The 101,120-nt window shown below is 40.0% G+C and overlaps 15 protein-coding genes across 30 annotated transcripts; 9 read left to right on the top strand and 6 right to left on the bottom strand.

The window, feature by feature from the left end:
• Positions 1-21,944: 21,944 nt before the first annotated feature.
• On the top strand, positions 21,945-22,276 carry LOC137574264 (protein new-glue 3-like). The gene has a single exon (XM_068286475.1). The coding sequence runs from the start codon at positions 21,986-21,988 to the stop codon at positions 22,274-22,276; it is 291 nt and encodes a 96-aa protein (XP_068142576.1). The 5' UTR covers positions 21,945-21,985.
• Positions 22,277-23,274: 998 nt separating this feature from the next.
• Positions 23,275-23,565, top strand: LOC137574279 (protein new-glue 3-like). The gene has a single exon (XM_068286513.1). The coding sequence runs from the start codon at positions 23,275-23,277 to the stop codon at positions 23,563-23,565; it is 291 nt and encodes a 96-aa protein (XP_068142614.1).
• Positions 23,566-23,606: 41 nt separating this feature from the next.
• On the bottom strand, positions 23,607-48,882 carry Plp (Pericentrin-like protein). Of its 7 annotated transcripts, XM_068286554.1 has the most exons (14): positions 48,740-48,882; positions 41,562-43,583; positions 40,619-41,497; positions 40,410-40,550; positions 39,928-40,203; positions 34,453-34,578; positions 33,220-34,377; positions 32,815-32,982; positions 31,487-31,504; positions 30,703-31,374; positions 28,486-29,211; positions 26,234-28,401; positions 26,052-26,162; positions 23,607-24,475 (listed from the first exon to the last, which is right to left on the bottom strand). In XM_068286554.1, the coding sequence occupies exons 1-14, from the start codon at positions 48,764-48,766 to the stop codon at positions 24,100-24,102; spliced, it is 8,868 nt and encodes a 2,955-aa protein (XP_068142655.1). In that variant the 5' UTR covers positions 48,767-48,882; the 3' UTR covers positions 23,607-24,099. The 7 variants fall into 7 exon arrangements, with proteins under 7 accessions (XP_068142655.1, XP_068142656.1, XP_068142658.1 ...); XM_068286555.1 differs by lacking the exon at positions 31,487-31,504; XM_068286557.1 differs by lacking the exon at positions 39,928-40,203.
• LOC137574306 (protein new-glue 3-like) lies at positions 25,294-25,646 on the top strand. The gene has a single exon (XM_068286566.1). It carries the CDS (start codon positions 25,344-25,346, stop codon positions 25,632-25,634), a length of 291 nt encoding a protein of 96 aa, XP_068142667.1. The 5' UTR covers positions 25,294-25,343; the 3' UTR covers positions 25,635-25,646.
• Positions 35,495-36,625, bottom strand: Or71a (Odorant receptor 71a). Its single transcript, XM_068286289.1, has 3 exons — positions 35,951-36,625; positions 35,622-35,888; positions 35,495-35,548 (listed from the first exon to the last, which is right to left on the bottom strand). The coding sequence occupies exons 1-3, from the start codon at positions 36,623-36,625 to the stop codon at positions 35,495-35,497; spliced, it is 996 nt and encodes a 331-aa protein (XP_068142390.1).
• A 1,592-nt stretch (positions 48,883-50,474) lies between the features above and the next one.
• Positions 50,475-54,458, bottom strand: sstn (stepping stone). Of its 4 annotated transcripts, none has more exons than XM_068286562.1 (3): positions 54,160-54,458; positions 53,948-54,047; positions 50,475-52,910 (listed from the first exon to the last, which is right to left on the bottom strand). In XM_068286562.1, exon 3 carries the CDS (start codon positions 52,819-52,821, stop codon positions 50,824-50,826), a length of 1,998 nt encoding a protein of 665 aa, XP_068142663.1. In that variant the 5' UTR covers positions 52,822-52,910; positions 53,948-54,047; positions 54,160-54,458; the 3' UTR covers positions 50,475-50,823. The 4 variants fall into 4 exon arrangements, with proteins under 4 accessions (XP_068142663.1, XP_068142665.1, XP_068142662.1 ...); XM_068286564.1 differs by having other exon boundaries at positions 50,475-52,932; positions 53,952-54,047; XM_068286561.1 differs by having other exon boundaries at positions 54,179-54,458.
• A 320-nt stretch (positions 54,459-54,778) lies between these two features.
• GlyRS (glycine--tRNA ligase) lies at positions 54,779-57,366 on the top strand. Of its 2 annotated transcripts, none has more exons than XM_068286269.1 (2): positions 54,779-54,842; positions 54,928-57,366. In XM_068286269.1, exon 2 carries the CDS (start codon positions 55,171-55,173, stop codon positions 57,208-57,210), a length of 2,040 nt encoding a protein of 679 aa, XP_068142370.1. In that variant the 5' UTR covers positions 54,779-54,842; positions 54,928-55,170; the 3' UTR covers positions 57,211-57,366. The 2 variants fall into 2 exon arrangements, with proteins under 2 accessions (XP_068142370.1, XP_068142369.1); XM_068286268.1 differs by lacking the exon at positions 54,779-54,842 and adding an exon at positions 54,844-54,863.
• Positions 57,367-57,517: 151 nt separating this feature from the next.
• Positions 57,518-71,662, top strand: Ctps (CTP synthase). Of its 4 annotated transcripts, XM_068285768.1 has the most exons (4): positions 62,219-62,573; positions 67,019-67,237; positions 67,315-67,464; positions 67,531-68,813. In XM_068285768.1, the coding sequence occupies exons 2-4, from the start codon at positions 67,084-67,086 to the stop codon at positions 68,448-68,450; spliced, it is 1,224 nt and encodes a 407-aa protein (XP_068141869.1). In that variant the 5' UTR covers positions 62,219-62,573; positions 67,019-67,083; the 3' UTR covers positions 68,451-68,813. The 4 variants fall into 4 exon arrangements, with proteins under 4 accessions (XP_068141868.1, XP_068141869.1, XP_068141870.1 ...); XM_068285767.1 differs by lacking the exons at positions 62,219-62,573; positions 67,019-67,237; positions 67,315-67,464; positions 67,531-68,813 and adding exons at positions 57,518-57,988; positions 69,001-69,171; positions 69,237-71,662; XM_068285769.1 differs by lacking the exon at positions 62,219-62,573 and having other exon boundaries at positions 64,973-67,237.
• A 616-nt stretch (positions 71,663-72,278) lies between these two features.
• Positions 72,279-74,414, top strand: LOC137574016 (uncharacterized). The gene is given in 8 exon segments (XM_068286122.1): positions 72,279-72,315; positions 72,389-72,646; positions 72,718-72,878; positions 72,934-73,078; positions 73,138-73,346; positions 73,348-73,823; positions 73,892-73,998; positions 74,065-74,414. Coding segments are annotated over 8 exon segments (1,689 nt in total). The 3' UTR covers positions 74,361-74,414.
• A 607-nt stretch (positions 74,415-75,021) lies between these two features.
• Positions 75,022-80,654, bottom strand: MED14 (mediator complex subunit 14). Of its 3 annotated transcripts, none has more exons than XM_068286023.1 (9): positions 80,431-80,653; positions 80,244-80,333; positions 79,618-80,183; positions 79,062-79,553; positions 78,628-78,995; positions 78,320-78,554; positions 77,639-78,256; positions 77,271-77,575; positions 75,022-77,209 (listed from the first exon to the last, which is right to left on the bottom strand). In XM_068286023.1, the coding sequence occupies exons 1-9, from the start codon at positions 80,511-80,513 to the stop codon at positions 75,212-75,214; spliced, it is 4,755 nt and encodes a 1,584-aa protein (XP_068142124.1). In that variant the 5' UTR covers positions 80,514-80,653; the 3' UTR covers positions 75,022-75,211. The 3 variants fall into 3 exon arrangements, with proteins under 3 accessions (XP_068142124.1, XP_068142125.1, XP_068142123.1); XM_068286024.1 differs by having other exon boundaries at positions 77,639-78,253; XM_068286022.1 differs by having other exon boundaries at positions 78,628-79,553; positions 80,431-80,654.
• A 623-nt stretch (positions 80,655-81,277) lies between these two features.
• Gr64f (Gustatory receptor 64f) lies at positions 81,278-83,075 on the top strand. The gene is given in 7 exon segments (XM_068286121.1): positions 81,278-81,372; positions 81,454-81,564; positions 81,628-82,055; positions 82,119-82,390; positions 82,449-82,603; positions 82,663-82,915; positions 82,983-83,075. Coding segments are annotated over 7 exon segments (1,407 nt in total).
• A 118-nt stretch (positions 83,076-83,193) lies between these two features.
• On the bottom strand, positions 83,194-85,945 carry LOC137573770 (caytaxin). The gene is made up of 4 exons (XM_068285799.1): positions 85,741-85,945; positions 84,385-85,596; positions 84,218-84,328; positions 83,194-84,127 (listed from the first exon to the last, which is right to left on the bottom strand). The coding sequence occupies exons 1-4, from the start codon at positions 85,743-85,745 to the stop codon at positions 84,007-84,009; spliced, it is 1,449 nt and encodes a 482-aa protein (XP_068141900.1). The 5' UTR covers positions 85,746-85,945; the 3' UTR covers positions 83,194-84,006.
• A 215-nt stretch (positions 85,946-86,160) lies between these two features.
• Positions 86,161-88,234, top strand: LOC137573768 (microspherule protein 1-like). Its single transcript, XM_068285797.1, is given in 4 exon segments — positions 86,161-86,540; positions 86,599-87,328; positions 87,392-87,817; positions 87,819-88,234. Coding segments are annotated over 4 exon segments (1,740 nt in total). The 5' UTR covers positions 86,161-86,259; the 3' UTR covers positions 88,122-88,234.
• Positions 88,235-88,373: 139 nt separating this feature from the next.
• Positions 88,374-90,552, top strand: LOC137573863 (microspherule protein 1-like). The gene is made up of 3 exons (XM_068285926.1): positions 88,374-88,683; positions 88,745-89,673; positions 89,737-90,552. Exons 2-3 carry the CDS (start codon positions 89,050-89,052, stop codon positions 90,451-90,453), a joined length of 1,341 nt encoding a protein of 446 aa, XP_068142027.1. The 5' UTR covers positions 88,374-88,683; positions 88,745-89,049; the 3' UTR covers positions 90,454-90,552.
• A 6,573-nt stretch (positions 90,553-97,125) lies between these two features.
• On the bottom strand, positions 97,126-97,953 carry Dpy-30L2 (Dpy-30-like 2). The gene is made up of 2 exons (XM_068286250.1): positions 97,829-97,953; positions 97,126-97,761 (listed from the first exon to the last, which is right to left on the bottom strand). Exon 2 carries the CDS (start codon positions 97,733-97,735, stop codon positions 97,352-97,354), a length of 384 nt encoding a protein of 127 aa, XP_068142351.1. The 5' UTR covers positions 97,736-97,761; positions 97,829-97,953; the 3' UTR covers positions 97,126-97,351.
• Between the last annotated feature and the right edge of the window lie 3,167 nt (positions 97,954-101,120).

Raw genomic sequence — 101,120 nt, 5'->3', positions numbered from 1 at the left:
AAGGACATCCTAGGAAACCATGTCTTTTCGTCCTGCGGCAGGATTTGCGAATTTTAGAACTAAAATATTGAAAAAGGATAATATTCTCGAGCTCATATCTCCGCAGGACATGGGTCGAATTCGACAAGACACACTTTTTTGGATTCTCCAGGAGCAGGACTATCGATCTGCATGCAAGGACTTTCAATATCCTTCCATAAATATTGCTCGAATTTTTGTAAGGGGGTGAGTCAGAAAAATGGCAAAAAATCGCAAAAAAAAACACATAAATGTCCTTATAACTCAGTCATTTGAAGGACGATCAGAATGTCCTTTAGTCAGATCGTAGTCCTTGATGATCCGCTTATAGTGACATAAACAGATCCTGGAAAGTCCTTTAGGAAACTGAGATAAAAGGACTTTTTGGTTTGACGAAAAATGGCAAATATCTCGCGAGTCCTTTAAAGGATCAGGACGAAAGTGATGTCATGAAACTCCAACCATCAAGGTCTGTCTTTGGTGCAAAGGAAATCTCGATAGTCCTGCGGAGAGCTGAGATATCGAGGATTTCATAAATTTTGCCCGGTTTGTTGGCCACTTTGAAGGATTTGGGACTTGGAAAAAATTACAAGTGCAAAAAACAGGAAAAGTGCTCATAACTTGGTCATTTTAAGAACGATTGGGGTGTTCTTTGGCCAGCTTGAAGTCCTTGTTCACGCAGATCGATTGACATCTCCTGGTCCTGGAATGTCCTTCGGGTAGCTAACAAAAAGGACCTTTTCGGAAAATTGCATGTCCTGCATCCTTAGATGACCCCAACTTTTTCTGATGCGAATCTGTAGAGTTTGTTAAGGACATCTTAGGAAACCATGTCTTTTCGTCCTGCGGCAGGATTTGCGAATTTTAGAACTAAAATATTGAAAAAGGATAATATTCTCGAGCTCATATCTCCGCAGGACATGGGTCGAATTCGACAAGACACACTTTTTTGGATTCTCCAGGAGCAGGACTATCGACCTGCATGCAAGGACTTTCAATATCCTTCCATAAATATTGCTCGAATTTTTGTAAGGGGGTGAGTCAGAAAAATTGCAAAAAATCGCAAAAAAAACATAAATGTCCTTATAACTCAGTCATTTGAAGGACGATCAGAATGTCCTTTAGTCAGATCGTAGTCCTTGATGATCCGCTTATAGTGACATAAACAGATCCTGGAAAGTCCTTTAGGAAACTGAGATAAAAGGACTTTTTGGTTTGACGAAAAATGGCAAATATCTCGCGAGTCCTTTAAAGGATCAGGACGAAAGTGATGTCATGAAACTCCAACCATCAAGGTCTGTCTTTGGTGCAAAGGAAATCTCGATAGTCCTGCGGAGAGCTGAGATATCGAGGATTTCATAAATTTTGCCCGGTTTGTTGGCCACTTTGAAGGATTTGGGACTTGGAAAAAATTACAAGTGCAAAAAACAGGAAAAGTGCTCATAACTTGGTCATTTTAAGAACGATTGGGGTGTTCTTTGGCCAGCTTGAAGTCCTTGTTCACGCAGATCGATTGACATCTCCTGGTCCTGGAATGTCCTTCGGGTAGCTAACAAAAAGGACCTTTTCGGAAAATTGCATGTCCTGCATCCTTAGATGACCCCAACTTTTTCTGATGCGAATCTGTAGAGTTTGTTAAGGACATCTTAGGAAACCATGTCTTTTCGTCCTGCGGCAGGATTTGCGAATTTTAGAACTAAAATATTGAAAAAGGATAATATTCTCGAGCTCATATCTCCGCAGGACATGGGTCGAATTCGACAAGACACACTTTTTTGGATTCTCCAGGAGCAGGACTATCGACCTGCATGCAAGGACTTTCAATATCCTTCCATAAATATTGCTCGAATTTTTGTAAGGGGGTGAGTCAGAAAAATTGCAAAAAATCGCAAAAAAAACATAAATGTCCTTATAACTCAGTCATTTGAAGGACGATCAGAATGTCCTTTAGTCAGATCGTAGTCCTTGATGATCCGCTTATAGTGACATAAACAGATCCTGGAAAGTCCTTTAGGAAACTGAGATAAAAGGACTTTTTGGTTTGACGAAAAATGGCAAATATCTCGCGAGTCCTTTAAAGGATCAGGACGAAAGTGATGTCATGAAACTCCAACCATCAAGGTCTGTCTTTGGTGCAAAGGAAATCTCGATAGTCCTGCGGAGAGCTGAGATATCGAGGATTTCATAAATTTTGCCCGGTTTGTTGGCCACTTTGAAGGATTTGGGACTTGGAAAAAATTACAAGTGCAAAAAACAGGAAAAGTGCTCATAACTTGGTCATTTTAAGAACGATTGGGGTGTTCTTTGGCCAGCTTGAAGTCCTTGTCCACGCAGATCGATTGACATCTCCTGGTCCTGGAATGTCCTTCGGGTAGCTGACAAAAAGGACCTTTTCGGAAAATTGCATGTCCTGCATCCTTAGATGACCCCAACTTTTTCTGATGCGAATCTGTAGAGTTTGTTAAGGACATCCTAGGAAACCATGTCTTTTCGTCCTGCGGCAGGATTTGCGAATTTTAGAACTAAAATATTGAAAAAGGATAATATTCTCGAGCTCATACCTCCGCAGGACATGGGTCGAATTCGACAAGACACACTTTTTTGGATTCTCCAGGAGCAGGACTATCGATCTGCATGCAAGGACTTTCAATATCCTTCCATAAATATTGCTCGAATTTTTGTAAGGGGGTGAGTCAGAAAAATTGCAAAAAATCGCAAAAAAAACATAAATGTCCTTATAACTCAGTCATTTGAAGGACGATCAGAATGTCCTTTGGTCAGATCGTAGTCCTTGATGATCCGCTTATAGTGACATAAACAGATCCTGAAAAGTCCTTTAGGAAACTGAGATAAAAGGACTTTTTGGTTTGACGAAAAATGGCAAATATCTCGCGAGTCCTTTAAAGGATCAGGACGAAAGTGATGTCATGAAACTCCAACCATCAAGGTCTGTCTTTGGTGCAAAGGACATCTCGATAGTCCTGCGGAGAGCTGAGATATCGAGGATTTCATAAATTTTGCCCGGTTTGTTGGCCACTTTGAAGGATTTGGGACTTGGAAAAAATTACAAGTGCAAAAAACAGGAAAAGTGCTCATAACTTGGTCATTTTAAGAACGATTGGGGTGTTCTTTGGCCAGCTTGAAGTCCTTGTCCACGCAGATCGATTGACATCTCCTGGTCCTGGAATGTCCTTCGGGTAGCTGACAAAAAGGACCTTTTCGGAAAATTGCATGTCCTGCATCCTTAGATGACCCCAACTTTTTCTGATGCGAATCTGTAGAGTTTGTTAAGGACATCTTAGGAAACCATGTCTTTTCGTCCTGCGGCAGGATTTGCGAATTTTAGAACTAAAATATTGAAAAAGGATAATATTCTCGAGCTCATATCTCCGCAGGACATGGGTCGAATTCGACAAGACACACTTTTTTGGATTCTCCAGGAGCAGGACTATCGATCTGCATGCAAGGACTTTCAATATCCTTCCATAAATATTGCTCGAATTTTTGTAAGGGGGTGAGTCAGAAAAATGGCAAAAAATCGCAAAAAAAAACATAAATGTCCTTATAACTCAGTCATTTGAAGGACGATCAGAATGTCCTTTAGTCAGATCGTAGTCCTTGATGATCCGCTTATAGTGACATAAACAGATCCTGGAAAGTCCTTTAGGAAACTGAGATAAAAGGACTTTTTGGTTTGACGAAAAATGGCAAATATCTCGCGAGTCCTTTAAAGGATCAGGACGAAAGTGATGTCATGAAACTCCAACCATCAAGGTCTGTCTTTGGTGCAAAGGAAATCTCGATAGTCCTGCGGAGAGCTGAGATATCGAGGATTTCATAAATTTTGCCCGGTTTGTTGGCCACTTTGAAGGATTTGGGACTTGGAAAAAATTACAAGTGCAAAAAACAGGAAAAGTGCTCATAACTTGGTCATTTTAAGAACGATTGGGGTGTTCTTTGGCCAGCTTGAAGTCCTTGTTCACGCAGATCGATTGACATCTCCTGGTCCTGGAATGTCCTTCGGGTAGCTAACAAAAAGGACCTTTTCGGAAAATTGCATGTCCTGCATCCTTAGATGACCCCAACTTTTTCTGATGCGAATCTGTAGAGTTTGTTAAGGACATCTTAGGAAACCATGTCTTTTCGTCCTGCGGCAGGATTTGCGAATTTTAGAACTAAAATATTGAAAAAGGATAATATTCTCGAGCTCATATCTCCGCAGGACATGGGTCGAATTCGACAAGACACACTTTTTGGATTCTCCAGGAGCAGGACTATCGACCTGCATGCAAGGACTTTCAATATCCTTCCATAAATATTGCTCGAATTTTTGTAAGGGGGTGAGTCAGAAAAATTGCAAAAAATCGCAAAAAAAACATAAATGTCCTTATAACTCAGTCATTTGAAGGACGATCAGAATGTCCTTTAGTCAGATCGTAGTCCTTGATGATCCGCTTATAGTGACATAAACAGATCCTGGAAAGTCCTTTAGGAAACTGAGATAAAAGGACTTTTTGGTTTGACGAAAAATGGCAAATATCTCGCGAGTCCTTTAAAGGATCAGGACGAAAGTGATGTCATGAAACTCCAACCATCAAGGTCTGTCTTTGGTGCAAAGGAAATCTCGATAGTCCTGCGGAGAGCTGAGATATCGAGGATTTCATAAATTTTGCCCGGTTTGTTGGCCACTTTGAAGGATTTGGGACTTGGAAAAAATTACAAGTGCAAAAAACAGGAAAAGTGCTCATAACTTGGTCATTTTAAGAACGATTGGGGTGTTCTTTGGCCAGCTTGAAGTCCTTGTTCACGCAGATCGATTGACATCTCCTGGTCCTGGAATGTCCTTCGGGTAGCTAACAAAAAGGACCTTTTCGGAAAATTGCATGTCCTGCATCCTTAGATGACCCCAACTTTTTCTGACGCGAATCTGTAGAGTTTGTTAAGGACATCTTAGGAAACCATGTCTTTTCGTCCTGCGGCAGGATTTGCGAATTTTAGAACTAAAATATTGAAAAAGGATAATATTCTCGAGCTCATATCTCCGCAGGACATGGGTCGAATTCGACAAGACACACTTTTTTGGATTCTCCAGGAGCAGGACTATCGATCTGCATGCAAGGACTTTCAATATCCTTCCATAAATATTGCTCGAATTTTTGTAAGGGGGTGAGTCAGAAAAATTGCAAAAAATCGCAAAAAAAACATAAATGTCCTTATAACTCAGTCATTTGAAGGACGATCAGAATGTCCTTTAGTCAGATCGTAGTCCTTGATGATCCGCTTATAGTGACATAAACAGATCCTGGAAAGTCCTTTAGGAAACTGAGATAAAAGGACTTTTTGGTTTGACGAAAAATGGCAAATATCTCGCGAGTCCTTTAAAGGATCAGGACGAAAGTGATGTCATGAAACTCCAACCATCAAGGTCTGTCTTTGGTGCAAAGGAAATCTCGATAGTCCTGCGGAGAGCTGAGATATCGAGGATTTCATAAATTTTGCCCGGTTTGTTGGCCACTTTGAAGGATTTGGGACTTGGAAAAAATTACAAGTGCAAAAAACAGGAAAAGTGCTCATAACTTGGTCATTTTAAGAACGATTGGGGTGTTCTTTGGCCAGCTTGAAGTCCTTGTCCACGCAGATCGATTGACATCTCCTGGTCCTGGAATGTCCTTCGGGTAGCTGACAAAAAGGACCTTTTCGGAAAATTGCATGTCCTGCATCCTTAGATGACCCCAACTTTTTCTGATGCGAATCTGTAGAGTTTGTTAAGGACATCCTAGGAAACCATGTCTTTTCGTCCTGCGGCAGGATTTGCGAATTTTAGAACTAAAATATTGAAAAAGGATAATATTCTCGAGCTCATACCTCCGCAGGACATGGGTCGAATTCGACAAGACACACTTTTTTGGATTCTCCAGGAGCAGGACTATCGATCTGCATGCAAGGACTTTCAATATCCTTCCATAAATATTGCTCGAATTTTTGTAAGGGGGTGAGTCAGAAAAATGGCAAAAAATCGCAAAAAAAAAACATAAATGTCCTTATAACTCAGTCATTTGAAGGACGATCAGAATGTCCTTTAGTCAGATCGTAGTCCTTGATGATCCGCTTATAGTGACATAAACAGATCCTGGAAAGTCCTTTAGGAAACTGAGATAAAAGGACTTTTTGGTTTGACGAAAAATGGCAAATATCTCGCGAGTCCTTTAAAGGATCAGGACGAAAGTGATGTCATGAAACTCCAACCATCAAGGTCTGTCTTTGGTGCAAAGGAAATCTCGATAGTCCTGCGGAGAGCTGAGATATCGAGGATTTCATAAATTTTGCCCGGTTTGTTGGCCACTTTGAAGGATTTGGGACTTGGAAAAAATTACAAGTGCAAAAAACAGGAAAAGTGCTCATAACTTGGTCATTTTAAGAACGATTGGGGTGTTCTTTGGCCAGCTTGAAGTCCTTGTTCACGCAGATCGATTGACATCTCCTGGTCCTGGAATGTCCTTCGGGTAGCTAACAAAAAGGACCTTTTCGGAAAATTGCATGTCCTGCATCCTTAGATGACCCCAACTTTTTCTGATGCGAATCTGTAGAGTTTGTTAAGGACATCTTAGGAAACCATGTCTTTTCGTCCTGCGGCAGGATTTGCGAATTTTAGAACTAAAATATTGAAAAAGGATAATATTCTCGAGCTCATATCTCCGCAGGACATGGGTCGAATTCGACAAGACACACTTTTTTGGATTCTCCAGGAGCAGGACTATCGACCTGCATGCAAGGACTTTCAATATCCTTCCATAAATATTGCTCGAATTTTTGTAAGGGGGTGAGTCAGAAAAATTGCAAAAAATCGCAAAAAAAACATAAATGTCCTTATAACTCAGTCATTTGAAGGACGATCAGAATGTCCTTTAGTCAGATCGTAGTCCTTGATGATCCGCTTATAGTGACATAAACAGATCCTGGAAAGTCCTTTAGGAAACTGAGATAAAAGGACTTTTTGGTTTGACGAAAAATGGCAAATATCTCGCGAGTCCTTTAAAGGATCAGGACGAAAGTGATGTCATGAAACTCCAACCATCAAGGTCTGTCTTTGGTGCAAAGGAAATCTCGATAGTCCTGCGGAGAGCTGAGATATCGAGGATTTCATAAATTTTGCCCGGTTTGTTGGCCACTTTGAAGGATTTGGGACTTGGAAAAAATTACAAGTGCAAAAAACAGGAAAAGTGCTCATAACTTGGTCATTTTAAGAACGATTGGGGTGTTCTTTGGCCAGCTTGAAGTCCTTGTTCACGCAGATCGATTGACATCTCCTGGTCCTGGAATGTCCTTCGGGTAGCTAACAAAAAGGACCTTTTCGGAAAATTGCATGTCCTGCATCCTTAGATGACCCCAACTGTTTCTGATGCGAATCTGTAGAGTTTGTTAAGGACATCTTAGGAAACCATGTCTTTTCGTCCTGCGGCAGGATTTGCGAATTTTAGAACTAAAATATTGAAAAAGGATAATATTCTCGAGCTCATATCTCCGCAGGACATGGGTCGAATTCGACAAGACACACTTTTTTGGATTCTCCAGGAGCAGGACTATCGATCTGCATGCAAGGACTTTCAATATCCTTCCATAAATATTGCTCGAATTTTTGTAAGGGGGTGAGTCAGAAAAATGGCAAAAAATCGCAAAAAAAATATAAATGTCCTTATAACTCAGTCATTTGAAGGACGATCAGAATGTCCTTTAGTCAGATCGTAGTCCTTGATGATCCGCTTATAGTGACATAAACAGATCCTGGAAAGTCCTTTAGGAAACTGAGATAAAAGGACTTTTTGGTTTGACGAAAAATGGCAAATATCTCGCGAGTCCTTTAAAGGATCAGGACGAAAGTGATGTCATGAAACTCCAACCATCAAGGTCTGTCTTTGGTGCAAAGGAAATCTCGATAGTCCTGCGGAGAGCTGAGATATCGAGGATTTCATAAATTTTGCCCGGTTTGTTGGCCACTTTGAAGGATTTGGGACTTGGAAAAAATTACAAGTGCAAAAAACAGGAAAAGTGCTCATAACTTGGTCATTTTAAGAACGATTGGGGTGTTCTTTGGCCAGCTTGAAGTCCTTGTTCACGCAGATCGATTGACATCTCCTGGTCCTGGAATGTCCTTCGGGTAGCTAACAAAAAGGACCTTTTCGGAAAATTGCATGTCCTGCATCCTTAGATGACCCCAACTTTTTCTGATGCGAATCTGTAGAGTTTGTTAAGGACATCTTAGGAAACCATGTCTTTTCGTCCTGCGGCAGGATTTGCGAATTTTAGAACTAAAATATTGAAAAAGGATAATATTCTCGAGCTCATATCTCCGCAGGACATGGGTCGAATTCGACAAGACACACTTTTTGGATTCTCCAGGAGCAGGACTATCGACCTGCATGCAAGGACTTTCAATATCCTTCCATAAATATTGCTCGAATTTTTGTAAGGGGGTGAGTCAGAAAAATTGCAAAAAATCGCAAAAAAAACATAAATGTCCTTATAACTCAGTCATTTGAAGGACGATCAGAATGTCCTTTAGTCAGATCGTAGTCCTTGATGATCCGCTTATAGTGACATAAACAGATCCTGGAAAGTCCTTTAGGAAACTGAGATAAAAGGACTTTTTGGTTTGACGAAAAATGGCAAATATCTCGCGAGTCCTTTAAAGGATCAGGACGAAAGTGATGTCATGAAACTCCAACCATCAAGGTCTGTCTTTGGTGCAAAGGAAATCTCGATAGTCCTGCGGAGAGCTGAGATATCGAGGATTTCATAAATTTTGCCCGGTTTGTTGGCCACTTTGAAGGATTTGGGACTTGGAAAAAATTACAAGTGCAAAAAACAGGAAAAGTGCTCATAACTTGGTCATTTTAAGAACGATTGGGGTGTTCTTTGGCCAGCTTGAAGTCCTTGTTCACGCAGATCGATTGACATCTCCTGGTCCTGGAATGTCCTTCGGGTAGCTAACAAAAAGGACCTTTTCGGAAAATTGCATGTCCTGCATCCTTAGATGACCCCAACTGTTTCTGATGCGAATCTGTAGAGTTTGTTAAGGACATCTTAGGAAACCATGTCTTTTCGTCCTGCGGCAGGATTTGCGAATTTTAGAACTAAAATATTGAAAAAGGATAATATTCTCGAGCTCATATCTCCGCAGGACATGGGTCGAATTCGACAAGACACACTTTTTTGGATTCTCCAGGAGCAGGACTATCGATCTGCATGCAAGGACTTTCAATATCCTTCCATAAATATTGCTCGAATTTTTGTAAGGGGGTGAGTCAGAAAAATTGCAAAAAATCGCAAAAAAAACATAAATGTCCTTATAACTCAGTCATTTGAAGGACGATCAGAATGTCCTTTAGTCAGATCGTAGTCCTTGATGATCCGCTTATAGTGACATAAACAGATCCTGGAAAGTCCTTTAGGAAACTGAGATAAAAGGACTTTTTGGTTTGACGAAAAATGGCAAATATCTCGCGAGTCCTTTAAAGGATCAGGACGAAAGTGATGTCATGAAACTCCAACCATCAAGGTCTGTCTTTGGTGCGAAGGACATCTCGATAGTCCTGCGGGGAGCTGAGATATCGAGGATTTCATTAATTTTGCCCGGTTTGTTGGCCACTTTGAAGGATTTGGGACTTGGAAAAAATTACAAGTGCAAAAAACAGGAAAAGTGCTCATAACTTGGTCATTTTAAGAACGATTGGGGTGTTCTTTGGCCAGCTTGAAGTCCTTGTTCACGCAGATCGATTGACATCTCCTGGTCCTGGAATGTCCTTCGGGTAGCTAACAAAAAGGACCTTTTCGGAAAATTGCATGTCCTGCATCCTTAGATGACCCCAACTTTTTCTGATGCGAATCTGTAGAGTTTGTTAAGGACATCTTAGGAAACCATGTCTTTTCGTCCTGCGGCAGGATTTGCGAATTTTAGAACTAAAATATTGAAAAAGGATAATATTCTCGAGCTCATATCTCCGCAGGACATGGGTCGAATTCGACAAGACACACTTTTTGGATTCTCCAGGAGCAGGACTATCGATCTGCATGCAAGGACTTTCAATATCCTTCCATAAATATTGCTCGAATTTTTGTAAGGGGGTGAGTCAGAAAAATTGCAAAAAATCGCAAAAAAAACATAAATGTCCTTATAACTCAGTCATTTGAAGGACGATCAGAATGTCCTTTAGTCAGATCGTAGTCCTTGATGATCCGCTTATAGTGACATAAACAGATCCTGGAAAGTCCTTTAGGAAACTGAGATAAAAGGACTTTTTGGTTTGACGAAAAATGGCAAATATCTCGCGAGTCCTTTAAAGGATCAGGACGAAAGTGATGTCATGAAACTCCAACCATCAAGGTCTGTCTTTGGTGCAAAGGAAATCTCGATAGTCCTGCGGAGAGCTGAGATATCGAGGATTTCATAAATTTTGCCCGGTTTGTTGGCCACTTTGAAGGATTTGGGACTTGGAAAAAATTACAAGTGCAAAAAACAGGAAAAGTGCTCATAACTTGGTCATTTTAAGAACGATTGGGGTGTTCTTTGGCCAGCTTGAAGTCCTTGTTCACGCAGATCGATTGACATCTCCTGGTCCTGGAATGTCCTTCGGGTAGCTAACAAAAAGGACCTTTTCGGAAAATTGCATGTCCTGCATCCTTAGATGACCCCAACTTTTTCTGATGCGAATCTGTAGAGTTTGTTAAGGACATCTTAGGAAACCATGTCTTTTCGTCCTGCGGCAGGATTTGCGAATTTTAGAACTAAAATATTGAAAAAGGATAATATTCTCGAGCTCATATCTCCGCAGGACATGGGTCGAATTCGACAAGACACACTTTTTTGGATTCTCCAGGAGCAGGACTATCGATCTGCATGCAAGGACTTTCAATATCCTTCCATAAATATTGCTCGAATTTTTGTAAGGGGGTGAGTCAGAAAAATTGCAAAAAATCGCAAAAAAAACATAAATGTCCTTATAACTCAGTCATTTGAAGGACGATCAGAATGTCCTTTAGTCAGATCGTAGTCCTTGATGATCCGCTTATAGTGACATAAACAGATCCTGGAAAGTCCTTTAGGAAACTGAGATAAAAGGACTTTTTGGTTTGACGAAAAATGGCAAATATCTCGCGAGTCCTTTAAAGGATCAGGACGAAAGTGATGTCATGAAACTCCAACCATCAAGGTCTGTCTTTGGTGCAAAGGAAATCTCGATAGTCCTGCGGAGAGCTGAGATATCGAGGATTTCATTAATTTTGCCCGGTTTGTTGGCCACTTTGAAGGATTTGGGACTTGGAAAAAATTACAAGTGCAAAAAACAGGAAAAGTGCTCATAACTTGGTCATTTTAAGAACGATTGGGGTGTTCTTTGGCCAGCTTGAAGTCCTTGTCCACGCAGATCGATTGACATCTCCTGGTCCTGGAATGTCCTTCGGGTAGCTGACAAAAAGGACCTTTTCGGAAAATTGCATGTCCTGCATCCTTAGATGACCCCAACTTTTTCTGATGCGAATCTGTAGAGTTTGTTAAGGACATCCTAGGAAACCATGTCTTTTCGTCCTGCGGCAGGATTTGCGAATTTTAGAACTAAAATATTGAAAAGGGATAATATTCTCGAGCTCATATCTCCGCAGGACATGGGTCGAATTCGACAAGACACACTTTTTTGGATTCTCCAGGAGCAGGACTATCGATCTGCATGCAAGGACTTTCAATATCCTTCCATAAATATTGCTCGAATTTTTGTAAGGGGGTGAGTCAGAAAAATGGCAAAAAATCGCAAAAAAAACATAAATGTCCTTATAACTCAGTCATTTGAAGGACGATCAGAATGTCCTTTAGTCAGATCGTAGTCCTTGATGATCCGCTTATAGTGACATAAACAGATCCTGGAAAGTCCTTTAGGAAACTGAGATAAAAGGACTTTTTGGTTTGACGAAAAATGGCAAATATCTCGCGAGTCCTTTAAAGGATCAGGACGAAAGTGATGTCATGAAACTCCAACCATCAAGGTCTGTCTTTGGTGCAAAGGAAATCTCGATAGTCCTGCGGAGAGCTGAGATATCGAGGATTTCATTAATTTTGCCCGGTTTGTTGGCCACTTTGAAGGATTTGGGACTTGGAAAAAATTACAAGTGCAAAAAACAGGAAAAGTGCTCATAACTTGGTCATTTTAAGAACGATTGGGGTGTTCTTTGGCCAGCTTGAAGTCCTTGTCCACGCAGATCGATTGACATCTCCTGGTCCTGGAATGTCCTTCGGGTAGCTGACAAAAAGGACCTTTTCGGAAAATTGCATGTCCTGCATCCTTAGATGACCCCAACTTTTTCTGATGCGAATCTGTAGAGTTTGTTAAGGACATCTTAGGAAACCATGTCTTTTCGTCCTGCGGCAGGATTTGCGAATTTTAGAACTAAAATATTGAAAAAGGATAATATTCTCGAGCTCATATCTCCGCAGGACATGGGTCGAATTCGACAAGACACACTTTTTTGGATTCTCCAGGAGCAGGACTATCGATCTGCATGCAAGGACTTTCAATATCCTTCCATAAATATTGCTCGAATTTTTGTAAGGGGGTGAGTCAGAAAAATGGCAAAAAATCGCAAAAAAAACATAAATGTCCTTATAACTCAGTCATTTGAAGGACGATCAGAATGTCCTTTAGTCAGATCGTAGTCCTTGATGATCCGCTTATAGTGACATAAACAGATCCTGGAAAGTCCTTTAGGAAACTGAGATAAAAGGACTTTTTGGTTTGACGAAAAATGGCAAATATCTCGCGAGTCCTTTAAAGGATCAGGACGAAAGTGATGTCATGAAACTCCAACCATCAAGGTCTGTCTTTGGTGCAAAGGAAATCTCGATAGTCCTGCGGAGAGCTGAGATATCGAGGATTTCATAAATTTTGCCCGGTTTGTTGGCCACTTTGAAGGATTTGGGACTTGGAAAAAATTACAAGTGCAAAAAACAGGAAAAGTGCTCATAACTTGGTCATTTTAAGAACGATTGGGGTGTTCTTTGGCCAGCTTGAAGTCCTTGTCCACGCAGATCGATTGACATCTCCTGGTCCTGGAATGTCCTTCGGGTAGCTGACAAAAAGGACCTTTTCGGAAAATTGCATGTCCTGCATCCTTAGATGACCCCAACTTTTTCTGATGCGAATCTGTAGAGTTTGTTAAGGACATCTTAGGAAACCATGTCTTTTCGTCCTGCGGCAGGATTTGCGAATTTTAGAACTAAAATATTGAAAAAGGATAATATTCTCGAGCTCATATCTCCGCAGGACATGGGTCGAATTCGACAAGACACACTTTTTTGGATTCTCCAGGAGCAGGACTATCGATCTGCATGCAAGGACTTTCAATATCCTTCCATAAATATTGCTCGAATTTTTGTAAGGGGGTGAGTCAGAAAAATGGCAAAAAATCGCAAAAAAAACATAAATGTCCTTATAACTCAGTCATTTGAAGGACGATCAGAATGTCCTTTAGTCAGATCGTAGTCCTTGATGATCCGCTTATAGTGACATAAACAGATCCTGGAAAGTCCTTTAGGAAACTGAGATAAAAGGACTTTTTGGTTTGACGAAAAATGGCAAATATCTCGCGAGTCCTTTAAAGGATCAGGACGAAAGTGATGTCATGAAACTCCAACCATCAAGGTCTGTCTTTGGTGCAAAGGAAATCTCGATAGTCCTGCGGAGAGCTGAGATATCGAGGATTTCATAAATTTTGCCCGGTTTGTTGGCCACTTTGAAGGATTTGGGACTTGGAAAAAATTACAAGTGCAAAAAACAGGAAAAGTGCTCATAACTTGGTCATTTTAAGAACGATTGGGGTGTTCTTTGGCCAGCTTGAAGTCCTTGTCCACGCAGATCGATTGACATCTCCTGGTCCTGGAATGTCCTTCGGGTAGCTGACAAAAAGGACCTTTTCGGAAAATTGCATGTCCTGCATCCTTAGATGACCCCAACTTTTTCTGATGCGAATCTGTAGAGTTTGTTAAGGACATCCTAGGAAACCATGTCTTTTCGTCCTGCGGCAGGATTTGCGAATTTTAGAACTAAAATATTGAAAAAGGATAATATTCTCGAGCTCATACCTCCGCAGGACATGGGTCGAATTCGACAAGACACACTTTTTTGGATTCTCCAGGAGCAGGACTATCGATCTGCATGCAAGGACTTTCAATATCCTTCCATAAATATTGCTCGAATTTTTGTAAGGGGGTGAGTCAGAAAAATGGCAAAAAATCGCAAAAAAAAACATAAATGTCCTTATAACTCAGTCATTTGAAGGACGATCAGAATGTCCTTTAGTCAGATCGTAGTCCTTGATGATCCGCTTATAGTGACATAAACAGATCCTGGAAAGTCCTTTAGGAAACTGAGATAAAAGGACTTTTTGGTTTGACGAAAAATGGCAAATATCTCGCGAGTCCTTTAAAGGATCAGGACGAAAGTGATGTCATGAAACTCCAACCATCAAGGTCTGTCTTTGGTGCAAAGGAAATCTCGATAGTCCTGCGGAGAGCTGAGATATCGAGGATTTCATAAATTTTGCCCGGTTTGTTGGCCACTTTGAAGGATTTGGGACTTGGAAAAAATTACAAGTGCAAAAAACAGGAAAAGTGCTCATAACTTGGTCATTTTAAGAACGATTGGGGTGTTCTTTGGCCAGCTTGAAGTCCTTGTTCACGCAGATCGATTGACATCTCCTGGTCCTGGAATGTCCTTCGGGTAGCTAACAAAAAGGACCTTTTCGGAAAATTGCATGTCCTGCATCCTTAGATGACCCCAACTTTTTCTGATGCGAATCTGTAGAGTTTGTTAAGGACATCTTAGGAAACCATGTCTTTTCGTCCTGCGGCAGGATTTGCGAATTTTAGAACTAAAATATTGAAAAAGGATAATATTCTCGAGCTCATATCTCCGCAGGACATGGGTCGAATTCGACAAGACACACTTTTTTGGATTCTCCAGGAGCAGGACTATCGACCTGCATGCAAGGACTTTCAATATCCTTCCATAAATATTGCTCGAATTTTTGTAAGGGGGTGAGTCAGAAAAATTGCAAAAAATCGCAAAAAAAAACATAAATGTCCTTATAACTCAGTCATTTGAAGGACGATCAGAATGTCCTTTAGTCAGATCGTAGTCCTTGATGATCCGCTTATAGTGACATAAACAGATCCTGGAAAGTCCTTTAGGAAATTGAGATAAAAGGACTTTTTGGTTTGACGAAAAATGGCAAATATCTCGCGAGTCCTTTAAAGGATCAGGACGAAAGTGATGTCATGAAACTCCAACCATCAAGGTCTGTCTTTGGTGCAAAGGAAATCTCGATAGTCCTGCGGAGAGCTGAGATATCGAGGATTTCATAAATTTTGCCCGGTTTGTTGGCCACTTTGAAGGATTTGGGACTTGGAAAAAATTACAAGTGCAAAAAACAGGAAAAGTGCTCATAACTTGGTCATTTTAAGAACGATTGGGGTGTTCTTTGGCCAGCTTGAAGTCCTTGTTCACGCAGATCGATTGACATCTCCTGGTCCTGGAATGTCCTTCGGGTAGCTAACAAAAAGGACCTTTTCGGAAAATTGCATGTCCTGCATCCTTAGATGACCCCAACTGTTTCTGATGCGAATCTGTAGAGTTTGTTAAGGACATCTTAGGAAACCATGTCTTTTCGTCCTGCGGCAGGATTTGCGAATTTTAGAACTAAAATATTGAAAAAGGATAATATTCTCGAGCTCATATCTCCGCAGGACATGGGTCGAATTCGACAAGACACACTTTTTGGATTCTCCAGGAGCAGGACTATCGATCTGCATGCAAGGACTTTCAATATCCTTCCATAAATATTGCTCGAATTTTTGTAAGGGGGTGAGTCAGAAAAATGGCAAAAAATCGCAAAAAAAAACATAAATGTCCTTATAACTCAGTCATTTGAAGGACGATCAGAATGTCCTTTAGTCAGATCGTAGTCCTTGATGATCCGCTTATAGTGACATAAACAGATCCTGGAAAGTCCTTTAGGAAACTGAGATAAAAGGACTTTTTGGTTTGACGAAAAATGGCAAATATCTCGCGAGTCCTTTAAAGGATCAGGACGAAAGTGATGTCATGAAACTCCAACCATCAAGGTCTGTCTTTGGTGCAAAGGAAATCTCGATAGTCCTGCGGAGAGCTGAGATATCGAGGATTTCATAAATTTTGCCCGGTTTGTTGGCCACTTTGAAGGATTTGGGACTTGGAAAAAATTACAAGTGCAAAAAACAGGAAAAGTGCTCATAACTTGGTCATTTTAAGAACGATTGGGGTGTTCTTTGGCCAGCTTGAAGTCCTTGTTCACGCAGATCGATTGACATCTCCTGGTCCTGGAATGTCCTTCGGGTAGCTAACAAAAAGGACCTTTTCGGAAAATTGCATGTCCTGCATCCTTAGATGACCCCAACTTTTTCTGATGCGAATCTGTAGAGTTTGTTAAGGACATCTTAGGAAACCATGTCTTTTCGTCCTGCGGCAGGATTTGCGAATTTTAGAACTAAAATATTGAAAAAGGATAATATTCTCGAGCTCATATCTCCGCAGGACATGGGTCGAATTCGACAAGACACACTTTTTTGGATTCTCCAGGAGCAGGACTATCGACCTGCATGCAAGGACTTTCAATATCCTTCCATAAATATTGCTCGAATTTTTGTAAGGGGGTGAGTCAGAAAAATTGCAAAAAATCGCAAAAAAAACATAAATGTCCTTATAACTCAGTCATTTGAAGGACGATCAGAATGTCCTTTAGTCAGATCGTAGTCCTTGATGATCCGCTTATAGTGACATAAACAGATCCTGGAAAGTCCTTTAGGAAACTGAGATAAAAGGACTTTTTGGTTTGACGAAAAATGGCAAATATCTCGCGAGTCCTTTAAAGGATCAGGACGAAAGTGATGTCATGAAACTCCAACCATCAAGGTCTGTCTTTGGTGCAAAGGAAATCTCGATAGTCCTGCGGAGAGCTGAGATATCGAGGATTTCATAAATTTTGCCCGGTTTGTTGGCCACTTTGAAGGATTTGGGACTTGGAAAAAATTACAAGTGCAAAAAACAGGAAAAGTGCTCATAACTTGGTCATTTTAAGAACGATTGGGGTGTTCTTTGGCCAGCTTGAAGTCCTTGTTCACGCAGATCGATTGACATCTCCTGGTCCTGGAATGTCCTTCGGGTAGCTAACAAAAAGGACCTTTTCGGAAAATTGCATGTCCTGCATCCTTAGATGACCCCAACTGTTTCTGATGCGAATCTGTAGAGTTTGTTAAGGACATCTTAGGAAACCATGTCTTTTCGTCCTGCGGCAGGATTTGCGAATTTTAGAACTAAAATATTGAAAAAGGATAATATTCTCGAGCTCATATCTCCGCAGGACATGGGTCGAATTCGACAAGACACACTTTTTTGGATTCTCCAGGAGCAGGACTATCGATCTGCATGCAAGGACTTTCAATATCCTTCCATAAATATTGCTCGAATTTTTGTAAGGGGGTGAGTCAGAAAAATTGCAAAAAATCGCAAAAAAAACATAAATGTCCTTATAACTCAGTCATTTGAAGGACGATCAGAATGTCCTTTAGTCAGATCGTAGTCCTTGATGATCCGCTTATAGTGACATAAACAGATCCTGGAAAGTCCTTTAGGAAACTGAGATAAAAGGACTTTTTGGTTTGACGAAAAATGGCAAATATCTCGCGAGTCCTTTAAAGGATCAGGACGAAAGTGATGTCATGAAACTCCAACCATCAAGGTCTGTCTTTGGTGCGAAGGACATCTCGATAGTCCTGCGGGGAGCTGAGATATCGAGGATTTCATTAATTTTGCCCGGTTTGTTGGCCACTTTGAAGGATTTGGGACTTGGAAAAAATTACAAGTGCAAAAAACAGGAAAAGTGCTCATAACTTGGTCATTTTAAGAACGATTGGGGTGTTCTTTGGCCAGCTTGAAGTCCTTGTTCACGCAGATCGATTGACATCTCCTGGTCCTGGAATGTCCTTCGGGTAGCTAACAAAAAGGACCTTTTCGGAAAATTGCATGTCCTGCATCCTTAGATGACCCCAACTTTTTCTGATGCGAATCTGTAGAGTTTGTTAAGGACATCTTAGGAAACCATGTCTTTTCGTCCTGCGGCAGGATTTGCGAATTTTAGAACTAAAATATTGAAAAAGGATAATATTCTCGAGCTCATATCTCCGCAGGACATGGGTCGAATTCGACAAGACACACTTTTTTGGATTCTCCAGGAGCAGGACTATCGATCTGCATGCAAGGACTTTCAATATCCTTCCATAAATATTGCTCGAATTTTTGTAAGGGGGTGAGTCAGAAAAATTGCAAAAAATCGCAAAAAAAACATAAATGTCCTTATAACTCAGTCATTTGAAGGACGATCAGAATGTCCTTTAGTCAGATCGTAGTCCTTGATGATCCGCTTATAGTGACATAAACAGATCCTGGAAAGTCCTTTAGGAAACTGAGATAAAAGGACTTTTTGGTTTGACGAAAAATGGCAAATATCTCGCGAGTCCTTTAAAGGATCAGGACGAAAGTGATGTCATGAAACTCCAACCATCAAGGTCTGTCTTTGGTGCAAAGGAAATCTCGATAGTCCTGCGGAGAGCTGAGATATCGAGGATTTCATTAATTTTGCCCGGTTTGTTGGCCACTTTGAAGGATTTGGGACTTGGAAAAAATTACAAGTGCAAAAAACAGGAAAAGTGCTCATAACTTGGTCACTTTAAGAACGATTGGGGTGTTCTTTGGCCAGCTTGAAGTCCTTGTCCACGCAGATCGATTGACATCTCCTGGTCCTGGAATGTCCTTCGGGTAGCTGACAAAAAGGACCTTTTCGGAAAATTGCATGTCCTGCATCCTTAGATGACCCCAACTTTTTCTGATGCGAATCTGTAGAGTTTGTTAAGGACATCCTAGGAAACCATGTCTTTTCGTCCTGCGGCAGGATTTGCGAATTTTAGAACTAAAATATTGAAAAGGGATAATATTCTCGAGCTCATATCTCCGCAGGACATGGGTCGAATTCGACAAGACACACTTTTTTGGATTCTCCAGGAGCAGGACTATCGATCTGCATGCAAGGACTTTCAATATCCTTCCATAAATATTGCTCGAATTTTTGTAAGGGGGTGAGTCAGAAAAATGGCAAAAAATCGCAAAAAAAACATAAATGTCCTTATAACTCAGTCATTTGAAGGACGATCAGAATGTCCTTTAGTCAGATCGTAGTCCTTGATGATCCGCTTATAGTGACATAAACAGATCCTGGAAAGTCCTTTAGGAAACTGAGATAAAAGGACTTTTTGGTTTGACGAAAAATGGCAAATATCTCGCGAGTCCTTTAAAGGATCAGGACGAAAGTGATGTCATGAAACTCCAACCATCAAGGTCTGTCTTTGGTGCAAAGGAAATCTCGATAGTCCTGCGGAGAGCTGAGATATCGAGGATTTCATTAATTTTGCCCGGTTTGTTGGCCACTTTGAAGGATTTGGGACTTGGAAAAAATTACAAGTGCAAAAAACAGGAAAAGTGCTCATAACTTGGTCATTTTAAGAACGATTGGGGTGTTCTTTGGCCAGCTTGAAGTCCTTGTCCACGCAGATCGATTGACATCTCCTGGTCCTGGAATGTCCTTCGGGTAGCTGACAAAAAGGACCTTTTCGGAAAATTGCATGTCCTGCATCCTTAGATGACCCCAACTTTTTCTGATGCGAATCTGTAGAGTTTGTTAAGGACATCTTAGGAAACCATGTCTTTTCGTCCTGCGGCAGGATTTGCGAATTTTAGAACTAAAATATTGAAAAAGGATAATATTCTCGAGCTCATATCTCCGCAGGACATGGGTCGAATTCGACAAGACACACTTTTTTGGATTCTCCAGGAGCAGGACTATCGATCTGCATGCAAGGACTTTCAATATCCTTCCATAAATATTGCTCGAATTTTTGTAAGGGGGTGAGTCAGAAAAATGGCAAAAAATCGCAAAAAAAACATAAATGTCCTTATAACTCAGTCATTTGAAGGACGATCAGAATGTCCTTTAGTCAGATCGTAGTCCTTGATGATCCGCTTATAGTGACATAAACAGATCCTGGAAAGTCCTTTAGGAAACTGAGATAAAAGGACTTTTTGGTTTGACGAAAAATGGCAAATATCTCGCGAGTCCTTTAAAGGATCAGGACGAAAGTGATGTCATGAAACTCCAACCATCAAGGTCTGTCTTTGGTGCAAAGGAAATCTCGATAGTCCTGCGGAGAGCTGAGATATCGAGGATTTCATAAATTTTGCCCGGTTTGTTGGCCACTTTGAAGGATTTGGGACTTGGAAAAAATTACAAGTGCAAAAAACAGGAAAAGTGCTCATAACTTGGTCATTTTAAGAACGATTGGGGTGTTCTTTGGCCAGCTTGAAGTCCTTGTCCACGCAGATCGATTGACATCTCCTGGTCCTGGAATGTCCTTCGGGTAGCTGACAAAAAGGACCTTTTCGGAAAATTGCATGTCCTGCATCCTTAGATGACCCCAACTTTTTCTGATGCGAATCTGTAGAGTTTGTTAAGGACATCTTAGGAAACCATGTCTTTTCGTCCTGCGGCAGGATTTGCGAATTTTAGAACTAAAATATTGAAAAAGGATAATATTCTCGAGCTCATATCTCCGCAGGACATGGGTCGAATTCGACAAGACACACTTTTTTGGATTCTCCAGGAGCAGGACTATCGATCTGCATGCAAGGACTTTCAATATCCTTCCATAAATATTGCTCGAATTTTTGTAAGGGGGTGAGTCAGAAAAATGGCAAAAAATCGCAAAAAAAACATAAATGTCCTTATAACTCAGTCATTTGAAGGACGATCAGAATGTCCTTTGGTCAGATCGTAGTCCTTGATGATCCGCTTATAGTGACATAAACAGATCCTGGAAAGTCCTTTAGGAAACTGAGATAAAAGGACTTTTTGGTTTGACGAAAAATGGCAAATATCTCGCGAGTCCTTTAAAGGATCAGGACGAAAGTGATGTCATGAAACTCCAACCATCAAGGTCTGTCTTTGGTGCAAAGGAAATCTCGATAGTCCTGCGGAGAGCTGAGATATCGAGGATTTCATAAATTTTGCCCGGTTTGTTGGCCACTTTGAAGGATTTGGGACTTGGAAAAAATTACAAGTGCAAAAAACAGGAAAAGTGCTCATAACTTGGTCATTTTAAGAACGATTGGGGTGTTCTTTGGCCAGCTTGAAGTCCTTGTCCACGCAGATCGATTGACATCTCCTGGTCCTGGAATGTCCTTCGGGTAGCTGACAAAAAGGACCTTTTCGGAAAATTGCATGTCCTGCATCCTTAGATGACCCCAACTTTTTCTGATGCCGATCTGAAAAGTTCGTTAAGGACATCCTAGGAAACCATGTTTTATTGTCTTGCCTCAGGATTTGCAAATTTAAGAGCTTAAATATTAAGAAAGGATAATATTCTCGAGCTAATACCTCCGCAGGACATGGGTCGAATTCGACAGAACACTCTTTATCAATTATTTTTCCCAATTAATCCGGAATTTAATATATTTTACAATGGCATTTGCACAGTAAATTTCAAAATCATCTGAAATTTGGCCAATTCTCGGAATAATCTGAGGAAAATAGAAAGATTTCGATGCCAAGCACTTTTACAAGCAAGTTGACAAAGTTAAGCTGTTTAAACACTTGACATTTACAATCGTTTGACAACACAAATTTATCAGAATAATTTGTTTATCCAAATAAGTAAACACTGAAATTGTTTTCTGAATTCTGTATAAATACAGAGCGATCTCAGCGAATTAAATCAGAACACTCAACGAGCTCAACCCAATCAATCGAACAGAGAATTCCTTTTGTATCCTTCTAATTAAAAATGAAGTTCTTGATCGTCTTTGCCCTTATTGCTTTGTCCATTCAATTGGCTGCTTCGGCATCTTCGACTAGTAGTACAACTACAACTACAACGACAACAACAACCACCGATGCAACTACTACAACAACAACCTCCTCATCGGCAACAACAACGACAACGGACAAAACGACGCACAAGAAGAAATGCTGGAAGGGCAACAATTGGTGCCACACTCGTAGACCGAAGAGGAAGTGTCGCCATCCCAAGACATGCCACAAAACTATCGTCATAGTGCGCCGCAGGAAGAATTAAAAATTAAACATGTGTGAAGATTAACTTTCAGAATTAAATCATCCATACTTATTTTTTTTTATTACCTAAGTTAACACTTTAAATAAATTACCTTATTGATTCAATGTTATTTCTTTTTATTGCATAAATACTAGGAAATGGCCCTTTTTTCATCTTAATTTCATCCTGAGGATCTTATAGAATAGAATACAAATTATATTTATTTATACAATTTAATTATTTGTGGTTCGAAAGGCTTAAAGTTATGAGGGGGGAAAGGAACATGACCCAAAAAAAATCATAGCTATATTTGGATGAAATTCGGAATGAAAACTTTTAATTAATGCAAACAGCACATATGTATGTATATACATAATATGTATGTCAGAATTATGCCGTGGAATCAAACTTATTAATTTGAGAAAATAGTTTTTCGATATCGAAAATTCAAAAAAAATAATAAAAAAAAAAAAAGGAAGAAAGATCGTGGAGCTCCACCCTGCCTAAGGTATGTATGTTTCATATATGTATGTACATATACAAGCCCTGAAATCAGTTCACGATTTTAAACCTGGTCCTTAGACATCTTAATTAACTGCTGTCTGAATATAAGCATAATCCAATAGCTAATGCTATGAATTTTGTTTAGTATGTAGTGAGAGCTACAAAAAAGTTTCGTGTTCTCGATTTGTATATCAGGATCATGTTCATGATTTCAAGAAGCCCCAAGGAAACTCATTTTCCAATGACAAAAATATATTTCATGCATCTTCAGCAGAAGTTACACAATATTAATTTAAAACTTAACCTTCACAACTACATATATCAGGCTAAGGTGTGCACAATATGAAGCTGTTTAAATATATACTTACTTTTGTCAACACAAACTAATTGAGACAACACAGAATTCCGAATTCTGTATAAATACAGAGCGATCTCAGCGAAGTAAATCAGAACACTCATCGAGCTCAATCCAATCAATCGAACAGAGAATTCCTTTTGTATCCTTCTAATTAAAAATGAAGTTCTTGATCGTCTTTGCCCTTATTGCTTTGTCCATTCAATTGGCTGCTTCGGCATCTTCGACTAGTACTTCAACTACAACTACAACGACAACAACAACCACTGATGCAACTACTACAACAACAACCTCCTCATCGGCAACAACAACGACGACGGACAAAACGACGCACAAGAAGAAATGCTGGAAGGGCAACAATTGGTGCCATACTCGTAGACCGAAGAGGAAGTGTCGCCATCCCAAGACATGCCACAAAACTATCGTCATAGTGCGCCGCAGGAAGAACTAAATGCTACCAATTATGAATTATTATAAACTTCAACTAAAAACTTTGAATTCAACATGTTTATTTTGTTTTATTGAACAATTATTGATGATGGTCTTTAAGGCACATTTAAGATGAAACAGAAATGCAAATCGGATAGAGCAATAATCATGTATGATTTGTTGTTTGTTTTTTAATCAACTTATAGAACGAATAATTATGTATACAGTCGGTACTTAAATCAAAAAGGTTAAATAACTAACTTGCAAAAAAAAAAAAAAGAAGAAATACTGGGTACATGGGACAACGGTCGAGGGGTGGGTGGTACAGTAAGTGGGAAATTTATGAAAAAAAAAAACTTAAGTTTACAAAAATACAAATAACATTTACATCATATTCATCAAATTACATTGCTAAGTTTGGTGTGTGTGGTTTCTTGTCGGGAGATGACCCTTACTTAGGACTAGGTAAACTATCAAAAACAGCTTAAAATTGCTTTAACACTAACATGGTTACACATGGTCTGGGGGGGGGTCTTATGATATGGGCGCAAAGAGGCTAATGAAGTCGCGGTTGCGCTCGTTTCGGTTGCTTCTGTGGTGTGGTGGTCGTGGCCCAATCTAATTTGGCCAACGAGGGCAGGTTACTCTCATTATAATTGTTGTTGTTGTTATTATTATTATTATTATTACTACTATTGCTGTTGTTGTTGTTATGACTCAATGATGACGATGGCACTTGTAGAGCATAATCCTGGGGCAGCACAATGGGTTGCAATGTGCTAAAAGTCACCAAAGGTGGCGAGACAGGAGCATAACTGAGTCGTCCCGCAATATTATTGGTATTACTGCTACTACTGGAATTGGTGGGTACTTTCGGATTGGCCACAGGGAGAGGAGATGGCGGAGCATTCACATTGAAAGCAGGTACATTCCTATAAATAAAAAAACCCAATTAGTATAACAGCAAAACTTGTAATGCGAGTTCTGTGAAGTGATTTAGAGATCCAATAATGGGTGGAGAAGAGAAAAGATTAAGAATTAGGACGAGGATTGTTGATAGTCAATAGTCAAGGTCAAGGTGATTACCATTAGACCTAAGATATGCCAAATAAAAATATGAAAAGCTTAAGGTGATCTAATTCAAAATGAAAAAAAAGAAAGTCTTCAATATAAACTAAAATAACTACATGTTGCTTACAATCTCATTTGAATCGTGAAAGTTACCATGGATGAATTGGTTACATATTCAATATCAGAATTATAATAAAATCATATTTAGCAGTGGGAAATCAAATCGTAAAAATATACATAGCTTTCATTACATTTGTGTAGCCTAGTTAACATTTTTGTTTACACAATGAGATTCATAGGTCTTTCTTTCCTTAGATATGTGACAAAAATATTTAGACAGCAGTTCCGAATTATATGTATGTTTATATGTATAATGGGTAAACGGTTAGCCAGTTAGTCAGTTAGCCGGAACGATTCATTATTGGAACAAATCTGTGTAAAACTAAATAAATCCCCGAATTTGTACAACTTGTGACGATTGACAGATATTTAAATATTTGAACAAGATTTCCGCTAGTAAAAATCAACTATTTGTAACTTTATCAATATAAAAAGGTAAGTCAGGCGATGCAGCTGTTCAAACAAACGAAGCAGCATGTATACAGAAACATCGCATAGATAATTAGAAACATAAATAGACGTAATTCTGACTGAATTAAATTAGATAACTCAACGAGCTCAACCCAATCAATCGAACAGAGAATTCCTTTTGTATCCTTCTAATTAAAAATGAAGTTCTTGATCGTCTTTGCCCTTATTGCTTTGTCCATTCAATTGGCTGCTTCGGCATCTTCGACTAGTAGTTCAACTACAACTACAACGACAACAACAACCACTGAGGCAACTACTACAACAACAACCTCCTCATCGGCAACAACAACGACAACGGACAAAACGACGCACAAGAAGAAATGCTGGAAGGGCAACAATTGGTGCCACACTCGTAGACCGAAGAGGAAGTGTCGCCATCCCAAGACATGCCACAAAACTATCGTCATAGTGCGCCGCAGAAAGAATTAAAAATAAAATATTTGTGAATCCTGAAGAAAAGATTTGTGTTCCTTTTAAATTTTTGATGTGATTTCATCCATGGTGACCAGCTAATTTACAAAATGGCAGTCAATATTTTGAGCCTATCAACAATCCTTTTGTAGGAATTATCTAGATTATTTGGTGATTGATCTACATATAATTTTAGTTTTCAGTGAATAGTCAGTGCTTTTAGTTGGGAAGCAGACCTTGGTCACACACAATGACTATTTCTTGGCTGTATCGCCTTTACTCAGCTTAACTTTCATATTGACTGTCACTAGGGGCAGTTTAGAGCTAAGGAAAAGATATAGAAGGATGATAGTTATGATAGTTGAGGATAGCGTATATACAGAAGCTTAATTAATGGACAGATAATTGCTCAGGATTGCCTTGTGGATCTCTTACTTTTGCTGGGTGATGGTAAACACGGATTTGCTGACAATACGCTTGCCAGTGTGCCAAATGCGTCCAATGTATTTGATGCGCTGAATGGCTATAATGGCCAATGCCACAGTTCTAAAATAAAATATACAAAAAATGTGAGAATTTACATATTCCGGGGGTAGAGCAGCTTCAGTGAGACTTACTTGAATAACTTTTTCTTAGGCCTTTTTTGTACTGTGGCGGCCTGTCCGCCGGCTATTGCCTGCATTGCCATTTGTTCACTGGCCTGATAGCTTTCCAGAGTAAGTTTTAGATAACGCTTTTGATAGACCAACGCCTTACGATGGGATTCCACACGCAGATAGCGACCTAAGAGCTGACGGCAACGCTCTTCCAGTTCATTCACATTGCCATTAGCACCCAGCTCTTCGCATCGCTTTTGCAGAGCAATGCGCTCACCGACCAGATATTGAACGGTCTCGGCCATTTGACGATTCTCCTGGGTGTTCTCCGCCAGCAGAGTGTTAATCTCTTTCATTTTCTGCAAAAACTGGGCCGGCACTGTGTCATCTGTGCTGTGGGCCAGACGATCATTGGCTTGGGCCAATGCTTCGGCCAACTTAGCCTCCCGTTGGGCAGATCGGCTCACGTCAAAGCGCAATTGTGTGATCTTTTGTTCTAGAGAGTCACGAGAGGATTCTGCTGCTAGTAGTTTGCCCTTCAGTTCATGGATCTCTGCATGCAATTTGGTCAACTCTTGATGTTGGCGTGTCCTTGTGTTGGCTCGTCGAGTTTCGGCTTCTTGCAGCGTGACCAATCGAGATTCCAGACTCTCTATTTCGCTGGCCTGCAGTGTAAGGCGTTCATTGAAATGCTCTAGCTCCTGCTCCGCCGAGTCCTTATCCCTGGCCAGTTTCTCCATTTCCTGTTTGAGCCGCTCACAATAGGCTATGCGCTCTTGCAGCTCTTTTTCGTAGCGTTGCTTCTCCCGCTCGCTGCTTCGTTGGGCATCTGCTGATCTTTCTCTTTCCCTTTCATTCTGGGCCATCAATAATTTGATCTCACTTCGCAACCGCTCACCCAATTCTGCCTCGAAATCAGCACGTGGCGACTTACGTGGCGATTCGCCAGGTGACTTCAGCAGCAGAGAACTATTTCGTCTGCCTTCTGCCCTCTGCAAAGAGGTCAGTTGGGTTTGGAGTCTCTCGCAGCGTTCTCTTTCCATATCCAATTGCTTGTGCAGCTCATCTTCGGCATCCAAAGCAGTTTCCAGTCTCTTTCGCATAGCTTCAATTATGACCACATCTTGCTCCTGTATTTCCTGAGAATGCTGCTTCTCACCCATTAATTCCTTGCTCAGAGACTCACATTGCTCTCGCTCCACAGCCAACTGAGCACGCACCGCTTCTAGCTGATTGAGCAGCTCCCGTTCACCCGTAAAATTTTCATCCTCTGAGCCATGACCAGTGCCGGGTTGCTGCTCTTCCTCAGTCTGCACTTCTTTTTGCTGCTGCCTCTTGTCCAGATTATTTTCCTCTTCGCTCTCAATGGCCTTGAGTATATTTGAGTCCAGTTGGGCTGAGTAGTTCAATTCCTTTTCCACTTGCTGGGCTATCTCATCCACTGAATACTGTTTTGAGCTGTGCTCGCTATTCTTCAGACGTTCCAAATCCCTTTCCAGCGTTTGGACATGCAGTTCCAAGTCTCGGCATCTCTCAGTGGCTGCCTGCAGTTGCTCTGCTTTGGCTTTAATCTCACTGTTAAGGCTATTGACCTCTTGTTTGCGTTTAAGTACCAAATCCCGATGAACATGTTCGCACTGGGCATGAGCGGCACTTACACAGTTGAGTTCCTTGCGTAGGTTTTCCTTCTCTGCCGCTTCTTGACTGGTTGTCTCCAAAAGCTTCTCCTCCAGGGAGTCAATGCGTAGTCTATACTTTTCCTCTGTCTCCCTATAGTCTTTCAGCGTTCTCTCTTGCATGACAAGCTTATTCTTCTCCTTATCGAGTTGCTCTTCCATTTGTTTTAGTTTCTTTGTCATATCATCGAGATCTTGTTGCTTCTCCTTCTCCATTATGGTTAACTTTTCATGCAATTCTTCAACTTCCGGCGGCGTTGTGGGTTTTGGTAACTCCGGCGTCAGAATTAGCATCATGCTGGGTGTCTTAAGTTTGGAATCCTCGGTTAAATTCGAGAAATTGATCTGTCGCGGCACCAGCTCTGGAGTCATCATATTGCTACTGCTCTGGGCTGCTATACCCTGGAAGTAATGCGGATTCTCGAAAGTGTTGACTTGATGGGGCACAGTGAAGCCACTCAAATCATCTGTACGCCTGAGTGTCAGATTGGCCACAGCCTCTTTGGAGATTTCCTACAACAAAAAAAATTGTGCAAAGTTTAGTGACACTTCAACCCTTTCGCTCTCTCTGGATGTATATATTTTTTTTTTACTCACCATTGTCTGTTGCAGGAAGTGGTTGCCACCGCTGCCCGCAGCATCGCTCAATTGGAAGGGTGCAGCATTGAGGCTTCGCATTGCCGCACGTCGTTCCACATCCGGCTCCGGAAACTCTGTAATGGATCCTATGTCGCTTAGTGTACGTGCACTCAGCTTCGTGCTGGCATCCTGTTGATGTTTCTCTGCTCCACCAGCCGCTGCTGGCGACGATGCCTGACTTAGATCTTGCGCCGCCTGCAATTCCTTTTCCTTGGCCTCCAATTGGTCACGCAGATGATCGATTTCATCGTTCTTATCGGCCAGCATGGTTTCCATCAAATCTGGCAGGGCCAATCGATTGATCATCTCAGTGCGTATCTTTTCCTTAAGCTTATGTATTTCTGATCCTTTCTGCTGCAATTCCCCTTCCAATCGCTCTATCACACATCGATCGGGCTTATGGCGAACCTTTAGTTCACTCTCCAGGTTCGTTATCTCATCTTTGCTGCGTTTTAGTTGCACCCGCAATGTGGTCATTTGTTTATCGCGAGCAGACAACTTCTCGCTAAGATTTTGAACTTCGCCTTGAAGTTCATGGACTCGTGCATGCAGATCTGAAGTGCCGGCACGATGCAGTTGCTCCGCCCGCTGCCGCTGTTCCTCCAGGCGCGTCTGCAAGGTGGAAATACGATGCGTTTGTTCATCCATGCGGCCCTGCAGCGAATCTCGTTCATGTTCAAGTTCCTATAGATGGAAATGGAAAGCAAACGGGCGAATAAATGCATAGTTTGGCCAGTTATAAGGGAGTCAATGGCCGACCTAATGGCCAGCAACCCTTGCCCCAGACTTTTAATTAAAAAAGAAGCTGCGCTGCACTGCCAATCCAAATAGATTGAAACGGCCTGAAGTGTCTACACATTTCCATGCACTGCACAGTGTGGCAAGTCTCAACGAAATGCGTATTAAAGAGTTATTATGGTTATTCATTTGTTTGTTAGTTCTATTTTATCACAGTTTACCACAGTAGCCTCTATCTCCTTGTATCTTTCTCTGTTGTTCTTGTTGTTTACATAGTTTGCATCTGAGATGCGGGTGCCACCTCCACCTCCAGCCTACACACACTCCACTTGAATAAGGAGCGTGCCAGAGCATAAAGAAAGATCTTATTGAGGCATTTACATACCATATTAGACACCATTTGTCTATAGTCCCAATAGGGAGCGACGAAAGATGCAGCACTTTACGGCTGATGGAGATGGGACAGGTGCTTGAATACTTATAGATGTAGGGTGCAAAAGGTGCCAAGTGATTTGTTTTCTTTTTTGATTTTAAGAATGGGATATATGGGAATGGCTGTGGTGGTGTCTCCACTCTATTTGTGTGTGGACTATTTTTGTGATCATTTCAGTGTGTTTTTTGTTGATCAAATTTGAAGTAGCACAAACCGGGCGTATTTAATGAAGAATGGAGGAATGGCAGCTATTTTTGACAGGCCAAGTGTGCCAATTTCTAGTACACCTACATATATACATATATGTACATATGTATATAGTCGCAAATAGTTGCCTTCGAGTAACTAACTTGGCAATATGAATTGAAAAATTTTCACAAATATTATGACAACCGCCGTGTGGCATAACAAATGCATTTATTTTATTTATTTATGTTTTATTTTCATTGCCCTTGTCAGAGAGTTTCATCAATTGTCAGCCCATTTGTCACACAACGAATGTAGAAACCTTGCTCGTTCTTAATGAATAGATGTATGTATGTACATTGTATATGTATGTATCAAGTGTTCATATGTATATATTCGTGTTTTGTATACATTTATTAATAACTACAAGAAGACGACTCACTCGTATGGGACTCGAACCCGGAGAGAAGTTGGAACGAGCAAACATTATTCACTCCGCAAACGGTTTATTAGATTATATATTTAATCAAATTGGATAAATAAATTCTCGGAATATTCAGAGTTGCTATCATTTCTGCGCGCTACTGTCCACCGATCTTAGTGCCATGTCGAAGGCAACTAAACGAGCAGACGACGACCGACAACCGACAACCAACAACCAACGATAAGCGGCGGAAGAGCAATGCTTTGATCGTTCTCTGCCAGCATCTAAATTTAACCGTTGAATTCAAAAACACGAATTCACCCCACCTAGTTTAGCCGAGACACGAACCATGACTATAGCTATTGTTTGCCCTTTTTGGAGCTTTGCTACTCACCACACGAACCGCACGTGTTTGTTGAACTTGCATCTCCAAATCACGTATACGCTTGATGGCCGCCTCCTCTACACGTGTATGACGATCCAGCTTCTCGGCCACCCGCTGCACTCCCTCCACCGAGAGCGAAGGATGCGATGGCGAGGAGCCCTCGCCCGTGGGTGGCTGCTTGCTACCATGAACAGAGACATCCTCGGTGGCACTTAAGCTGCAGGAATTGGATGCTGTATTCGAATTATGCAGCGATTCCAGGGCTTTTGTTTTCTGCTCCAGCGTCGTTTCAATATCCCGCAATTGCTCAGCCACCTGATTGAGGATCATGCTCTGTTCGGCCGATGGACGACCCTGTTGCAGCTTATCTTCCAGCTGGCGTATGCGAGTCTGATAGCCTTCGCCTATGTCTGTCTTGAGGCTATGCACTTCCTGTTGCAGCGCATCATTGGCACGCATTTGATGGCTCACATAGTCTTCCAGCTGTTTGGCCTTCTCATCAAGGACTTGTTCATTGAGAGCCTTGGTTTGCACTTGAGTTTCCAGCTCCGAAATGATTTCACGCAAAACAAAAATCTTGTCAATCGAGGCCTTGAGTTCCACTTCGAATTTATCTCTCTTCGAGTTGGATTCGCTGAGCTGACGGTTGACTTCGCGCAGCTGGGACTCCAGTTGGGCATACTGAGAGATTAGGAAAAGAATAAATATGCAATTAATTTAATTGGAACTTATCTTCTTGGACACGGGGTGGTGGGGTGTGTGGTGTGCGTTTTTCAAATTAGTGACAACTTACATGCTTCTGCTTTGTTATCTTCAATTATATTATTATTATTATTTTAGATTCAATTTCGTTTTTTTTTTTTTAACATTTTTTGTGCGAAAGGTGCAATTAGTTTTGTTTTTTTGATTGATTTTCGAATTGGTTTTTGAGTGCATGCAATAGAGTTAGGAATTGAGAGATTAGTTTCACATTAAGTTTGATCAAAAGATTCACAGAGTTTATTTAACCCTTTCAGGATTGAATGAACGAAATGGGAAAACTAAAAACAAAAATAAAAATAACTTGAAAGGTCCTGGGTATTCCGGCCTTTATTTAGATTTCTAATTAGCCGAGAATATGCGAAGATTTCATTCAGTTTGGGATGGGAATTCATGGGATTGAAGTATTAAACTATTAGGCAATAACAATTTTAATTTAATTCTATATAATTTGACTACATTTCAAATGTTTCATCATTGAATTTTCGGCTATATCCAAAACTATTAACATCCACGTTATTTTCAAGGCTGACATTGAAAATGAATTGAGAAAATACTTTCGGAAAATGGGAATTTCATAAAGTGTTTCCCTAGTCTACACACATATGAATGTATATGTGTGTATGTATGTATTTCGGTTTATAAATATGTCCGCACATGCTTTACAAAAGCTTTCCAATACTTATACATATCAGCTACTAGATGTATATAAAAACGCCCAGGGGATGCCCTTGACTCCAATCGAAAGAAAATAACAAAAGGCGAACGCATGGTGTTCCATCAATGGAATAGATCTAGCTAAAGTTATGCCCAACAGGTGCCAATAATGATTTTGTAAAATGTTTTTTCGGAGTGAGTATATTCGGCATGCCAATAATAACTAGTAAATTTGTGCAATCAAAGTGTGAAAGTGCAACAAATGGACCCAAATTGTTAAAAGTACTGATCATGCAGTGTTTTGTTGTTGTTGTTTTGGGTATAATTGAAATATTTTCAAATTAATACTTAATCCTACTTAACTTAAGCACATTGGGTAAAATATAATAAACAAAAAAAAAAAAAAAAAAAGAAAAGAAAATAGATAGTGAAAGAGAAGAGAAAACCAAACCAAGCCAAAAGATGTTTATATATAGGTACAGTGGAACCTCAAATATCCAGCACACAGCATAAATCGAGCTATACACTATACACAGATAAAAGAGGTTGTTCCTGTCTATATATGTATGTATGTATATAAAGAAAGAAAATATCAAACCAAAATGTATATAACCAAATGAACACTATAAGATACCAAGCCCATGACAAGTCCATAGAAATATATTGAAAATAAGATGTCCCAGAGGCAAGAACTAACTGACTCACCTCCTCGGAGGCATTGGCATAGGAGCTGTGCTCTTTCTCCTTGTCACGCAATTGTGTTTTTAATCGCTCGATTTCGCGTTGGAACTCATCGCGTTCCTGTTCGCGTTCAGCAGCCTGATCCTCCAGGAATCGGCGTGTATCCTTCAGCTGCTTATCAGCGGTGTCAATCTGTGTGTGTATGTATGTATATGTGGGTGTGTATGGGTATTTTTAGCAAAGGGGAAGAGGAATTGAAGCTTTGCTTACATACGTAATAAATATGTATATTTTGAACTCATCAACTATTCTTGAACTAATCACATGCCTTCTCTTCGCGACTCGCGGAGAGTGCAACACACGGAATGGATAAACAAATGGAAAGGAAAACGAATGGATTTCCTTTTCAATTAATTGCCCAACACTCACCTGTGATTGCAAATCGTCGCGTTCCTTTTTGCCGCATTCTACTACTTTGTCGCCCTCACGACAGAAATCCTCAATCATTTGAAGTAATATAACCGTAGCATTGCCCTGATCCCGAGTCTCCTGTTTACTTGGTGACGAAAGCAAATTGCGCGCCTTCTCCTGCAGGGCCATAAAACTGGCCGATGACTGATCAAGTGCCTGCTCTTGATTGCTTTTCATCGAGCCCAGACCATAGCCTTCATTATAGTCAGTGTGATTGAGGGAATTGAACTGGGAAAGCTGATCCCTCAGAGCCTGCAACTCTTGCCCCAGTTCTGCATTCCGATCAATAGTGTGATTCAGTTGTTGTTGCAATTTCTGACGATCATTTTCCGATTTGATCAGACGATTCTTCAGCTCCACCAATTGGAAAGCCAACTCAGAGGCATTGCCAGCCTGCTGCTGCAGATCAGTTGGCAACGAACTGTGCGGTTTTATTGAATCCGGTTGGCTATTTTTCCTCTGATTTGCCACACCCAAATATTGATCGTTCAGCGAGTTGGTACGCAAAAACTTTGATAGCAATTGCTGAGGCAATGCCACGGCTGCGGTGGTCTTTAGACCATCCTCGGCCTCACAGCAAAGCTCATGCTCCTGCTTTTCCGGCTCATCAACAGGATCGGGATGTTCACGTTGCTTATGCAGATCCTCCGATAGGTGCAACAAATACGATGCCTCGGATTTCAATCGTTCCAGGCAATCATTCAAGTCGAAATCCTCACTTTGCTCCTCATTGCTTTTGCTGTCAATAAACTGCAATAGACTGGGATCCTCCACCACCTCCAAGAGGCTATGAACATCGGGCACTAGGCGCAACTTTGAGGCAGTGCAATTGAGAGAGCTACTCAGAGTCTGCTCCAAATCCTCGCCTGCATCTTGGCTGCGACTATGAACAAGCAATCGCTGCACCTCCTCGGACAGAGTGGCATTCAAATCCTCCTCACAATTAGCCACGCATTTCGCCAGGCGACAGAGCACACTGCGAAAAGATTTCGATAGCTCTCGCAGACCATCACGCTCATTGATCACCTGCTCTAGGTCACGACCCGAATCGAAGGTCGAATGCCGTTTATTTTTGCGATTCAATTGTTTCTCATATTCCAATTTCAGGCGAGACATCTAATAAAATATGAAAGGGGGCCAGAAAATAGAACATAGATTGAAAAAAGACATCAAGATTGTTTGGTTACTTACCTCATCGGCATGTTTGATATTCAGTTGGGTAATCTCCAATTGACTTTTCGCCGTAAACTTCTCCCTTAACAAGATCAATTCCTTGGGCCAATGCTGATCATCCACTGTATTCTCTGACAACAGATTCTGAAAAATAATCAAAAAATTGTTTCTTGTTTACATTAACATTGTTGCAGCTAAACTGAAAATGTGTTAAAATCTGTTGCAACATATTAATGGGACGGGACAATCGTCTGGCAGATGGATCGGGGTTCTGGTCTGGCTTTCAAGAGAAAAACTTTCTTTTACCACAAGAAAGAACGGAAAGAAAGCATAAATATTTATTGTTTATTGACGGAGAGTGGCATTAAGCCATAATATTTACATTCTAAAAGAGATGAAATGAAATGAAAAAAGGGAATAAATCTTAATGTAAATGTGCCATCCTCCCATCACTCCGCACTCCACCCATTTGCGGTGCGTGGGTAGTTGGAGAGAAGCAATTTCAAGGGGGCGGCTTTAAAATCAATTGAATAGTATTGAATAGTTGTCTTGAATGCTTCTAAATGAGACTTAAATTGAAATTGAACGACCTGGCTTATCTCTTTCTCTCTGTCCCTATCTGCTGTCTCTCCGTGACGTATTCGCGGGTTCATGATCCCCCCTCTGCTGATTAAAATAATTTCTCGATTATTTTCTTTGTTCACCCCAATATAAACATAAAGTTTTATGCCAGTTCTGTTTATTTGGAAAATTTTTGCATTTGTATAAAGGTTTTGCCTCAGCTATACATACATATGTATGAATATTTCCCCATTGGGCAGCTGAAACATTTTTGTGAGAGATTCTTGCATTTTATTTTCGTCACTTTCGTGCTACTTTCTATCAAATTTACATATTGTATGTACTGTACATACATACATATATACATACTGCAGTTCTGAAATATTTTTAGACATTTTACATAACAAGAGGCACACGAAATTCGCATAAATCTCCACGAAGAGAAGGAAAGAAACCATAAAAACTTTTGCAATTTTTTAGAAATTGACAATAACTTGATCTATTTGTTCATATTGAGCAGCAAGGCTAATAAACTATAGGACTGGTTTAATATCTGGAAAAAAGAAGAACCAAACAGATTAGAGACCAAGACATCAGAGTCCACTGATTCGGAAAGATGTCATTACCTTTGTAAATAAAGGCAAACCCACGCAAAAGAAGCCTCCAGCTTTTAGATTCATTGGTTGATTTAGATAAATCATAAAGGAATATATCAGGCGACGCATACGGACACTCATTTCCGGCCATTCCGAAGAGTACAAAGCATTTGGCAATTGACTACAATAATAGGTCACCGCATTGCCATAGATGCTGGGCAAAAAGATTTGCATGGTCATTGCAAATAAATATTGTGCCATGGCCGCAAATATGCCCGGATTGCTTAAGACATTAAGCTACGAGAAATGTGACCTAATAAGAATGAATATGACTCCCAAGTAGGTGCTTGGAAACTTACCATCTGCATGCTATATATACTTAGACAGAGTATAAACGAGCTAAGCAGAATCTGTATTAGAGTACTTTTTGAGATGAACGCTTGAATTTCATTGGCTTGATGTTTGAGTCGGCGATGGAGTTGAACCAGTTGGAGAAACTGACAATAGAGTTCGTCCTCGTTGCCGGCATTAGTCTGATTGAGTCGGGACAAACGTATGCCCAACACTCGTAGGAATAGGGATAATTGTAACATAAGATAACAGTTCAACTGGTCCAAAGTTACATTCGAGACACAGGTGAATGGGACAGCGATCAGTTCATAGAGATAGGGATACCAATATAGCCGGGGTTGCTGCCAATCGAAGGGTACCCACATCCAGAATGGTAGCTCGTTGGGATAATTCAACAGGGCCGACAGAAATATACAGGGAACCACGCCCAAACTGCAAATGAAATAAACTATGGTGATTCGTACAAATTTTCGTTGTTCTCTGCGAACGAGAGCCTGTTCCTCCTTCGATTGTAGAATAAATCTCTCGCTTTGACTCCACTCCCAGAGAATGCTATTCGCCATCCTTGCATAGTGCCAGTTATTCAATATTTTACAAATCAATGCCGTCTCCGTTAGGGCAATAAATAAAACATCCGCCGTATGCATAAAATCATTACTCAATAGTGCTTCCATCCACATCATAATGTTCAGGGCGAGTGTTATAAAGAAATGTACTATATAGGGCTGCCATTTGCAGCATCTTCGGGTCCAAATTGAATTTTGGGTTAACTTGCTATCGGGCCACAGTCCACAGAAGGCTAGGATTCCTACTAGAGTTCGAGCTGGTTGTATATTATCGAAATACATAGTTTACTTTGATTAGCCCTCATCGCATACGCCATCCTTATATACCAATACTTCGATCTAAAGACTAATCACAGCTAATTGCTTCATTTTGGGGGCGTATCCAAAAGGATTCAATTAAAATTCACTTAGCAAAAAATATTGGTTGATAATTTGAAAATCGATATCAATTTAGGGAAATACATACTCAATATCCTGAGAATTAGAAACAAAATAGAAATGTTTGCTTTCACGTCGTGTTTTTGATTTTTGGTTTAAAAATAACATCCAACATGGAACTGCGGTTGGGGAATTGTGGTGTGGAGTGATGTGATGCGGCATGGAGTGGCATGAAATGGAGTGGGCTACGCGACACTGTTTATAGATTATGGAAAGAAAAGGGCAACGACTTTTCGTTTTGTACATTTTGTTTTTTGACAAAGTGCACATTGTTATTGTTTAGACTGATCTTTTGAAGATGTTTGAATGATTGAAGGGCAAATAAGTTCTCATAAGATGTTCGTAGACATTTACTGTCTGCATATGTATATAAGATTGGGAACATATGCATACTTAAGACGTTTAATACTTTGGATATGCTTATATGTATTTACTTTCCTGTAACCAACATTCTGATAGTGTATGAAATTTTTAAAAAATTAGTTTTTCGATTCTCTAATATATTGAGAATATTGTGTAAAAATTTCAAGAAAATCTGAGCCATATTGCTAAAGATATTCGAATTTCAAAAACTCTAAATTCACCATTAAAAGTTTCAGATCTACGACTAAGGAAAAACCGGTCAAAGTTTGAAGCATTCCAATCAAAATTAGTTGGAGAATACGTTTATATATAGTTTATAAAACATTTCAAGAACTTTAAAAGGTGCTTACATTTAAATTCAGCTTTCCATGTATGAGTGAAGTTTTTCCAAATGGTTATTAATATTTCACTGACGGGGAGAAACCCGTTAAATTTGAATTCAAATGTCCGTTATACGCACAATTATTTAGCTCTATTTTCAAATTGAATTAATAAAGCCCAACACCACAAAACAAACAAAAAAAAAACCAACACACACAAAATAAACAACAAGTCAATTTAGAATTCAAATTTTTTGTCTGTTATTTTACCGCTTTTTTGCGGCAATGATTTGCAATTATTTTGATATTTATATTTGCTCCTCGCAAACCACTTGAGGAATTTCTCTCACGCAAATGTTGAGTTTTTCTCACAATAGAATGAGTTTTTGAACTGTACACACATATATGTACATATGTATGTGTTTTCGAATGTATTTTGAATATATTTCAATATATGTAAGTAAGTATTTAATTAATCCACTCAAGAAATCCGCGTCCGTACGTCGTGAAGTAACGGAAAAGACTGAACAGGCTCACCCAGGCACGCAGGCATTTAAACGAAGATCAGTCGGAACAGATAGAGATCGATATATAATGAGAGAGAAAAACAGAGAGAGCGAGAGGGAGAGCGTCCATGCTTTCGCATTCTCTATCACACTCTTCTCGCTCTCTCTCTTTCTCTTTCTCTCTTTCTCTGGGCATGAGTGCGTGAGGAAATTAATTTGAATTTATGATCGTTAATTTTGTTTTTTTTTTTTTGAGGGAAGAGCGCAAGAGCGTTTGCCAGTCGAATGTGGGTGAATGTGTTGGAGCTGGACTGCAGCAACTCTCTTATTTAATTAACTCCAATATTCCTCTATATACACATACATACATATACCCCCAAATACTTCCGGCTTTGACTTTATTAAAGTGGTGTGAATTCTGTTTGTTTAGACAACACGAAAGATTGTCAAAAAAAAGGGGGGAAAGGGGGAATAAGATTCCAAATAAATTGAATACTTTTCCATTGCAAAAGACCCTTCCGAAGAGAAGTCTATCCCTTAGGTCTCTAAGTTCAATCTGATTTCAAGGATCCTTCATGATATATACAGATTTGCGGACAAAGCTCTAAACTTTCGCTGACATCCTTTCGTTTAATGAATTATAAATGCAAGGATATACAATTCTATTGTATGTGTATGTTTTTTTGACTGCTGCTTTGTACATCTGCCTAAACCTGGTAAGCATGGAGTATCCTTACAAAAGTCCTTCAGAAACCAAAACGAGTGGATAGAAAATGATGAAACACATCGCATTATGGAATATGTACCTATTTATGTATGTATATGTTAGATTTTTAAATACCTTTTAAGTTTAAATTTCGTCCTTTTATAAGAAGTTTTTTTTTAAATTTCGTTGTACGAATACTTTTTCTGATCCTTTTATATGAAGTTTTAACTTAAAATGATAAAATCATGTAAAAATGATTTAAAAATATTCGACAATTACTATATGGATAGCAATTTCATACTTTTCAGTTCTATTATTTGTTATTTTTGTCATGGTGTAGGGATAGTTTTTCTGGCAAGTGTATGTGTTCTCTACTTGATTGGAAAAGAAATCTACCCATAGTCAAGGGTATAATTAAGACGCATATCTGCAAAGAAAATATTTCTATATACTATAGAAATGTTGGCAAACAGACAAAATAAAACAAAAAGTAGCACTCCCCCCATATGTTATTTTTTGACATCATAAGTGGGACATAAAACGTATTTAACTAAAGGTTTACCCATAGCCTAAGAACATTTTTGAACTAAACGTATAAAATTCAGCTACTCGAATTGACCTTCGGCATATGTATGTATGTATGTTTGCTTGTATGTATTTATTTATTTTTGGTTCCCCTCACACACACACACACACACATACACACCAGAATAAAGAAATGCCTGGCAATCAATGGAGTATATGTATCTGGATAGTCGAAGACACGTGTATGTACTTGGGATCACTCCCTATTTGGTGACTACTGGAAAGATCATTGACAGTGTCTTTTAAAAATAGTCGCCCCTGGGCAGAACCTAATTAAAGGTACTATAAGACAATTTTACGCCAAGGAGAAGTTGAGAGATCTCTTGCCAACACCCCAAAACATGCGATATTCACGGTACTTGGTATACGGTTTTCAGCAAATCTTCATTTTAGGATCATGCACAAGATTAAAAATAAAATTTTATTTGGTGATTCACTTTGCTGTGGATGCACATGCAGTTGGTTAATTGTGTGTGCGCTCTCCCTCTCTCTCGCTCTTACCTGAATTTGCTGTTCCAGCTCATTGGCTATATCCTGTCGGGCCAGTGCCAACTGCTCTTGTAATCTTCGCTCATATTCCTCAATAATACGCTGGATCACTTGCGATTCATTGTGGAAATTCAATTCATCTTCATCGATTATGATGAGGGAAGTGTTGGGATTCTGTTGGCCAGCCAAATCTCCATCTCCCACCTCATCGACATGATCATCATTGCTGTTGTCATTGTTGTTGGCTTGATCGCAGGTATTCGACAATGGTGCGGGTTTGGATGCGTTCTTATATTTTTTGGCCAGGTAGAGTTACAACGATTTTTGGTTAATTATTTTAAGTGGGAGGGGGTTATAAAATTGAAAACAAGAAAAGACATGCACGGCAGTTAGGTACAAAAGTTAGTTGATTATGACACAAACAGCAACAATTATTGCAGTGGATTATAAAGTAGATATCAGGTAGATGGTCTCCATATGTATGGATGTATTACCTTATAATCATCATCGGCCAAACGTCGTTCATAGAATTTAACTCTATCCGTTAGTTTGCGTACTTGATCCTCATGGGCACGCTTCAGTTCGTGTATGTGAGTTTGATAGAAGATTTTTAGATCAGCTATCTCCAAGGATATCTGAAATGGGGAATGGAGTTAAATTTGGCTTGGACTACGTTTATTTTGGGCTTGAAATCTATACTCACATTGTGATTGCCATCTTTGGTGCCTGTGATTTGGCCAGTTTCACCAAGGGAATCCAGTCCACATGGTGTGATCTGACGATGACTGGGACTGAGTAATAATTCAGCCCTTTTGCGTTTCCTGGGTGAAGTCTCCCGTGATGCTGTAGCTCCCTCTTCAGGCAATTGCTCTGCTTCGGAACATTCCGATGAGCTGTCGCCTGCTAAATGTTGCGATTTGTGCGAGAAGACATCATCTGAGAATTGTTTCTCCAGATCGGCGCATTTGTGTTCAAAGTATTTGCGTAACTCCTCCATTTGCTTGGCGTGGGCTGCCTGTTGAGTTTGTTCATTGGTTAGCTTCTCACTCTCCCATTGATCGCGACAAATCTTCATCTCTTGGGCACTTTGCTCTTTGGCCAGCGACAATTGTTGATTCAGATAGTCATCGAATTTGCGTTGGACCATTTGGAAAACCTTCTGCTCATTGGGCAACAGATAAGTTTGAAATTGTTCTATTTGCTTGCTAAAAGCGGGTGTCCAATCGGGATGTAGTAAATCATTGACCGAGGCCAATTGCCTTTCCCTCGAACTGCGTGATGCCCGATCCGCTTCGTTGTCGGTGAGAAAATGTTGATCCAGATCATCCTCACTCTCGCTTATCAAATCCATTGAAATTTCCGAGATCCGTTGACTAGCATTTGGTTCCGGTTCCCAGGTGCTAGATCTTTTCACAGTCTCCAAGGCCTCGTGAAGTTGACGGCGCAGATCTTGTAGCTCATCCGCAAGGCGATTGGCATCCACTTGAAGTTGATTGCGACTATTTAAGGAATGCTGCAGCGATTCGGTGAGCTTGGCTATAGTCTCATCACGTCGTGACATTTCCACATAAATGTCCAGGGTCTGAAAATAAGAGCAAATAAGTGAGAATTGTTTTCACTAGTTTCTATTTATTTTATAAGCTCACCGGTCCGCCCAGTTCATCTTGCAGTGTGCGGTATTCTGTAGAATTGGTCATCAGAGAGCTGGTATCTCTGGCAGAAGCTGGCCCCGTACTAGACTCCCGTCTCGCCGCATCCAATTGCATATTCAACGAGGCTACACAATTGTCTTTCGTCTCCAATTGCGTACTCAGTTCTTGCACTTTGGCCTCCAATTGCTTGAGCATGTTTAGACTGACCAAACTCGAACTGCTGCCAACCTGAGCCACAGTTGGCTGTTGTAGAGTCTTTGACTCCTCGAGCGATGGCTCCTCTATGGTGGTAGTGGACAAGAGAGACATTAAACGTTCACTTTCCTCCGTGATGTCCTCTAGGACATCTTTACTAAACTCATTGCTAAGAGGCACACGTTCCATTTGCTTAATTTCTTGGCTGCTGTTTCTGTCTGCTGCCTCTCCTGTCTCAGTGGGCGACAATTTGGCTGCATTATCCAACAGACTTTGTTGCTGATTCATGGCCATAAGACGCAATTTCATCAACTGCAATGAATTGTCTTCCTCATCGTCATCCTCATCACCATCGTCGTCGTTCTCCACCTCGAGCATGGTTAATTCCAAGGATTCGGCTTGTAATTGCAGAGTGGTCAATGCTTTGGCCGTTTTGTTCTCAATGATTTGAATCTGTTTTTCTTCTTCCGCATCCAAGTCGGTGATTAGTTCCAATTTTTGTGACGATTTGGTTGTTTCTTCCGGTTCGTAGGTGACCTCGATGGACTGATTAGATGCCACAATTTCCTCCAATGAGTGATCTTGTTCATCGGTCTCCTTGTCATGTTCTTGACTCGTTGCTTGTGTCGGCTCATCATTCTCCTGTTGCTGCTCATCGGCCAGTTCAGAGACGTCATGTGTGGTGCTTTGATGACTCAAACTTGCCTCAGGAGTGATATCGATCTGATCTACTTGCTCAGCGCCTTTGGTCGCCTTGATATATTCCTCACCATCGTCTGTGTCATGACGTGAATGGATGACATTTCTTTGCTCTAAAGGCAAACTAATATCAAAATCATCATCCGAGGATGCGGTTACATTAATCTCTATATTCTCATCTCCTTCGAGCTCCAACTCCTCTTCCTCTTCGTCATCCTCATCCTCTGTTTCATTAACAACTATAAAATGCTGGGCCAACTGGCCACCAGAGAGTTGGGAATCATCAATACGAAACTCCTCAGCATCCGACTCTTCGCTGCTTTTGCTCAAACTTTTGGCACTTTGTTCCTGCTGCTTTGGCCTAGCATAAGCCGCCGCCTCCGACAGAGATTCCAATTGCTCTTCCACCTCACTTATCTCAATGGCCTCTTCAATGTCCTCTTCAATGCTGCTGCTAGTTGTTGTGGTGGTTGTTGTTGCTGTCGTTGTAGTTGCCACCACATCCACACTAGAAGTAGCCTCACTTCTTGTTGTTGCAATCGATGTCTGCGGCTCCGCCATATCAATAGTCATGGAACTTGTGGGCGGTTCTATGCTATACGAGGATACCGTCTCCTCCTCCTCTGTCAAACTCAAGTTATTCTGCTGCCTCAATAGCTCTGACGTATCGGTAGATGTAACAGCGTAGGGCGTACTGCTCGAAGTAGCTGTCGTTGTTGTCCAACTACTTCTCGAGATTATATATGTATGCGTTGAGTCGTTATCACTGTCAGAGTCAACATTGTCAACATTATTGCTGCTGGCCTCATGTTGCAGCCCTTCTGAAGGCGAATGCTCTGTCTGTGCGTTGACGTCTTTTTCAGTTTCTAATATTGCTTCAGGCGGGATTGGCTTTTCGAATAAGAATGTCAGTGTGGGTACAAACTCAACTTCCACATTTTGTACACAAGATGAACGTATTCCATTTGCTGTCGCTGCTGTTGTTGTTGCTAATGATGTTGCTGCTGCTGCTGTTGCTGTTGTTGGTGAAGCGGCAACAGATGTTGCTGCGGCGTTATCTTCCGATGCTTCGATTGCCTTATAGCTGACGCTGCCGTTGTGCGTACGCAGCAGTGAAGTAATCTGTAAATGAGTAACGAAAAAAATGATTTACTCCAAGTTCTTAATCATCAATCGATGTGTGTTTTTTTCTTAAAGACAACAATCAGAAACAAATTTATATCATCGGCATATAGTCTTTAGTTTATTCCATTTCAAAATAATGTTTAGATGGCTGTCGATAGGAAAAATAAAATATTTAATTTAATATAGTTCCTTTTGCTTGATTGTTTTTCGCTATATTTCTCAAAATTTGTCCCATTTTCTGACGCTGCCATGATATAGCAGGTTTGTCATATAGCAAATGTTTACATACACCTAATCGGCTTATTAAATTGTATCTGCCACGCACCCATAGACCAAGTTAAAGTGGTCAATTTGTATAACAGAGAGAAGGACCCCATAAAGAGGGTAAATAACTACATATATTATCTGATCAGCATCATTAACAATCAAAATTATTTAACCATATCCGTATAAACCCAAGATCTTAAGACTGTGTGAAAACTCTCGAAATGCTTTTAGGTACATATGAGGTATTATATCGTGTGCAACTTAAGATATATAAACCTAATCTTATAAATTTCAAAAAGCTCTTTCTCTTGTTGCATGGTATCTTAAAGTTGGGACGACGACTCACAAAGTCTGTTATGTCATTGTAAACACTCAGGAAGCTTTATGTAAACAAAACAATTTTTCTCGTTTAAAATGTTTTACATTTATTTATAACAAAATACTAACACCTGATCTATTTTCCAGCTAAGATGACTGTCTGTGTGAAAACGAAAGGAATCCTTGGAATACTGACAGCTAGAGATCTGTTTTAATATAAACAAAAATCCCTTTTTTCCACAGAAAATATATGCTTAATAATTGCCGATTATCACATCAACAAGATATATATACATACATACATATGTATATGATAATAAGTTATAGATTTCTATACCTTTGGAGATTATATTTGTCAAATGCTTATAAGACAGAAAGGAAGACGTTAATAATATAGAAAAATTTTATTAAATAAAACAAAATATTTAAGAAACTGAAATTATTATAGAAAACTTATTGATGGGGGGGGAAAGGAACTTCAGGCTAGCTTTTTTATTTATTTTTCTTGTTTTTGAATTCAAAAATTCTAAAAATTAATGAGACTTAAGAAGTCTTTTACTCAAAACCTCACGAAAAAGGTCCATTCCAACCATCCAAACTAACAACTAAACCAAAATTTAAAAGGCCAGCAATAAAGTTTTTGGTTCAATTTTAAAGAAATGTTATCTCAATACAGTTCATTTGTTATACAAAGTTAATACAGTCCCCCAATATAATAATTAGTTACAAAAATTCATCCGCATAGTTTCCTTAATAGCTAAAAAATAACTAATTAATATTGCTATCAAATGGTCAAAAAGAATGCTGGAATGCTCCTAATTAGCCAAGAGAATTTTGAGTAGAAGTTTAGAAATACTTTTGGTAAAGTGAAATCGGAAGCCATCAATTTATATAGCTGACCGAAATGTGCAGTAAAGTATTTGCTAAAAGATTTCAAAAGTATATCATTGTGATTTTATGGCACAATGTGCGACCCAGTGAAATGTATTCAAAAAAGATGTTGCCAAAATTTTGTATAAATATTCTGAGAGTGTCCCACTTGGCCCATCCGTGGCAAGTGGCACACATGTTCGTCTAATATGTTTAAGACAACAAAAATGGTTTTCATTGTAACAATGTCACCCTGGTTGGTCGATGTCAGGAGGATTTCATTTGAGGGCAAGGGATTTAGGTGCTTAAGAAGATGATGTTTGTATAAACGGAGCAAAATATAGCAATCCACATATATTGGGCAAGAGATGTAATGATCTCGCTGCTTCAGCATCTTCCCCTCTATTCTTCAACTAGTGCCAAACCCGACCAATTGACCTGCATCTCAAGTGTTTATTGGAAAATATGCAGCATGGAGATTGAGATGGCTTTGGGGTTGGGGTTGGGGATAGAGGATTGAAGATTGGGCATGGGTGGTTGACTCTCTCTCTCTATCTGCCCACACGCGTTATTTGATGGATTGCAGCTGCGAGTGTGTTGTTGTGTTTTGGTAGTTTGCCCTTTTTGTTGTTGTTGTTGTATCTTTTACGTTTTGTGTGTTATTTCTTGTATAATTAGAAATGTTCAGGTTTTATTTTCTTTTTTTTTTTTTTTTTTGCTGCCGAGAGAAGTTGCATATGTTACGTTTTCATTTAGTTATATATTTTTAGAATTGAAGGCATTAATTAAAAAATATTTCTTCTTTTTTTTTCTCTCTCTATCCACTTGAGTGATCTGTGCATCTATTGGATGGAAGGTGAGACCAAAGCATCATTTTGACTGATGAAATTTCGTGGAATTTGTCAGCTGGAAATCTAATTAAACGGATGCAATGGAAGATGAACTGAACTGAACTGGGTTTGGCTGGCCTGGCCTGACTGTGAGAGAAAGAGGGCCAATAACTAATCATAAATGGAAATTGCAATTGCTATTTCATATTACGCATACGCCATGTGGGTCAACATGTTAAACGCTTGAGTAACTTTTTGCATGCATTGAGACCCAAAAACGAAAAGTTGTTGAATCAGATCCAAGTTATGCCACAGGCTTTATCAAAATGCACAACGAACGTCCTTGAACTTGTCTTCGTTCGTTTCGTTTAGTCCTTTTCGGGGGCTAGTCCTTTGGGGCACCCATTAAAGGATAACATATTTATTTTCTTTTCCTTTTTTTTTGCCCATATTGTCATGGTTACGTTCGAAAGTTGATTTTCGCTTTTCTTTTCGTGTTGTATGCGTGTGATTAAGTCGAATGTTGTTTTTGTTCTCTCCTTCATTGTTTTTGTTATTTGGGTGTGACACAGTTTGCTATTTGATTTTAAGATGCGATGGGGTTTCAGGCACTACACTTCAGGCACGTCGATGCCAGGAAGACCTAGCCCAACCTGTCATATTAGTTAAAGGGGGTTTTGATTTTGTCATAAAACTATATATATACATATGTACATACATATACATATATTCGGATATGCATAGATATCAAAAATATTGGCACGCGTCACAAATTAATGGCTGTTACGGTGAAACACAATAGAGGAGACTGTCATTCTCGTGCGTACATCGAAGAAACCACCAAAATGATTATGTGTTAACCGATTTTACATATAAGGATAATAGAAGTTTCTTTCATGCCCATTTTTGCTTTCCTTAATTCTGCGCCAAAAAGGAAAATGGAAGGAAGATTTGCCGAACTTTGACAGGAATTTGCTCAAGACTTAGAACCATTTCATAAGAACTAATTATGTATTTACATATATATGTAGGTACATATAAAACATTTCAATGTGGATTACATAAATTTCAACTATTTTCTTTTTTCACTTTCTTTAAGCATTAAGCTTAACTTTGAAGTTGGTTTCACTGTACTCAATCCTTAATAGCCCCATAAATGATTTGATTTATGGACTCCTCTCGAATTTGCAAACTGAAATGTTCCTGGTAATCAAATGGTCTATAAATCCCACAAAACTTTGCCTCAAAATAGTTTTCACTCTATTTTGCCACAAATGTCAGATGAGTGCATAGTCCTTTTTATATAGTTTATTTCATTATTGACACCTTTCTGTTGAAGACTTTCGAAAACTAAAACTCACATGTATTTGGCTCATCCTTTTCTCTATGTTAATTTATTTAAATGCGCTTTTGTTTGTCACTTGAAAAAAAAAAAAAACAATTGTTTACTTATCAATTACTTTAATTGGCAGCATTGTGCAATACTCTCTAAATATGCAAATAATTTGCCCTTCTCCCACATGAGAGATGATAACTCTATATTTGTATATATTGTATATTGGTATCACAGCGCGCCCTTCTTATATCTGATGAATCGCGCACACCAACCGACGGAACACACGAATCAGGGGACCGCCTGCAGTGCAAGTTCTTTTATAAATAAACGACGTTCAATTCAAATCACTCAGCAGTAGTAGAGTCAGTCGGCCAGCCCGCCCGCCAGCCAGCCAGTCAATCCAAAAGGAAAATATCAAAAGAAAAAGAGCGGAGAGCAGAGAAAATTTGCAACGGCAACGGTTCCAAGCGGTTCCGTGCACCGAAATGCGCGCTCCCATTTTTTATTTATAAACAAAAAAATAATGTGGAACATAAGCGACTGAGCGACAGAATGACTGACTACTCGCTGACTGGTGGGCAACATGTTTGTGGACTAAAACCATCGCTAGCCATATGAGAGAGAGACAGGGATCCATGTATGTATATGGATTTGTGGGCATCATTTGTTGAGGTATCATTATGTTGATAAGCCAATCCCAAATGAAATACAGTTCGGATTCGTATCTACACAACAAATTGTATAGGTTTTCGCCTCTATTCCTTATGTTTAACTTGATCTTTCTCTATACTTAAACTTTTAAGGACAACAACAAAAAGTAGCATTAAATAAGTTAAAGTTATTTATTTGATTGATTAATCCTTCTGTGATTTCTAAACCAATTATTTCTGTTTTCGAATCTAATTCGATTGAATCTAACTTATTTTCAATCCGATTTTTGTTTTCGAAAATTGGCAAAATATATGTAAGTTTTGGAGATTTAAATGCAAACTTAAACTACATTCTAATACGAAAACTAATATATAAACTAAAAAATCAGTTAAAAATTTACAAAATTATAGATTCAGAAAGTTTAAGAATACTTACTTACTGTACTTTCGCCAATTTCTAATCGATTTCTAAAAGTTATATCTCAATTAAAGGAAATTTGGCAAAGTTACAGATTCGTAAAGTTAAGAGTTTTTAAAGATTTTACAAAAGTTTTTAAATTAAATTCTTGTAAATTCTCTCCTTTTTTAAAAGCTGATTTAAGGTTATGTAAGAACATTTTTAAGGCTTTTAATCCTTTGATTGTTTTAGGAAATATTTACTGTAGTTTTGAAATATAATTTATGGAAAGGGCCTTGTGCCTTGTCTAATGAAAGTTCAAAGGCGCATTTAATTTTCGATTTGTTGTAAACAAACACACACACACACACATGAACACATATGTGTGTGTATACGGATTAAGACGGCATTTAAATGTTTGTGGAACGCGTGTGTGGAATCTATTTAGAGGCATTGAAAGGCGATTTTTAGTGATGTTTACCTACCCAGTCATATATCGTATAAAGATTCATGTTTGTGTGCACTTCAATAAACTTGAACTATATACGATATGCACATATGTATGTATAGATTGATATGGTGTCACATATGTATGATGTTCCTTAGCCGATTTGATTTGCATTCAACATTTGAGGCCAACAACACTTGTCACTATCAGTTAAGCATATTTATATTCAACTTGATTCCGTTTCTCGAACGAACACAATACAAAAACGATTTCAAATTTTTTTGCTTGTTTTTTGATTTTTAAGGTTATGTGTAGACGAAAATGTTTTACGTAAAAATTTCGAATAACAATGAATACAAGAAGAAAAACCAAAAAAAAAGACACACTTAAGGGGAATCTAACTACGTTCACCACTCTAATAAAAGTCTTAGTTAGTCATCTTGAGTCTATTGGTTTTGCCAGATGTCAAACAAAAAAAGAAAACCAAAAAAAAAAAGGAGTGAAAAGTAAAAGACAACTGATTTGAACAGTCGCACGTAACCGCGCCCGGCCTCTAATGCAACTGAACTCAACAAACATCGGCCGAATGATTCTTTTATTTTTGGGTTGTGGGAGAGAGGAAAGAGCCTACCCAAAACTCAACCAAATGCGCTCATTGAAGCGCAACACGACATGTTTTAAAAATAAGCAATCGTAAACAAATTAACTAGTTGGGCGAGAGAGAGAGAGAGACTGGGATCCATGTGAAGGGGAGAGATGGTTTAACGGATGAGGGGAACAGAAAGATATATCCGGCCATTAAAGGTTTTTATGATCTAGGCTCTCGCCATATTTGGTGGAAAATTAGGTGGAGTAACTACACGAGTAGGGAAATCTATTGGTTGATTATGGACAAAGGCCTTGAGTTTGAGATCGTGTGGAAGGAGAATGACGACAAGATGTTAAATCCGAAATTAACTTCAGCTAAGGGCTAACGTCTGGTTAGAATTTTCCAAAATTTAATACTACTTTTGAAAATGATAGGCGATACAAAACAAAACTCTTAAAAATTTTTCTTTAAAATGTCTACAAATCCTTAAAGTTATACATTAAAAAGTTTTTCCATTTTTAGAAAAACTTAATTTTTTTATAGGGTCTGAATAGATTTTCCCTCAATTTGATCTCAAACGAATCGTCAAAAAAAAGTTCGCTTTTTGATTATGTCTTTTCTTATTTCTGATCTGATCTTTATGATCGCTTCCCTTTATGAGAGTTACTGCTGACCACCCTCTTTCTTTTAATCAGTTTCAACACGTTTTTGAGACATCATTTCAATCATATTTCACTTGTTTTCGACCGATTTGTTTGCGAATAGGTGGCATCATAAGCAACTCATTCAAGTGTCGTTTTCCAAAACGTGGCCGATTCTTTTTATAAATCGTATGTAAATCAAGTAAATTGTTACAATATTTCAATCAGCTACAGGGCTCAATACAGACTCTTCAAGGTGATTTTAACACAATCTTTTAAATGCTTAATTTTGCTTTAACATAGCTTTGTTTCCTGTTTTAAATTATTTAATTATTTATTGATTTATTGCTTGTTATTTGTTCTTGTATAACTATTCTATAAGTATATATGTATATATATATAATATATATAGGTACATGAAGTATATCTAAAAATATAGTTTAGTTAGTGTAAAATTAATAATTTTTGCATACACTATATAACAATTGCTAATTAGTTTCTACAATATATATATATAAAAATTTAAAAAGTACTTCCATACTTTGTACAAAGGCAATTCGTTCATATTTTGTTTTCATTTTTTTCGGTTCAACTTTTGATGAAAAAAAGTCAGTAATATTGTCCTGGTATATGTATGTGTATAGATCAAAAAATTCGTCGTTTAAAAACTAATAGTTCACAGAAAAATTTGGATATTTTGCTATATAGTTGAGCATTTTGTTCGCTTTTTGTTTGTTTAAGTCTTGAGTCAATGAAAATGTTTTGTGTCTTTCGTAATGCTACAAGTAGATACATACATATGTTTATATATATATGAAATATATATATATTTTTAATCACAAATGAAGCTATGCCAATTCTGAAATGGCATTTTAGTTGATATATCGTTGGTCAATCGGGTCTGCCACCGATGGAGCCCTCTTTCTGCTTAAACTTTGTAGAGTATTTGTAAAAGTCGGACATTTCGAAGGGTTTGGTTACCTCCTTGTAGGGCTGGAAGGTGGCCTGCTGGACCACAGTCATATTTTTCGGTGATTCTATGCGTATATCTGGCGATAAGACCGCCGTGGCCGCCGCTAATGGAGGCGACACTAGAGCCGTTTGTACTGGACTCAATGCCACAGCTCCAGGTCCATTATTGTTATTATTGTTGTTATTATTACTATTATTATTATTATTATTATTGTTTACGGGCGGTGGTCTAGGTGGCGGTGTAGGCTGCTGCATTTGATTTGGTTTTGGTGGTAAATTTCGAAACGCTGGTATGTCCAATGGTTCGAGAGGATACGATGCCGAAATGCCTATAGTTTGTTCCATAGCATTCAGATATGAGGTGGATTGACTTAGCAACGCTTTGGAGCTAGTATTTATAGCATAGCTGGGGCTCGGATAACTATGGTGGGTTGAGGGACGTTGATTTGATGACATCGAGTAGTGGCGGGCCGTTGATCCCGCCCCAGCCACAGACATTGATTGTGAGGAAAGTTTGACTCTAGTGGGTTTTCCATTATTATTATTACTATTGCCAGCTGCGGTGGCAGCAGAGGTGGAGAGGGCTGCTGGACTGTGCGGCGTTTCTAATTGCCTGATGACAGCTGGACCATCTAATGACGACTCCAACCATTGCTTGGGCTTGGGTTTCTTCTCAATGCTTGAGATATCCTCGCCGGATTGGGCAGCGTAACGATTTGATGCAAGCATATCACTTGACTGAGACTTTACATCGATAATGCCGACACCCAGTACATGATGAGGCGGGGGTGTTAATGGAGGATAGGCTATATGAGACTGTGAACGCCAGCGATATTGCTGCTGCTGCTGGTGGTGGTGGTGCTGCTGCTGTTGCTGTGGATCAATTTCCACCGATATGTAACTAGGCGCCAGTGAGATTGCATCCAGTTGACGTGGCGAGGACATTGGAGATACATATTTCTTAATATTCTGACTGGACTTGATGAAACCACCCTCCGTGTAGCTCTGATGTGTGGGCGATAGATAATATTTATCGCATTGCACTATAATCGGTTGCTGCTGCGGCGCCACTTGTGGAGGCTGCCTCAGTGTGGCCACATTTGATGAATTCGCCGAATACATGACGTCAGATGAATGCATTTGATTACGCGTATATGTTGCTGTGGTCATCTGTTGCTGATAATGCGGCCTCATGAATTGCATTTGATTGGGTGTGGGGGTGGGACGCTTCTTTAGAGCACTTTTCACTAGTGGCGGAGGCTGCTGCTGCTGTGACTGGGCTACGCCTATGATTAACATATCGCCGCCTCCGCCTACGCCACCTCCACCTACACTCGGTTGATAATTATCATATTCTGAGCTGCGATTCGATAATGTTTCCGACTGCCTATTGTTGTTGTTATTAATATTATTAGAATAATTCGAATTTGTCTGTTGGCTTTCGCGACTCTCGCGACTGGTGGTGCTCTGTTTTCTTCTCAATATAGAACTGCTGGAGCTACTGCCCGCTTGCATTTCCTTATTGTGGGCCTGCAATTGCTGCTCATTTTTATATTGCTGGGCCAATTGTTTAAACAATTCATCAATTGTCATATACTCATAGTTGCCATTTATAATTGCCGTCTCCTGTTTCTGTATTTGCTGCAATAACCAACTATTCTCGCTCAATCTCGACTCCAGGGCATGTTTGCGTGCCTCCAAGACGTCACGTTTGCTTTTCAAATCGTCATCGTTGTTATTGTTGATATTATTATTGTTGTTGGTGAAACTATTATTAATTTTCTGTTGGGTGTGGTTGTTGCAGTTGTTGATGTTGCTGGTGGTGCTGTTGCTTGTGGTGCTGGTGCTGGTAGTTGGCGTTTCTTCCTCATCTTTAAGACTGGCCATTATTCTGCTCTTGGGCACCTTCAATTGCATCGCCAGCGGTTCTCTGCTTCTTCCTCTTGTGGTTGGGGCGGAGGGCAGTGGATGCAGTGAATGCGGATGCGGGGTGCTATTTTGCGGTCCTAGAAAAGACACAAGCGCAGTCTTTGATCAGTTCAGAATCAGAATTTAGATTACTCTTTCTGCATTCTTGTTTATTTTGTTAGCATTTGGAATTTGTTTTGTTTTTGTATTAGAAGATGTGCAGTAGTAGTTTATTTTTGTATTATATGTACAAAGATGTAAGTGTATCCTCTATTTTTTGTTTAAATCATTTCCACGCACCACAACCACCAACCAACTGCAAGAGTTTTATGAAGCATTTTCTTCTCGTTTTGTGTATGTGAAAAGGTTTGCCAGAATTATAAATGAATAAACAAAATGACCGACCACCAACACCCGCCGCCACCCAACACCAATCCAGAAAGATTTATATAACAACAAAAACTTATGGAACAAATTTTGTAGGTGGTTCGCGACCTTCATTAAACATTATGCGGTGAAGTGACTTAATGGCGAACGTGAAAACTTAGATCCTAAGTGCTAATACGGTGGCTTATCGTAATGGTGGGATCTTTGTACACGCACTCACACATACACACACACACAGAGAATGAGAGAGAGAAAGACATATGTACATACATATGTATTTAGAAATATGATTTATCCAGCAAGATTGTTTGTCCTTTTTCACTTACAGAAAGTTTTACTGATAAATCCCCTTATTACTGTACCCAACCCTTTATGAGTGTGCTGACTAAGGCATACAGGGTGCAGTACCAATTGATGGATTATTAGTTTAAATGATCGAAATTGTTCAATACGAAATACAATTATTGAGCGCCCACTGTATAAAATGTATAAACAAAACAAACACAGACACACACACACATTCGCATACAGCACACCCTCCCATTTGAGAGATCACAAGAACAACGAGAACGACAGCAACAACAACAAGCAACTACACTTAACATGTAAGGAAGAATATGGAATGTATAATATACAAACATTGACCGATTATAGAAAAACCCACACACACAACAATTTACTTAAGAAGTAAATCAATTGATAAAAAAATATTTATCAAAGAAAAGGAAAGAAAGAAAGACAAACTTACCTACAACTATAAAACTCTCTGGCTATGCCTCTTGATATTTCCGAATCGCTGTTTATTGGCTTGGCCTCATGATACAAAGTTTTTTTCAAATCGAAACCGCCTGGAGATGCGAGATAAAATAAAAAAAAAAAAAAAAAACGTTAATTTAGTACTTCTCATTTAGAAAAAAACAAAACAGAAAAAAAAAACTAATTGGCCAAAACAACAGTTACCCAGGTGAAGAGCGCACACCTTGTGTCTTTTGTTGTTTTCTTCCTTCTTGTTCTTCTTTTTCTCCTTTTATTGCTATCGCATAGCGTCGCTGACGCCGCGTCGTCACTGTACTCCGTGCCCAATTCGAGAACAACTGCTTCGTTTCATTTATCCACTCGATGTTTTTGTTATTAATTGAATTAGTTTTGAGCAATAGAAATGCATCACTTGAATTTGTTAATAACTAAATGGAAAACAATTGAGCAAACTAAATTAAGAAAAAAAACTCCGACAGCACAACTTTTCCGCTAGAAAACAAAAACAACAATGAAAAAAAAATATTGGTATCCCAGCAAGCACTCAGAAAGCATTGAGATTACCCAACGAACAAAATTTGTTGACTTAAAAATGTATTTAATATAAAATATTAAAATCGAGGTCATCCTAGTATTGCTAATTTTTAAATCAGGATGATTATATACATTGATAATATGATAATATTAAATAGTTTTTATTTTAGTTCTATTTAAAATACGGCTAGGCAAACTATCGATAACACTATCGATACATTTTGGACTATGAGAAGCTATGATTCCCATTATTTGAACCACTATTTTTTTGTGGTTGTCAGTGTTGCATATTGCTAAAAACTCCAGTGTTGCATTTCGGCACATGGTAAAACGCATTGCAGCTGCAAGTGAAGGTATTACAATAGGCACAAATGGTTAAATTATATAAATTGCTGAGTTAAACGGAGTGAAATTAAAGACGCCTTTATGTCATTACAGTTGTTAAAAGCGCTAAATCAATTGCGCAGCACCAGAAGCCTTTTATATCATCTGCAAAGCCCAACGTGGACCAGTAATTTCGATCACATTGCCAACAAAGCAATAGCAACAGCCGGAAAAGTATTTTTCACAACTACAACAACAACATCAGCCACTCAGACATCTCCCACACCATCACAAAGTTGGGGTACCAAGAAGCAAAAACGTAGCGTTAAATTGCGAGCCGCCGCTGCAGATTTCATCATGTCCAATCCAGAGATTGAGAAACAACTCGCTCCTCTCAGAGAGCGCGTCCAGGAACAAGGCAACCTGGTCAGGGAACTAAAGGCAAAGGGAGCACCAGAGCTGGATGTTAAGAAAGCAGTCGCCGAATTGAAAGTGCGAAAGAAACTGCTGGAAGAGAAGGAACTGGCCCTAACACCCAGTGTCGTAAGCTTTGACAGAGCTAAGATGGAAGATCTGCTGAAGCGTCGTTTCTTCTACGATCAAAGTTTTGCCATTTACGGTGGCATAACAGGTCAATACGACTTTGGTCCAATGGGATGTGCTTTAAAATCGAATATTCTGAGTCTATGGCGGCAATATTTTGCTTTGGAGGAGCAAATGCTGGAGGTGGATTGCTCTATATTGACGCCAGAACCCGTCCTAAAGGCATCGGGTCATGTAGAACGCTTTGCCGATCTCATGGTGAAAGACGTCAAGACAGGTGAATGCTTTCGGTTGGATCATCTAATCAAACAGGCTCTCGAAAAGTTATGCAAAGCCAAGGAGGCAACTGCTGAGCTTAAGGCCGAGTGCGAGGACATTATCATCAAACTGGATGGCTATAATAAGCAGGAATTGGCTGATATTTTAAGCAAATTTAATATCAAATCACCATTGACAGGCAACGACTTAACCGAACCAATTGAATTTAATCTTATGTTTGCCACTCAAATAGGACCAACTGGTTTGGTCAAAGGATTTTTGCGTCCAGAGACCGCGCAGGGCATTTTTGTCAACTTTAAACGGCTACTGGAGTTTAACCAGGGTAAGCTGCCCTTTGCTGTGGCTCAAATTGGTAACTCTTTCCGTAATGAGATTTCGCCCAGATCGGGATTAATACGAGTGCGAGAGTTTACAATGGCAGAAATTGAACATTTCTGTGATCCCACCCAAAAGGATTATCCAAAATTTGTGAATATTAAGCAGGAAGTGATGACCCTGTACTCTGCCTGCAATCAAATGGATGGTAAATCGGCTCAACAATTATCAATTGGCGAGGCCGTTGGCTCATCCTTGGTGGCCAATGAAACTCTGGGCTATTACATGGCCCGCATTCAGCAATTTTTATTGGCTATTGGTATTAAGCCCGAGTGTCTGAGGTTCCGTCAACACATGAGCAATGAGATGGCTCATTATGCCTGCGATTGTTGGGATGCCGAGATTCTCACCTCCTACGGTTGGGTAGAGTGTGTCGGCTGTGCGGACCGCAGTGCCTACGATTTGGGTCAGCATACGTCTGCAACAGGAGTACGACTAGTAGCTGAAAAGCGTTTGCCTGCTCCAAAAACCATAGAAGTTAGTGAAATTGTGCCGAATAAGCAAGCGTTGGGCAAAACATTTAAGAAGGAGGCTAAAACAATTACCGAGGCTTTGGCCAAGCTCACTCTAGAAGAGATCAACCAAGTTGAGGAGCAGCTGACAAACAATGGTCATTATAACCTGACCCTAACGGATGGATCTGCCCATCAACTGGAAAAGGACACAATCCAGGTGAAGCGATCTTCAAAAACAATCCATGTCGAAGAATTCATACCAAGCGTGGTCGAGCCCTCTTTTGGCATAGGACGCATTATGTATGCTTTGCTTGAACACAATTTCCAATGCCGCGATGGTGATGAACAGCGTTGCTATTTCACTCTGCCTCCGATAATTTCTCCTCTTAAGTGTTCTATTCTCCCATTATCTAATAACGCTGATTTTCAACCATTTACTCAACAATTGTCTTCATCCTTAACGAAGGCGGAACTCTCTCACAAAGTAGATGACTCCAGTGGCTCAATTGGACGTCGATATGCAAGAACCGATGAGATAGCCATTCCCTATGGCATCACAGTCGATTTTGATACTCTTAAAACTCCGCACACTGTGACCCTCAGAGATCGGGATAGCATGAAGCAAGTTCGTGTTAGTTTGGAAGAGGTTGTTGGTGTCGTCAAGGATTTGGCCACAGCAAGAGTTAAATGGGAAGATATTTTACAAAAGTATCCCATCTTTGAGCAACAAGAGGCCACTAAGTAACAACAGGAACAATTGTGTTGATTATTATGGACAGTTGTTTTTTATTTCGACGTGCTTATTTATGCATTTAAAATAATTTTTGATATTTATCCAAAAGTTGTATACAACAATAAAAAAACAAATATGCTTCTGCCTTTAATGCTGATTATGAAATAACCATTTGTTTTATTTCTTGAATCCCAAACTACCGTTATCATTGCATTTTTAAATTGAAAGTTAAAAACGTTTACCAACTCTGGATTCAATTTATCGGTAAGCTGTGCCCGATAAATGAACTAGTCCTATACTAATAAAAATAGTTAAAATTGGTTTGTCTAATTAAAAGGAATTACTAATTAATTTAGTCAAGTAATAATTTATTATTACTTTAAATGCATTTCCTTTCCCTCATCGATATCGATTTTTCACCAGTTCTATCGATAATTGCAAATTAAAGTTTTCCATGTGTTTTAGTTAATCCCTCCCGCGCCACGTGCAAAAAAATAAAATAAAACAAAAAAAAACGGCGCAATTTTGTTTAATCGGTCCAAGCGTGTAAGGTATACTGGCATCTTTGTTGCCAATTGAAAAAAAAAAAAACAGTGATAGCAACTCAACTAACGCGCGAAAATAATGAAATATATCTTAGTTACTGGCGGCGTTATTAGTGGCGTCGGTAAAGGCGTTATTGCTTCCTCGTTTGGGACATTATTAAAGTCCTGTGGCTTGGGTGTCACATCAATTAAAATTGATCCCTATATAAATATAGATGCAGGAACATTTTCACCATATGAACATGGTAAGTGCGGAACTAAATACGAAAAAAACATATAATATAGGAGAAAAGAAATATATTTAGGAAAATTTGGCAAATTTTCAATATGACTTCCCTGTGTATGTGTGTATAATGCAGGAATGCATGCATGTATGAATGTATGTGCCTCGTCTGGCTTGTGTTTTGTGTATGTGTATATGTATTTGTCGCATTGGCGAAAAAAGCGAAGAAATAAATTGATGCTGTTTTGGTGTTGTTGCCAAAGGTCACGAGGCATGTTGCAACTAAGTGAGAGAGAGACAACTACACTATCGCTTCGGTTATCAGCTGGTGTGCCGCCATGCTCTCTGTTGCTCTCTATCACCATAGCAAAACAACAAACCGCACGTGTTTTGGTTTAGTACTCTAATTTTCATTGATAATTAATATTTAAGTAATTGATTATAAACAACAACAATAAAAAAAAAAAAAACTTTTATATAAAAAATACTTTGGATTTCTTTGCAATTCTTGGCATAACAAATCAAAATACAGATACATTGCACCATCGGACTGTCTTGCAAAGTACATAAGTACATATCTCGTTTCTCCCTCCCCTTCTCCCTACCCACCCACTTTAATTGGCTGCATCGATTGCAGTACTCGTGGCTGTACCCTGTAAAGGATACTTTAAAAATATAATTTATGTATATCATGTTCTTAATTTGTAAGCAAATTTGCACATATTTTTTATTCAATGTACGCAAATTGGGCTTGTTTCCAATTTCGTGGGGTAAATTTAAAGTCTGTTTTTATCACTGGGCGGGCGCAAGGTGTGCTATTGTAGGGCATTAAAAAGTCTATGCCTCTAAATTTAATGTGGGAATATTTTTGTTGTTGTTTTGTTTTTGTTGTGCTTGACATTGAAACCGAAAGTTTGTTCTTATTTCAAGTTTCCGTTTTCTTTGCTGTTTTCCTTTTGCTTTGTAATTTTCTTTTCTATACTTTTGTTGTCTGAGGTTATTGAATTGCCTGTGCGTACGAGTGAGCAAGCGGGTGTGAGAGAGGGGGAGTACTACGATTAGGAACATATACATACATATGTATGTAAGTATATTACACTAATGATAACGGTTTTTTTTTTTGTTGTTGGATTTAATGCGCTTAACTGAGGGTCTGTACTGTACTGTTTTTGCTTTGAGCTTTTCCATTTCCAACTCTGCCGTTGGACTGGACCCAGCAGGAGGGTTATTCAAAGTTTTCCCTCTTTTAAAGGGTTTGGGTCGCCGCCAACAACAGAAATTTGTTTATGCAATGCGCCAATGCAATTACTTTGTATCTGTGTGTGTGTGTGTGTGTGTGGGTGAGTCGTTGGGTGGATGATGCAGTGGTACGTGTGACCCTCTCGGTATTTTGGGGGCGATTTGTCTGTACTTTATTGCAAAGCCTCCTTAATTACAGTGAATATCCGAACAGGTAGAATAATTCTTACTTTAGTTGTGATCCATTCGGAGTAGATTCGGTATTTTAACTCTTGGTGTTGAGTATGAATATAGAAATAGTGCAAGCCCGAAGGAAGAGTTGGAAGCTTTAAAAAGAGAGAGTGTTGGCCCCCATTCTGAAATTAATTTGAATTTGGTAAGGAGGCGGCCCAATGGGAATCTGCTGCTTGGCCAGTCAAACGGTGGCAACCTGTCATTTGCAATTTTTCGTGTGTGTGTGTGTGTGTGTGTGTGTGTGTGTATGGGACCCGCTTCTCTTTTTGGGGGGTCGATTGCATTCCTCATGCATACATGTGTGTGCATTTCTGCTCATTTATTGTTCCCAGAGTGCGTGTGTGTTGCAAAAAGGGGGTGGGGAAGTAGATGGGAGGGGGGTGCAAGGGAAACGTCTCTTTTCGCTGTCACCGTCGACGTAGGCGTAAGCGTAGGCGTTGACTTCGACGTCAACTGATGCGGCACATGCGTGTACGCGTGTGCTTCATTTGTTTTGCGTTAATTTTACAGAGTGTGGGATGCCAAATGGGTCGCCATATTGCCCAGCCGGACCCTCCTGCTCCAAGGCTGGCGCTTTGGCACACACACACACACAAACACGCATTCGCATACACACTCAAGGGCGTCTTTAGCTTGAGAGTTGTTGCTGTTTTTGGTGTGCGTTCCAGCTATTTTGTTTCAAGTTGCGTTCTCGCTTTTGTGCTTGTCACTCCTCCGGCACAGTCATAGCCAGAGTCAGAGCCAGAGCCAAAGACAGAGTCAGGCACTCCACCTTCTGCTTCTTCTTCTTCTCATCGCCGTTATGGTAGCCAGCCAACATTAGCGTTTTTAGCCACACAAAGAAGAGGCAGCAGCGTCTGGTGCCTGCTTGCTTTAGCTTCATTCCGTCCTTCTTCCATCTCATATCCCCATATCCATCCCATTCCCCATGCCATGTCATACATTCGTCGTTTGTCCGTCTGTTTGGGCCCCGTCATCGACGCGTCAACATCGTTAGCAGCTGTTGCTCTTTGCGCTGTGCCATTAACTTGCCTGGCCGCCGCCGCTGCTGTTGGCTGTTGCCGTTGCCTTTACTGCCTTCCTCCTCCATTCCTCCCTCCCCATCCGCCTCCTACTCCGCCAACTACTTCTCCATCATCGCTTCAACATTCTGTTTCAGGCCTTGCATTTGCTTTTCTGCTCGCGCATTCGTTACGCTCACGTTTTCGCGACGACGACGACAATAATGCCCTGATGCCTGCTGCCAGTGCCAAAGCCAGAGCAAAAGCCAGTGCCTCTGCTGTCGTTGCCGCCGCCGCCTGATGCGTGCCTGTATACTTGTACATACATATGAGCGTGTGTGTGTGTGTACAAAAATTAAATGGAAAATACCATTTCGTCGTCGTCGTTGATGTTGCTTTTACTGTTGTTGTTGTTGTTGTTACTGCTGCTACATAGCAGGATGTGGCCGTTGCTACGCTCTGGCTGCTCACCTCCTCAAGACCCCCTCCCCCCACACACACATCTCTCTTTCTCTCACTCTGCACTGCCCTACCCATTTCTTACACACGCACCCGAGTTTTATATATGCCTATTTGTTTGTGAGTGTGTGTCCGCTATGGCTTCATAAGCTTCAATCTAAGGCCAGGTTCTTCTTATGTACAAATGAAATATTTCCTCAGGTTCCGTCAAAAACCTTAAATATTGCAGTTATAGATAGTCAACAGAAATCACATTGAAATCTCCAAAACAATTTGAAATATCTAAAGATCATTTGTTTTTGGCGCCATTTGATAACCTTTAGTAATAACTAAAGAATGGGCTTAAATCAAGGGTATACGATTTTATCCACTACTATTAAAGAGAGACTAAAACAGAAAAAGAGTAGAAGATCCTTATCGGAATAACAATCGATCCTTTCAAAGTTCATTGAGGGAAACATTGATACTGACAAATTCACATTACACCTCGTGACGCGCTCGCTCTGCTGCCAAATAATGTCTGGGAGCATCCAAAAATGCCCCTTAGAAGGGGGCAATCGTTGGCGTTGCGTCGCATTAGATTGGACAACGATTCGCTTTTTAGCGTTGCACGCTGTCTACTGCCCTGGACTGGACTGGCCTGGCTTGGTTTGGCTGGCACTCTGCCTGCTGCCGCCTACCTCCTGTGTCGCGTGATTTTAACGAGCCTCCGCCTTCTCATCCTCATCCTCATCTTTAGCCTCAACCTCATCCTCATACTCATCCGGCAGCCAACTCACCATGGTTTATGCTTTCCACTCGCTCGCTTCCGCGCGTTGATTGTCGTTGCTGGCGTTGTTGCTGTTGTTGTTGGTGTTGTTATTGTCGTTTTGCGCATGCAGCAGGCAAGCAGACCACCGGCACCACCTCTCCACACAAACTCTTACACACACAGACAGACGGTCTATGGCTTGTGTGTGTGTGCGTGCTGGTTGCTGGTGCTAGTGCTGGTGGATAGCCGGCAAATGTCGGCGTCGCGCAATAATATGCCCAAAAGCAGCAGCAGCAACAACAACAGGCAGAAGCAGAAGCAGGCTGGCAACGATGGCGGCGGCCGTTTTTAGCGTTTGTGCGCCCCCCAAAACGAACACCAACACGAATGTACAATACATAATGCATGTGTGTGTGTGTGTGTGTGTGTGTCAGTGTCTGGATGTTGTCCGTGTGTCGCGCCGGCAAAAGCTTGTGGCGTGGCTTTGACTCGCCTGGGCCTCGCTGGCGTATTTTTTTTGCGTTTCTGTTTTTTTCTGTTTTTTTTTTTTTTTTTTTTTTTTGCTGCCTGTCAGCCAGCCTCGTCGGTCGTTTCAGCTGCCGCTAGTTGGCACGTTTTGTTGGCTCGTTGGCTGGCTGGCTGGCTGGATGGCTGGCTGGCTGGCTTTTGGGCGGCGTCAACGGCAGCGGCGGCGCTTCGCACTTTGCTCTGCTGAATTTTCAATTTCAGTTGTAAGCTGACTGCAATCAGCAGTGGTTCGCATTGGTTTCGGTATATTTCTGTCGCGTTACGCGCTCTCGGACACACAATAAACCAACCGACCGCGCGCGTTGTGCTGTGCCGTGCCTTTTGACAAATATCATAAACTTAACAACAACAACAATAACAAAATCAACTGTAACAACAACAACAACAACAAAACGGTAACCCCTACACGAGCGGGCCTACTACTGCCCACCACCCCCTCCCTCGCATAGCGTTGCTGACCTCACACTCTCTCTCTCTCGCTCTATCTGTCTCTCTCACTCTCACTCTCGCCCCCCTCACCGCTACTACCAATGTGTAACTGCTGGGACTATGATTCGCGCTCAAATTTTTGCATGTGTGCTCGGTGAAAAGTAGGAATAAGGGAGGGGATTGAAGTGGAAAAGGGGGGGAAAGACCAACACATTATCGATTTTATATAGAGCAACAAACAACACAACAGAACAGGAACAGAAGAGAATAACAAAAACAAAAAAATAAAAAGGAAATACAGCCACAACTTTTTAAGCTAACTGTAGTTTGAAACCCTCCCGTGGCCAAGGGGGTCCCTTCTACTACCCTCACCCTACTCACTGCATTTCTACCTCGTTATACTTTGTGCTAATTTTAATGACACTTATAGTTGGAGAAGGTTGAACCGCAGCAGCAGCAGCAGGTCGGTTGGTTTTAACAATGTGGCTCAATCGATACTTGGCTTAACCATCATTCATTCTGTTGATGATGGTATGCACACAGACACACACACACAAACACACACAATGTGCATACAATTGCCAAGATCTGACCTATAAATGAAGAATATATGTACATACATATGTACAGCTGCGAACTTAAAAATAGCACCACTTGCTGAGGTAATGTATTCAAAGGATTCCCTAGGCTTATTTTAAGGTTCTAGGAACATGTGAATATGTTTTTGAACGTAAAATACTTTCTACTAATGAAAGCATAAAAAAAATTCTATCAAAATCCAACGTTTTCAAAGATTTTTACAAAAAACCTTGATATACTCAAAAAATACCCGAAACTAAAAATAGCACCACTTTTCAAATATTTACTCAAAATTAAAAAATAACAGAAAAAAACAAAATTCATTAACAAGTTATGATCAGATATTACAAATAGTATTAAATAATAAACTTTTTACTTTGTTGCATTGCCCTTATTGGCAATAACCGCAGCACATCGTCCTAGTATTGAGTCAACCAGGTCTTGACAGCATTTGACCGTTATTTTTGCCCAGGACTCTTGGATTACTTCCCAAAACTTCTCAATTTTTGTTGGTAATGAAACAGCAACTGCTTTTTTAATATCAGACCAAAGATTTTCAATGAGATTTTGGTCTGGTGACTGTCCCAGCCACTCAATTACATTCAGATAATTCGCTGAGCACCACTTCCTGGCTTTCTTACTGGTGTGCTTTGGGCTGATGTCCTGTTGAAAGGGTCATATTAGCTGTATATTATCCTCAGCGTATAGTAGCAACACCGTCTATAAGATATTTACATGAACTTGGTGATCCATAATCGATTTGTGGACTAATATGTGACCGACACCATAATAAGAAAAACAACCCCATATCAATGACACTGTTTCTAGACTCCAGGGTGTATTTGGAGTTGAATTCCATGTTCTGTGGACGCCAGACGTATGGTCTATAGCCTTTTCTATTATATTTTACAACTTTATTTTCATCAGTCCATTGTACGTTCCTCCAGTTTTGGACAAGCCAATTCTCATGATCTTTGACCAACTTAAGGCGGTTGGCAATATGTCTAGCGTTCAAAAGTGGAGGCTTTCTTCGACTGGAATCTTTTGAATTGATCTTCCGGAGGTTGTTGTGAACAATTTGGACCCTAGTTTGGGACTTGAAGTCCTTTTTAAGATCTGTTACAGCCTTAACAGAATCCTTATTGCTCTCTCGCATTAAGGGACCGACTTCTTGCTGCTTCAGGCTTGGCTTTCGTCTGCGAGTTTAAGGCTTCTGTTTCAAATAGATCGCTATTCGGATCACTCTGTTGGAAGTACCAACCAGTTTTCCATCTTCAAGATCCGATTTTTTCTCCGAAACCTGGTTTTGGATGACGTTTCGCTTTTTTCCCGGGGCAGTGTTTTCCCCGACCCATTATATCTAAAAGTCTCGGATTTTTTGTAGTGCTGTTGCTTTTAAAATCGACTTTGAACCAGGGACTGTTAAATATGTGTTTTTTGCTATGCAATTCTGCGAAATTTAACGGTATTTTGCAAAATACTGCAAGTGGTGCTATTTTTAGTTTCGGGTATTTTTTGAGTATATCAAGGTTTTTTGTAAAAATCTTTGAAAACGTTGGATTTTGATAGAATTTTTTTTTCTGCTTTCATTAGTAGAAAGTATTTTACGTTCAAAAACATATTCACATGTTCCTAGAACCTTAAAATAAGCCTAGGAATCCTTTGAATACATTACCTCAGCAAGTGGTGCTATTATTAAGTTCGCAACTGTACATACATATAGTCTAGAAGTTGTCTTATCAGGCAAAACCAAGAGGAACAATCTCTGACAAGACTTTAGCTTGAGTCTAGCCAGTTGGCTAGCTAGTTAGCTAGCTAAATATTTTTAATAAAATATGTATATATAACCATCTAGTGACTTTTGAATCTTATGTCAAAGTTGACATTCAAAGTTTTTTACGGAAATTCATTTCATTTAGACTGAAAGGTAATTGTGTGTGGACGTGTTTGTGTAAGTTTGTGACCATTGGCTAAACCATAATGGAAATTCCATTCCGGCAAGAACGATAATTAACTACTTGAGCTGCTAAATATTCAATATCCAAGGATGAATTTGTCTGATTTTCCAATTACGAGGAGCTCTCAGAGACAGCTCAGAAGGTTAAGTTATGACTTGATAAACTGATGGGCAACAAAGAAAGGGTATAACAAATTGAATATAGCTAATTCTTGAACAATATTTAGGCACGACCATGGCGAAATGCATTAATTTAGGCAAATTTTCAAGTAAAACTGCAATTCATTGAAGTACAGAATTCATTTACCTTTTATTCTCAGTAAATAATCTTAGATGGTAAATCTTGTTGGCGCATGTTGTGACAATTCTATACATACATAGATGATACTTTGATCTAGACGTGGACTTAGTGGGAGACCTACATATACTATTAGAATGAGCGTTCTTGTCTGGAGTTCCATCGTGGTTAACGAAAAAGAAGTTAGATCTTCTTTCAATTGCTTTATTTTGATTGATATCAAATGGAAACTATATGGTGTCAGCTATATAGATATAAAATTGAACCACTGTGTGTTGTGTGCGTGTGTTTGTGTGTACTTCCAATTCGTTTGCCAATTTTCAATGTAGAAGAGTGTGCTCTGTGTGTGACGATTCTACTGCCTATCGACTCGACTCGACTCACTCACTCACTGCCTAGTTCGGGCGCATAATTTTCCGGGGCATCGACGGCGGCCGTCGGCCAACTTGTGAAATTCTTGGCTTCTAGCAGCAGCAGCAAAACAGCTCCCAGCTCCAAAGCAAAAGCACCTCGTCGGCAGCAGCTGCTCCCCGTCCTCCAGCTACCAACTACCCCCCTTTCGACCCATTCATCTCCTTCTACTGCCTGCCAGCCTGCCTGCTTGCCGGCAGTTTTTGCACATAAAAACGGGCAACGACGAAAACGAAAATTTAACGACTGCGCAACGTGACGCATTATTTGTCTGGCTTGGTCTGGCCTGGCCTCTGTCTGACAGCCTGCAGCAGCAAGCTAGCTGCCGCCAGAAATTGCTTTTGCTCGCTGGAATATGCGCCTGTTTGCCCCCCCACATTCTGCACTCCTCTCTCACTCTACTCCAAAACCAAATCGCAAACCGAACCACCGCCATTGCCATAGCCATAGCCATAGCTATCGCACTCTGTGCACTTCACTCCACCCCGGGGTAACCATCGACATTGCTGCCGTTTTTAGTATTTCGCACTCTGTGCACGGCTGTGGCGGCAACGGCAATGGCAACGGCAACAGCAACGGCGGCTATGGATGCGGCTATGGCGGCGGCTGCAAACATTTTTGCATGACTGACTGAGTGCCGCCTGCGCCTGAGTCACACTCACTCACACACACACACACGTTCACGAACACACACATTTAGAGAGTCCACCAGACGCTGGCACTGGTCGGTCGGTCGGTCTTTGGACTGGCGTGTTTATAATTTGATTTCGCTTCTTCCTTCACTTTTTTTCTGTGGGTGTGTGTGTGTGTGTTTGTGTATGTTTTGGAAGAGACGGTGGAGCTGGAGCAGCATTTCCTGTCGCTCAGTCAGTCGCTTGCTCAGCTCGTTTGGCTGGCTGGCTGACTGGCTGGGTCTCGCGTCTCCTATCCCGAATGCCATGGAATCTTAATGAAGTTATTGTATAGCAAGCAGCATTTAGGCTTCATTGATGAGCTTTAAGATCGTCTGACTTTGTTGGTGGAGAGACAGAGAGAAAAAAGAGAGCCGAGAGACAAAGAGAGAGAGTGAGAGAGAGACTGAGACAAGGGGAGAGACAACTTGGGCATCTGTTTTACAATTGCTAAACTATTGCCTCTTTTGTCTTTCTAACTTCATTCATTGCTAGCTAAGTGAACAAGTGTTATCTACCACCCAGTTCATTTTAGTGGGTAGAGAGAAGATTGAGGGAGAATGGCACCCAAGAAGTCCACTATAGTGCTCAATGTGGAGCAATTTATACACGATATTGAAGAGAGACCGGCAATTTGGAATCGTAATTTTCATTGTAATAAGGCATTTCTCGAACAAATGTGGGATGAACTAAGCGGAGCTCACAAATTGCCGAGTAAGTTCGACCCCCTAACCTCGCCCCTACCCTCATATTTCAACTATGCACGTGTACGTGTGTGTTTCTTTTGACAGAAATTGTTCTCAAGGCCAAATGGAAGGGCCTAAGGGATAACTTTCGAGTCGAATATAAACGTATACCACGTGCTGACAACGGCGATTTCTTAGTCGATCCCTCCGTCTTTGAGTCCAAATGGCTGCACTATTACGCTTTACTCTTTCTAAGTGAGTATCTTTTAGCCAGTTGCCATTTAAGATTATAATTTACCATCATCATCATCATCTTTTTAGCCGATCATATGCGTCATCGATTGCCCAAAAATGAGCAGGATCAATCGTTTTACTTTAATCAACAGAGTCAGGATTGTGAGAAAACAGTCGTGGAACCAGATCTCACTAATGGCCTAATACGGCAGCTGCACGACAGCGATGAGGATTATGATGAGGATGACACTGAGACTGGCGATGCTGTGGGTGGTGGCAGCGTCGTTGGTGGTGATGCAGTGGGTGGTGGTGGCGATGCTGCTGATGGTGATGCCGGTAATCATAGTGAAGGCAGCATGGAAGATTCGATGCCCACACCACCGGCAGCGCATCAAAACACACAAATGAGCACCACACCGTTGCGTGCTCAATTGCTGGAGCTGGAAAAGAAGGCCGAAGACTTAAGTAAAAAACCCATACCGCCGCCACGTTTGGTGGCGATGCCAACATTGTTGGAACCGCCGCATAGTGCACACTGTTCCTCACCGCCAATCGGTGGCGGAGCCAAGCGTTCTGTTTCACCGCCACCACTCTACAATAAAGCTCATCATCCGTTGGCATCGCTGACAGCAGCGACACACCATGCAGCCGCAGTGGCGGCAGCGGCTGCGGCGTCTAAGGAACGTAGTGAGGATTTCACCAGTTCAGGGGCCGCAGCAGCGTCAGCAGTCACGGATCATTTGAGTTTCACTCAGCACTCCTATGCCAATGGCTTGATACCAGCTTTAAAACTGAAGCGACCTCGTCTCTCTGAAGACAGCAATTTTAATGGTTCCTCCACTATGGATGTTCCACTGGTGCCGGAGGATGATGATTATCATTATTTGCTCAGTTTGCATCCCTATATGAAACAGCTGACGGCCGCACAAAAGTTGCGTATACGCACCAAGATACAAAAATTGATATTTAAAGAACTGTACAAGGAGGATATCGAGGAGTCCAAGTAGAATTGCTACTCAAAAAGTGCAACAAAAAAATGAATATATTCCTAGAATTAAAGCTTAAGACTGTACATAGAATGCATTTCATTTCATTTCCCCTGTCCATCTTCTCACCCCTCCCCCTTCTTCTCGTCACCCACTACCACTACCCACTACTTTGGCAGCCAAGCGGCAAATCTTTAGATGTATAAGAATTATTAGTTTTAAATGTATTATGCCATATGCTATTTTATCAATTTCTAGTTGAGCGTTGCATCATCATATCCGAGAGAATATGTAGATCGGATGAACGCCATTTATATGACTAAGCACAAAAATACCTTAAATACCAATAAAAAGAGAGTACATTTTAAGATTGGATCAATATAACTTGATGATGATTGATTGACTTTTCATAATGACTCTAGCATGGGAAGAGGTTTGTATTTTGTTTTGTTTACATGTGCGAAATGTGATAATTTGTAAGTTTTCAGAATACTTTTAATCAAAGTTTTGTTATTTGAAATATCTCATCTTATCCGCCCTCTCTGTATATCTTTCTGTCTCTTTTTAATAGGTGAAGTCTTTGTATTGGATGATGGAGCCGAAGTGGATTTAGATTTAGGCAATTATGAACGTTTTTTGGATATAACATTACATAGAGATAATAATATTACAACTGGCAAGATTTACAAATTGGTCATTGAGAAAGAAAGAACCGGCGAATATTTGGGCAAAACAGTTCAGGGTGAGATACAAGAAAATATTCACATTATTGTCAAATCAAATATTTAGTTTAATTTTACTTTTCAGTGGTACCCCATATTACGGATGCTATACAGGAATGGGTGGAACGAGTGGCAGAAACCCCAGTGCAGGGCACCACAAAGCCTCAAGTATGCATTGTGGAATTGGGCGGCACCATTGGCGATATAGAGGGCATGCCATTTGTGGAGGCATTCCGTCAATTTCAATTTCGTGTGAAACGGGAGAACTTCTGCGTGGCGCATGTGTCTTTGGTGCCATTGCCAAAGGCCACAGGAGAACCGAAAACGAAACCAACACAGAGCTCAGTTAGAGAACTTCGTGGCTTTGGTTTGAGCCCGGATTTAATTGTCTGCCGATCGGAGAAACCAATCGGTCTGGAGGTTAAGGAAAAAATAAGCAATTTCTGTCACGTTGGACCCGATCAGGTCATTTGCATCCATGATCTTAATTCCATTTATCATGTACCATTGCTAATGGAACAGAATTGTGTGATTGAGTTTCTCAATGAGCGACTTCAGCTCAATATTGATATGAACAAACGCACCAAATGTCTGCAGCAATGGCGTGATTTGGCTAGACGCACGGAAACAGTGCGTCGAGATGTTAATATTGCCATTGTGGGCAAATATACCAAGTTCACCGACTCCTATGCATCTGTAGTAAAGGCTTTGCAACATGCCGCCCTGGCCTCGAATCGTAGATTGAATTTGGTTTTCATTGAATCGTGTCAACTAGAGGTGACTACTCTGCAAAAGGAGCCCTCCAAGTATCACAAGGAATGGCAAAAGCTGTGCGAAAGTGATGGCATTTTAGTGCCCGGAGGATTCGGTTCGCGTGGCATGGAGGGTAAGATACGAGCCTGTCAATGGGCCAGAGAGAATCGCAAACCCTTGTTGGGTATTTGTTTGGGTCTGCAGGCAGCAGTCATTGAGTTTGCACGCAACAAACTGGGCCTCAAGGATGCCAACACCACAGAAATTGACCCCGAGGCAGGAAATGCTTTGGTTATCGATATGCCTGAACATCATACGGGTCAATTGGGTGGTACAATGCGATTGGGTAAACGCACAACCATTTTCTCCGATAGCCCAAGCATCATAAAGCATTTGTACGGCAATCCCAAATCCATTGAGGAGCGTCATCGACATCGGTACGAAGTAAATCCCAAATATGTACCACAACTGGAGCAGCATGGCATGATATTCGTCGGCACGGATATCGACAAAAAACGCATGGAAATTATCGAGCTAGGTGATCATCCCTATTTCGTTGCTACTCAATATCATCCAGAGTATTTGTCGCGTCCCCTAAAGCCCTCGCCGCCGTTCCTTGGACTCATTTTGGCCTCTGTGGGCAAATTGAACACCTATATACAGCGCGGATGCCGTCTATCGCCGCGACAACTATCGGATGCCTCCTCCGAAGAGGAGGACACTGTTGTCGCTGACATCCTAAAAGGAATCAAAATATCTAAAACAAATGGCATCACAAACGGCTGTGGAGGTGGCAGCAGCACAAGCATTTCAGACACAGAAGGCGCTTGTGGCGGTGTAAATGGTCTTACAATGAATGGTGGAGCGTCCAGTGATGCGAGTGTCTAAAAGGTTGATCAACTTTTTCCTTTTCCTTAACTTTTTTTTTAACGAACGCAAAAACTGTTGGCGAGAGCGGATAGATGATATACATATGTTTGTCAAGTTGATATTTCAATGACTGTTAAAAACTTGAAAACTTATGAAAATTACATGAATTTGGTGGAAACGAACGTTGCAAAAAGTTGTGGAACTGTCCACAAAGCTTGTCAAGATAAACCATCCTTTTCTTCGTTTATTATATTCTGTTTTCCTCTTTATTCATCCAGGAAGCATTCTCGATCAAGCTTCTTAGGCATTTTGATCTGAAATATTTCTCCCCATCTGACTGATTGGAGATTTATTTTAGGCTCATTTGACCTTCATAGCCCTCTTCCAATCCTCTTTGCCACGATAGTTTTGCTATCTTTAACGTTATATGTAGATGCTGTTGTGCTATTTCTGTGACGTTTTTTCTCTGGTGGAATTATGTCGGCTTGGGAGGACATATCCCTGCTGTGGGCCACAGTGAAGTTGTGTCGTCTCAAAAAGAAATAACTCCCCCAGAAAAGGAGGAACGTCAACTTTAATTGGCGAAGAGATATACATATCGTTAAAGCAATGAAGTTTTATGCATAACTCGTGCATCCCGAAGAGAAATTCATTATAAATCTAACATTATTAAAGATCCTTTCAATTCCAAAAGAACTTAAATCATTTATTTAGTCTTTGCAGGCATATTTAAGATCAACTTGACAAACATATATCCATTTATGCTGGCCACTGTAGAAGTTGCGACCTCGCTATATAATATTGATTTTTAATTTGATTTGTAGGCATCTACAAAACTTGTTAGTCTTTATATATATATAAATAAATCTCCATTTCAAAATCCTTAAATATACTTTAAGTTACATTCAATAATGTCTTTAATTTAACTCAATTACAATAAACATATATATATATATATATATATATATATATATATATATATACATATATTTTTAGATAAATACAAATATGAAAACAATAGAGAAAAATTGCGTTTTTCTTCCCCTTGTATTTTTTAGTTCTTATATGGCGTAACATAATATTGTCCATTGTCTTTACCTTGAGCGAAAGAGATCTATTTCCTAGACCAGGCACCCTTTGCTTTAGGTCTCTATATATTTATGTATGTACATATATATAGAAACTTATGTATAGAAATGTTGCTCTCAATCTTGTTTGCAAATCTAGCAGAGAATTAATCAAACGCTTCTTGATAATACTTAACGAACCCATGCCGGCTGCTGCCCCTGGGGTTGCTGCTGCGGTTGCGGCTGTTGCTGTCTGTGACAACAGAAACAGACCCAATGTACAAAAATAGCCAGGCTCTCATAATGTACAATTAGCTTGGTACGATTCTTCATGGCTGTTCGCCAATTGAAACAATGAGCATTCTATTCTTTATATACTATACATTCAATTGAGTTACGTCCACTGTGAAAGACGCGTCAAGAACCACAATAGTACCATGCAGCAAGGGGCCACAAGTTTGGGTTCCAGTTCGGGTCAGAAGAAAAAAGCCGTCACGCACCCGAAATCGGGCAAGGAATAAATGTAATCGAACAACCAGTGAAATAGTGGCTACCGAAGCAATCAAACAGGAGGAGGAGCCACCGAAAATTTCCAAAAATGAGGAATGTAACGATGCCATCAAACTCATACAACAGCTTTTGCGGAAGAAATTATTGGAGAAAAGTAATCCAACAGCCACTACTTCAGCACCGCGTAAGGATACAGCCAAATTACCTCCTAGTCCGCCAGTATTGATTCAAAAGAAATCAAAAGATAATGAAATGAACGAGTTGCTCATGTCACTGGGCAGCAAATTACAGAAAGGTTGGTGGTTGGTTTGTTAATGCCGTTATCATGTCGTATTAAAAGTCTTTCTGTGTATTCCCTGAAAGCAGGAGGAGCTGCTGGTGATTCGCCTACAGCCGCTTTGTTTAGTAATTTGGACAAGCTCTTCAATCAGGCTCCGCCCAGTGATGTAGAATCGTCCGATGATGAAGCCGAATATATTGAATACATTTACAAGCCACGTCAATATTTTATGGCATCGCTATGCAATGTGAGTGTTAAGTGATTATAGACGATCAGACTTATGGTTTCCTGTCACTTTACAGCTCTGCAAATCGGATCTCTGTGGTCAGCAAATTGTGCCCTGTTCGCGTTGTGGTCTCACCTACTATTGTAGTGGCGCGCATATGCAGAATGATCAAGAGCATCGTCAGTTATGCTATGCTCTGCGCCAGACGGTCGAGAGTAATGGTAAGATAATAGTTTGTCCTTAAGTTTCTTTTAAAAATTGTCTAACTCCTGGTGAATAGGCCATGATATGTTCTACAAGTGTGGAGATTTCAGTGCGGATCAGTTTCGTTCATATCGTATTGTTTGCATACGTCAAGTGGAAAAGTCCATGAATCGTTCGTTAACGGCCACTGAGCAGGAGGCTTTGCTCTTTCCACTAATTTGCAGTGATCCCAAGTGTCGCGAACATCGATTCAAGCGTCTCTCCTTCTGTACAGGCTGCGGTGAGGGTGGCCTACTGCAAGGATAAGCCAAATCATTTGAATGCCAATCATACGCAATGGTGTCCAGCGTACAGGCTCTTTAAGGCTTTGATTATATTTCAATCGAAATTCGGTCGCTTAGAGCCCTCATTGCCCAATAGGATATTGAAAGATCTACCTATGGCCTGTTGCAATACGCGACAAATGATGCGAAAACTGAATATCAACAGCCAAGATGATTGTGAGTTTGCAGCCTTAACACAGGTGGCCACAGGACCACTAACGGCTTGGTATGCCCTCAAGTTGTGCCAACGATTGCGCGATGCCAGGGAGTTGACCATACACTTGATTGGAGCCGAAATTGAATTCGAAGTGGACGTTTTACAGAAATGGGAACTCTTCATGCTGCACATAATGCCTACGCTTAAAGTTTTAAATGTGATTTTCATAGGTCCTGAATTGAATCCCAACAACATATCATTTGAGCAGTTGAAAAAGTTCAAGTGAGTGCCAACTATATCCCTCCAATTTCCAGTCCACACATATCAAAATGTACTTTATTCCATTCTAGATGCTGTAGGCATTGTCGCAATGCCCAAAGATCTGTAAATTATCATTTTGAGAATACTCTGTTTCACAATTACTGCCGTGAATCCCATTTTATTAGCCCGGATCTAGGTGATTATCCTTTCTGTTTTACTGTTGTCTTAAATATTATATATATCATATTTCGTTTTCTTTCAGTTTGCTTCTTCAACTCGGGTCTTTATCGGTCGACGGGTTACGCTTTGGAAGACACCTGGCCGGATACCATTCAAGCCTCCTTAAATTTAAAGTGTCCCATCGTGGTCACTTCTTATACCAAGTACGAGGCTCCTTTGGACATGTCACAGTTTATAAACCAATCGAATCGGCATTTAAATATCATCTTACCGCCTACTACAAATCCATTTGCTTCCGAGAAGCCTGAAAGAAACTTCATTTCGGATCAAGAAGCGCCGTTTATGTTTAAGAATTTTTATTGTTTTGTTGTAGAATGAAAGCTTAAGTATCCAATATGTAAGAAATTCGTCAATAAAAATCGATCATCCTGATTGTCCTTTAAAAACTGCGTTATTTGATTATTGCAGATCTTTAACAAGGAAAAAGAAACTAGCAGGAACCAAATATTTCCCAACCGGGTCTTATCAAAGACGATTTGAATGTTCGTTGGTCAGTTTGAACTGATCAGTCCTTAAAAAAAACACTGATCGGTCAACAATTTCGGCTCAAAGTTTTTTGTATCCATCAGTCTTGGGAACAACTATGATATCCCTGGACCAAATTAAACATCTTGTCCGGAGTCCTTCAGGACACCGAGCTAAAAGGCAATTATTTCGGGGATTATTTAATAGAAAATCCTCTAAGGACTAGCCTAATAAGGGTGTCCGAGTTTCCGTCTCATTCTTTTTGCAGCTACCAAATAAACTTTGTGAAGCATACTTTTAGGTTGAAAGTGGACCGTGCCGAAAAAATAAGTATCGTGAATAGTGTTATAAATTCGCGATTCCTTGCACGATTCATATGCTCTTTGCCTACATCAGACTCCTGGTTTATCCTTACCAGGTTGAGCAATGAGAATTGATCTTCTGCTGCCATTTTATCGCCATAACAGTTAATTACAATAGTTATTAAGTACCTAATTGCAGTATATGGTAAATATATATATTTGTTTTTTTTTTTTTTTTTTGGGGAGGGTTTAACAATTTTTGATAAGCTTAAAGGACATACATTTTAAATATAAATGTTGATGTAGTTAAGTAACTAAGTTGAATTGGTTGGTTGGGTTGGTCCGCCGTTTCGATTGCCAGCCTCACTGTTGTTGTGAGGAGGCGCGGCGCTTGCGCCTTCATCACTGCGGACCGCCGGGATTTGGACCAAGCTGCGGGTAGCCACCAGGGCCAACGGGACCTTGGGGCCCGACCTGTGGCTGCAACTGCTGCATGGGCATCATGGGATTGGGACTTGAGCCAACCACACCGACACCCACACCAACACCGACTCCACCCACGCCAACATTAACACCACCAACACCGACTCCTCCAACGCCAACTCCACCAACGCCAACTCCTCCGACACCAACTCCAACTCCACCGACACCAACACCAACCGGTGGTCCAATGGCTTGATTGGGTTGGGGCGGTGGCAAATCCGTAGTATTCAGTTGAAGATTAGTAAGCAGGTCTGTGATGGCTGGGAAAAGAGAGCACTGATTTGTCTGCACATTGTATTCGGCAAAACGTCGCAGCAGTGTGCTGGCCGTTGTCATCATTGGCGATTGCACCTGCTCTCGTCGTTCGGCCATTTGCGTGATATTTGTGGTAATGTCATAGACAATTGGCAGAACCAGCGTTGGGCTATCCTTCCAGTCCTTGCCATTGTAGGGGATTTTGGTGATTTGCAGAAAGAAGAGAATCTTGAGTCTGCCCAAAACCACACAAGCATTCCCGCTGGGCACAATGGGTACAGCTGAGGGCGGCATTCGCATGCACATCTGCACAGTCCACTTCAGATGATCGCCACCCAACTCAGGTTTGAGTTCAAGACGCATGATTTGCACAAAATCTTTCAAAACTTGGGCGGGCATATTGAGTAGACGGCAAATGCTGTGCAAGGAATTGGGACGATAAGGTGGAGCAACCACTCGAGTGTCAAAATATTGCTCAATGACCAGCAAATCATCGGGACTTAGTTGGAAAGTGGGTTTATCCGGCATGGGTGGCAATTGTGTGACCTTTAGATGCAGGGACTGCATGTGCATCTGGTTGAGCATTACCTGACACTGCAGGCCATCTACTTTGAAGAGCACTACGCCGGGTTCGGTCGAGTTAAGAGCAGTGAGAGTCTCCTCGTTTTGAATATTGCGATGGAGCTGTCGTCGCATGTATACACAACCCAGAAACCGTTCCAATGGACACATATCAGATACATTTATATCCTTATTCGGGTGCGGGCTTGGTCGACAAAGGGTTTCCAATGCCTCGTGTGTGAGTAAAGTGGGCACTGCCCCAGCCCATGGACGGTTGAGACTACCGCGTGTGCCACCTCCACCAGTGGCACTTGGCCCACCAACTGGACCTCCGCCTGTACTTTTGTGCTCGGGACTCTGTCCCGGCCTAGGCGATGGTCGGGGCAGGCTAGGGGAACCTGGCCAGTTGTTATTTGCCGGCGACATGGCCGTAAAGGGTGAATCCTGATGACTTGGCATATAGAGTGTATTGGGGCCTGGACTGTGCACCATATGCGGACTCGGCTGAGGGTTGAGCGGAGATGAGGGCATAAGCCCACCAGGTGACGGATGCGGCATATGTGGGGCTGGAGGCGAAGTTAAATTAAAATTGCCATGACCCTGTGTGGAACCTCCGCCGCCACCACCACCACCACCAGCACCGGGATGAGGACTAGCTGGTGTGTGAGGATTTGAGCTCGACGGCGGCGTGTGAGGAGCAGGGAAACGAAGTCCACTGTCCCGCGGCGATTGTGGTCCCCGCATACCGGCTCCCAGGAAAGGTGAAGATCCTCCAGCACTGACACCAGCTACACTGCTCGGCCCACCGAAATTATCCTCCATCCCCATCGGCGACAAGGGGTTGTCATCTTCATGTGGCGCCCTCCCTCTGTACATAGCCGACTCATCTACATATTTTGACAAGAATGCCTTTAAGCCTTGGATGGGCGTGAATTCCTCAATTACATTCCTCTCAAACCGGCTGCTGGCCCCATCGCGAATGGATACCAAACGGTTAGCACGAAACCGAAATTCCAGGCAGTACACCGCTAAGTGGGTTAATCTCATCATACAGGGTGATTGAGGAATCATGCAGAACGAAAGTACTGGAACATTGGGGCGCTGCAAAAGAGATTCGTCACTCTCAGTAATCGCATACACAAAATGGAGCACAAAAACTTACAGGAACTCCCAATATTGGCAATACAGGCAACTTAGATAGGGAACTCATGGGACTGTAGGTCTCATGCAGAATGTGTGCTATTTGTGTTAGGCAGTGATGCTGATTCAAATGCTGGGCTAGCTGGTCCCGCATCATGGAGTGCGCATTCACCGCCGACATGCCGCCTACAAAGGTAAGTCGGAATCCATGTGATTGCACCGACCAATAAATATTGCAACTGACTTCCTTTTTGGGTCCATAGCCAAGCAAAAGATTCATGAAGCTGTAGGATTTAACCACCAGCATATCGGTCAGGGAATAACGCTCTATAAGGCAAGAGAAAATTAGATAATAGGAATTGCCTTTATATCGAAAAAGTTTTCACTTACTGTTTTTAATATGATCTGCAAAATCATAGACCAACGCATAGAGATAGACAATCTTAGACCAGTCATTGAGTAGATCTTCCACAGTCTTGGAGAAATCATGATTAGCCTGCTCGTAGGTCAAATAGACAGTTCGACGGCTGCCTTGCTCCCTCTGGTGACTGCTCTGCAGGGGTGTGCTATAGAATACGAACTCCACTACCCATATTCTCACCTGACTGTTCTTATTAGTCTGGGAGCGTACAGAAATGGATAGCACGCGACGCTGCAAATCTTCCCACACATGACGCTCTATTTTGGGCAATGACGCAGCAGGAGCACTCAAAGTAGGCGGTTTGTTTGAATCGCCGCCAACTACTGGAGGCGTTTTGCCCGGCTTAGGCAAGGCAAGAATCTTTAACACCAAGCTGGTAGCATTTGCCTCTACCTGCAGACCACTGTGAGGTATTTTATGCTTGGAAAAAGTGTGTGCCAAATTCAAAAACGGTATCTTCTCATCACACATGGCAACCACATGGGCCAATTCGGGTATAAAATATGCTGGAAAAATAGTTTTCTGTTGCTTTGCTGGAGGAGCCAGAATATCGCCATTGGATTTACGCTTATGTGGAGAAATTTCTGCTGGATAAGGGAAAATGAAATATTAAAAATTGAAAGTCAGTGTGATTCTTCGTGCTCACTCACCATCAACATCGGTACCAGGGCCATGGGTGGCCACAAATGTGTCAAACTCAATGAGTCGCATTAGTTTGGTATAGAATTTTGGTATCTCAGATTGCGATTGAGCCACCACAGAGACCGATTGTTTGGCACCATTATCAATGACATCGACTTCATCTTTTTGATATGCAACAAACCCCAAATGGAAAGTGTATTCCATTTCATTTGGCATATGCGATTTTTCTTTCAACTGGACCACCTGTTGGGGCAGAGAAAACGAGGTAAAACGAAGAAATTCCAATGCTTTAAAAAATAAGAAGGATGAAACTCACCAATATGATATTCGGATGACGATGCAGCTTCACATAAATCTTGTGCCGCCCCTGTTGAAGTAGTTCGTGGTCGGGAAGCGTCAGAAATGGCAAAGTCTCGGTGGCCGTCGCTGGTAAATGTTGCAAAGTCTTTTCACAACGACGATGTGTTATCCAATACCGTAACTCCGACAGTAGTGAGGGCAATTTACTTCTGTCACCATTTAATGAGTCCTGCATTTCATCGGTGATGGGACAATCCAAATGCTTGGGCACGTGGCATCGGAACATCCCAGTATGAGTGTCAATGGTTATATGAATTTGCTCTGCACGGAGGCAAGGGGTTAGCACGGGCACTGTCAGAATGGCCGGCGTACCTTGGAGATTGACTAGAAACAATTTGAGAAGAAAGGGGTTACGGCCGCATTTAATGATGAAATTTGTTTTGTACTCACAATCAACATCTTTCAAAAATGCCTGGAACTCTAATTTAAGATCACTCAAACGGGACACTGAACGTATGTACACTGTGTGCACAATTAATCGTTCCATGGAAAGATGTTCGGAACGTACAGCACGATCCGCCACATCGGCAGATTCCTTGGCACCCAGTGAGGGAACATGCACTACAGCTAGGGGCCGGCCAATCTCACTTGGATCCGACTGGACTGTAAGCCGATAGCCCAGTTCCGACTTCAGGTCACGCCAATAGGACACAGTAAGCTTCACACCCGGCAGATATTCCTCAACTGTTATATTATTTTCATCCAGGCGTTCATAGTTTAAGCGTAGAGTCTGTGTATACAGGACCTCCAGCTGCAGGGATTGGCAAAAGTAGTGAAGACAGTTGTAGACTTCGCTTAGAGCATTGGGGTTCTCAACCAGACGCGCTTGAATAAGTTGATGAATGTAGTTCACCTGTAGAGGGTGCACTAGAGCTTTCCCATCTAAATGCAAAAACATGTATTTAGTCAAATCGATTCGACCAATTTACTTTTTGTGATAACTTACCGCCTGTTTCTTTATCCTCTACCAAAATATCAATGTCCAGCAGTCGCCAAGGCACATTGGGGCTGTCGCCCATCACAGTGAGGGCCACACTGAACTCATGCTTCACCTCGAAGGTAACTCGTCCATTCCGAATTCTAAATTCACGCATCTGCGGCAACAGTTTGCCAGTGACCAATCTATGTTGAATCACCTGATTTAGACGCAACAATGTTTGCTTCTTTTCTGCTGCCGTTATGGCATCTGGTGGGACAATTCTTTCCCGTATGCAGGTAGGCAATCGGTTGTATGTGCCAGTGGTCAGTACCTCCACTGCTGCAGGTATATGAAAATTAGGTAGACGAGCACGTACAAGCGTTTCACGTGACATCCTGGCCAACATATCGGCTGTCTCTACAAACAGCATATTCTGTTTGTCTAGAAAACTCATGATTTGTGATGACTTGTCTACCTTGGACACTGAATTACCCCACTTCACCAAGGCATTCAGTCGGGTAAACAAATGTCGCGTCCTGGCAGCATAGTCGTAAATCTCTACCTTTCGCTCCATGTCCGTTTTGCTGGGAAGTCTTGGGAAAGACAAGGATATGTTACTCTATTATGCATATCGAGAATGCTATTATTCTTACAATTCTGCCAGCACCGTTAGCTCATGATAGGTGCGTTGGATAATGAAGTCAATCAGCACCGACATCGACATTGTGTTATTGCCGCCAGATCTGTTAAAATTTATAAATATTTCAAAATAAGTCTTTCCCTTTTTTTTAATACTACTGCATAGTAAACCGCATTGACGCCACCTAAAAAAAAACTTACCGATTTCCCTCTTGTCCGGCTGGCAAATAGCCGCCACCACCAACACCGGGCATTTGCTCCAGAGGCAGCGGTGTAGGCGCCATCTTCACTGCAAAGTTTGATAACAGTATTTACAAATACTTCCTTTTGATGCGCGTATAATGTTTTTTTCTTTGTTTTAAATTTTTTTTGCAATTTTTTATAAGTTTGCGACCTATTTTATTCAGGCTTAGTTTCTCTAATGATATCGATAGTACCGATATGTCGTATTATCGATAAAGGAAAGAAGCTTGTCAAAGCTGCAATACAATCGACAAAGAGTTATCGGTTACTGTACTTTCGACAAATAGTTATCGACTATCAGACAATCGATAGTGAGCTATAGGTTTTCGGGCAATCGATGGATAGTTATCGGCTTTCGGGCAATCGATAACGCTTTATCGGATCCAGGCAATCGATGACGAATTATCGGTTTCAGACAATCGAAAATAGAAAGAGTTACCGTATCTGTGAACACGACGATTCTTGGCGCGAAAGTAAAATTCAAAATAGCCTTAAAACAAAACCCATTGCATGACAAACTTAACTGTCTTTAATATCGCTACAAAAAAGGAGATTCCTGTGAGGTAAGCTAATTGGATGGATTGTCTTTTATTCAAGCTTGCCGTAAAAGTCTTAATACTTTCCAGCTGATTCGAAGTGCAAGCATTCTATGGCCGAATAAATAGATTAACCCAACCACCCTCTTAATTAATTATAGATCAAGTGCAAAACAACAGGTGTTCTTAATGACACAAAACAAACCACCAATCCAACAAAACCATTGATTTTAGAGAGTTAATTGTGCTTGAACGGTGTCAACAGAAGGATGAAGTTCCTACCCAGGCTACGATTGAAATTGCGCCGTCTGAAAAAGTTGGCAAAATCTCCACTACTACGAAAACTGGACTTACTTCATGAGAGGTAAATAGGAAAATGTTAATGCTAAATAAATATGTTATGCAGATAGATATTCACAACTACATATTGTATATCCCTGAACAGTAAAAGAAAACGGGTTTTTCAGGAAAGCTGTGAGGCCTATCAAATGCAAATCGAAGATGAATATGAGAAAGCCAGTCCGATTATGCAAAAAAATAGTATGGATTAAGAATTGTCTAAATTTAACTTACATATTTACTTCCCTTTTATAGAGCTACCATATAGTACGCGTGAAAGATTCCTTTACGATGGTACTTTCCACGAGGCTGTTGGTCGGGTTTTACTTATTGCACAATTTTTTGCCATGATGCCCGTTTATGGAGTTACCTCAAAGCGTCCTAGTAATTTGCGCTTCTCATGGCGATATCTACGGACTTGCTGGTGTCTTATTTTCATAGCATCGTCACTGGTGGACCTGGGTTTATCCTTATACAAAGTTTTAAACGATCCCATAACATTTAATAGCATTAAACCAATCATATTTCGGGCTTGCATTTTCCTAGTTTGTGTGTATTCATTAAATTTGGCCCGAAAGTGGCCGAAACTAATGCTCTATTGGGATCAAATTGAGCAGGACCTGCCGCAATATCAGACCCAAACAGAGAAATGGCAAATGGCCCACACCATACGCATGACCATGTTTGTTGGCATGATGTTATCCTTTGGTAAGATCCAGTGATAAATATTATCAAAACTAACTAAATTATCCTTAAATTTCACTTTCGTAGCTGAGCATCTATTGAGCATGCTTTCAGCTGTCAACTATTCGGCCTATTGCAATCAAACCTCCGATCCCATAGAGAATTATTTTTTGCATACCAACGACGAGATATTCTATGTATTCCATTACTCCAATCTATTGGCTGTATGGGGTAAACTTCAGAATTTATATTCCACATTCATATGGAATTATATGGATATATTCGTAATGATTATCAGCATCGGCTTGGCCTCCAAGTTTCGTCAACTGAATGATAATCTGAAGAAGTTTAAGGGTATGGTAAGTGTCAATAGTCATGTTAATCTAGATATTTTTCTAAGTCACTTACATATTGTAGAATATGTCCCCTTCATATTGGTCAGAGCGTCGCATACAATATCGTAATATTTGCATGTTGTGCGATAAAATGGATAATGCCATTTCCTTTATAACCATGGTGTCCTTTTCCAATAATCTCTACTTCATCTGCGTACAGCTGTTAAGAAGCTTGAAGTTCGTATTAGTGCTCTCAACATAAATACATTCTCTTTTATGAAGTTTGTTTCTTTCAGCAATATGCCTTCAATTGCCCATGCGGTCTACTTTTATTTCTCGCTAATTTTCCTCATAGGACGCACTCTGGCCGTATCCTTGTACTCCGCCTGGGTGCATGACGAATCGCGCCTCACTTTACGTTATTTACGCTGTGTGCCCAAAGAATCCTGGTGTGCGGAGGTGAAGCGTTTCTCAGAGGAAATCACCAGCGATATGGTGGCTCTTAGTGGCATGAAGTTTTTCCATTTAACTAGAAAATTGGTTTTAAGTGTAAGTGTAGATAATACCAATTGAAAATTTCTGATGATTGGGCATTGTATTTCCCTTCGGGTTTCAGGTAGCCGGCACAATAGTCACATACGAATTGGTTCTTATTCAATTCCACGAGGACAACGATTTGTGGGACTGTCAGCAGAGTTATTATTTTTAGTTTTTATTTTTTTTTATTATTTTGTCAATATTTTAAAGCAATCGTTAAAAACGATTTGTATATGTTGTGTTTGTGTGCCGGATGCCGAGCCGGGCTTGACTTATAGAAACCAATAAAATATCGCTTGTTAATATCATTTGGTTATATTGCCTATAAAGTTGCCTACATATTACAATACATATACTTATATGTGTTATTGTGTTCCAAGTGTATCAAATGGTCGCTAGTTTTCTTTTTACTTTTACTTAAATACTAAAACAGATGAGGGCGAGGGTGACACATCTATAGAATGACTGGCATGGGGTCGTGCCGCCTATACAATATATATATAAATATATATATATAATTTTTTTTTTTTGAGATACATTCAGCTAAACATTTTTAATTACTTAAAATTTAAATTGAGTTTAAGTTGAAAAGGTAACAATGTACGGAAGTTTGGTGGTTTCTGGTTGCATTAATATTGATGGTTTACGAAAAAATTATACAAAAATATTGAATAAAATTAAGAAAAACATGAAGCGGAAGCTACATGAAATATGATATATATATCTAAACATATATATATATATATATATATGTAAGTGTATGTATATGTGGTTACTAATACAAATTACAATTTGTTCGATGTTTCGATTGAACGACTCGCTTTTAGTTTGGATATCAAGAGAGATTCGTTCTGATGAGATGTTTGCCAGAAGAAAGATAAAGCAATTATAACCTATCACAAAGATTGAGATCTTAAAGTAGAGTTTAGCAAAGAAAATTAAGTGAAAATAATAAAAAAAGACTCGTCCAAAGAACAAGAAAGAGAGAGAGAGATAGAGTGAGAGAAAGAGAGACAGTTAAACAAGGGGACAGAGATGGAGTAAAAGTATTGAAGGCGGAATGCGCGAGTGTCGAGTCGATTAGAGCTGATGCTGCTGCTCTTTCAGTGTCGCTTGGCATCATACTGCTTCACCTTCTCCGGTATGGCTGCTTTCTCCACTACCACATGGAGGCCAAGTTCTTCTAGCGATTTAACATAGATCAATTTGCGCCAGAATTTTGTGCTTTATGGAAATAAACAAAAAAAAAAAAAAAAAGAGATAAATAAATATACATAGAACATAATTAGATAAAATGCATTCAATTTCGCTTACCTCACAAACGGTCGCGCCATCCACACCAGCGACTTGATCCAAAATGTTGGATGCACCAAATACATGTGCTTTAAACTCTTTCGTAAACGGCGATCGAGTAATTGATAGCATCTAAAGCAAAATATTATTAATTTATAATTTCGTAGGATTATTTTTGTTTTTCTTACCTTTTGAGCCAAGGAAAAGGTGGAACATTTCGCCTACTAGAACCACCGTGCAGATAGATTAATACATAATCATCAGTGACCAACTGCTCTAAGGTCTTCACAACATAGAGGAAGAGATTGTCCATCACATAGCTATAATCTGCTCGGGACCTGTCTGGCAAATGGCAGGCACAAAAGATAACGATTGCATTCTGACCGCCAGCCTTCAAATAGCCACCATGGGAGAGTACACGTTTATATGGCTCAATGACTCGCATATCGATCTCTCGAGTGCGTCCATCAGGCAGGGTAATCTTTTGCCAATTACGTGAATCGCGTCGCTCTTCGGCAGCCGTATACTGCGGAAGGGAAGAACCAGGTGCCGTTGTTGAGGATGCTGCTGCTGGTGTGGGTGTTGTGGCCATAAGGCCAAATTCCATATCCAAGTCATCATCATTGTCGGGCAACAGTTCTGGCCCCTCACAATTGTCATCGTCATCATCGTCTTCACCATCCAGACCATCGATTAGCGAACTTGATGGACTTAGCGAAGCCAAATTATGTTCTATATCTTCGTCATCATCAAAACTATGATTAGAAATAGAATCGAGGCTAGAGATATCTTCTCCCTGCCCAGGAAGTGTAGGTCCACGTTTGCTATTCCTTTTTTGCTGTTGCAGAGATTTGCCATTTGCATTTGCATTGTTAGGCAGCAGAGAAACGGACTGAAAATTCGATTCCACTGCCGCCAAATACTGAGACACATCCGCATCCGATTCGCTGCTCAAGAGATCGGGACTTTGGCCACGCAACAAACTGACTTTGGCATCTTGTGGCTTAATGATGCGGGCGCTTGGTATATGGGCGGAGGCTGGTTGAGCTGGAATAACATCGGGAAAGTTGTGACATTTGCCCTGTTGAAATGGCTCCGAATCGGAGTCGGTATTCGTCGGGGACATCAACGGATGACTGTTGGCCAGCGTACGCTCAATAATCTGGCGTTGCATCTGGGGAATGTTCGACGTAACAGTCGCATCAATGGAGATCAGTTCGGTTCCCGATCGGGAGTCTATAATTCTATTGTCCAAAGCGTTCGGGACAGCAGCAGTGGGAGGACCAACCTCGTTATCAGCCAGCGGTGAGATGCCAGTGGAATTTGAATCCGTAGGCGTCATCTCCGAGATGTCCATTTTGCTCTCCGATTGTGAGGACTCGGATCCCGCGTAGTGTAAACTATAAATCGATTAAATTAGATTAGTCATACCCAGAGTTAGGACTTCTAATGGAATCCGTCTCCTCTGGCATCCTCAGCCTGACGCTTTGCTGTAGTGTTGCCACCTCCGTAAATAGTAAGAGAAAAGAAATAGCAGAACTTGCCTCATTGTTATTGTGGTTCCTGTTCTTAGCGTGAGCCCTTCAGGTTGGTCGATAACGCCCACTCATCTAGGCAAGGATCCTGTTTTAGGCTGCATCAGTTTTGTTTGATTCCATACATATTTTTAATAGTTTAAATATTCATGGACGCAGTTTTTGCTCTATTTTTATTGCAATGTTCACATAGGTCAGATCTGGCAAGGCCAGTACTTGAGATGGCTAAAAAATAGCACGAAACCAGTAGTTCTGCTACTCAAGTAAACGAACATTTATTAAAGCATAAAAGTTGCATTTTGAATTCTATATTTGTATTAAGCGAACATTCGGAAGCTAATATCATTGTAAATTTTAATATTCATTGCAATAAATAAAAAAAGAAAACTTAATAAACTATCGCGAACACTCCTCGAAACTGTCGACACTATCGATAGCTTTTTTTTAGTTTTCTATCGGTAGCACCTTTGCCTTGCGTCGCATAAAAATATAAATTCTTTGATTTAATAAAATTGATTAAAAATCACCATGGACGGGCCAATATTACATTCTGTTAGCACAGATAATGCAAATCCCACTGCGTGCACAGCGTCCTTGAATTCCATTGTGACTGTATTAACGCCTTCGACTGCAATGCCCACAAAAGTAGGCGGGTCCCCAGCCACAACAAATGTTACAATTACAACAACAACAACAACAGAACCAGCAGTCACTGGGGTTTTAACAACAAAGCCGTTGCCGACTTTACCTGTTAGAAAATCAATTCAGAATCTTCCCCTTGAGCTTCAAAACGATCAAAAGCGTAGAAGGTTAGTTGATACATTCGTCAATTGCTTCTGTTACCCCAGGAATTCTCTGTATTTCTAGTTCTTCCCGAACAATCAAGCGAAAGCGATTTGATGATGAAATTGTCGAGTATAATGTGACTATACCGACAAATCGCAGTGGAGCTGATGCTCATCGGCACAATCGCCCAAGAAATGCATTTCCAAATTTTCCAGGAATTTTAGGGACAGCTGGTTCAGTTGGCCCACTTCCCATTGTCGCACACCCGGAGACTGCCCTAACACCGGGTTCGGCAGAAATCATTTTGCCTGGCACTCCCATTCAGGTGGCAGCATCTTCAACTTTTATACCAGCTTCACCCTCAACTGGAGCAACGCCCAATCAACCTACATTACCGATCGCAGCTGCTAAGACCGTGTCGCATCCAAAGGCTACAATGGATCGTGCACAGACAACTGAACGTAGACCACGACCAGTGCGTTCGTCAAATAAGAAGTCCCAGCGTCGCCGACCAGTCGGTCCGATGGCCACAAAAGATTTAGGTCGATGGAAGCCTATTGATGATCTAGCTCTTATTATTGGTGTACAACAAACAAATGATTTGCGTATGATTCATCGGGGAGTGAAGTTCTCTTGCAAGTTTACGTTGCAAGAATTGCAGCAGCGTTGGTACGCCCTGCTGTACGAGCCAGCCGTATCCCGTATAGCTGTCTCCGCCATGCGAAATCTGCACCCAGAACTGGTAGAATCCGTTCAAAGAAAGGCCTTGTACAGTGTACAAGAGGAGGACCTGTTGGGAACCATCAAAAGCGTAAATATGAGCGAAGGCCTCTGCCATGAATTATGGAAAAATTATCAGATTTTCCTTTTGCAGACGGAAACGCCAAAACTGGAACAATTTCAAGAGCTGCTGAGTAAAAATGCGTCGGTTTTTTATTGGGCTCGCACTGGCAAATCTCTTCAAAATCATTGGCTCCTTCTTAAGCAGTATAGTCTATTGCCCGATCAAAGTGTGAAATCCTACAATGGAACAGAGCCGTTGACCTTCTCGGATGCCGAAGAACAAATTTTCGATCATGATCTTCAAGAAGCTCACGATGAGGCTGTGGAAATTGAATCTGGTCTTGCAGATCGTCGTAAAAAACGCGACATACGTTGCTTAGAAAACGAGCTCTCCCGTTGGGGCGTTCTTGTGGACTCTGTTCTAGGACCGACCGCAGCATCAGAGTTTGATAATCAAACCCTGGCATGTTTATGTGGGAGAAATGTACGCTATTTGATGCGCTCCAAGGAGATCTCTTTTTGGTCGTGATGCCAAAGACTATGTAGTGGATGTAGACCTAAGTCTAGAGGGTCCGGCGGCGAAAATTTCCCGTCGTCAGGGCACCATCAAATTGCGGAGTAATGGCGACTTCTTTATTGCTAATGAGGGTAAGAGGGCGATCTTCATCGATAGTAATCCGATTTTGAGTGGCCACAAGGCACGGCTTGCCCATAATTGTACTGTCGAGATGTCTGGTCTGCGATTCACTTTCCTGGTCAACTATGACCTCATCAACGCAATACGGCAGGAGAACGCAAAAACATCGAATCCCTTAAATTAGTTTATAATGGTAAAAGGAGTTTATTTTGGACATGCTAATATATAATTTATTCAATGTTTTTAATTTAAAATTAGCTAAACAAGTTCCAAAAATAAACAACTACAAACGCTAAAGCTCTTGTCGACTCAATAAGTCATTGCTGAACGTAGTTGAACAGAATTACTATCTAAATTTTCGATAAAACGATTCCGACTTATCGCTGATATCGATAGTCAATCTTTTACTAAATGCAGCCCTGCTATGCGCAACAAATAGGAAAATATTTGAAATCTTGCAAATAAGCTTAGGACATCTTATGGAAAAGGGTCGATTACATTCATCTACCACGGCTGTCACACGAATTGAGGAAAAGTCAACTCTAAATTTGACAGTGGATTTGACAGCTTCTGTGATCAAAGTAGGCGATGCTTTAGAAATAGCACATGTTACAATTCCGAAAACAGAATCAGCAGCAGGCACAAAGATTTTAAAATCAGAGCTCTCACCGACTTTGCCCAGTACAAATCAAATTAACAATCCCATAAATTCCCATAAATATTGGAAACAATCAAAAACTTAGAAGGTTAGTTGATAAATTTGCTGATAGCTCCTGTTATCCCCGGAATTCTCTTAAATTCTTTCAGTTCTTCCCGTACTTCAAACGAAAGCGATTTAATGATAAAATAGTCGAGTACAACGCGACGCTACCAACAAATCGAAGCAGACTCGAAGCTGAACGTCACAATAGCCTAAGAAATACAGTACTAAGTTCTTCAGGAATTTTCGAGAAAGCCAGCTCGTTTGCCGCACATCCAGAGACACCAGGTTCGGCAGAAACCCTTTTCCTGTCACTTCCATCCAAGTGACAGAGCCCTCAACAGAAGCAAAAATCAATCAACCTACTTTTCCGATCCTTGCTGCTAAAAGCGTAACGCATCCAAAGCCCATAATGCAGCCAGAAACTTCCATGCCTGGCACTTCGATTCAGGTGGCAGAGCCCTTAACAGAAGCAACAATCAATCAACCTACTTTACCGACCCGTGCTGCTAGACGCGTGCCTGGCACTTCGATTCAGGTGGCAGAGCCCTTAACAGAAGCAACAATCAATCAACCTACTTTACCGACCCGTGCTGCTAGACGCGTATCGCATCCAAAGCCCAAAACGCAGCGTGCCCAGTCTAATCGGCGTAAACCACGACCAAAATCACGACCAAAATCACGACCACGACCACGACCATCGCGTTCGACAAAAAAGAAGTCCCAGCGTCGCCGCCCAGTCGGTCCACCTACTACGAAGGATCTAGGTCGTTGGAAGCCTATTGATGATCTAGCTCTTGTTATTAATGTGCAGCAAACAAATGATTTACGTATGATTCATCGCGGAGTGAAGTTCTCTTGCATGTTTACGTTGCAAGAATTGCAGCAGCGTTGGTACGCCCTGCTGTACGAGCCAACCGTATCCCGCGTAGCTGTCTCCGCCATGCGAAATCTGCACCCAGAACTGGTAGAATCCGTTCAACGAAAGGCCTTGTACAGTGTACAAGAGGAGGACCTGTTGGGCACCATTAAAAGCGTAAGTATGAGCGAAGGCGTTTGCCATGAACTATTGTTAAATCTTCTGGTTTTCCTTCCGTAGACGGAAATCCCGAAACTGGAACAATTTCAAGAGTTGTTGGACAAAAACGCCGCTGTTTTCTATTCGGCTCGCACTGCCAAATCCCTTCAAAATCATTGGCTCCTTCTTAAGCAGTATTATCTGTTGCCCGATCAAAGCGTAAAACCCCTCGATGGAACAGAACCGTTGACCTTCTCGGAAGCCGAAGAAGAATTACTGGACAATGATCTGCAAGACCCATATGATGAGGCTGTGGACATAGAATTAGAACTTGAGGATCGTCGTATAAAACGCGAAATACGTTTGCTAGAAAATGAACTCTTCCGTTGGGGCATTCTGGCTGCTTCCTCATCGTCCTCAAATTTTGATAGCCAATCCCTGGCATGCTTGTGTGGACGCAATGTGCGCTTCTTGATGCGCTCCAAGGAGATCTCTTTTGGTCGTGATACCAAGAACCATGTGGTGGATGTGGATCTTAGTCTAGAGGGTCCAGCTGCGAAAATTTCCCGTCGTCAAGGCATCATCAAGTTACGCAGTAACGGTGACTTTTTCATTGCCAATGAGGGTAAGAGGGCTATCCTAATCGATGGCAATCCACTCTTAACTGGTCAGAAGACACGTCTAGCCAATAATTCCACTGTGGAGGTATGTGGACTACGTTTTATTTTCCTGGTCTACTATGACATCATCAATGCCATACGCCAGGAGAATGCCAAAACATCGAATCCTCTTGTATAATATTGCTCTGTTCAAGGTCATGCCAAATGTAATATATTCAATATTCTTAATGAACACTTTTAAAAACGAGTTCTGAAAATAAATAACAACAATGAACAAGAACAAGAATCACATGTGCGCTCATAAGTTAACATGCCCGCCCACCATTGACCAACAAGTCAATGTGCTCCATCTACCAACAAACGCCTCCAATTGAACGGAAGCAATCAGCCAAAACGCCCAAGTACGATTAAATACTCTTTCAAAGCGAATGTCTAATACACGTTGGCAGATTTAATGGCCTTTACTGTATTACTGCTGAACTAAATTCATTCACTGCGTTCAATGTGGATTTTGTAGGGCATTCAGTGTTGGCTTTTATTTCTATATCGAATAGTATGCATTGCCATTGGCTTGATTGACAGAAATCATACCAGGATTTCGATTAGTAAATGGGCAACTAACGCCAGCCTACATTTATAATTCAAAGAATCGAACTGAGAATTTCCTACGCCATCAGTTTGCTTGGCATTAGCGAATCTTTATTTGTGACCAAAAAGTTTATGCGTGTTTGTTTTGCGAGCGTCAGTGGTGTTTTTAAAAGGGAAAAAGATCGAAAGATCTCCCTTGGCCAAAAATTCCTTTGCACAATGAAGTATGTATCACAAACATGAACTTTATGTTCACATGCCCTCAAACCATGTAAGCCAATTTCTCCTCAGTACAAATATCGAAAAACCAAATGCCCCAAACAGTATGCAACAAACTCTTCAGCTTAAGCTTAAGACAATCCATCACATTTTTGTTCGCCTCTTTACGTTTTTGCTACATTTCCCTTGCTCATTTGCCATGGTATTTTGATATATTAGTTCTTTTAAAATATTACCACAACCTCCCTAATATGCATTTCTGTTGTTTTGTAGCCAGTTCTATTCAAAAACTCATTGGCTCCCCCGCAGTATGCCTTACTTTTCTGTGTTCTTTAATTTACCAACTAACTACGATACTATCACCGTCGGATTCAGAAGGCTCGGAACGCAGAAGGCTTAAGAAAAATCGTCACATTACATTTAAAGTAAATTTGTTCCCCTTCCATAATCTACCTCTGGATCCGCCAATGGCCGGCGGTGTATGTAGCTAGCTAATTTGTGACTAATTTAAAGTCGTAAGCGCAAGCTGCTATTAATTACAGCTGTTAAAATATCAAATTCTAACCATAACCACCATTCTCTTGTCAACTTTGGGAATTGCTGGCAAAATGAAATATCCGAGAAGGCAAAAACCTCACACGATTGTACTAAGTATGTAGATATACATATATGAGTTCCCATATGTAATTATTAGCCAAATGTGAGAGAATCTCAATGCTTTAGAATTGTTCTCGACCTTGTAATCTAACAAATAACATACATCGAAGACTTTAGTATAGGTGATAGAACCATAACCGATACAAAATATCAACATAATTAATTATGTTTAGCCACTGACAGAGAAGCCCCGTGAAACATAATATAGAAATTAGTGGTCAAAAGAGAATCATAGAGAGAAAGTTCGATGACTTTCCACAAAACGGCGGCCTTTCTTCTACTGGAGGTCGATCTGTTCGATCCCCGGGGTCCATAGCTTTTGGGTTTCTTCTCTCAAGTTCTTTGCATTGTTGACACTATAAACTAATAAGCTGTCGCAAGATCCACAGCATATTAAAATATAATTAATTGTTGTCACTGTCTATAAAAAGTCAATTTATTTTTTGTTCGCTAGCCATACCAGGAATTTCGTGCTGCTCTTCTTGCCTCTTCTAGCCCATCCGCCATTTCCCCTCGTTCCATGACCATCTCATCTTTCTCCTCCTCCTCCTCCATCTCCCTCTTCAGTGTTGATTTGTGTGCAGTTTCGTCTTTTGGCTTTCTTTTCTTGGCTGATGATGCGAGAACTAATGAAGTTTTGGTTCGCTCTTTTTTTTTTTTTTTTTTTTGTCTTACAATAAGTGTATCTATATATTGTATCTTTTGTGCAGTTCAGCGAACTTTTGTTGTGCTTTTTCGATATTTTTGCGATGTCGCAACTGCTAAAATTAGTCTGAATTAGCGTAGGTCATGCTGTTGTTTTTGTAACTGTTAGTTTTTTTTTTTTTTTTTTTTTTGGTTTGGTTTTTTAACCAAATCCGAATGAGAGAAAAAAAGTGGAGCATAGACACTAGATTCGATACGATTCGATTTGGATTGGATTCTATCTGATAGTTTATTTTGTGTGGGGGGGAACTTTCACAGTTTCATGGCGTTGAGATCATTTGTGAATTTGAATTTGTCAATTTAATATTCCATTAAAATGAGGGTCTGTGTGTGTGTGTTTCTATCAGTACATGGAAAGTAAAGTGAATTTAAACCAAATCTTTGATTGCTAATCAGCTGTAGCTGAAAAAATGAGAGGGAAGATATTTGGGCCTATTTTTTCTAAAGGCGATGAAAAGTATCTTATGCTTGATTTGACGAAAAATTAAATTCCATTTTTATTTTATAGTTCAAGCACCATAATACTTACATATAATTCATTAGGTAAGTTAAACAACGTATTGCAAAAAAATTGAAAATTAATTGAATTCTAGAGTCAAATGGTTGAAATTTGTCTTCTTGCCTTCTTCTACCGGACTATCTAGGCCAAGATTACTAAATTCTATAAGGATAAAACTTAATATTTTTTGCAAATTTAAAACATTTTTGTAACCCTCTTATACAGATTTCTAGATCTAAGATCGAATTCATATATTGTTGTGAGTGGAAAACTAAATCTCATCATTTATGAAACCAATTTTCTGTTTTTCGCCTGAAAATTGTTTGCCCTAGTTTTTCAGTTTGTTTTTATTTTTTATTTTTGTTTTATAGCTTTTGTTTTTTTTGCCTGACATAACATATTGATTATCTCATTGCATTCCAAGTTTAACTTTCATAAAATAAATAAAATAAAAAAAATACAAAACCTTCGTGACTGTGCAGGAAAAACAAATAGTATTAGCGAGGAGGTGGAGGGCGGAGAAGGGAGTTTGGGGGAAACACCCCCCGCACATTGCCTTTAACAATTTGCTGAATCGATATGCCAAAAAATCAAATTCAATCCGAACATCTGATACGCATTTCAATTAAACTATACAGAAATAGTTTTGTTCGGTTTCATTTCAGTTTTTGGTTTTGTCGCATGCGTCATGTGAATTATTTAAATTATTTTTAAGTTTTTTGTTTCATACCTACATACATATGTATGTATATGTAACGCATAAATAATCAGACATCACAATGAACATGAAATGAACACTGGACAGGCTAATAATTGTGAATTGACCGCATTTTCAATACCCTGCAAATAGTTACTTAAGGCTCTCAAGGACGATTCTCTTCATTTGTACCTTTTTTTTCATTCATTTTGTTCACTACTCACTTGTTCAGTTGCTCAGCTAACAATTTGAAGATCACAATTGATCGCTATACTTACGATTAGTTCTATATACATATATGTGTATGTGTGTTTATGGAGAAGTCTAATAAACAAGACAAACTATCTATTAAATAGATGGCCAAATTCAAATTCAAGCAATTGTTAACATTCTAATCATAGTTAATTAACACATCGTTAAGGGTATGCAAGCAATTGGAAAATAGAAGAAGAAGAAAAATTGAATTGAAATATGTATGTTCCGCATTGGCCTAACTTGCGTGTGTTGCATATGAAATGTTTTGTTACAAGTCTTGTGATTTATATATGTATATATTTGGTTGTTGTTGTTTGTCTCTGTCATTTTGCCACTGATGACGTCACCACGCCCACTTGATGCATTCGTTATAGGCTTGACGACAATTAAAACTTCTTTAAACGCTTTGAGCCAGCGGCTAAAAGTTGAATGTATCCAACAATGGATAGATAGTTAGATAGATAGATATACCAGTCATCAGTCGTCAGACTCAGACAGAGACACAGACTCCGGACTCCAATAGAGAGACACCGAGAGGCCTTGAAATGCGTTCGACTTGACTGTCAATCACCCACGCAGTTTAACAACAACAGCAACAGCAACAACAACAACAACAAGAAATCAGTGTGGCGCCGCCAAAATAAACTAAAAGTCAATTTCAATTTGCAACTCCACTTTTGGTGGCTTAAAAAGTTATAGATACAATAATTTTTTTCTTTTTCCCATTTTTTGCTTTGTGAAACAAATAATTACATCGACTTGGGATTGATTTTGTTATACACACATATATACACATATGTACATATGTGTATTTCTTTGTTGTGCTTTAATTAAATCAAGCCACAAGGCAAAGATCGGTTATAGATACATATAGACATACCTCCATACTATATACTATGTGGGTTGAGTTTTGTTTTTGTTTTGCCATATATATTTTTTTTCTTCTTTTCTTCTTCTATTTCTTTAATGGAATATTTTTTTATTTGGTTTTCTAATGAGTCAAATGTGATATGTTTATTGATTTTCATAGTCTTAGCAATGTTTTCTTATTATTCATATCGCATTTTAGAGATTAGTTTTGCGGCTTGAGGCGTTTTGGCACACAAAGTTTGAAGTTTCTTTCATTTTTTTCAATCGAATCCGATTAAGCTTCTAAGGAACTGAAAATACAATGAGGAAACTGAAGTTTTTAAATCCAAATCCAAAAAATACAGTTTCCTATTGAGAAATGCAAAAATTACATCTTTAAATTTGGCTTTGCCATGGAAATTTCTAATGTTTGGGATCATTGAGTTGTTTGTCTTGAGATTGAGATAATTTCATACAAAAGTATTCCATTATCTATTAAGCCTTGAATAATTACATATTTGCACTTCAGTCTTTCTATGGTGCTATAACTGTCAAGATATCGAGATCTTATGATGGCTCATGAAATGGCCAAGGCCATCAAAAGGCAAAACCCTTTCAAAAACAAAAACAAAATAAATGAAACTATGCAACACATAGAAATATCAATCAAAATATGCAATTTAACAGAAACAAAAATCAATTGGCAAATCAATAGAATGTATGAATACTCTTGCTAATTCTTTTTATGAATGTTTTTTTTTTTTAATCCAATGTTTAATTTCATTACAATTTATACTACACATTTTAAGATATAACTTTTAGAGATTGAAAATTGCCTAAAATACAGTCTGCAGAAAATAGATGGAAAAAAATATCTCAAATATTTTGGAACTATTTTCAAAATTAATATATATCAGTAAAAGAAAGTAATTTTTAAGTTTCCATTAAAACCTAAAGAACTAAAACTTTGCCAACCTCGGTAAAATTAGCATGAGATAATGACTTTTTTTTTCTGAATTTTTTCAAATCTTCTTTCAAAATATGCTTTAATTGAGATTTAACTTTTAGCAAACGATTGGAAATTGATGAAACTACAGTCCGATTATCGATTGTGATTCTGATTATGAAAAAAAGTGAGCATTATCTTTGCGAATCGTTTTTGACATGGAAAAGTGATCTACTAATTTGCCTAATGACCCCAAATATTTGGGTTTTGCGACCTGCTAAAAGCGTTGACTCTGAAGTAATTGGCTTACTTCTTGTTAAATAAGAAGGCTAAGAAACTTATGTAATATTTCTCATTTCTTAAAATAAGTCTGTCAAAAGGGGCCTAAAATGCTTCATTCTAACACATTTAAATCATTTAACAAATTTTTCAATATCGAAACAAAAAGAAAAATGAAAATTTTTCCATTTGAACTTTAGAACCGATTGCCATTCAATCGATGATAATTTGTTTTAATTGCTATAAACGCTGCTATAGATTCCAGCCATTCCAAGATGATGTAATAATAATTTTATGTTTTGAGTCATTTTTGGTTTTTTTTATGTTTTTGTCGCGTGACAATTTGCGGGTGGGCCAAAAGAAGTCAACTGAAATCGGCTTAGAAGGCCTGACAAAAAAAAATCATAAAGTGGATTACTTCTAACAGCCATGACAAGCATTTCAATACGACTCTTAGATACCTTGTAATCCTCTTTATGATGACTGGAGACAAGTTCGTATTTATAATCATTCTCGAGATACCCTTTCATCTGTCTGCATATATGAGTAAAGGGTAAAATTACACAGCGACTCACTTTCAGATGGTGGAATGGACGGGGCAGCCGTGTCGATGGAGGGGGGGACTGGCGGGCCATTCGCTAGACCAAGCATCAAGCTCGAAACGAAGCTTAGACGACGAATGTGGCAAACGAAGCGCTGACGGTTTACCGAGCCCAAACCGTTTCGTTGATTTCAAATTTTTCAAAGTTTTTAAACTGTAAACTAAATGTACTGCCATTTTAGTGGCAAACGAGCCAGCTGAGCAGACGGACGTGTGCATTTTGAGATACAGATACAAAGAGAGCCAGCTGAAAGATACAAGATACAAAAGAAAAAAACACACTCAACTCTGTGCATCGGAAGTGCATCAGCAGCAGCAGCAGCAGCAGCTCAGAGCGGAACTCATTAAAAGCACTTTGCGTAATTTTTTGAAGCGCTCTGGCGTGATGAGGCACAGACAAGGCTTAAAAAACGACAACGTTGCCAAAAATTCGCCAAGGAATCATCATAATTTGTGCGTGTGAATTAGCCGTGAAATAAAAATAAAACGTGAAGCAAAGCCCAAGCAAAATTTATAAAAAATTAAAAACAAAAACGAAAAAAAAGTGTTTGCAAATTTGTTGCAATATTTCCCTCCAACATTTGGTAGTTTTTTTTTAATTTTTTTTGCAAGTGTTTGATAATTTTGAGTGTGTTATTTTCCTTGTTCGTGTGTGTGTGAGTGTGTGCAAAGAATAATGTGTGTAAAGAGAATTTGTCTGGTAAGTGATTTAGATTATATCAGCGTTGAATTGTATGTGTGTATGGAAGAGAGCGTCCCCGTGTCTCCTTCGCATCCTCTTCTATTCGTGTTCAGTTTTCACCTCATCGCAGCGATTCTTGTTCTTCAACAAGTATGTGGCCAAATAGTTTATCGGATCACTGGGACGATCCCTGGCCAAGGCCTGTAGGCCATGTAGTAGTATTGGTGCCACAGTCTGATCCAAATATTGGCGCAAAGGCAAGGAATTGACATCGGCACGACGCTTACGGCAAATGCCAAGTGGCAACAAGGTCAAATCGGTCAGTAAACTGTCCTGTGAATTTTGTGCAGTTCCTGCATAGTCATTGGCATTGTCATTGGCATTGTCATTGGCATTGTCATTGACATTGGCATAGCTAAAGGAGCCATCATCCTTGCCGGCATCTCCGCCGGCTGCAATATCCTCGACAGTAATCCTTGACATTTCGGGCTTCTCGGAATCCAGTAGTCCTTAGAATATATGGTTTGTTGGTGCAAAAAGTCCACGAGACATATTCAAGTATATTTTTATACTTACTTTTGAAAAAGGTCGATTTAATTTTGTAATTTTATTTCTTTATTCTCGAGCTCCTGCCGTGTAGCTTCTACGTTTGTGGAATGAATGAAGTATTAAAGTCGATTGGGTACTAGACATTGATAGATTGTCAGAGACTACTTGGAATCATAGCCTACTTGATTCAGCGTACATTTGACTTGGAATCATAGCCTACTTGATTCGGCATACATATTCAATAAATTTAGCCGACAATTGCTTAACTTTTCCCACCAAAAAACCCACCAAATAAAACTCTTAAATTACCCCTCTCAAGCCATAAATCCATCTTCTAGCCATACGGAGTTGACCTCCAGTTTAATTTGTTGCTAGAAAACCACAAACAAAAACCATCCATTTTTAAAAGCGACACTAAATTCACTTTGATTTATAACAATTGCCGGGACAATATAATATTAACTAATGCCCCTGAATGACTCATGGTTGACACCCAACACCAAAAGATCTCCAACCAAGGGACTTTGCTTAGAACTCATTCTAAAGAACACTTAATGACAATTCGCTTACTTGTTTAAATATCATTGCTCTTCGTAATCGTAATACTAAAGAAGAGTAACAACAACAACAACAACCAATAGAATTTCGTTTTCAATCTGTTTAAAACGTGTTCTAAACATTGTAAAAGTTGTAAAGTGCAAATATGCCACTTAATAATCGTATATTTAAACTAAGCTTTTGTTTTTTGCAAACAAAATTTCAAATCAAATCAACAAAAAAAAAAAAGCTACAACCTATTGAATAATTCATAATTGACTACAAAACAAACGATTAACACATTTTCAATACAACAAAAACAAAGACAAAACAAAATAAAAACCTGTAGCATTTGACCCATATTTGATAGAGGGAATTAAATTTGAATATGAAAAAGAATCAACGTTATTTCTTAACTGTTTAACTAGCTACTAGCCAGAAGAAGAAGAAAAAAAAAACAAATATTTCAACAAAAATCGTGCATTACATTTCAAAAATACCCTTGCCAAATGGGGTATAAGTCATAGAATGCTTACTAGAGGATTTTGCATCTACAAAAGGGTATAACAACTTCGGCTCGATGGGGGTTGGGGAGGAGATCGTTCCATGGAATTTGATTTAATTTGTTTTTTGTCTATGATGTGGCAGATTTTTGATGAAGGCTTCCCCGCTTTAACTGTTTCTCTCTCTTTCTCTTCATCTATCTCTTTCTCCTGCTATTGCCAGCTTCTTTGCTCTCTGTCTGGTTATCTATGTGTGTGTTTGATGGAAAACGTGTAATTTGCTTGAAGACTAGAGGAAAGGTCACTGGCATCCATCGTCTGCTGAAGATGATTATGTTATTTCAGAGATACTTCAAACACACACACACACACACACACACACCTGAATTGTGTATCTTTTATCATCTATATGGTGGGCAGCACGTGGGCAATTGTTTTTGTTTAGGCCATTTTATCTCTCTTTGGATAAAATAAATAATAATAACAAAAAAAAAAAAAAAAAAAAATGCTGCTGCAATTGCGCAAAATGTAAATGAGTAAAGTGAGTGAGAAATAAAACAAACTAAATTAAATAATTAAAAGGGGTAAAAACAAACAACAACAACAACAACTACTACCACACAGGGCCAGACCCAAAAAGTCAAAAATTAGCGCAACTGAATTAATTAGCCAACTTGAAAAGAAACTGAATCACTTGCCACATTTCGATGACCTTGAACAAAGATAGCAAATAGAAATGGACAAAAAAAAAAAAAAAAAAACACCAAACCAAACCTCTGGCCAAGTGACAGCCATAAATTATAAAAAAAAATTTCTGTTTCTGGCTTTTTTTCTGCTTTTTTCTTGTTGTTTTACATTTCTTTATCGTTTAATTATGCAAGTTTCAAATAAAAAAAATAAAGTTTTTTTTTTTCCACCGTTTTGCTTTGCTTTTTTTGTTTTCTCATGTTTCTCATTTCACAATTACATATTATTAAATATCATTTCAAATGTAACACGCCGACAAAATCGCCTCAGGGATAAAGTGAATTTTTGGTTTGCCTTCTTCCATCGATTTTTTGCATAAATTTATTCAGCCCATAAATTGTATACGCCCCTTAAATAGATTAAAATCACTAAAATAAAAAAAAATAACCAAATAAATTTGTTTTTTTTTTTTTTTTTGCCAATGATGCTGCAATTTTGAATTACTTTATTTTTTATTTATTTATTTTTTTTTTTTTTTGGTGGGGGTGACCCAATTTAGTTAATGTAGAAAAAGGCAATTTGATTGGTATGCTGAAATTCTATTTTGTGTTGTTTTTTTTTTTTTTTAGCTCTTTTGGTTTAGTTCACACGATTCGCAATGGAAATTTGTTTGCACTTTTTTAGTTTTTTTAAATTTTTTTTGTGGCATTTTTAATGGGTTTTTAAACAAATTAGACACAGCTGCTGTTTGAACTTGTATTTGTGTTTTTATGGGCGACTCGGTCATAATTTGAGATACAATGTACGATGATGAGTAATGTGGGAAGATTGTCTAATTATGATACACCAAAAGATGATGCTACTGATGTTGATGATGATTACGAGAGGGTGGAGTCATGTTCTGTGAAAAGGAAGTAAACATTTTTGATTTCTAGGTACACAACAACAACAATGGACACTTGGACATAAAGACTTCTGAGTCTGATTCTAATATGTGTATTGGTTAGTTACTTCAGTTGGCAGCTCTAAGAGGGCAAAATGAGTGTAACCAATGTGGGAGGACATTGTATGATGAGAGGACCAACTACTAGACAACAAACTAAAATCTCCTTTTAATTGGCATTCAATCAATTAGCCAAACATGAAAAATGCATTCACTTATGTATATGTGTATAAAATGTTTGAGTTTTTTGTTTGTTTTCATTCTTAATGGCAAAAATTCCATTGTACGCCTACGGTCGTCATGCCAGATTGTCACACTTCTTTGTCTGTCTACGGGTAAATAATAAATATATGTACATAAATATATCATTTCGATCGGTGCAACAAGCTGACAGTTTGTTAGAGTGCAAAACAAGCCAGTCGGAGGGCAGTCGGAAGGCAGCCTTTGGCTTTGGCTTTGGTGTTGCCCACACAGCAAGAATCAAGACAAAGTAATACCAAAATCGCTAGCAAGCATGATGTCGCCAGTTTATCAGCCTTATATCCATTGTATGCATTGGATGTTAGCCCCCACACACACACACACACACAGACTGAGACACAAGCTAAAGTCACACTACATTACATACATACTGAAATGAATGCCATCA

Source organism: Drosophila tropicalis, unplaced genomic scaffold (assembly GCF_018151085.1).
Source record: "Drosophila tropicalis isolate 14030-0801.00 unplaced genomic scaffold, ASM1815108v1 contig_443, whole genome shotgun sequence".
In the NCBI taxonomy this organism is placed as follows: domain Eukaryota; kingdom Metazoa; phylum Arthropoda; class Insecta; order Diptera; family Drosophilidae; genus Drosophila; species Drosophila tropicalis.
Note: the sequence above shows the minus strand (reverse complement) of the source record. Positions and strands in the feature narration are given on the sequence as shown.

Excerpts from the sequence above, each read along its gene's own strand:
- Plp (XM_068286554.1), bottom strand. The coding sequence starts at position 48,766 with ATGAATCTTTATACGATATATGACTGG. Across the intron at positions 29,212-30,702 it reads AAACACGTGCGGTTCGTGTG|GAACTTGAACATGAACGAGA; the intron begins GTGAGTAGCAAA and ends TTCCATCTATAG. Across the intron at positions 28,402-28,485 it reads ACTTCCTGCAACAGACAATG|GAAATCTCCAAAGAGGCTGT; the intron begins GTGAGTAAAAAA and ends TTTTTGTTGTAG.
- LOC137573770 (XM_068285799.1), bottom strand. Across the intron at positions 84,329-84,384 it reads CCTTTTCCTTGGCTCAAAAG|ATGCTATCAATTACTCGATC; the intron begins GTAAGAAAAACA and ends ATTTTGCTTTAG. Across the intron at positions 84,128-84,217 it reads ATGGCGCGACCGTTTGTGAG|CACAAAATTCTGGCGCAAAT; the intron begins GTAAGCGAAATT and ends ATTTCCATAAAG.
- Dpy-30L2 (XM_068286250.1), bottom strand. The coding sequence starts at position 97,735 with ATGTCAAGGATTACTGTCGAGGATATTGCAGCCGGCGGAGATGCCGGC.
- MED14 (XM_068286022.1), bottom strand. The coding sequence starts at position 80,513 with ATGGCGCCTACACCGCTGCCTCTGGAGCAAATGCCCGGTGTTGGTGGT. Across the intron at positions 80,334-80,430 it reads GCCGGACAAGAGGGAAATCG|ATCTGGCGGCAATAACACAA; the intron begins GTAAGTTTTTTT and ends AAATTTTAACAG. Across the intron at positions 78,555-78,627 it reads GTCATCCGAATATCATATTG|GTGGTCCAGTTGAAAGAAAA; the intron begins GTGAGTTTCATC and ends CTGCCCCAACAG.
- LOC137574279 (XM_068286513.1), top strand. The coding sequence starts at position 23,275 with ATGAAGTTCTTGATCGTCTTTGCCCTTATTGCTTTGTCCATTCAATTG.
- LOC137574306 (XM_068286566.1), top strand. The coding sequence starts at position 25,344 with ATGAAGTTCTTGATCGTCTTTGCCCTTATTGCTTTGTCCATTCAATTG.
- Or71a (XM_068286289.1), bottom strand. The coding sequence starts at position 36,625 with ATGATGTGGATGGAAGCACTATTGAGTAATGATTTTATGCATACGGCG. Across the intron at positions 35,889-35,950 it reads GTATATATAGCATGCAGATG|CTTAATGTCTTAAGCAATCC; the intron begins GTAAGTTTCCAA and ends CATTTCTCGTAG. Across the intron at positions 35,549-35,621 it reads GTTTGCCTTTATTTACAAAG|ATATTAAACCAGTCCTATAG; the intron begins GTAATGACATCT and ends TCTTTTTTCCAG.
- Ctps (XM_068285767.1), top strand. The coding sequence starts at position 57,823 with ATGAAATATATCTTAGTTACTGGCGGCGTTATTAGTGGCGTCGGTAAA. Across the intron at positions 57,989-69,000 it reads ATTTTCACCATATGAACATG|GTGAAGTCTTTGTATTGGAT; the intron begins GTAAGTGCGGAA and ends TCTTTTTAATAG. Across the intron at positions 69,172-69,236 it reads TTTGGGCAAAACAGTTCAGG|TGGTACCCCATATTACGGAT; the intron begins GTGAGATACAAG and ends TTTACTTTTCAG.
- LOC137573863 (XM_068285926.1), top strand. The coding sequence starts at position 89,050 with ATGCAGCCAGAAACTTCCATGCCTGGCACTTCGATTCAGGTGGCAGAG. Across the intron at positions 89,674-89,736 it reads TGTTGGGCACCATTAAAAGC|ACGGAAATCCCGAAACTGGA; the intron begins GTAAGTATGAGC and ends TTCCTTCCGTAG.
- LOC137574264 (XM_068286475.1), top strand. The coding sequence starts at position 21,986 with ATGAAGTTCTTGATCGTCTTTGCCCTTATTGCTTTGTCCATTCAATTG.
- sstn (XM_068286562.1), bottom strand. The coding sequence starts at position 52,821 with ATGCAATTGAAGGTGCCCAAGAGCAGAATAATGGCCAGTCTTAAAGAT.